We start from the raw sequence: 140,161 nt of genomic DNA on the forward strand, positions 1-140,161 counted from the left end.
TTTTTAAAGACAGGGTTTCTCTGTGTAGCCCTGGCTGTTCTGGAACTCACTCTGTAGACCATTGCCCAGCTAATAATTAAAAAAAAAAAAAAAAAAAAAAGAGCCGGGCGGTGGTGGCACACGCCTTTAATCCCAGCACTCGGGAGGCAGAGGCAGGTGGATCTCGTTGGGTTCAAGGCCAGCCTGGTCTACAAAGAGAGTTCCAGGACAGCTAGGACTATGTAGAGAGAGACCTGTTTCAAAAAGAGAACAAAGCAAAATGTGGTATTTGATAAATATATTGGTCAAATCACATTGTCATGTACAACATCCCCCAAATTTGGAAGCAAAGTTGTTTATTATTATTATTATTATTATTATTATTATTATTTTATAGCTATTACTCTTTTGGAATGGTTTCACTATACCCTGGCTGGTCTAGAACTCACTGTGTAGATTCAACTGGAACTCACACAGATCCATCTGCCTCTGCCTCCTGGGATTAAAGCCACGTGTCAAGAGGTTGGGAATTTAGCTCAGTGGTAGAGTGCTTTTGCCTAGCAAGCGCAAGGCCCAGGGTTCATTCCTCAGCTCCGGAAAGAAAAAAAAAAAAAAAAAAGAAAAAGAAAAAAACATGTGTCACCATAGCCAGAGACAACAAGGTGTTTTCTAAAGCAGTTTTTCCTTTAGGACACCCCAGATGCCCTTGCTTTTTTTCCTGTCTTGACCAAGAAATTCAGAGTGCCTTGATAGTCTGTCTTTGCTAGATGCCAGTTTTTTTTCTGAACCCAAGCCTGGACCTTGAATGATCCTGTGCATTAACAACGGTATTTAGGTTGTTAAAACACTGGAGGAGACCTGCCCCAGCCAGCCCTTAAGCTTCCAACCCTTACACAAACTTCCTGTACATATGTACATATGTAGGAGGAACGTCTCTCTCTCACGGTCCATTTTGAGGATGTTGCAACCCTCCTTGGTAGGTAAATTCTTCAATAAATGCTTTATATGGATCATCCTAGCATTTGGTGCTTCTTTCTTTGGACACCCAGTGACCCCCATCTCTAAAGGTTTGGAGGCAATCCTTTGTGAAAACTCCCTTGCAGCTGCTTTTGGGGGTAACTCCAGCCTCCAATTTGGTTTGAAAAAAGCATTTTCTATTTGAATGTTGCTCTCTCTTTTTCTCTCCCAAGAACAATTCCAGTGAACTTAGAAGTTAGGGCTGCACTGTGTGGAATGAGAATTAGCTAGTATATCACATGTATTTGTAGAGGGAAAGAAACAAGTGTCCCATAGGGGGAAGATTGCAACCATACAATTATAATAGCCCACATGGGTTTGTATCCCTAGAGTTCTGGGGAGAGTCCTATTTGGGATTCATTTTGTGTGTGTGTGTGTGTGTGTGTGTGTGTGTGTGTGTGTGTGTGTGTTTAACTCTTTGCTCTTTGGGGGGCTCGCCACCCAGCTCCCAAATAAACACATGGAGACTTATCTTTCTTATATGAATGCCCAGTCTTAACTTACTTGGTTTGTTTCTTTCCAGTTTTTCTTAAATTATCCCATTTACCTTTTGTCTCTGGGCTTTTATCTTTCTCTGTTCTATATACCTTTCTTTAATTCTTACTCCATGACTTGCTGAGGGTTAGCTCCAGCAGTTGACAGGTCCCAGAGAGGAGGTAAGGAGTCAGTGAGGAAAGGATGAGCCAGGAATCATGGTCAGGAGAATCTCGCAGCCTGACTGACTAGCAGCCAGAGTGTTTATTTATATAGAATTCAGTAAGCAAGGATAGATCCATGTTGTTCCAAAACAGAGATCACACCATTTTTGTTTTTGGACATGTGTTACACTTCCTCTTGCATATCTTTTAGTAATCATTGATAAACTGTGACTTAACAGAGTTATCTGTTACAATCATTTTCCCTCAAGTTTAATTATCATTGATAAACAGTTACCTTTTATAACCATTTTTGCTCATTAACCCCATAACCCATTTTTTAAAGAATCTAATGGCACACTAAAAAACAAACAAACAAACAAACAAACAAACAAAACCCAAACACCCATACCTGATAGTAGTGGTGGTGGTGCATGCCTTAAATCCCAGTACTTGGGAGGCAGAGGCAAGCCAATCTCTGTGAGTTCAAGGCCAGCCTGGTCTACAAAGCAAGTTCCAGGACAGCTGGACTGTTACACAGAGAAACCCTGTCTCAAAAAACAAAAACAAAAACAAAAGAAGAGAATCTAGAGGCATATGACAGCCTGTTCTCAGGCTATATTGACTTTTGTGGTTTCAAGGACCCTAGACCAAAACAAAATCTCCTAGCCAGATGGGCAGATTGCCATGTCCCAAGCAGTGTATTATTAACTCTTAATGGTGAGAGTGCCCAAGCTGCTGCAGTTATTCAAATTCTGGCATAATATATCTTTATAGAATTTGTTCATATGTCTAATCCTGGCCATCTTTGTTCCTTGCTCATATGACATCACAGTGGCTCTGCATGTGCTAACTTTTTAGAAAGGGAGGTCCTGACATCTCAGTATTTTATCATCTTTTTACATCATTCTTTGCTTATCAATATATAAGTCTCTGTGTCGGGCAGAGGTGACTTCAGCTAATCTCATTTTGTTGCTGTACATATCACGTAATTGTCTGAGTGTATAGTGGGAACAGGCTTACAGTCTGATCTGTGGCCAACTCCTCTAGCCCACTGAATCTTGTTGACCTTTTTAAGTTTACTTCGTTTTGATTATCTTGTTCCTGAGTAAGTACAGGGACAGATATTTCAAGAATAACTCATAGCCTCATGAAGAGACCTCTGGCTTCTTTATGTGTGTAACAACCTCAAGACCTTCAAGTAGATAAGGATATCTTGCTAAAAGCAGGAGGGGTAGTATGTTCAGGACTTTCCTGGGGAAGCTTAGAAGCAGTACTCTTGGGAGAAGGCATAAATTATTCCTAAGAATTTTTCCATCAGTCCAGTATCCCAAAATTGTACAAATATTAAAAGTCCCCCGAGTATGCAACAGGCAGAGATCAAAACCAAAGGTGGCATGGCAGCCATCATGCGGCTCAGCTTTGCTGGGTCTTTGTCAAGCAGCTGGGCTGGCTTTATGACTTCTGCCACTCCATTCAGATATGGCTGTGCCATCTCCCCCTTTTTTGTTAACTCAAGAGTCTGTAGATCTTATTGTGTGGCACGTAGGGTATTTTTCAGTCCTTGGAAGACGACTGGGAAGGACAAGAATGAAAATAAGCATAACTCTCAGGATTACTCCCAAATTAGTGATCCTAGACCAAAAGCTCTGTCCTGAGACAAAAGAAGTGAGAGATCCTAAGAAGCTATATGTAAGCTCAGAAGCCGAGGTGGACTCCAATTGAGCTGAACTAACGGCTGTAATTTGTCGATGCAAAGACTGCATGTTTATAGCTAGTTCAGAATTGTTCCACAGGCCATGGAGGTGGGACCTAACCTGTGTCCAGATTACCTTAGAAGCATTCTATGAAAGTGGAGTGATACAAATCCATTTAAATTGTGAATGACAGAAAACAATCTAACTTTTAATGTTTTGAATTTGATTTCCTATAAATAAGACTGCTTCTTCTAAAGCATTTCCCCTATCTTCTAGATTTTTATTAATTGTTTCATTTTTTTTTTTGTTTTTTTCTTTTTGTGGTGTCAGAGACACTTTTTTTTTTTTTTTTTTTTTTGAGACGGGTTTTCTTTGTGTAGCTTTGGAGCCTGTCCTGGAACTCTCTCTGTAGACCAGGCTGGCCTTGAACTCACAGAGACCTGCCCTGTTCTGCCTCCTGAGTGCTGGGATTAAAGGCATGTGCCACCACCGTCTGGCCTAGTTTGAATCCCCCCTCCCCCCAGACAGGGTTTCTCAGTGTAGTTTTGGAGCCTGTCCTGGATCTCATTCTCTAGACCAGGCTGGCCTCAAACTCACAGAGATCTGCCCAGCTCTGCCTCCTGAGTGCTGGGATTAAAGGTGTGCACCACCACCACCACCACCACCACCACCACCACCACCACCACCTGGCTAGGGATACATTTTTTGAGAGTTAAACAAATGCAACATAAAAAATATACATGTCTTTGCATCATAAAACAAATGTTCCACAGCATAAATAAATGCAACACATCTTCAACTAATATCCGATAATGTGTGTGTGTGTGTGTGTGTGTGTGTGTGTGTGTGTGTGTGTGTATAGCACAAATCCTAATTGGTCTCAATAAAAACTCAGAGCCAGATATTGGGGTAATTCTGAAAGATCAGAGAGATAAAGGAACAAGCCACAGCCACCTCTCACCTCACCAACTCCTCAGCATAAGGAGGCCTGAGCTTGTCTCCTCCCACCTTACATTCCTCTCTCTGCCCAGCCATATCGCTTCCTCTCTGCACCTCCCTAGTGCTGGGATTAAATGTGTGTGAGATCCCAAGAGCTGGCATTAAAGGTATGTGCCACCACTGCCTGACTGTGTTTCCCTTTTAGACTGAAACAATCTTTTTTTTTTTTTTTTTTGGTTTTTTGAGACAGGGTTTCTCTGTGTTGTTTTGGTGCTTGTCCTGGATCTCGCTCTGTAGACCAGGCTGGCCTCGAACTCACAAAGATCTGCCTGGCTCTGCCTCCCGTGTGCTGGGATTAAAGGTGTGTGCCACCACCGCCCGGCAAGACTGAAACAATCTTGTGTAGCCCAGGGTGGCCTTGAACTCACAGAGATCCATCTGCCTCTGCCTCCTGAGTACTGGGATTAAAAGGTGTGTGCCACCACTGCCTGGCCTCTATGGCTAATTAGTGGCTTAGCTCCACACTCTGATCTTTAGGCAAGCTTTATTTGTTAAAGCACAAAGTATCATTCTCTGTGTGTGTGTGTGTGTGTGTGTAGGGGGGAGGGTGCATGCTCTTATGGAGACCAGAGGTTGACACTAGTGCCTTCATCTATCACTTTTTTTTTTTTTCCAAGACAGGGTTTCTCTGTATAGCTCTGACTGTCGTGGAACTTGTTATCTAGACCCAGCTGTCCTCAGACTCACAGAGATCTGTTTGCCTCTACTTCCTGAGTGCTGGGATTAAAGATGTGTGCCACCATACCTGGTGAAAATATTTTATTTTCACAGAAGTGTGCTGTGGGATGTTCTGTATGTTAAATGTGTTGCTCTGGTTGGTTAATAAATAAAATACTGATTGGACAGTAGCCAGGCAGGAAGTATAGGAGGGACAAGGAGAGAGGAGAATTCTGGGAAGTGGAAGGCTGAGACAGAGAGACACTGCCAGCAGCAGCCATGACAAGCAAGATGTAAGGTACCGGAAGGCCACGAGCCATGTGGCAACTTATAGACTAATAGACATGGGTTAATTTAAGATATAAGAACTAGCCAGGCGGTGGTGGCGCACGCCTTTAATCCCAGCTCTCGGGAGGCAGAGCCAGGCGGATCTCTGTGAGTTCGAGGCCAGCCTGGGCTACCAAGTGAGTCCCAGGAAAGGTGCAAAGCTACACAGAGAAACCCTGTCTCAAAAAACCAAAAAAAAAAAAAAAAAAAGATATAAGAACTAGATAACAAGAAGCCTGCCACAGCCATACAGTTTGTAAGCAATGTAAGTCTCTGTGTGTTTACTCGGTTGAGTCTGAGTGGCTGTGGGACTGGTGGGTTAGAGAGATTTGTCCTGACCGTGGGGCAGGCAGGACTGGAGAAAACTCCAGCTACAGAAGTGTTAATTGATGAGTGGCTGCGTGTCTTCTCTCAATCCAAACAAGGAAACCTCAGACATACATACTGCATATTGTGTATCCCATTGAGCATTCCCTATATGCCTTGAATGAATCATGCCCCAAATCCAGACCAGGTCACTGGCTTCCCTGATGACCTTCACTAAACATAGCTGATTATACACATAATCAAGAGCTGGGAATGGGATCCAAACTCTACTGTTGAGGTTATGAGACTCGGGCAAGTTTCTTTTTTGTTTGTTTGTTTATTTTGCTTTTTTGAGACAGGTTTTCTCTGTGTAACAGTCCTGGCTGTCCTGGAACTGGCTTTGCAGACCAGGCTGGGCTCGAATTCTCTGAGATCCGCTTGCCTTTGCTTCCTGAATGCTAGAATTAAAGGCGTGTGACTCCACCACCATCCGACCACTCTGCCTGACTTGGTCAAGTTTCTTGACCTCAGATGTTTGGGCCTTTCTGTCTCTCTGTCTCTGTCTCTGTCTCTGTCTCTCTGTGTGCGTGCGTGCGTGCGTGTGTGCGTGCGTGCGCGCGTGTGCGTGTGCGTGTGTGTGCTTGTGGAGGCCAGAGGTTTATGTCCAATTTCTCTTCTACTGCTCTCCATTTTATTTGTCTAAAACAAGGTCTCTGATTGAACATGGAACTCACCATTTTGGCTAGATTGGTGGGCCCTGAGATCCTCCTGTCTCTGCCTCTATCCCAGGGTTGCCTCACTTACAGATGTTCCAGTTGTCCGGCTAACTCCAGTGATGAGGATCCAAACTCAGGTCTATAGCCGGTCTTTCTCTGGATTTTCAGCTCCAGAATGATGACACAGGGATGTTTTATTCACTATGAAAGCTTGGCCTCAGCTTAGGTGTATTCCCAACTAGCTCTTAGAACTTAAATTAACCCATTTATATCAATCCACACCTTGCCATGTGGCTCCTTACCTCTCCTCAGTACTAGACGTCTGACTTCCTCCGTGTCTGGCTGGCAACCCCCCTCTCCTCCCATTCTTTTTCACGAGTTCCTATCTCTCCCTGGAAGTCCTGCCTATCTGCTCCTGCCTAGCTGTTGGCCATTTAGCTCTTTATTAAACCAATCATAGGTGCCTTAGGAGGTGAGTCAGGACAGAGACACATCTTCACACAGTGGACAAAAAGATTATCCAACACAGGTCCCCATGTTGATCCCCTAACCAGGTCCTACTTTAAAAGCCAAGGTGATGGTAGTACAGTGCACGAGGCTGGTTCTCGCAGAGTTAGCAGTGTTGTCAGACGGATGGATGCAGAAGGCAGTTTGGGCAGAGGTAGCTGTCTGACCAGACACTTCGGGCAGGACACGGCTTTGCCACCATCTCATCTTCTCCACCCAGAGTTCAATGTGAATTTAAGAGGCTATCTTGGGGCCACCATGGTAAAGGGCTTGCCACAAAAGCCTAACGTCTGAGTGAAATCACCAGAAATGACAGAAAGGAGAGAACCAACCCCATGATCATGTCCTCTTACTCCACACGTGTGCAATAGCATGCACATACCTCCTCCCCACCAGTTCAGAGGAGGAGGAGGAGGAGGAGGAGGAGGAGGAGGAGGAGAAACTGCCACTGCCACTGATGCCGCCTTGTTGCAAGACAAAGGGGTCAAGACACTGGCTCCATCACCACAGGATGGTACATAATAGGTGCTCAGTAAATGATTGTCCAGGGGCTGGAAGGATACTGGGCTTGTGAGATGGTGGTCTAGGATGCTAAATATCTGTAGACATTTAACTGACTGTTTTGTGGTAGAGATTGTAGACTTGGCTGACTACAAAGGGTAGAGAAAAATCCAGGGGGATTGATGTGTAAAACAATTTGTGGAGAGATGCTTCCATAGCTAAAAAGCATTTGCTCTCAATCTGGGTTGGGTTCATCATCCCTACATGGCAGCTCAAAACCACCTGCAACTCCAGTTCCAGGGGATCTAGCACCCTCTTCTGGCCTCTGTGGGCAATAGACATGTGGTGTACATACATATACACACATGGCCAAAACAGTCATACATATAAAATAAAAATAAATCTTTTAAAAAAGAATCCCCTTTCTTCGTTTGTATTGACACTGAACTTGGGGTCATACAAAGGAGATGTATTTGGTGTGACCACATTGGGAAGAGGAACAAAGATATACAGTGACCCTCACCCCTCAACACACACTTCCCATCTATCTTCAGGATCCTGAAGTGAGGTTGAAGTTTATGTAGAGGGTCAGGGCTATGCATATCTAAGCAGTTCCCCAGTCAAGGGGTCCTGCCTATTGCCATCTGGGCCCCAATCTCCCCAGCAAGTGGTCCAGCAAGTCTTCAGCACTGTGTGAAATCGCTTTTTCTAGAAGACCAGGTCCTCCCCTGACCAGCACCAGGCATTATTTAGCCTTTTTCTTTTCTTTTCTTTTTTTTTTTTTTTGGTTTTTCGAGACAGGGTTTCTCTGTGTAGCTTTGCACCTTTCCTGGATCTCTCTCTGTAGACCAGGCTGGCCTCGAACTCACAAAGATCCACCTGCCTCTGCCTCCCGAGTGCTGGGATTAAAGGCGTGCGCCACCACCGCCCGGCTGCCTTTTTCTTTTCACAGCATGAAATTTCTGAAACTTTTTTCTGGACGGCAAGTTCCTCCTTTACCTCGCCTGAGGAGAGTAGTCATGTGTTTGGCTTTAGGGTTCCTCTCTTCCCAGCATGAGATTTCTGAGAAAATTCCAGTTCCTTGGGGTTCACTATTTCAATAGTCTAAGAGCCAAAATAAGAGACACAAGTGTCTCTTCAAAAGACCTTCATTACTGCCAAAGTGTCATTATGACAGCACTTTGCCTAAGCTAAGTGGCAGCTTCCTAAAACTTGGAGGCACCAAGGAAAATTCTCATGTCCCTAGAATACTGATTCTCTTGGAGCTGGGAAGGGAGTCTGAGAGGAAAAACAGCAACTGATTATGCTATGACTGAGAGATAGCTGTGAAAGGGTGGGAGAGAGAAAAAACACAAGGAAACACGTGACTTCACAAGAGAACAGGGTTAACTTGAGATACTATGAGGAAGAGAGGTCTCTAGATGGGGAAAACCAGAGCTGACCGCTTATAGACTAAGGAGAAAGTAGGAGGAAGTGAGGGAGAATGGGAGTGTCTTAGTTAGGGTTCCATTGCTGTGATAAAACACCATGACCCAAAAGCAACTTGGGAAAAAGATTTTATTTCATCTTACACTTCCAGCTGACAACAGTCCATCACTGAGGGCAGGAAGCTAAGGCAGGAACTGAAGTAGAGGCCATGGAGTTGTACTGTTTACTGGCTTGCCCCTCATGACTTGCTCAGCCTGCTTTCTTATAGAACCCAGGACTACCAGCCTAGGGTGGTCCCATCCACAATGAGCTGGGTCCTCCCTCATCAATCACTAATTAAGAAGATGTCCTACATGCTTGCCTATCCAGCACAGCAACTTATCATAGAAGAAATAGTTTATTTGGGACTTACAGTTCAGGAGCAGTAAGACTCCATCAGCATGGGTCCATCATAGTGGGGAAGCATGCATGATGGAGAAGTAGGCAGGCATGCATGGGGTGGCAGGAACTGGAGAGCTTATATCTCAATATCAAGCAGAGAGAGAAAGGTACAAAGCCTGCCTCCAGTGACATATTTTCTTTAGCAAGTCCATACCTCCTAAACCTACTTAAACAGCACCAAACGGAGACTAAGTATTTAAATGCACAAGACAATGGGGACATCTCTTTTAAACTAGCACATCATGTTTAACGTGCCATATGTAAAAGGGCCAATGAATGGTCTATTGGTCTGGAATATGTGACATTGGAGTTGGAGTTGAGGGTTTATCGAGAGTCTTGCTATATAGTCCAGGCTGGCCTCAAACTTATGGCACACCTTCTTCCTCAGCCTCTTGAGTGTTAGAAACCACATCTGGTCTGGAGCTGGGACCTTGAGGTTGATGTTTGGGAAAGTGCAGGCAATGGGCAGAGTTCCAGGCAGAGGGAACACTGCTCATTCAAGAGACAAACTGAAGGTCCCTGGGATGAGTGAGGTGACGTGCCCTTACAGTCCAGACTAGAGAAGAGAGTTGCAGTCACACCATACATTACCTAGTTGGCCACAATTTGGATTTTGAGTTGTGAGGAACTTTCACCTCACCCATTACCTAGTAGAGTGATGACATTCAAAATTTGTTGAATTATTTTATCTTAAAAAAAAAAAACAGCAAAAAAAAAATTAGCTGGACAGTGGTGGTGCATGACTTTAATCCCAGCACTCGGGAGTCAGAGGCAAGCAGATCTCTGTGAGTTTGAGGCCAGCCTGGTCTACAAAGGGAGTTCCAGGACAGCTGGAGGCTGGAGCTACACACAAAGAAACCCTGTCTCGAAAAACCAAAAACCAAAAACAAACAAACCAAAAAAAAAAAAAAAAAAAAAAAAAAAAAGGGACATGAGGTGATTATAATCCCAATTTCATCCATAAAATGGGAATAATGGTTCTTGTGGATCATTATTGTTGTTGCTGTTTATTTGTTTTTGGTTTTTCAAGACAGGGTTTCTTTGCGTAGCTCTTACTGTCCAGGAGCTCACTCTGTGGTCCAGGATGGCCTCGAATTTAGAGATCTGCCTACCTCTGTTGTTGTTTGCTTATTTTTGTTTTTTCAAGATTATCCCTCTGGATGGTCTGGAACTCGCTATGTGGGCTCGGGTAGCCTCAAACTCACAGCAAATCCCCGCCTCTGCTTCCTGAACGTTGGGATTAAAGGCATGTAAGCCATGGCAGGCAAGATTTATTTTTATGGTATGTGTAGTATGCCTGCATGAGTTTATGTGCATCATATGCTACAGGAAGTGGAGTTACAGGTATCTAGCTGTGAGCTGCCAGAGGCGAGTGCTGGAAATCGAACCCAGGCACTCTGGAAGAGTAGTAAATGTTCTTAAAGCCGGCTCTGAAACCCTCAATGGGATGTTATGCTTCAAGCATTTAGGAAGTGCCTGCCCATCAGTGGAAGCCGAGTGAAACCGGCTGTTATACCGAGCGTGGATGGCTTGGGAGTAAGTTGTGTTTGCTGAGCGGAGGGTGACACACCGCGGACGGAGGTCCAGACCTCTTTCCTGAGCTGCAGTGCAGAGACAGCAGAAGCTGAGCGACAGCTACGGAACTCCAGCTTGACCACGCCCCTTCGCGTCATCGCACCGCCCTTGCCCCGTCCTCACGCACGGAGGCCCGCCCCTCACGTACAGCCCCGCCCCCCACCCCTGTCACAGTGTGGATTCCGTTGGCCTTTGCGTTCTGTTTGGGGCCGGCGCGGGTCTAGCTTTCCCTGGCCGAGCTGTTGCTGCTGAGCTCTTGAATTTCCCCCCTTTGTACGATGTGGAGCCGGCGGCACAGCCGACTCAAGACTCCGGCGTGCGGAATGGAGGAGCTGCGGTGCCGCCGGCGGGAGCGGGAGGCAGGTGCGAACGGATGAGGGAGCTGTGGGGGAGAGGGCGGGGGGTGGGGTGGGAGTGGATGTTGTTTTGGGAGTCGGGAAAGGAGACCCCTAGCTCTGAGTCGAGTGTCTGCTGCCTGGCTTCCTCTCCTTAACTGAGCCTTTCCTCTGCCCCCAGCCCTGCGGAAGGCGCGGAGGGAGCAGCAGTTGGTCAGCAAGAGGCTGCTAAGGGAGGATGCTCCGGAAGAAGCCGGAGGTCAGAGTGCAGCCGTGCTCCTTGGGGAAGCCGAGGTGAGCGAGCAGGATGACCCAAAACTGAATGCCAGCCGCTGGATCCGCTGGATCAAGCCGGAGGCAGAATTAATTACCCTGTACAATTCACTGTCCCTCGTCTTTCCATCAGTCCATCATCAAATCAAATGTCTGCTCTTTTTTTAAACCTGATGAAGATTTCCAGAGTCTACATGCCTCTCTCTCGTAGGAGTCTCCACCATCTAGATACTACAGTATCTTTCTAAAAGGGTCTGCATTTGCCACCCTGATTCGTGTTTTTAGAAACACAAACCAACATCCTCCCAGTGACCTACTAAACTGCTCATAGTCTAACCTCTTACTGACTTAACAGTTACTCAGTCCAACCACTGTCATTTTCAGTTCCTGGAAAATATACCAGCTGCTTTCCGGTCTCAGGGGCTTTGCTTTTACTACATCCGAAGTTTGTTTTGTTTTCTTAAGTGTCACAAACTGGCAACCCTCCTGCCATTGCTCAGGTACTAGAATTACTGGTATGCACCACCACATCCAGCTCGCCAAACTCGACTTAACTAGACCCCGTTCTGTCTTCAGTTAGAAACTCAGGAGCAGTCTGTAGCCCCTCAGTAGAGTGTTTGCCTCGTATGCTTCAGGCCCTAGATTCAGACCCCCCGAAATGAAGGGATGGTGGTGACATGAGGCAGGTGTGGTGTCCCACCTGTAATCCCAGCACTTAGGGGGTTGAGGCAGAAGGAACCTGAGTTTGCTGTCAATTTTGGCTGCATACCAAGACCCTGTAAAAAAGGAAAATAAAAAATCCAGACACCTGCACAATATCTGGAATAAAGCCGTTTTTGTTTTTTTTTCACAGGGTGTCTTGTATCCCAGGCTATACTCAAACTCTTAAGCTGAGGATGACCTTGAATCTTGATCCTCTTGCTTCCACATCCTAAGTGCTGGGCTTATAGTTGTTCACCACCACACCTGGTTTATGGGGTGCTGGGAATCTAAATGCAGGAATTTGAATGAGCTGGGCAAGCCTTTACAAACTGCGCTTCATCCCCAGCACAGATTTACTGAATGAGTAAATAAAAGTGTCTATGCATTTAGCAGGCATTGCTTATGTCTTGTTTTAGTAGTATCTGTGTTTATATAGTACTTCTACAGAGCAGTTGCTCCTAAGATATGACACTTATTCATTGTATATGTCCCTTATGCCAGGACATTGAGCATTGAGGCACACAAAGACTGACAAGATAGAGTTCAAAGTGTTCAAAGGCGGGGCTGGAGAGATGTCTCAGTTGTTTAGAAAACTGGATGCCCTTGAAGAGGACCCAGGTTCGATTCCTAGCACTCACATAATGGCTCACAGCTGCCTGGAACTCCTGTTCTAGGAGATCTGATGCTCTCCTCTGACCTCCACAGGGACCAGGCACACACATGGTAAACAGACATACATGCAAAGCAAAACATTCATATGATAAAAGTAAAATAAAAAGATACAACAACAACAATAGTAATAATAATAATGAGTGTTCAAAGACCAATGAAGGAAACAGATTTCCTACCATTTTTATTATGGGCGGCAACATGAGGCACAAGAGAAACTCATAAGTTTGTTGGGGGAAGCCAGAAGGTATTAACTTCCCCGAGGCCATAAAGACCTGGGAGTCTGGAGTGTATTAGGCAGAGGTGATAGATGTGCAAAAGCTTGGAAGTGTTAAACATGTTATTGTAGGAGTTGCTGGAGTGTAGTTTGCTTGGGAGGATAGCTGGAGGGAGGGAGGTTTGCCAGGTGGAGGGGTTTTATATTATTCTAGAAATAGCCCTGTAAGAAGGCAGAGTAAGCTGGGCGATGGTGGGGTACATCTTGAGTTCAAGGCCAGCTTGGTCTACAGATTGAGTTCCAGGACAGCCAAGGCCACACAGAAAACCAGTCATGAAAAACCAAACCAAACAAACAAGGCAGAGAAGATATCATTCTTATTATTTCAGATGAGGAAGCAGTTTCAGATTCTTTGGAAGTTAGCAGCAGGGCTAACCTGCCTGTCTAACCTGCCAAAAAGGTTTCTTCGTGTAGTTTTGGTTCCTGTCCTGGATCTCACTCTGTAGACCAGGCTGGCCTCGAACTCACAGAAATTCCCCCAGCTCTGCCTCCTGAGTGCTGAGATTAAAGGCGTGCGCCACCACTGCCCGAGCTGTTTTTTTTTTTTTTTTTTTTTTTTTTTTGAGATAGGAGATAGGGTCTCTCTCTATAGCTCCAGCTGTCCTGGAACTGTGTAGACAAGTCTGGCCTCAAACATGATAAGCTCTGCCTGCCTTTGCTGAGATTGAAGGCTTGTGCCACCACACCAGGCCATATTGTTACCAATAACAAGTTCTGAGTAGTGATATTGTCGTGGTATTGAAGATGTCACAGATGAAGCTGATAGACAGACTTAGGACTTGCTTCATGGCAATTACATGTCCTCCTTTCCTTGTTTGGGGATTCAGGTACAGCAGTTCCTTCGGCTCGCCCAACGGGGAACAGATGAGAAGGAGAGGGAGAAGGCCCTGGTCAGCCTTCGTCGAGGCTTGCAGCACCCTGAAACCCAGCAAACCTTTATCAGGTCAGTGTGGGTGGTGTGAGTGGTTGGCTGGGCTTTCCAGGGACAAGGGAGAGTGGAGGGGATAGACCACAGGCTTAGTAGGTTCTGGTGTCATTCATGCAGGCTGGAGGGCAGCATGCGGACCCTTGTGGGGCTCCTGACCAGCAACCGGGCCCTGTTGCAGCTTGAGGCCGCTCGCTGCCTCCATGAGCTCTCTCATTCTGAGCAGCCTGCAGTGGCCGAGGCCTGCCTGCCGGCCACTTCCTACCTCCTCACCTACCTCTCTGCTCACAGCTCAGACTTCATAGTAAGGCCTGTCCCTTTTAACCTTGCTCTGGGCTTAGAGTTTATATATGCCTTTGGGGCCAGCTCGAGCTGGCAGGTACAGGAAAAGAAAAAGCGGGGCACATACCCACCATTTCTCTTCTCTTGTGAGCTTCAAGGACAGGGTCATGCCGTCCTTCTCGCTGGTGTGAGATGAGCCCAGCCCACTGCTTTTGTCGCCTGCTCTCAGGAGCTGTGTCTGTATACACTGGGGAACCTTATCGTGGAGAGCGAGGCTGTGAGAAAGCAGCTCCTGGCACAGGGCGTTGTTCCAGCCTTGGCTGCCTGCATCCAGGTGAGTGCTTCCTTGGTCTGTCTCTAGCAAGCCTCCCCTAGCTCCTCTCCACCCTCTGCCCTGGTCAAAGGGGTTAAAGTCTTCTGGGTCCTTAGGACCCGTTTTCCAGTCAGATTCCCTACCCTGTCTGTTTCTAGTCCCCCCATGTGGCTGTGCTGGAAGCCCTTGGATATGCCTTGTCCCAGCTTCTGCAGGCTAAGGAAGCCCCGGAGAAGATCATTCCGTGAGTAAAATGATGTCTTCAGAGACCTGGCCATGGTTGACCCTCTTGGTGGTGTAGCCCATGGTGCCTGATCAGATCTGATTTCCACAGTTTCAACTCTCTGTGTCTGGCTAGAGAGAAGTTGGGGGTTTGGATACTTTCTTGCTCTAAGTGTTTGAGAGGAGCCATTGGTCTCCCCATGGTTCCTGCTCACAGCCTGCTTCTACTGGCAGCTCTCTTCTGGACTCCAGTCTTCCCCAGCACATGCTACGACTCATGCAACCAGGCCCGAAGCTGAACCTTGGGGTTGCTGTGGAGTTTGCCTGGTGCCTTCACTACATCATTTGCAGGTAACAGGCCAACTGGGAAAATGTCTTTCCTGGTGCTTCCTTCATATGACTTAAGTCTTTGGACTGAATTTAGTTTTTAGAATTGCTTTGGTGAGTTTTCATCCCTCTGGTGCTTTCTTTTGCTCAGGAAACCCACAGACCTTAGTTGTTTTGTAGCTTAAACATAGACTTGATAGTGATTGCTTGCTATCTGTTGCCCAGCCAGGTCAACAATGCTATGCTTCTCACCCTTGGGGCTCTGCCCACATTGGCAATGCTGCTGTTGGACTTGGCTGGGGCTGTCCAGAGAATGGATGATGAGGGACTAGAGCTAGTAAGTAAAAAGATCTGTGAGCCTTTCTTCCACGCTGCCCTTTTGTGTCTGCTGCCTCTTCCCGCTTCCACCACACTCACCCTGTCTTTGCAGCTTGCTTGCCCTGTGCTCCGGTGCCTAAGCAACCTGTTAACGGAAGTACCAGTGGAGGCCACAGGCGAGCAAATGGAGTTCAGAGACGAGCGGGTTGTGGCAGCCTTATTTATCCTTCTCCAGTTCTTCCTTCAGAAACAGCCCACCTTGCTGCCTGAGGGTCTCTGGCTTCTCAACAACCTCACTGGTATGTTGTTAGAATCTGCACAGGCCTGGCCTTTTATCATCATTAAAATATTTATTAAAACCAAAGGAGGGGGTAGAGTTGTTAGGAAGCAAAGTACAGATTAGAGGGAAAAGAAGAGAAAAGGGGGGCTGGGCAAGGCAATTCAAATGCTGTAGGAGGAGCCCACACCTTTTGCCTACCCTGTCAGTGAAGGTCTCCCATCTCATAAGCATCTCTCAGGGTTCCTGAGCCCCTGAAAGGACTCCTTTGGAGGAAGACCATACCTCCCATCTACCCATGGCTGTCAGGCAATCTTTCCCTCCTCACCTTCCCAATAAATTGCCTGGGTCTTAGTTCCTTCAGGATAAAATAAAAGCAGTCTGAGGGATCCCTACCTCATGCTCAGGGTTACCTGCCCTACACCTCTTCCTCTTTTCCAACCTTAGCTTGTTCCCTAGAATTTCCAGAGATGCTCAGTAAACAATACTCCATCAAAACTTCGGTCAGAAAAATCTTCCAGATGAAGTGCTCTCACTTCTTGCTGACCCACCCAGCCAAGGGTTTCCTCTTGTGAGCTAGTCATTCTGAAAATTCTGGGGCAGGTGGAACCCTAGGCCTCATGGGGTTCCTGGAACTAGGAGACTGAAAAATGTAGTAAGAGCTCCCCCATGTGGACACACAGTTTCTTGCTCATCTGTAGAACACACACTCATAAATGTATCCCCTTAACTTCCTAGTGTGTGTTCATATGCTGAGTTCTGGGTGCCATGTATATACATGTTACAAACACAAAACTCTTTCATGGCATGCTTAGCCTCTTGGTAGCTAGACCTCAGAGCTTGAAACTACTGGAGACAGGAAGTAGGAATAAATTTTTCCAATTCAGCTGGGAGAAGAACCAAGGGCGGAGGACTTCAGCGACAGGATGGGTATCTTGGGAGGACGGCCTGTCCCCATCATACCTCACTAGAGGTTTGGGGATGTTGGGTCTTCTAAGTTGTAGTAAGGAAGTGTCTGATACCCTCATCCTCCTGGGGGCCAAATTTGTAGTCAGGGGACTTGTGGGGTGGAGTGGAAACTCAAGGGAGATGCTGAAGTCCTCTTGCACATGGCACATGCTCCAGGGACAGGTTGGCAACCATCACAGTGGACATGTTTCTTGTCCTTGAAGGCCCATTGCCACCCATTTGGACAACCGCAATACTAACTTCAGAGCGAGCAGGATCTGGACCTTTAGATGCAGAGGGTAGTTCCTCATGGCCTAGGCTGTAGCAGACTGGACTGTGAGGGTAGCAGTTCAGAACTACAGGTACTTCATATATTTTCCTTTTCAGCAAACAGTCCCACTTTTTGTACCTCCTTGCTTTCTCTGGATCTGATCGAGCCCCTCTTGCAGCTGTTGCCACTATCAAATGTCATAAGTGTGCTGGTATGTATTGGTATATATCAAAATTTGGGTCCATGAACTGTTGGTCAAAGCAAATAGAAGAGTAGACCTGGGCTTTCTAAGTACCCTTAACTGAGAACTGGTAGGCGGTGTGGTTTGGTTTCAGAGCTAATACAGTCTAGATGTAACCTTTTTTGTATTAATTTATTCTTATGTGCACTGGTGTTTTGCCTGCATTATGTCTGTGTGAGGCTGTCAGATCTTGGAGTCACAGACAATTGTTAGCTGCTATGTAGGTGCTAGGAATTGAACCTGGGTCCTCTGGAGGAACAGGCAGTTCTCTTAACTATTGAGCCATCTCTCCAGCCACCTAGGTGTGGTATAAATCTTTAAGCTAGACTACTGCTTATGGGCCTTGGGTAAATCAACCATTGGAAGATTCAACCTCTTCACTTACAAGTGGGTACTATCAGAGGTGGTTGTGGGAATTACATATAAAAGAGTTTGTAATAGTGCCTGGACACATAGTCAGCCTTGCTTATACTATTATAATTCTTGGTTTTCATCATTTTTTTGTGTGTGTGGGGGGGTGTCCTTGTGTTTACAGGTGCTTACAGTTCTGTGCAATGTTGTAGAAAAGGGTCCAGCTTACTGCCAGCGGTTGTGGCCAGGGCCCTTGCTCTCCTGTTTGCTCAAAACACTGGTTCTCTCTGACACTGAAGTATTAGGCCAGAGTTTGGAGTTGCTGCAGCTGCTATTCCTGTATCAGCCGGAGGTGGGTTTGATTTCCAGTCCCTTGATTAGAAGCTACTGATCTCACCATGGTGCCCGTCTCTATATTTGTTTCTCTGGGCAAGGCTAGCCTGTGTGGGCTGAAGGTCAGAACCTTCATCTTGTTAGGAATGTACTGTCTAAGAAGTGGGCTGACCCATGAACTATAGGAGTTGGGCTTTAGGATCTAAATGTTGGTTCTTCTGTATCCTCAGGCTGCCCAGGCCTTCCTGCAGCAATCAGGGCTGCAGGCCCTAGAAAGGCATCAGGAGGAAGCCCAGCTTCAGGATAGGATACTTGCTCTCCAGCAGACAGCTATTCATGGATGACCTGGCTGCTTAATGTCACTCCCTAGCCCCTGTGGTCTATTTATCCCAGGGTCCCCTATTGTGTTTTAGGAGTGTTGGCTTTTTATATACCCGAGGATGGTCTTGAACCTGAGATTGTCTTGTTTCACTGTCTTAAGTTGGTTAATGAGATGTGACACCACAGCTGGCAGCTGGTGGTTTTTGATAAGAAATAAAATTGTATTTTTATGTAAAACTGTTTTGGCCTCAGTGTTTCCACAATAAGGGGGAGAAGGGAATAAGGATGAGAACATTCTGAAGCAGCACTGTACATAGTTACACTTTATAAGGAACCGAAGAACACATTTCCCCACACTGTATCCAGTCTAGTAGAGCCCAGGTTCTGGTGCTCTTGCTCACAGTCCTCAGTGGAGACAATTCAGGCTTTGCCACTCAGCACATTCTCCAGGGCTCTGGATACCTCTTCAGCACTCAGGTTGTTCAGAGACACATTCTTCTCTTGGCCAAAAGCTGAGGAAAGGTGATTAAATGAATAGCCTATATAATGGACCATAAATCATAAAGGGTCTTTATTTCAAAGTTGTTAGGATAAGAAAGGAAAGAGATATGGCTTGTGAAACATAGGGCTTCATGCCTACATAGTTCCAGGCTGGCTATATTATGTAACCCTGCCTTAAAAAAAAAGTAGTTTTGCTGTGCTTAGCATTAATCCAGTGAGTCTATTTGGGAATCCCAGGTCCTACTAGAATTTTATCTGGGAAGAAAGGTGTCTGAGTGATAAGGTCACTGTAGGCATTAACTACCAAGCAGGGGTCTATCCTTACCTGATTGTCCATTTTTGGCTGGCCATAGTCCACTTAAATATGTGGCACTCTGCACATGCAGTATTACACACTAAAGTTACTCTTGACTAGGTCCCTCTGTGTGCTTTAGGAGGAACCTGTTTAATATTATAGTGTATAGGAGTCTTTGGTTACAACCAATCTGTAGTAGGATATGACTCCACTCCCACATAGTCCTTTGGCATGGTTGGAATGATTAAAATTTAATGTATTACCTACCTACTATCTTTTGGTCAACATGTTAAGAAAATATCAGATTGTAATAAATAGGACTAGTGTAATGTAATAGGTAATGTTATTACAGTCAGGGAATGCCTTACTTTGGTACTGACAATCAAACCCCGGGATTCTCATATGAAAGGTAATCACCGGCTTTCTTTGTACCATTAAAATTTTGAGACAAGATTTCACTAAATTTCCCAGTCAGGGTTTGAATTCCCTATAGCCTCAGACAGGCCTTGAGTTTATGATCCTCCTGCCTCTGCCTGGGAGGATCTGTAGCTGGGATTTACAGGCTGGCTCAGGAATGTCTTTTTTGAGACAGTAATATGAATGGTTAGATGCAATTAACAACCTGGATGATGGGAGCCAACCATATTACCAGTACTCTATAAGGAAGGGGCACACAACGTACGTAAAAGCTCAACCCTGTTCTATTCTAGCTGCATCATTTTAGGCAGATTCTATGTTTGGTTAAGTTTTCTAATATCTACTAAAGACAAGCACCCACTCACAATAACCACGCAAGAAAAGCTCCCATTCACAAGATTAATGAAGACTACTGGGAATGAGGAAAGTACACAGCACAAGCCCTAGGCATGAAATGCTCAACATTACTGAAATTCTCAGTCTCTGAATTTGCACTGGCTAAGGTGTAATTCGGGAGGACCGACACTGTCATGGAGGAGCATGTTTTTTACCTGAAGTCCACTCTGAACTGCAAGAACTACTGGTTCTTATTCAAGACCCGGCCAGGCTCCATATGTATGTTGCCAGGAATAGAGGAATAAAAAAGCATCTCACACAACTAGGCAAATGTGAATTTCCTCATCCGCGGAAGTTCGAGTTTTGGTCTTCTGTCTCATTTTTCTCTTGACGTTGGGAGGCCCCTTCTTTTGCTAACCCATATTCTGCGACCCGGGTCCCTGCCTCCGGCGACCAGTACTCACCGTAGCGGGCCCAGAGCTTGGGCTGCACCTCCGAACATTCGCGGATTAGAATGGGCAGGCCGGGGTGCGCCTTCTTCAGCTCCACATAACGTTGGTGGATGAAATTCCTGCAGGGCGGGAGAGACCGCCGCTAGCGCTAAGGGCACGCACCCCCCACCCCGAAGGTCAAGGTCACAACTCCAGGTTCCGAAGCCCACTCGCCTCCCCACGCACGCTACGCCTCACCTCACACCCTGGCTGCCCGGCGAACGCTGGCATAAGTGGATGCGAATCTCCCGCAGCGCCAGCTTGCTACCGACCGCCCGGCTAGCAGCGGCGGCCGCCATCTTTGCCAGCAAAGGAGCGCCCAATCACGGCTTCGCAGCCGCCTCGATCGGACCAATAGCGGGCCCCCTCTAGTCTCCGCCACCGATTGGATGACGAAGGGAGGGGCGGGATAAGTCTCGGCCAATGACACGAGGCCTTTGTAGCGGCGGTGCGGCACAGCGCTAAGGAGGCCGGAAGGCCCGGAACGCAAAGCGCGGTGGCCAGTTTTCGCGGTGCACTGTGGGAGGAAGGTGGGCGCTGTTGTTTTGTGGAGGAGGCTTCACGACTGCCGGCTTTGGGAGACCGCGGCCAAAATGCCAGAACGAGACAGTAAGTCGGCCACTCTCCCTTCGCCCGTCGGACTAGGGGTTTCTGCCAGGTGTCGGGTACGGTTGGGGCCGCGCCGGCCATTCGTCTTCAGGAGGGGCCCGGCCGAGCTGCCCCCGAGTTTCGTTCCTCCGGCGGGGAGCGGCGTTTTGAATTTGTCAGGCTGTCCCACCTCCCTCCTCCCTCCTTAGTGACCCGTAGCTGTGCCTCCCTTTCGGGGACTTGGTTTGTTTATTTGACCTGGGAGGGGAGGGGCTCGCTTCGCTGTCAGGCAAACCTCAGAATCCCGACTAGCTGGGATTACCGGATGCTGGGCTCTTTCCTGTAGAGGTTTAGAAGCGATCTCTTGAAAAAGAAATTTTGTTTTGTTTTGTTAATTCTCCACTTCGTTTGGGAAAACCCCTCTTTATAACTTTTTCTTTCCCCAAGTGAGACGGAAGCTCGAACCTGGACGGGTTTCGAACTCTTGATCCTTCTGTCTCCACTGCTCAAGTGCTGGGGTAACAGGCGTGGGCCACCACAAACGGCACTTTCGCTGGTGTCTTTTTGAGATAGTCTAATTGTGTCGCCCAAACTGGCCTTGAACTCTTGGCGGCCCTTGGTGCCTCAGTCTCCCTTGGGCTGGGTTTCCAGGTGTCAGCCACCGCCCCCAGCTTCTGATCGCATAGCTTCTTGTAGCCCTCCCACTTCATCGAAACCGCTTACTGCGTAACCGCTGCACCTCTTCTTGTCTTCTCTTTTGCTCGTTTTTATAATTGCCAGTTTCTGCACGGAACTCACACATGAAACGAGGGATGAATGAAGCCGGGCTGTGGATCCCAGTGAGTTCGAGGCCAGACTACAAAGCGAGTTCCACGACAGCAGGGCTGCTACACAGAGAAACCCTGTCTCCAAAAACAAAAGCGAGTGATTAATGTCAACTTTTCTTTTATTTAATTGAAGGTGAGCCCTTCTCCAACCCTTTGGCCCCAGATGGCCACGATGTGGACGATCCTCATTCCTTCCACCAGTGAGTATTTTGAGCAATGAGCACGAGGGATGTAGGGATAGTGAAAGAATTCTGAATATTGTGTTGGTAAGAATGGTCCAAAAGTTCATAGAAGGTGGCTTATTGAGAGGAAAACGCTAATCTATGCCCATGCTAAATTTGTTTTCCCACAGAAAGCTTTATCATAAGTTCACTTACCTTATCAAGATAGTGTAGTTATGCTTAATTTTGTAGCTTACACAGAATGATTGCTTTGGGTGTCTGTTTTTTAGTAAAGTTGTGATTATGAACCAAAAAAAAAAAAAAAAAGAAAAGTAAAAAGTTTGGACCATTTATCTCTGAACTTTGTGAATCAGGAACACTATGTAAGATTATTAGAAGAGAAATTATGGCAGGGAAAAAATCTAGTGTTTGTGTTGCTTTATTACATATATAGAAATTTTTCCTGGTAAAAATTAAGCATTGGAAATGAGAGTAAAATTGTCTTTTGTAACCTCCAATCTCAATCACTTCCGTATTTATTATTACTTTGAGTGTGTGAGTGGGTGCACATGTGAAGATCAGAGGATGACTATGGGTGTAGGTGTTCATCGTCCACCTTGTTTTAAGATAGGGTGTCTTTTGTTCCCTGCTGGCAGCAAGATTGCTAGTTCTGCAAGCTTCTGATGATTCTCCTGTCTCCTGATAAGGGTCGGGCTAATACTGCAAACACTTGTACTGCTGTGCACAGCTCTTACGTGGGTTCTGGAGACCTGAATTTAGGTGGTTGGGCTTGCAAGGCAGGCACTGCACTCATCCAGCTCACTCCCCAGCCCTCTTTTCTTTTAGAGATAGAGTCACACTTTATCCCAGGCTGACATGGAAAACTTAGCATTCTTCCTCCCTCAAGTCTCCTGAGTGTTGAGATTGCAGCCATGAACTACCGTATCTTATTTTTAAATTTTTTTTACTTATTTATTTGAGACAGACTTCAGTCTAATCATCCTCCTGTCTCAGCCTCTCAAGTGCTGGGATTATAGGTGTGTGTTCCCACACTGTAACCCAAGAATCCCATTTTTCTTTCTTTCTTTCTTTTTTTTTTTTTTGTAATGCTGGGGATTGAATCTAGGGCCTTTTAAATGAGCTAGGCCCTGCCCTTTAGGTATAGCCCAGGTTTGCTTCAGATTAGCGGTCCTTTGCCTCATTGTTTCCAGCATTTGCCACCATGACCAGCAAGTCCCATTTTTTTTTTTTTTTTTTTTTTTTTTTTTTGGTTTTTCGAGACAGGGTTTCTCTGTGTAGCTTTGCGCCTTTCCTGGAGCTCACTTGGTAGCCCAGGCTGGCCTCGAACTCACAGAGATCCGCCTGGCTCTGCCTCCCGAGTGCTGGGATTAAAGGCGTGCGCCACCAACGCCCGGCTTTTATTGTATTCCCAGTTTTAGTAAAGAATTAAGCTCCCATTCTAGCATTCCTGCAACTGTATGAGAGTATCCTTGTTCCAAAATTTCACTCACATTTGATTCGATAAAACTTCTAAGCTGGATGGTGGTCACACACACACTTTTAATCCCAGCACTTGGGAGGCAGAGGCAGGCAAATCTGAGTTTGAGGCCAGGGTGGTCTACAGAGTGAATTTCAGGACAGCCAAAGCAACACAGAGAAACTCTGTCTCAAAAAACTGATCTCCAAAGTATATAAAGAACTCAAGAAACTAGACATCAAAATACTGAACAGTCCAATTAAAAAATGGGCTGTAGAGCTAAACAGAGAAATCTCAAAAGAAGAATCTCAAATGGCTGAAAGACATTTAAAGAAATGCTCAACATCCTTAATCATCAGAGAAATGCAAATCAAAATGACTCTGAGATACCACCTTACACCTGTCAGAATGGCTGTGATCAAAAACACTAACGACAGTCTATGTTGGAGAGGATGCAGAGCAAAAGGAACACTCCTCCACTGTTGGTGGGAGTGCAAACTTGTACAACCACTGTGGAAATCAGTATGGCAGTTTCTCAGAAAATTGGGAATTGATCTATCTCAAGACCCAGCCATACCACTTTTGGGCATATACCCAAGGAATGCTCAATCATCCCACAAAGATACATGCTCAACTATGTTCATAGCAGCATTATTCATAATAGCCAGAACCTGGAAACAACCTAGATGCCCGTCAACTGAAGAATGGATTAAGAAAATGTGGTACATATACACAAAGGAGTACTACTCAGCAGAGAAAATCAATGACAGCATGAAATTTGCAGGCAAATGGATGGAACTAGAAAATATCATCCTGAGTGAGGTAACCCAGACTCAACAAACATAGTATGTATTCACTCATAAGTGGATACTAGATATAAAGCAAAGGACAATCAGATTGCAACCACATATCCAGAGAGGCTACCTAGCAGGGGGGACCCTGGGATGACTGTGGCTTATAATAAGTTTTGGTTTTACCCAATCACTGGGCAAGCTTTAGTGAAACATTTCACTATTAGGATAAGAATTTATACTGTATCAAGCTGATGAAAGAAAAACAAACAAACAAATAAATAAATAAGCAAACAAACAAAACAACACCAAAAAAAAAAAAAACCCAAAATTTAAACTTCTAGTACTTAACATGAGTCCAGGCTGGTCTACAGAGTGAATTCCAGGACAGCCAGGGCTACACAAAGAAACTGTCTCAAAAAAACAAAAATTCAAACTTCTAGTAGTTAACAGTAACGTGTTGAAAGTGTCCCGTCTGCTTTCATTTGCATTTCCCTTGTTTTAGTAAAGTTAACCATGTGTTTACAGGTCTCTTTTCTATTTCATATTGGCTTCTAATTTTAAAAATCTTTGCAATTTCTTTATAGATCAAAACTTACCAATGAAGACTTCAGGAAACTTCTCATGACCCCAAGGGCTGCACCTACTTCTGCACCACCTTCAAAATCACGTCACCATGAGTAAGTAGTCTTCCTCCTTCCTCTCTGTCCATTTCTGTGGAACTTGAATTTGGTAGGTTTTTGAAAGCCAGTCCTCTTTTAAAGCCTCTGTTTCTGATTTTTTTTTTCTCATAAAGACTGAAGTTTCAGTGATGACTGAGATGCTCTGGATTCTTATTGTTCCCTTATGGATACTTGTAATAGAGTCACTGCCGGTACAAATGGTCAGATTTCTAGGCCTGTTGTTACCTTGTAGACTCATGCTCTACAGCAGGTTTTTTAGGTGATGTCTTAATGTTACTGTCAATTAGATGTTGATGATGCTTTTTAAAGTTGGAGAGATATAGATATTGATAATATGATTTCCTGATCAATACTGGTTTTTGTGTTGTGTTGTTTTTCCTTTCCTTTTTCTCTTTTACTAAGAATGGTCTGACTGTGTAGCCATGGCTAGCCTAAAATTCACTGTGTAGACAAGGTTGGCCTTGAATTCATAGAGATCTGTTTTCCTCTCTCTCCTGAGTACTGAGCTCAAAGGTGTGTGCCATCACTACTGGCTGTTCTCTTTCTCTCTCTCTCTCTCTCTCTCTCTCTCTCTCTCTCTCTCTCTCTCTCTCTCTCTCTCTCTTTGAGACATTGTCTAGGCTTGACTGGAATTTACCATGTAGTCTAGGCTGGTCTTGAACTTATGATCCTATTCTTTCAACCTCTTATACATCCTTCAGGCCTTGTGGGTTTTCAGGGCTGGGCATTATTTTACTATGAGTGAGTTTCTTGTGTCTTCTAGGATGCCAAGAGAGTATAATGAGGATGAAGACCCAGCTGCACGAAGGAGGAAAAAGAAAAGGTAAAGGATGGTAGAAGATGATTGCTTTGTAAGGTGGGCACTGTTTGTGAGGAAAGGAGTCGAGGACTTCTGTAGTAACAGATGGAGTTTCCTACTGTGAAAGTATGTTTATGAAAGGGCAGGGGTAGTAGTCAAAAACAAATCTGAGTTGGAAGAAACTGAATTTCTCACGTTGAGGACCATCAAGAGGTGACTGGGAGTTCTATAAAGACAAGCCTGGTTTTCACCATTGAGAGCTACTTGAAATTATAGGAAAACAGGAACAGTTGTGTTGACCTGGAGATAGGAGCTGGTAAGCCTTACATACTTTCTTTCTCTGGTCACAGTTATTATGCCAAGCTACGCCAACAAGAAATTGAGAGAGAGAGAGAACTTGCAGAGAAATACCGGGACCGTGCCAAGGAACGGAGAGATGGTGTGAACAAAGATTATGAAGAAACTGAGCTGATTAGTACCACAGCCAACTATCGGGCTGTGGGCCCCACTGCTGAGGCGTGAGTACTGCAGGGATCCTAAGGCCCATTTTTATCCTATCAGAGACATATTCACACTATAAATGTTTCTTACAGTTTAACCTACTCTGGAGCACGCTCCAGACATTTTAGAAGGAATTTGTCATTCAAAAAGACTGTCTTTTTAAAAAGACTGTTTCAATAAGGCTCTTTCATTCTTTTATTCAGGGACAAATCAGCTGCAGAGAAGAGAAGACAGTTGATTCAGGAGTCCAAATTCTTGGGTGGTGATATGGAACACACCCATTTGGTGAAAGGCTTGGATTTTGCTTTGCTTCAAAAGGTGAGTTCTATTTAAAGAGTGGAGAGAACTACTTGTGTTGAATGCTCATGTTTGGACCTTTATGAGGTGAAAGATGTGGTGATCTAGACCATTTAGTTGGCAGTCGAATTAAAGGTGGCCCGTCAGTAGAACTAGTGGCTGCTCATCTTTCTGTTAGTACGAATTCCTTGGGGATATGTTCCGATTCCCTGGTGTGATTAAGGGCCCAGATCCCTCACCTCATTCTTTGTACACTCCTGAACTTCATTAGGTACGCGCTGAGATTGCCAGCAAAGAGAAAGAGGAAGAGGAACTCATGGAAAAGCCCCAAAAGGAAACCAAGTGAGTAAATAGCAGTGAGGGCTTGAAAGTTTAGAAGAGGACACCTAAGGTAGAACACATTTTAGCGTCCCCCCCCCCCCCCAACGTTGTTTTCTTCTTTTGTTTTCAGGAAAGATGAGGATCCCGAAAACAAAATTGAATTTAAAACACGACTTGGTGAGTAGTTTCTATAGTAGTGATTGCATTTTAGGTGGATTGTAAGGAATATGATAACATTAGGATATACTTTCTTCTTTTTGTCCCTAAACCAGATTTCTCCTATAAAATAGTCTTATAGAACTCAGACATGGATTATTTTCCGTGTCATTTATGTCTCCTTAGTTAGACCAGAAGCCTTTTCAGGTCTTTGATATGCATCAAAGAAGGTAGGATGGGTTGGGGGTGATGCTGCATGCTGCTAGTCCTAGAACTCACATGGCTGAGGCAGGAGGATTGCCAGTTAAAGGCCAGCATTGGGTACACAGCAAAGACCCTGCTTCCAAAGACCCAAACTAGCTGATAGTATGGTGGTGCATACCTCAGCATTTGGGATGATAATCAAGAGTTGGGTCACTCTTGACTGCATAAGACTCCCATCTGAAGTAAATAGTAAGTGAAAGAATAAAGCCAATTAATTTTTTAAAAGCTGAATGTAAAATAGCAAAAAAGAAGGTAATATGGAGGACTCAAGATAATTCAGTGTTGTTTTGCAAGTACAAGCAGGAGGACCTGCGTTGATGCCAGAACACGTGTGTAGGAACTGAATATGGTGGCATACTCCTGTAATCTCAGGGCTGGGGGCCTGGAGACAGGTGGATTTTTATTTACTTATTTAATTTATTTTTTGAGACAGAGTTTCTTTGTGTAGCCCTGGCTGGCCTAGAACTAGCCCTGTAGACCAGACTGGCCTTGAACCCACTGAGATCCGTCTGCCTCTCCTCCTAAGTGTTCAAAGGTGTGCCTGGAAGCGTTAGTATTCTTAATCGGTAAAAAGTATTAATGCCCGTTTCTCACAGCATAGGGTTGTTTGAAGATTTGGTGTAGCAGAGCACAAATAGCGCTTGGCCTGGTGCCTGGGACAGAGGAGGTAATTAGTAAATGACTACTGTAACAATAGAAGTTTCTCATTGGCTGTTTGTTAATCTTTCCTGTTGTGTAGGCCGAAATGTGTATCGAATGCTTTTCAAGAGTAAATCATATGAGCGAAATGAGCTGTTCTTACCAGGCCGGATGGCCTATGTGGTAGACCTGGATGATGAGTATGCAGACACGGATATCCCCACCACTCTTATCCGCAGCAAGGCTGATTGCCCCACCATGGAGGTGAGTAGTCAAGTTCTAAGAACCTGTCATACAATCTTCAAATCTGCTTTGCCCTTGTCCTGTTCCTCATCCATGGTATCCTCATGTTCTGTTCTTTTTTTAAAAATCTCCTCAGTCTCAGTTGAATCCATTCCTCTCCACCAGCAATATTCTTGTCTAAACCACAATTTCTTACTGGAGCTATTAAAAGATTGGTTATTTTTCCCACTCCCGTCCAGTGTATTTTTTTATTGAGATGTAATTCACATGGCATGTAATCTACCCTTTTAGTTTCCACTTCAACAAATAGTTTTATCATATTCACCAAATTGTATAGCCACTACCATAACTTTAGAATATTCCACCAAATAAACCTTGTACTCTTTTAACATCCATTATCTGAATCTTTCTGCTCTAGATTCCATTAATGCATTTTACACATGACTAAGGTGATGTTTTATAAGTACAAATTTTTGTTTTACCACTACGTAGAAAGTTGTTCTGTGGTTTCTTGATTTTGGGGTTCAGAGTAAAAAGTCTGTGAGCCCCTGCAACAGTTGGACTTTGTAGCCTTTTCCAACATGCCTCCCTATTTGTTCTCCAGGTCTCTTAGGTTTCTTGAATGTGTTATTTGCACTTTTTGATCAGAGCTTTTTTCCACACCCTTTCATCTGTTTGGAGTGTCCCTTCATTGCTGCCCTCTTACACATCATCTTCCTAGATAACAACTGTGTGTTACTTGTCCTTGAATTTAAGTGAATTGATAATAGGCTGTGAGAGTCCTGCTCAGAGGGATATTCTTGCTCCTTGGGTTTTCCAGGCCCAGACTACACTGACTACAAACGACATTGTTATCAGCAAGCTCACCCAGATTTTGTCATACCTGAGGCAGGGCACCCGGAACAAGAAGCTCAAGAAGAAGGATAAAGGTACCTGATGGGAAGGGTAGGAAACCTTACTCTTGGGGAGGGGGGGGGCATTTGGTGGTAAAACCAAACTCTCTTGAAGCCTCTGTCTTGTAGACATTGGCTGACTTCTAGACAACAAAGGAAAATGATGAAATGGAACACTGGGGCAAGATGAGTGTGCCCAAATTCTGCTTGACCCACTCAGAGCCCATTGGTTGGGTTTGAATTGCCAAGTAGCCTGGGAAGTTTTGTCCATTCTAAACAGCAGATGGTTAAAAAGGCACTGGGGCCACTGGAGAGACTCAGCAGTAAAGAACATCCAGGCTTGATTCCCAACACTCTTAGAGTTGCTCACAACCATCTGGAACTCAGATCTAGGGGATCCAGCACCCTCTTATGGCCTCCGAATGTACTAGGCACGTATGTGGTGCACAGACATTCATATCGGCAAAACACCCATATGCATAAAAATTTTTATTTATTTATTTTTTTAAGATAGGGTCTCTCTATGTAGTCCTGACTACCCTGGAACTCCATATGTAGACCAGGCTGGCCTTGAACTCAGAGCTTGCCTGTCTATACCTCCTGAATGCTGGGGTTAAAGATGTGTGCCACCATGGCTCACCTTTTTTTTTTTTTTAAAGATTTATTTATTTATTATGTATACAGTATTCTGCCTGCATGTGTCCCTGCAGGTCAGAAGAGGGCGCCAGATCTCATTACAGATGGTTGTGAGCCACCATATGGGTGCTGGGAATTGAACTCAGGACCTCTGGAAGAGCAGTCAGTGCTCTTAACCTCTGAGCCATCTCTCCAGCCCACCTTTTCTTTTCTTTCTTTCTTTTTTTTTTTTTTTTAAATATATAAAATTTTTAAAAATTAGAAAGGCACTGAGACAGGCTCTTTCCATTGCAGGAAAACTGGAGGAAAAGAAACCTCCCGAGGCAGACATGAAGTATGTATCCCAGTCCCGTGCATCTGTGAGCAAGAGAGTTTGTGTGTTTCTTGTCTTTAGCCCTTCTGGAGAAACGGCCATCATGAGTATGTACAGTGTTAGCAACTAGTGATACTTGTTTTTCCCAGCATTTTTGAAGACATTGGGGATTATGTTCCCTCCACAACCAAGACACCTCGGGACAAGGAGCGGGAGAGATACCGGGAGCGGGAACGAGATCGGGAACGCGACAGAGACCGGGAGCGAGAGCGAGACCGGGAGCGGGAGCGAGACCGGGAGCGAGACAGGGAGCGGGAGCGAGAGGAAGAGAAGAAAAGGCACAGCTACTTTGAGAAGCCAAAAGTGGATGATGAGGTGAGATGTGGGCCCTTGGTATCAGGCTGTGAAAACTGCCCCTGGAAATGCATTCTAGCCAGGAGCAGGACCCTTTTCTCCTCAGCAGCCTTGTGGTTTCACAGCAGTAACTAACCTAGGGTGGGAACCATCATGGAAATGGGACAGAAGTGGATTAGGGAATTGATCCAGATGTGAGGGAGAGATGAATGGAAAGTCCTCATAATGACCCTCACTTCTGTTTCTGTTTCCAGCCCATGGATGTTGACAAAGGTGGGTTGTACCAGTGGCATCGTGCACTGCCCTAGCCGTCCTGCTCTCCTCACAGAACCCTGCTGCTCTAAGCTGATGAAGGTGGCATCTGGGGGACCGCCTAGTTTGGGGCTCTCATAAGAACCATCTCTTAATTTATGGACTAGGGGGGCACACAGGGTTTTGAGGTGAGGCTGAGGTTGTGTATACAATGTTCTAGAGATCTTATTGTTTGCCAGAGTAGCTCATTAGTTGGAGTTTGGTTAAAATTTTAATAGATAAAAGGGTTCCTTTGTTTAAAAAATTTTTTTTTAAAGATTTATTTATTTATTATGCATACAGCATGTATGACTGCAGACCAGAAGAGGGCACCAGATCTCGTTACAGATGGTTGTGAGTCACCATGTGGTTGCTGGGAATTGAACTCAGGATCTCTGGAAGAGCAGCCAGTGCTCTTAACCTCTGAGCCATCTCTCCAGCCCATGTTTTAAAAATGTTTTAATTAGCAAGATGTGGTTGTACTCAACCTATAATCTCAGCATTCTGGAGGCTGAGGTGAGATCAGGAGTTCAAGGCTAGCCTAAACTCCAGAGTTCTAGGTCAGCCTGGGCTGCATAGTGAGACTGTCTCAAGTGCAAACAAAAACCTAAAAAACAAAAAACTACCATATTTACTTATTTGGGGTGTGTGGGTGTGTGTGTATGTGTGGGTGGGGGTGGGTGGGTGGGTGTGGGGTGGGTGGGTGGGTGTGGGTATGTGTGTGTGTGTGGGTGTGTGTGTGTATTATTTGGACTCAGGTGTGCTAGGACATACCTATGGAGGTCTAAAGTCAATTTTTAGGAGTTGGCTCTCTCCTTCCACCCTGTTGGTTCCTGGAATTGAACTCAGGTTGTTGGGCTTAGCAGCAAGGGTTCTTACCTGTTAACTGTTAACCTGTTAGCTCTTGTGAGCTCCATACAAACATTTTTAAAGCTGGAATCAGGTTAGTGGGAGGAGGTTGTAAAAACATCAGTTCAAGTCCAAATAGAGTTGTCTTTTCTTCCAGGACCTGGATCTGCCAAAGAGTTGATCAAATCCATCAATGAAAAATTTGCTGGGTCTGCTGGTTGGGAAGGCACTGAATCATATCCTTTTATTGTATTTCTTCCTGGATTTTAATTATTTTTCCTTATTTATATTGAGACGGCACCTCTGTCTTTTGAGTGTTGTGATTATGGTATGGGCTGTTCCTGGGTTGTAGGAGCCATTTTCTTTCCCAACTCCAACTCCAGTTGTTTCTCTGGCTTTGCTCTCTTTCTTTCTTTTTTCTTTTCTTTTCTTTTTTTTTTTTTCCAAGACAGGGTTTCTCTGTGTAGCTTTAGTGCCTATCCTGGATCTTGCTCTGTAGACCAGGCTGGCCTCGAACTCACAGAGATCCGCCTGGCTCTGTCTCCCAAGTGCTGGGATTAAAGGCGTGCGCCACCACCGCCCAGCTCTCTTTCTTTTATGCTGTGTGTTGGCTGGGATGAAATCATGCTTTGTATCAACTAGAGAACCAATTCAAGTTTACAGCTGGTTTCTGAAATGTTCATGTTGATACCTCTAGCCTCTGTTACCTCTACCTAATCTTTTCTGCAAGTGATGGAATTTTTTTTAACATAGCATTTATGTTGAAGAAGCCTGAAGACAAGAAGCAGCTGGGTGATTTCTTTGGCATGTCCAATAGTTATGCAGAATGCTATCCAGCCACGTAAGTGAGGCCTAAGTCAGTGAGGTTGGGGTGATTATGAGATTTAAATTTGACCTGTTGGTAACTAAGGTACTATTTGGGTGAATTCTTCTATTTAGTTCTGAGATGCTTATCAGGTGGGTTTCTGAATAAAATACAGTGTTATGGATCTGAAGCATCTAACTTCTGTTTCTCTTTAGGATGGATGACATGGCTGTCGATAGTGATGAAGAGGTAGATTATAGCAAAATGGACCAGGTATGACGTTAAAGGGTGTTTAAGGATGTTGGGGACCTTTGATCAGTAATGTTTTATTTTTTATTTATTTAATATGTTCCATGGCATGAATGTGGAGGTCAGAGGACAACTTGCAGGAGTCAGTTCTCTCCTGAAGTGATTGGTTAAGAACATGTTTTTTGTTGTTATTGTTGCTGTTTGTTTTTTTTTTTGTTTTTGTTTGTTTGTTTTTGAGACAGGATCTTGTAGCCCAGGCTGGATATGTAGCTGAGGATGACTTTAAACTCTTGATCCTCCTGCCTCCATGTCTCTAGTGCTGAGATTATAAATGACGGGTGTGTACTACCATGCTCAGATAAAAGAAATTTTTATTTATTTTTCACTGCTGGAGATTGAACCCAGGAACCTTTGCATGCTAGGCAAGTACTCTGCCACTGAGTACATCCTGGGCTAAGAGAAACTTCTTGTTTTCTGTTGTCCTTGGGATCCAACTTAGGGTTTCACACATGCTGGGCAAGTGCTCTACTGCCTTGTTTTGTTTTGTCTTTGCCATTTGCTAGTTTTGTGACCTTGCCATGTTTTTTCCCTGTTTACAACTGCCTTTGTTTCTACATCGTAAAAAATAGAAATATAATTCTCACTTTAGAATTTTTGTAAGAATTAAGGTGTAATTTGTAAGAATTAGTGTCCAGAGTAATGTGTATAATGTAAGTACATAGGAAACATTATTTATTAGGGTAAGATTTATTACTGGTGGATTATTATTGTGGATTGTGGGTATCTGGTTTTGTTCAGAGAAAATTCCTTTCCACTGATAGCGCTTCCTTCCCATCTGCTTTACCACAGGGTAACAAGAAGGGTCCCTTAGGCCGCTGGGACTTTGATACTCAGGAGGAATATAGCGAGTATATGAACAACAAGGAGGCTTTGCCCAAGTGAGTAAATACGGGTAGGGAATGAGGATGTGGCGTTTGGTGGACTAGCCCATGTTGGGTTAGAGGCTGTAGTCTTAACTGTGGTGTTTCCAGATAGGTACTTTGCCCACAGAGCCCTTTAAGAAAATCTTCCTACTGCTGTGAGACCTCTAATGCCTTCTTCCCACAATGATCCTTTTCAGGGCTGCATTCCAGTATGGTATCAAGATGTCTGAAGGACGGAAAACCAGACGCTTCAAAGAAACCAATGACAAGGCAGAGCTTGATCGCCAGTGGAAGAAAATAAGTGCGGTTAGTGGACTCTTTCTTAGGTGGCAGGGTTTCAGTTGAGAAGAGACACTTACTAACAGATTCAGGAACAGGCAGGGTGGGCAGCCATGGAAATTGAGGGAGGTCACCTTTGGGCTTCAGGTGGACTTAGATTTAGACTAGCAGCATGCATATAAACTACTACTGTTCTTGTACAGATCATTGAGAAGAGGAAGAAGATGGAAGCTGATGGGTGAGCAGCATTGCCTTTTCTCGTTGGCCTGGGGAGAATTGTTCAGTGTCTGGTCCTTTGCTGATCTACTTCTCCTTTGATTTCAGGGTCGAAGTGAAAAGACCAAAGTACTAATCTAGTTCCAACCGTCACCACATGGCTGTTCTGTTGGTTGTTTGTTTCTACAATTCCTAAAAAGATGGCAAATGGTTTTTCTTTGTGAATGTTTATAAATCTTTATTGTATAACTATTTGTTTATAGATCTGCCTCCCAAGTGCTAAGATGAATGGCATGCAGCACCATGCCCAACATGTTCCATTAAAATTAGTTAAACCCGCTGTCTTTTCTGTGTTGGGCACTCTTTCTTGAAGAAGATAGTTCCAGTAGTTGTATGAATGTTAGGTCTCAACTCAGGTGCCTATTAACATATCAGAGCTGATACTGGTTGCCAGGTTCTCCCAGCATACTTCAGTCCCTACCTGCTACAGGGTCCTTTTGGCTGGCATACCCAACCCCCTACCCTAAACTCTAGCCCAGGGCCTAGGCTGGGCTTTTTCTCCCAGCTTCTCTGATTCCTATACAAACCAGCCATTTTGGTTATGTGCCCCTTTTGGCCTCTTGGCTGCTGCTTCAGGTTACCCTCTGTCCCTCTTCCCCCTTTTCCCACCCTCCTCATGTGGCCCAGTTTAGGGCCATGTTTAGTCTGGACCCTTCCAGATACTCTGGCTGTGCTCTCCCTCATATCTATAATAAATCTCTTCCCCCATACCTAGGAGCAGGCATGTCCTCCTTCCCTCTTTTTCATTCAATAAAATAGTCTTCTCTGTGTTTCCTGCATTGATTCTAGGTTCCTAGACAGTTAAGATGTTTACTAGTCCAGTTTCCAGGAGAGAAGGGAAAAATGAGTCTCTGATGGGTAAGAGAGATGTTCAGTTGAATGGCCAGACTTAGTTCTATTTGGGGTCCTAGTCTGAAAGTGGAAATTCTCTGGGGACTAAGATCATCCTGATTGGCTGGTAGACTAATGTCAAGGCTACATAGGATTGAGCTCTTAGTGAAGCTGTATTAATAAAAATCACTTGTGGAAACAAAAGCCTTTTATGAGTTTATGCCCTTAGGGGGGAGCGTTAGTGCTAAATTCAACTCAAGGCCTCCTCAAGTCAGGGACTAATGAGGGGTGAGATGGGGATTCCTTGAGGGTAAAACTGGTTTATCCTGGTCCAAAAGGTTTTGGTGTCCTTCACCCTGAGAAGTTTGCTAAGGCCCAGGGGGGCCTACTATGTCTCCTTTCTGCTCTTTGCCAGCACTTTAGTCTGGTGTTCATTTAGGATCTCCACTTTTTCTGGCTGAATACTGAGCCCAACTGTGGTTTCACCAGATCCAGGGGAAGTTAGGATGTGACTAAGCTGTTACTGACTTTGATCATCTTCATCCTGATAGGAAAGGGTATTTTGTTTTGCTGGCATTGCATACTAGACAAACACTACCCAAGCCCCAGCTGTGGGAAAGAGCTTTTTGAGGAACCCAGCTTTGCCAGTAGTGCTTAAGAAGTAGAAAATGGACTTTTCAACAGTCCTAGAATGGCTTTTAGGCAAATGATGCCTTGGTCCTATGGTTGTAGGCCACAGTTCTAATTAGGAAAAAGGTCAGAGACATGATTCGTATGGATACCCAGAATCAATAAAAGCAAGATCTGAGGGTTGGCTGCTAATTTAATATTGTTTCTACAAGTACTCTAACCCTCTAATGACTCTGCAGATAGGTTATTTCTGTCCTTTGAAACCCTTAACCTCATCTCATGTTCACTTTTTTTTCTCAGACAGGATTTCTCTGTGTAGCCCTGGCTGTCCTGGAACTTGCTCTGGAGACCAGGCTGACCTCCACCTTGGAGATCTGCCTGTTTCTGCCTCCTCAAGTGCTGGGACTAAAGGTGTGCGCCACCAGTATCGGGCAATAATTTATTTATTTTTATTTTATGAGCATTGATTGGTGTTTTGCTGAATGTATGTCTGTCTGAGATCCCCTGGAATTGGAGTTATAGACAGTTGTAAGCTGCCATGTGGGTGCTGAGATTGAACCCAGGCCCTCTGGAAGAGCATCCAGTGTTCTTAACTGCTGAGCCATCTTCCCAGCCCCTCATGTTGGTGTTATTTTCCTTTTCAGCAGGTTCTCACTATATAGATCAGGCTGGCCTGGAATTTTCAAGAGATCCACCTGCTTTTTCCCCTCTCTCCCAAAGACGTGTGCTACCATGCCAGCACAAGCTTTAGAAGGCCTAGCTGCCCGGAAATCTGAGCAGGTCATTTTCAGCTAGCCTCAGGGACTGTCCTGCCATGGAGAGCATCTCATTATTGAAACCCTTGTTAACAGGGATGCCCAGAACATCGGCTGCCATGAATGTTTTCCTGGGTAGCCTAAGTACAATTGGTCATGCCCATCGAAGGTCCGGAGCTAAACTATTCTAGAACAGTACTGTTCACCGTTTCTCTGGAGGCACGAAGATGTTGGCATGGGCAGCGGTTTGAGCATGTGTGAAGATCATCCCTGTCTGTTAACTTAGGGATGCGTGGACTGTGATACCTCAGTAAAACCCCCCACTCTATCCCCTACAGACAAAGAGAAGCTTAAACCAGGATTCCTAAGTGTAGATAAGAACTTAGACCCCTTTTCCCCAGGTGGCTGTATCTGCTACAGGGACTTTGGAAAACAGTCAGGATATTCGACCAAAAGACTAAAAAGGGAGGCGGGTTAAAATAAATTATATGGTCTGTGCCTTTAAGAACTAGCCTCAAAAAAAAAAAAAAAAAAAAAAAAAAAAAAAAAAGGAGAGATGGCTCAGCGGTTAAGAGTACCGGCTGCTCTTCCAAAGGTCCTGAGTTCAATTCCCAGCAACCATATGGTGGCTCACAACCATCTGTAATGAGATATGGTGCCCTCTTCTGGCCTGCAGGGATACACTGTATACATAATAAATAAATAAAATCTTAAAAAAAAAAAAAAAAAAAAAAAAAAAACTAGCCTCACAAAGAAAGGGGAGGCTCCTTCTAACCTCCCTGCTGTGAGTGAGAGGTTTGGAAGAGCCTCCCTGGAGACTTGTAAACTTAGAAAACACCTTACTTTTGCATTCTGTACCTAAAAGTCTTCAGTGGCGGCTTTGGGGACTGTGATCTAGGCCAGGCCAGTTTCAAGTCCCCAGAAATGATGGCGCCAGCCCCAGGAACAAAAGAACAGAGTCAGGATGTCTGATGGTAACCAATTAACCACGAGATGCCCCTCTCCAGAGTTAACAAGACCAGACCCCAGAGATGAGTTGTAAAACTCCTGACAGGGCAAACAGATAAGATAAAGTCCAGGCCCGGGAAAAACTTGACCAATCAAGGATGGACCCGTACTAACCCCCTCCCCTCTAAGAAATTTTATGGGTTTTGCCTATAAAAACTAACTTCCCCAAGAAAGAGGACTCCTCCCTGCCTCACTGTATTGGGTGTAGGAATGAGTCCCTGTCTAGACTTGTATCTGCAGAATAAACCTTGCTGTTGCATTCTGGACATCCAAAGGTCTACGGTGGTCTCTCTGGGGGGTCACAATCTGGGCATAACATGGACTCTTTCCATCTTGGGCATCGTGCCTGCCCCTAGTCTTGGTCTTAGGTTTCACCAAGTCAGGAATGATTGGGATCCCCCTCTCCTATTTGTTAGGATAGGACTGGATGGAGGGAACAATTTAGGGTGTTCCCAAATACGTGAAGCGGCTGGAGGGAGGGCAGGCTTTAAAAGTCACACAGTCTAGCTAGCCCCAAGCACAGGTCACAGTGGGTCAGATAAGATGGGTCTGGGGGTCGGGGAGCAGGGAGGTGGTAGAGGCGCTAAGTCGGTTGTAGAGCAAACCTCAGGGTCGGCGGAGTTTATTTTGTCAATGGAATTTACATAAAGTGGGAGGAGAGAACCAACTCCAAAAGGTGGTTCCCCGACCCCCACGCGCGCTGTGACAGACGTGCACTCATCACACGAAAACACTGAGGGAAGGGGACATCTCTGAAACCACGCCTCTATTTCCTGCTCTGCCTTTCTTCCTCCGCTCTTTTTTCTCTTAGCCCTGTTTAAAACATATTTAAAAAAAAAAAAACTGCAACTCAGTTTCATTTAAAAAAATAAAAGGGTTGTTATTAGAGGACGCAGCAGCATTCCACGATCGCTCCATCTACACCAGAGGCCACAGGCCCGCCCCTTCCGACGTCCTCCCCCGGTGCACTTCCGATCCCGCCTCCTCCCGGAAGCAACGACCTAAGCCACGCCCCATTAAATGTAGTTGGTTCCTCGGCGCGCGTGGATCCTATGGATCGCATGTGCGAGGAGAGTCCCGCGGAGAATTCAAGCAATGAAGAGGAAGACCTTGACTCCACGAAGGCAGCACCCCGGGTCCGTGATACCCCAGAAGACATCGTGCTGGAAGCGCCAGCCAGTGGCCTGGCGTTCCATCCCACTCGAGACCTGCTGGCAGCAGGGGACGTAGACGGGGACGTGTTCGTGTGAGTGGGCGTGGTCGGCGCGTGGGCGCCAGGGTCTTAAAGCTCCTCTGGGGTAGAGGTGGGGGTAGAGCGTGTGGCGGGAAGACATGTTTTGTGAGACTCAGACGGCCCGACTCGTTCAGTAACATTCAGCAAGTGTGCTTGTGGAAGTCTCAGATTGACTCCAGATGTCTTCCCACATCCCTCTCCGTCTTTTTAATTTTTTAATTTTTAATCAAGGTGTCTTGTTGAGACTGGAGCTCGACGATCCTTGCTAGTCTTACCTAGCTAGCTAGCTTGCCTCAGGGATCCCACCCATCTCTGCTTCCTAAGTGCTGGAATTAAAGTTGGCCACCATACTTGCCCCATCTTTTACATAGGTTTTGGGGATTCCCAAGGCCTGAACCATCTCCCCAGACCTCCACCTCTATTTTGCTTTAACTTGGCAGCACAGTGACATTGGCCAGAATATACGGTAATTAACTGTGTCCTTCTGTAGCTTCTGTGGACTCTGATTATTACCCTTCCAACTTCTGGACTTCTGTTAATAGTTATTTTCCTTTGAGACAGGATCTCACTATGGCCCAGAGTAGTCTCAAAGGATCCTCTTGCTCCGGTCTCAGATTTTTTTCCCCCTAGTTTTTTTTTTCTCTCGTTTTTTTCGAGACAGGGTTTCTCTGCCTCCCGAGTGCTGGGATTAAAGGCGTGGGCCAGCACCGCCCGGCTCCCCTAGGTTTTTGAGTATCCCTAACTGTCCTTGGGACTTGTTCATTAGACCAGTCTGGCCTCTGCCTCCCAAGTGCTGGGATTAAAAACATTTGCCACTACTGCCTAGCTAGAATTCCTATATTAGGCACCCACCAACACACCCAGCTTGCCATTAGTTTAATCAAGTATTTCTGGGCCCCCACAGTGGTCCAGACCCAATCTTTCCTCAGGCTTGGGCTTTTGAGGATGGTGAAGAGTGGAATGTAAAGATGTGTACTACCTGTAATCTCAGCATCTTGAAGGATGAGATAAAAGGATTACAAATTCCAGGCTAAACCAGGCAGTGGTGGCACACTCTTTTAATCCCAGCTCTTGGGAGGCAGAGGCAGGTGAATCTCTGAGTTTGAGGCCAGCCTGGTCTACAGATGGAGTTCCAGGACAGCCAAGGCTACACAGAGAAACCCTGTCTCAAATAAAACAACAAAAAAAGAAAACAAGTTCCAGGCTAGCCTTGGCTATGCAATGAGATCTTGTCACAACCTGATGCATTCCCCAAAATAGTCCTATACAAATATATCTTGAATTAATAAGTATCGAAACAAGATCTAACATTTGAAGTTAATTTAAAATGGATAAATGAGCCAGACAGTGGTGGTGAATGCCCTTTATTCCAGCACTCGGGGAGGCAGAGGCAGGTGGATCTCTTGAGTTCAATCAAGACCAGCCTGGTGTTTGAGTATCAGGACAGCCAGAGCTACACAGAGGAACCATGTCTCAAAAAACAAAACAAAACAAACAAACAAAAAAACAAACAAAAAACCAAAACCAGCCAAACAAAAAAAGAATAACTAAAAGAAAAATATAAAGAGAAAACGGATAAATAGGCTGGGTGTGTGTGGCTCAGTTGCAGGCTATTTACCTAGCATGTGTGAATTTCCATTTCCAATACTACAAAGAAAATTGATAAACAAGAATAGTAGGCTCTTTGGTCTTGGGAGTACTCTTATCTACATGGGAAGGTTGGATTTTTGTGCCCTGTGCATTGCAGGTGTGGTATGGGATGATTCACTCTCTTCCTTTCCTCAGCTTTTCATACTCTTGTCAGGAGGGAGAAACCAAGGAAGTCTGGTCCTCGGGGCACCACCTCAAGTCCTGCAGAGCCGTCGTCTTCTCAGAGGATGGGCAGAGTGAGTACGGGGGCAGGCAGCCAGCAGTGTGGTACGGGGAGAGGGCAGTGATCACACCATAAGTTGGGCCTTTCCCCCTAGAACTTGTCACTGTCTCTAAGGACAAAGCAATCCATGTATTAGACGTCGAACAGGGACAGTTGGAAAGACGCATTTCCAAGGCTCACAGGTAAGAAAAATCAGATATACGCGTACCTGGTGAGGGGTAAGGACTGAGGGGTCTCCATTAGAACAAATTCATATTCTCTGTTTCTCCAGTGCCCCCATTAATAGCCTGCTGCTTGTGGATGAGAATGTTCTAGTCACTGGGGATGACACAGGTGGCATCCGGCTCTGGGACCAGCGAAAAGAGGGCCCTTTAATGGATATGCGGCAGCATGAGGAGTACATCGCTGACATGGCTCTAGACCCAGCCAAAAAGCTGCTGCTGACAGCCAGGTACAACCTTAAACGGACTCCCTGCTCTTTTCCTCCTGGAGACCTCTTGGTGATGTAGGTAACCACTGGGTATTACAGTCTTCCTCAAATGGAGCTTTCCGTTCCATCTGTTTGCTCTCTACAGTGGGGATGGCTGCCTTGGTGTCTTCAACATCAAGAGGCGCCGTTTGGAGTTACTCTCGGAGCCCCAGTCAGGCGATCTGACCTCCGTCACCCTCATGAAAGTACAGCTGGGTATGATGGGATGGGGTATGTGCGCCAGGGAGTGTATTCTGAAGTGGCTCCACAAACATGGTTTGCCTTGTTAACCTGCAGTACGGGAAGAAGGTGGCCTGTGGATCTAGTGAAGGTACCATCTACCTCTTCAACTGGAATGGTTTTGGGGCGACAAGTGACCGCTTTGCCCTGAGAGCAGAGTCCATCGACTGCATGGTTCCGGTCACCGAGAATCTGCTGTGCACTGGCTCCACTGATGGCATCATCAGGTAAGGGGAGCCACTGCCGCCCTGGAGCCCAGGGAGCTGGCCAAGCCAAGCCAAGCCAGTGCCTAACACTCTTCTCTGCCCAGGGCTGTGAACATCCTGCCAAACCGAGTGGTAGGTACCGTGGGCCAGCATGCTGGGGAGCCTGTGGAGGCACTATCCCTATCCCACTGCGGCCAGTTTCTGGCCAGTAGTGGCCACGACCAGCGACTCAAATTTTGGAACATGGCTCAGCTGCGAACTGTGGTTGTGGACGACTATCGGCGACGCAAGAAAAAGGGAGGACCACTCCGTGCCCTGAGCAGTAAGGCCTGGAGCACTGACGACTTCTTTGCAGGGCTGAGAGAAGATGGAGAGGATGCCAAGGCCCCAGAGGAGGAGGAGGAGGTGCTGAAGGAGAGCGAAGACGACAGTGACTGAGCTGAGGCCCTGAGGAGAGTGCTAGGACAAGGAGCTATGTTTTCTGGGACAGCCTCTAAAGAAATCTGTTTCTTGGTGCCGTGGATTGAACCCACCATCTTGAATATAAGCTTAGCTCTACCATGGGTCCCCCCAACCCCCAACAGGAATTTCCAGGACTCTGTTGTATGAATTCATGGCCTCAAAGTGGGAAAGTATTTGCTCACCCTACCACTGTACAACAAACTGTTACGGTAAGACAGCAGAGACAGACATGTGTAGACCAACCAGGGGTTTAATATAAATACAACCAGCACAGAAGAAAAGACACATAAGCCCAAATCAGTGGCACATGGTCGGAGGAAGGGCCTTTGGCTTAAATAAAAACAGAGATTCATAGTCAACTTTTTGTGTGGGTATGGTGAATTTTGTCAAACTGGGAAGTGACCAAGGATACTAGGTCCAATCAGACCCTGGGCTCAATGGGGGAAGGGCAGAGTTCCTCACAACTAAAGTAGCACTTAGGTGTGACAGGCAGGGTCCTTCCCCAGCAAGGAAGCTGTAACCAGGCCCCTGTCTCTTTGTGATCCAGTAGTGGCTGCCCAGGCCTGCTGGGCTGGGGATGGCACAGGTTCTGCCCACCCATTTAGGCTGCGGGTAGAGAGGAGGGGGAGGGGTCACTGCCTAACCACAATACCTGCTTCAGCCCCAGGAGACCACAAGCTGGTTCTGGACTCACTCAGTGCTTCCAGCAACTGTGCAGACACAGCATCCTTGGCCACCTCGTGCCCATCCTGCCACTCAGAGGCCAGCACAACCCAGATGAGGCCACTGAAAGGCACTGGGTGTCCAGGGATCACAACCTGGTACCAAAAGCGATGCCAGCCAGCAGGCCCTGTGCCTAAACACTTGGTAAGGAACACAGGGCTGCCCAGCTTCATCCGCTGACACAGCAGCTGCAGAGCAGCCCGAGCCCCTTGGGTCCCTAGCCTATCCCTGCTCTGGGCTAGCTGGCTGCCTTCCGGCCGGAGGAACCGCAGCGAGGGACCCGCAAGCTGCTGGCGGAAGTGCTGCTTCAGGTCAGGCTTGAGCCACTCCACAGCCACCTGTTCTCCACAGAGGCGTGACTGCCCTGCAAGAAAGAGGCAGAAGACAAGGGCAGATCTGAGTACGGGAACTGGAGCCGGGCACTGAGGAGCTGGGCACTGAGGAGCTGGCCAGTAAAGGGGAGTGACGGCCACAGGCTATGTTTAATGCCTCTCCACTTCCTGGGGGTGTGACAACTTCCCCAAGCCCCACTTCATTGATTTGTAAAGGGACTGTAACAACACATACTATCTAATTATCCCTGGGGCAGTACAGGGCATTCAGGCCTTATTTACTTAGTTACCAGTCACAATAGCTAACCTTTCTGATCAATGAAAGCTGATCAATGAAGCACTGCTTCATTCACAGGAGGAAGCAGGCACTACAAAGATAAGCAGGCTCACCTGAACTCTTGTGTACAACTCCAATTCTCCCCCCCCCCCTGGAAATACTGAGGCCTAAAACAGGATGCAATGGCAGGTGGTTGTGGCGCAAACCTTTAATCCAAGCGGGAGGCAGAGGCAAGTGGATCTCTGAGTTTGACGCCAGCCTGGTCTACAAAGCGAGTTCCGGGACAGCCAAGGCTAAGCAAGAAACCCTGTCTCAAAAAAAACAACAACAAAATAGGATACAAACTATGGGAGGAACTTAGACAAGCGGGAGCTTCAATTTAGGTAAATAGTGATTGTAGCACTGTTGCATGCCGGCAGTTTGTGAACCCCACGCATGTGTCTGACTCTAAGATTTGGGGATACGCTTTTAACGAAGCCAGCCGCCCACCCGCAGCTTCCACCCCTACCTTCTACCAGGGCCTTTTTGGCCATGGCAGCGGCTCGGTGTGTGCTGAACTTGAGCAGCGCAATCTGAGAGGGCGCCGACCCGGGGCTGGGCAGCAGCAATGTCTCCTGCAGGCAGGGGCCCAGCGGCTGGAGGGCGAGCAGCAGGGTGCGGCGGTTCAAGCTGGGAGGCAGCCCGTCCACCGTCAGCTCGCACTTCTCGGTGCTTCGGCACACCAGAAGCTGGCAGGAGGGGCGCAGCTGGTGGTTGTGCAGCGTAGCAATGGCGGCCTGGGCACCGCGCCTCGAGCTGTAGCGCGCGTAGGCAAAGCCGCGGTTCAAGCCACTGAAGGTCATCATCAGGCGGAACTCGTAGAGGCGCCCCACGCGCTGGAAGAGGGGGATCAGCTGGTGCTCATACACGTCCTGGGGCAGTCGTCCGATAAACACCTCGGAGCCCGAAGGTGGCGGGCTGCCCACCCAGCCTGGAGGGAGAGGATATGCAGGTGGGGGGTAGTGTCGTCAAATGGGATGGTTCAACTTCTAAGCCCCAGGAAACAGCTGGGGTGTCGGGGGGAGCCAGGAGGAAGACCGTCTAGAAATACTGACACCCTGCTGGCTCCCGGTCGTTAGCAGAATTGGGCGACTGGACGGCGTAAACAACTAGGCTGGCACTGAGTGGGTGGGCGTACTCTCCTCGACGAGGAGAGTAGAAGGGGGGCCAGACAAATATCCGCACCTAACAGGCTATGTCAGGTCGTTTGGGTTTCCTGACTTGGGAGCCTAGGGGACAGGCCCTTCCTACAAGAGTGGCCGAGGCCGTGTAGTGCCCCACGGGGTGGGGCTACCATACCTGGGGGTGGCCCGCCATACTTCCTTTGCCCGTTGACCTGTACCAGGCGGATGCCAGTCTCCCTTACCCACGCCTCCAGGGCTGCCTTGTTCTCTGGATTCACCCGTTCACACCATTGCTGGAGGAAAGAGGGTAGGTTGGAATGGCGCATCACCGGCCCAGTACCACCTCGCTTGGGTATTGGGATCCCTGTAACCGCTCCTTATGTAGGCGGGGCCCAAGGACCCCTTGGGTCTTTAATTACTTACCTCGCACTCCCTTTTAGACTGCATAGCCCTCTCCTAGGTCTGCCTGCCAGTACCTTCTTTAGAACGTCCCTTGGGCTTCTCTGCCTCTGGAAGATTCCCTGCCTTCCACGCCCCCTCGAGCTCTCATTGGCTCCGAGGGCGACCCCGCCTCTCAAGGAGGCATCCATTGCACGTGCGCGAACGCTTGGAGGCGCGCTAGCCCCTGGAAATCAACTCTCTTGGGACGTGTGTGGGAGGAGCTCCATCGCTGAGGTGGGGGGTGGGGCCGAGTAGGGGCAGGGTGGGCACCGGGCCCACAGGGTGTCCTTTAACCAGTGGGTTTGGGAAGGCCTCCTGGCTTTCACACCAGTCGCTAAAGCAGCTTGAATGGTTCAGGATCCGAGGCGGAAGGTAACGTTAGGCATTATGGACACAGACAGGCGTTAGCGGTTGGAGACATTTATTGAACTTTTTGGCGGTAGGTTGTAGGGTCGCATCTGTTCATCTGGTGTGGGGCTCTGCGGTGAAGCCACCTCAGGTCCACACAGGAGTTTAGGAGGCAGAGTCCTGATGAGTCCACCTGTACTGCTCCTCTCCATCCCCGACAAGGAAAGGGTAATTCTTGGCCATTTTTTTTTTTTTTTTTTGCCAGTGATTACCAATAATAAGGTAACGATAAAAACAAAAAAGCCACAATTTTGACCACCCTTCTGCTGGGTCAGAAGTACGCAAACTGTTTAAATACATATGCAGTTTTGTTTCAGTTCAAATAAGGTCAATTCTGATTCCTCTGCCAGTTTGTTCGGATTCAGCAGATGGAGAGGGGCTGATCTGTTCTTCTTCTGATCTCCTCCACAAGGTCTTCTCTTCGGACATCCACCTGGCCAGGAAGGAGGAAGAAGGTATGAGCATCTTCGGTTCAGCTATTCACTGAGCGCCTACTTCTAGTACCAGGTTTGGCTCACTGGGACATGTACCCAGTTAGACAGCCCAGGGTGGATAATGCCCCTAGGAAAACACGTGCAGGTGGCTGCTGGGGACCTGAAACGTCACGATTGCAGTTAAAGTCTAAGCCCCCAGGTTCTTCAGAAGTTAGTGCTCTATGGGGCTCAGGTCTCCAACAGGCAGCTGATGCCCCTTGTTCGTCAGCCTTCCTGCTTGCCCCTTACCTCTTCTCTGCTAGTCACTGAACGGAGCTTGACGACACCATCCTTGAGCTCCTGCTCGCCAATGATGGCTACCAGTGGGATGCCTGCTTCCTCACAGTACTGCAGCTGGTTCAGTAACTTCGGGTTCTTCTTGTAGAGCAGCTCAGCCTGCACATGACCAAAGAAGAAAACTAAGCTTCTGTTGTTCTCGGGGAGGAACTTTGGGGGTGGGGGTGGGGTGCAGCAGGTACCTTGTTCTCTGCTGCATCTCAAGAAGTAAGGGGGAGGCAGTATGTAAACCTCTGTTAGTTTGTGCCTAGTACTCCCAAGTCTGCTACCCCCCTGGGGACTGCCTCCTGTACCTTGATCCCAGCATCCCATAACTCTGAGACAAGCTTCAGTCTCTCCTCCAGCAGCTTCTTCTGTGCAGATGCCACAAGCACCTGTGTCTCCGTGGTCCGTACCTTTTCCTCTAAAGCCTAGGGAGAGGCAGGCAAGAGTCAGAGTGGGACTAAGTCATCAAGGAGCAACGGGAAGGCTGTGGTTGGGATCCTGAGAGACGAGGTCCAACTCTGTGGGCTCCAGTAGGGAAAGGTCCCAGCCTTCTCATCTACTAGTAGGACATAAAGTAGTTCTTAGAAGGTGTACGAAATGAACTGACTTGTATGACAGAATATGTGAGTTTGAAGCTAGTGTGTCTCAAAAAACAAAACAAAAACAAATAAAAAACACCCCCAAACCCAACCAACAAACCAACCAACCCAAACACAAAGCACCAAGGAAACAAATAAGGGGTCTGGAGAGACGGCTCAGCAGTTAAGAGCACTGGCTGCTCTGCCAGAGGACCCGGGTTCGATTTCCAACACCCACATGGCAGCTTAGAGCCGTTTGTAATTCCAGCCCCAGAGCATCTGATGCCTCCTTCTGGCCTCCGTGGGCACCAGGCACAAACATACACCCATAAAAATAAAAAAATTTACAGAACAAAACACAACACCAAAAAAAGAACTACCCCAGGGTAACAGTACAGTAAAGTTCAAACTCCCTTCTCTCTAGGTTAGGGCCACAGCACAATCACAAAGAAGGAGTACTAGGAGACCACCTCAAACCACCACTGGCATCCAGTCTTCACCTTCTGTGAGACTAGGTATATGTGGACGCAGGAACAAGGAGGAAGGCTGCTATTGCCCCTCGACTTTTTCTGGAAAACTATTTTCAGAGTTATAACATCAGATGCCTACTAGAATAATGAACTCAAATGGGAAACATAGGTGGTGTGTGTCATCCTATAGAAAAAAACAGGAATAGTGGGAAAGTTGCTAGAACATTCCTGAAAATCAAATGCAATGAGCCATTTAAGAGTACCAACAAAAGCTGGGGGTAGGGGTGGGGTGGGTGGGTGAGTGGGGGTGGCGCACACCTTTCATCCCAGCACTCGGGAGGGAGAGACAGGCGGATCTCTGTGAGTTCGAGGCCAGCCTGGTCTACAGAGTGAGTTCCAGTTCCAAGACAGGCTCCAAAGCTACAGAGAGACCCTGTCTCAAAAACAAAAACAAACAAACAAAGAAACAAAAGGAGTACCAGCAACAAAGGGGAGCTTCCTTGGTGTTACTCTAAGTCCTAGGGAGTCAGAGCAGCCACTGGAGCAAGCCCAGGGCCTTAGACATGTTTTCCACTGAGAGGCAGCATTAGAGTGGCTAACAGTAAGACTTAGGAGTTTTGACTATCTGGATTCACACTCTGACTCTTCTACTTACAAGTGTCATGATCTTGAGCAAATTATCTGATCGTTAATATTTAGCTTCCTTATCTGAGAAACAAAAATAACAAACTGGGCTACTCTCAGTTCAGTTGTTTTGTGTCAGAACTACATTAGCTGAAAATGCACCAAGCATGTGAGCCTGGTCAACATTAAGTAGTCTGCCCCAAGGAAGATGTGCATCTTAGATACACCAGCCTAGATTCTTGAGAGCTCTGATCCAGTGGAGAAAGAATAAAGAGCTACAAAACTATCCTACAAGCCAGGCCTCATGGCTCAACCTAGCCCAGCTAATCAGAGGCTAAGCCAGGAGGATTCAAGGCCCTCCTGGCTACACATTGAGTTCAAAGCCACCCTGGACAACTTAGTGAGACCCTGTCTCAAATTAAGTGAAAAATAGCATATAGTGGTAACAACAGTGCTTGCCTAGCATGCACAGGGCCCAGGTCCAATTTCCAGTATCATAAAACAGACAGATAGACAGACACAAAACTGGCCTATAAAGGATTGAGACTCTAAAGGCTAACAACCATCTCTTCTGTCCAAAGCAGCACCTGTCCCTAAGAGATCCAAGGTAGCTTGGGTACACCTGCCCTTCTGTGTTCTACCAACCCCAAGACTTACCTCTAACCTTTGCTCCACAATGGAGAAGATCCGTTCTACTCCAATACTGAGCCCGACGCACGGCACCTTGCGCCCTTTGGGGTCAAACATGCCTACCAGCCCATCATAGCGCCCTCCAGCAGCTACACTGCCCACCCCCAGGGGCTCCTCCCCAGCCTGGGTTGGCATCTGTAGCAGCACTGCCTCATAGATGACCCCAGTGTAGTAGTCCAGGCCTCGAGCAAGGCTCAGGTCAAAGGAGATCTGTGGAGGCAAGGTCAAGGTCAGCAGCAGGTTAGGATCAGGGACCCCAAGCCACAGCGGTCAGCCAAGGCTCCTCTCTCCAACTTGACTTACCTTGTCATCAATGCCAAACAGGGTCAGATATTCAAACAGCAGCTTTAGGTCTCCCAAGCCCTCCAAGGCCTGTTTGTTTTGGGAGAGTTTAGGATCCTGGAGTAACTGCTCCACCAGAGACACCCCACCTGAGGAAACGAATTTGTAGGTTAGGCCGACAAGAAAAAAACAGTAGGTCTGCCTTTTGTCTGGGCTGCAGGACATGTACACATGAACGCTCCTGCTTCACACACACACACACACACACACACACACACACACACACACACACTTCAATTTCAGGACTGAGGGCAGTGATAAGGCTGCTGGGTTCTTTTCTCACCATGCTGCTGGACATAGTCCCCAATGCGATCAGCCACTTCCGGTGCAAGGCCCTTCTCTCCCACCATCTCATTCTTCACTTCCTCCCAGGATACCTGGGCAGACAACAACAGTCAGAGGCCACTACACAGCTTCCCTACCACAGGACAAGTGTGGACCCTTCGACCTACATGCTGGGGCCAGAACTTCTCCAGTGGGCACAGAGGCAGCTACCTCTTGCTCCTAAACTTTCTCACTGCTTAAAACAGGTAGGATCTAGAAAGAATCAGGTGTCTGGGTTATTACCTTATCTAGTTTGTCCACTGAGGAGCAGATGGTACGGAACTTGCTGTCAGGAACACCGCAGATAGCAAACATCCCATCTAGGATGCGCCTATCATTTACCTGTGAGGAGCAAGGTATAGGGAAGAAGGAGGCTGCTTGTTTTCTGCTTATTTTGCACAATTCCCAGTCGTCTCTATCACATGGGCTACTGATCCCTCTGCACAAGGACTTCTCCCTGTGAGAGGCCAGGCCCTACCTTGACCTCCCAGTCCCACCCAGCTCTGACCTTGACCAGGAAGTTGCCTATCTGAAGTGAACTCAGGATCTCACACATGATCTTCAGGCACTCTGCGTCAGGAATCATGGGGTCGAACTGGCCAGCAATGTCAAAATCCTGCAGGGAAATAGAGAGGGAGAGGGGTGGCCCGTGACAGACTCCCAAAACCTCTGCTGTCTGCAGCGAAGCACGGGCCTACCCCTTCATTTTCTGTCTCCTCGTCAGCCCTCGGGCCCTCACCAGTCCTGCTCCCTGGTCCATTATGGAACTATTCTTCTTCAGCACTCACTTCTTCCATGTTCTTCCTCAACTTCTCCTACTGCTGTGGGGGTAATTCCCAGCCTCAGTCAGTGTCTCTGTCTGTCTGTCTCTCTCTCTGGTAATACTGGGGATTGAACCTAGGGCTTCAAGCATGTGAGCAAATCACTTTACCGCTGAACTACAGCCCCAGCCCTTCCCACTGTAGTCTCTTGCTATTTTTTTCTGTCAGAAGTCCCGCCATTAGTCTAGAAGACTTGACACCACCACACACTGAATTTCCTCGTTCTCTGTTGTGACTGTAATACTGTGGTTTAATACACAGGACCTGGAGCTAGGGAGGAGCCCAGTGGTAGAACAATTGCCCAGTGTCCCAGTGTGAACAAGGCCCTGCATTCGAACCCCAGCACTGAAAAATAGAACTAATTTTTTTCCCAAATAAAACAACTTCCCCCAAATAATCAAAACTACCAAACCAGGCCCCAAACCTCAGATTCAATGTCTTATTCTTCATCTCCACTAAGCCATTATGAGGTCTACATGAAGATATCAGAAATCTAAGAGCATTTTCGAGGTCATCCAGTTTGTTCAGGACACCATAGCACCCGGTAGATCCTATCAGAGAGGGCCTGAGTTACCCATCCTGCTCCACGGTTTTCCAACACTCACACACTGATAGAATTCACGGTAACGGCCTCTGGTCATAGCAGGGTTGTCCCGGCGATACACCTTTGCTATGTGGTAGCGTTTAATGTTAGTCAGTTTATTCATTGCCAGATACCGAGCAAAAGGGACCTGATAACAGAGCGTTAAGGAAAAAGAGCCTCCTGTGGCTGCTGGAAGTCATGGTCACCCACAGAAGCTGGGGTCTAACCCTGCTTGTGGAGATAAAACCACTCCCTGTAAGAGTGACAGCACTTGTGACTGTCAGAAGAATGGACTGTGTAATCATGACAGGCAGCTGAGGAGGAAGACGACTCAGGCTCCTTCCTCTCCCTCTTGCTCCCGTCTCTCCTGGTCTATGCTGACTAGGACAGAGAAGGGGGCTCGGCAGATCAGACAGAACAGGAAAGGGCACGTGGAATGCCTGTGTGGATGCCTGGCAGAGGGGCTGGGTGTGGTGGTCTGAACCACACTGGTCTCCACAGGCTTGTGTATCTGCAGGCTTAGTCCCCAGATGATGAACTGTTGGGAGGATTAGGTAGTGTTGGAGGAGATGTGTCATTGGGAGTAGGCTCTCAAGTTTCAACAGCCCACCATGGGCCCAGTCTCTGTCTGTCTGTCTGTCTCTCAGCTCCTTCTCCAGCACCACGCCTGCCAGTGTGCTGCTCTACTCCCCAGCATGATGATAACGGACTAACCCTCTCAACTGTAAGCAAGCCCCCAATGAAATGCTTTCTTTTCTAAGAGTTGCTTTGGTCAAGGTGTCTCATCACAGCAACAGAACACTGACTGAGACACTTGGAGATAAAGGAAATTATAATAGTCAATTACAGAAAACTGTCTACTGGGAGGGCAGGGGAGAGGAGCCTTTCCTGGAGCTCACTCTGTAGACCAGGCTGACCTCAAACTCACGGAGATCAGCATGGCTCTGTCTCCCAAGTGCTGGAATTAAAGGCATGTGCCACCACCGCCCAGCAAGCTATTCTTGAGACAGGAGACTGTTGTTAAACTAAGAACAAGGCCCTGACAGAGAGATGAAGATTTCTAAGGCTATATTCCACTTAGCCAAAGTCCTTTATCTTGGTTTAGAGAAATTAATCCTTTAATTGTAAATGCCTTCATATTTAATCTTACCTATGCCTGCTGTCCCTAACCCCAAGTTCAACCCCAGTGAGTGCCAATTCATCCAAAGCCCTAACCCAAGTTAGAAAGATACAGTGAGGTCATAACGGAGGGACAGCAGCTCCCCACCCTGGTCCTTCAGGTCATAGATAAGCTTTGAGTCTTCTCCGTACTTTCCAGTCAGTGTTTCCTGGAGAAACCAAGAAGAAATGTGATCACAATAATATATCACATTTTAGTTTTTTTTTTTGAGACAGGGTCTTACTATGTATCCCTGGGTGGCCTTGGGCTTCTAGGGATCTATCTGCCTCTACCTCCTGAATGCTGGGATTAAAGGCTTGAGCCACCGTGCCTGGATAGAAATAACTTTCTTTATTATTATTATTACTATTATTATTATTATTATTACTATTATCATGTGTTGCTAGGGATTGAACCTAGGCTTTGTACTTGGCAGGCAATCACTCTATCGCTGAGCTGCATCCCCAGCCCTTAAAGACCATTATGAACACAAAAACTTACTCCTCTAATGTGACTCATCTCAACCTGTCTATAGTTCTATAATCCCTCTACTTTTCATTCCTAATGCTTACAAGTCTGAAGTAGTTACAATAAAAAAGTAGTAACAGGCACACATTTTATCCCAGGACCCAGAAGGTAGAGGCAGGTAGTTCTCTATGAGTTCAAGGCCTGCCTGGTCTGCATAGAGGGACCCTGTTTCAAAAACACACAACAAAACAAAAATAAAAGGGAATAACAATTTTGTGTTGATATTCTGCTTATTTTTTTATATTTTGTGCAAAAGCTAAAATATTACTTTTTTTTTTCCCTCCTTCATTTTTTGAGACAGGGTTTCTCTGTGTAGCCCTGGCTGTCCTGGAACTCACTCTGTAGATCAGGCTGGCCTCGAACTCACAGAGATCTGCCTCCTGAGTGCTGGGATAAAAGGTGTGTGCCACCCCCGAAAGTATTACTTTTAATTTAATTTATTTAAAACAATCATTTATGTTTATTGTGTGCATTCATATGCCACGGTATGCATAAGGTCATTGGCTCACTTGTGAGAGTTGGTTCTCTTTCTCCTTCTTGTGAGGTCTGAAGATTAAACTCAGGTCATCAGGCTTGGTAATAAATGTTTTTACCCAAGCTGAGCCATCTTAGTCAGGCCTAAGGTATTATTATTTAAAATAAAAATATTATTTTATGTGTACGTATGTTTTGTCTGTGTGTGTATGCCCAGCACATGCATGTCTAGTGCCTGTGGAGGTCAGAAGAGAGTGTTGGCTCCCCTGGAACTAGAGCTACAGATGGTTGTGAGTCACCACATGGATGTTGGGAACTGAACCCAGATCCTTTGCACGATCAACAAGTGCTCTAACTGCTGAGCCATCTCCAGCCCTGATAAAGTAGTTAGGAGTTTGTAGTGATCGTGCAGAAAACCCCAAGTTGGATTCACAGCACCCATGTTAGTCACCACCTAATGTAACTCCAGCTCCTTGGACATCCTATACTTCTGACCTTCTCAGGCATGTGTACACATGTACATACATTCACACACAACACATAATTAAAAATAAGTCTAACCCCCATCATTAAAAGGTAAATAAATAAAAAAGATGTGTAATTTTCCAGTGGGACTCTCGGGGCAGTGAGATGCACCTATAACTGTAGCACTAGGAAGGCAGAAGCAGCCTGCTTGTGGTTCAAGGCCAGCCTGGGTTATGATGAGACTGTCTCAACAACAGTACAAAGCTCTGCATTTTGTTTGCTAACACTGTTCTATTAGATGTTTATATTGTTCCAATTAAAATACATTTCCAAAATATGTCAACAGGCATATCTGTGCACACAGCTTTCTGGCTTTGAGTATTTTTCTTGAAGATAAGCTTGTAGGAATGCATTATCAGGTTAGCAAACAGATGCTTTTGCAACATCTGAGATCTGAACAATGTCAGAAACTGAAATAGAATGTCTTCAGGATGTTACAGCAGTCCGTGCACACTGATGTCGTCAACTGGTTATAATATATCCCTCTGACCAAACTGGCCAAGATTATAAAGCTTTAAAATCCTCAGTGTGTGGACTCAAACATTTGTATTCTGGTGGTGTCACAGACTGAACTCAGTCAGCCCCACTAATGTGTTAAAATTCTAACCCTTGCAACCTTAGACTCCTTCCCTGGCCTCTTTGGTGTTCAAAGCCCACAGCTCCACCCCTCAGCTTCTCCTTATCCATCTCTCACCTTCAGTTCAAACACAGGTGTATCAATCACTTCTGCTCCATGGCGTTTGAAGCAGCGGATGATGACATCAAACACCTTTTCCCGAACTGCCATCTGCCGGGGACTGTAGTCTCTTGTGCCCTTGGAAGTCAAAATCAAAACTCAAGGATGACATTTAAAACAAAGATCAAGGGGTTGAAGGGATGGCTCAGCGGTTAAGAGCACTGGCTGTTCTTCCAAACGACCCGGGGTTCAATTCTTAGCACCCACATGGTAGCTCAAAACTGTAACTCCAGTTCCAGGGGATCCGACACCTTCACACAGATATAAATGCAGGCAAAAACACCAACACACATGAAATAAATTAAAACAAAGAAAAATAAGCTGCAGAACTATCCAAAGTCTAGCTGAGCAACAAGAAACACAAATGATGTTGAAAGCGTGGGTTTTCCTACAGGCCACCTAGTGGGCAGACAGCGCAGAACAAGCCCTGCCAATCCCAAGAGCCACTGCTACCAGAGGGCTGGGTACTGTTTCACAGATTCAGAACCATTTTCTCAGCTCCGACTTTGAAAACTCAGGAATAACATTTGCTTGCACAGCAGACAGTACCTACCAGACAAGCATATTACCAATTCCAAGCGGCTCAGTGGGTTGAATTCTAAAGTTTGCATGCAAGTTTTCAACATAATTTTCTTTCAAATTATATTTAACAAAATTATTTCTGATAAAAAGCTCTAACCAAACTGGGTATGGGAGCACTTGGAAGCAGAGGAAGGTGGACCGCTGAATTCAAGGCCAGCTTGGGCCGTAACAGTGAGACCCTTTCTCAAGAAGGGAAAAAAGTGCTGATCCAGGTTTGGCAGATACATTTTATAGCTAAATTACAGGCTGTCAAGAAGTTGTTACTCCTAAGAGCATGCAGCAAGTGTGTAGTAGTCTGTCCCCATCTAGGCCAGAGTTTTCAGTCTGGGCTGTTACAGCCTGCTCCAAAACCTTTGGTGTAAGGACCTTTTCACATTCTTAGCCACTATCAATTCAAAGTGTATTATTTCTGTGTACATTTGCCACATTTGAAATTATAAGTGCAAAAATTTATCAAAGTACCATTACAAATGAACACAAATAATATTTTAAGACAATTAAAAATTGTAGCAAGAAGAGTAATATCGATCACATTTTTTGCAAATCTTGTTTTCAGTCTTATTTTTTATGTGTATGGGTGCTTTTCATGCACGTATGTTTCATGAACCACTTGCATGCCTGGTGCCCATGGAGGCCGGAAGAGGATATCAGATCCTCTGCAATTGGAGTTACAAGTAGTTGTAAACTGCCACGTGGATACCAGGAATCAAGCCCAGGTTCTCTGGAAGATCAGCTCTTAACAGATGAGCCATCTCTCCAACCCCATTTCTGCAAATCTTTAATGTTTTCCTTAATAAAAGTCAACCAATTTTCCTATGTGCTTTTTGTATTAATTTTCTATTGCTGTATGTTGGTCTGGCTGAAAAGTATGAAGAAACTCTAATCTTACTCAGGTGGGTTCTTATAAAAGGCAGAGAAGGCAGAGTATTCTTTTTTTTTTTTTTTTTGGTTTTTTCGAGACAGGGTTTCTCTGTGTAGCTTTGCGCCTTTCCTGGAGCTCGCTTGGTAGCCCAGGCTGGCCTCGAACTCACAGAGATCCGCCTGCCTCTGCCTCCCAAGTGCTGGGATTAAAGGCGTGCGCCACCAACGCCCGGCTAAGGCAGAGTATTCTAATGAGCTCCTCAACTGTGGATATTCTTTCTTGATACTACACCAAAATCCAAGTGCTCATTTCTTACAGACTGGTTGGAATGTGGAATCTGAAAGCTACAGCAATGGAGTTCTCCTATTGTTACATTCAGAAGCACCAGTCAACTGGGGAGGGTGATGCATGCCCATAATAGCAGTATCTGGGAGGCTCAAAACCAGTTTGGTTTACATAGTGAGTTCCAGGTCAACCAGGAACACATAGCAAAACTCCATCTCAAGAAAACAAAACTCATCAAGCACTTCTCAGTTATATAAGGTAACTAGAGTTACTAAATACATGGAGACAGAGATCACCTATGGACTGAAGGGAAGGTGGAAAGGGGAATATTGCTAAATGGGTGGTTTCAATTCTGAATGATTAAAAAGTTCTGGAAAAGCAGGTATAACAGCTCCTGTTTCCACACTTGGGAGGCCAAGGCAGGATTGTGGTAAGTTACAGGGCAGCCTAGGCCACAGACTCAGGCCCTATCTGGAAGAAGAAATAGATGAGTAGCATTGATTATACAATAATATGAATATGTTTCATGCTGCAGAACTATACATTAAAATCTACCATTGAGCCAGGTGGTGGTGGCACACGCCTTTAATCCCAGCACTCGGGAGGCAGACCCAGGCGGATCTCTGTGAGTTCGAGGCCAGCCTGGTCTACAGAGTGAGATCCAGGACAGGCACCGAAACTACACAGAGAAACCTTGTCTCGAAAAACCAATAAATAAATAAATAAATAAATAAATAAATAGAATCTACCATTGTATCTTCTATGTTGAAGGATCTTTTTTAATTATGTATGATTTTTTGACATCTGCACTGGTCATCTAGAAAACACTGGCGCATTGGTAAGTTATAGAGATCTTCATAATATTGGACCACATATCTCACCAGGAAAATCTAAGTATTGAGAACTTGTCAAACTCACAGTAAAAGATATGTAAGTTTTCCAAAATTATTTTATGTGAGTGCTTGAGTTTCATCATTAGCAGCATATCACTGCCAGAAGATTTCCTTGAGTTAGCAAAGCCCACTTCTTTTATTATCACCAAAATGGCTGCCAGATAGTCAACTCTCTGAAAAGCTATCAGATGTCTGCTTAAGCAGAAATGCTTTATATATGTCCTTGTCTCCTACTAGTGATACTTATTATAGCCAAGGGTCAAAATTCAATAAAATTAATAATTTTACCTATAAAGGACATCTATTTATTTATTTATTTTTAGATTTATGTGTATGAGTGTTTTGCCTGCACCACAATCATACCCGATGCCCATGGAAGCCAGAAAAGAGCATCAGCTCCCCTGGAATTGGAGTTACAAATAGTTTTGAGCCTCCATTAAGTGATCTTAACCACTGAGTTAGGAGTTACAAATAGTTTTGAGCCTCCATTAAGTGATCTTAACCACTGAGTTATCTCTCCAGGGACCCCAACCGACCCCTTCCCACCCCCCCCACCCCCCGTAAAAATATTCTTAAGGTAAGTTCACATTTTTTTAAAGATTTATGGGTGCTTTGCCTACATGTATGTCTGTGTATCATGTGTGTGTCTGGTGCCCACTGAGGTCAGAAGAGGGCGTTGAGTGCCCTGGAACTGGAGTTACCACAGCTTGTGAGCCACTATGTGGATGTTGGGAATCGAACCTGGGTCCTTTGCAAGAGCAACAAGTGCTCTATACCACTGGGTCATCTCTCCAGCCCCATTTTTTTAAATGGTGAGTGCATGGAGTGTGGAACACACAGTTGGTTCTCTGTATCTGAAGGTTCCATATCCACAGATTCAATAAACTGCACTGAAAATACTTGGGGTTGAAAGAAAATTCTGCCTGTATTAAATACATAGTTTTTTTTTCATGTCATTATCTTTGAACAATAACTACCTACATTCTATTAGCTGTTAGTAACCTAGAGATGACGTTACAGTACATGAGTGAATTGCATAGGTTATATGCAAATACTACACCATTTCCTAAAAGGGACTATTCAGCTGTAGATTTTGGTATCCACAGACTAACAGTAATCCCTTAGTGCTATCCAATACCAAGCGTGTTTCATTTCCCCTATCTCAATAATATCTTCTCAAACTTGGATTCTCTGCATGCTCTAAACTGCTGTGAGCCATCTCTCCAGCCTTAACTTTCTTCATTATCACCAGTCATATTTTGTAATTGCATATCCCTGCGTGGAATTATTTGTCTTAAATCTCTGTCAAAGTAGAACGTAAGCATCACAAAGACAGGCGTCCAGTATGGTCTATTCAGTGCACAATACCACACACATAGACTTACTCAATGACTGTGTGATGAACGAAAGGAGCAGCAGTTAGCAGGCTGACTCCCCTGAGCAGCTTTGTTTCTGTCATCATCGAATGACTCAGGTTGAGATCCATCCAGCCCACTGCCTACACCAACCACTGACGCCTTTGCAATATTTCAGATTGTGATCAGGACCTCCCTCGGAGGCCTCTCACAGCCATAGTTTTTACCTTGGGGGTTTTGAGCACAAATTTCTGTCTGCCTTCATCATGGCCCAGCTGTGCCTTCAGTTTTAGGAGTTTCGATACCTCCTCCTCGATCTGTGGAGGGAAAAAACGCCGCTGGACTGTCTGTTCGTCCCTCCCGTCCCTCCCTTCCCATGCACTCCATACTCGTCTCTCGGGGACCCACCCTGGCTACCTTCTCTCTCAGCCTCTGTTACTCTCCCAGCCTAGCCCCTTCATTCACATGCCTGTCCTCCAGCCAGACCGCCCTCTGTGTTCCTCCGGTTTTGTCGGGCCCCTGTCCTTCCATCTCAGTCGCACCTGATCAGCGGAGGCTTTCTGCTGCTTGAGGCCCCTCACATGTTCTCCCTGGAGTCGCACCAGCTCCTCCAGCGCTGCACGGTCTGCCATCCTGGCTGCCAACCGGAACCGACTGCTGCCTAACCCCGCCTTGGCGGTCTTTAGCCCAGGTTCGGATGACTTCCGGCTATCGAGTCCACGGCTTTCGTGCTTAGAGTGTCTCCAGCGAGAGCGAAAACCTTTCCGGGTCAGGGAGCGTGAGATACTGGAGTTCAGCTCCACCCCCGGAGTCACTCCGGCCTCAGGTGTTCCCAGGGGCTGGTGCTAGGGTCTTCGACTCCCTGTCGCCTTTTTGAGGTTGGACTGGCCTCGTCCTCAGGCCTTTGGCTCCTTTTTCCAGGAAAACCGGCGTCCTGCTGCACGATGTCCCACCTGGGACCCCTGCGCCGCGGGGTTTGGGCTGCGCTGCTCGGCCAGCTCCTGCGACCTCCCCGCGCGGTGTGCATCCGGGCGGTTGACTGTCACAGCCAGGTAAGCCACCCTGAGCCGGCTCCGCCGATTCCCAGCGGGGCCTCCTGGCTTGAAAGCATAGACTCGCAGCCTATATTGTATTATTACATTTTTTTTTTAATTTTTGAAGGTTTATTTCTTTTTATGTGTATGGGGATTTTGCCTGCATGTGTGTGTGTGCACTGCGTATGCGCCTGGTGCCCGCAGAGGATCCCCTGAGACTGGAGTTACAGCCGGTGGTGAGCCACCCTGTGGGTGCTGGTGATAGAACCTAGGTCCTCTAAAACAGCCATCTCTCCAGCCCTGAAATTGGTTTTTGTTGATTAGCCACTTTGTACCTGCACTGAACTAAGCGTTTTGGATGCTTGTGTCATTTTATTGTTGGAGCAATCTCAGAGGTTGAGGGTTTTAATCTCCATTTTACAGCTGAGTAAGTGGAGATCACAGGGTTAAATGGCTTTTAAGGATACGTAGCCGCTAAATATTATAATGAGGTTTACTCTCAATCCTATGAAATTCTTGAACATGTTAGAATTTCAGCCAGATCTATAATAGAATGCCCCCCCAAACTATAAATGGACTGAGTTTATGCACATCAAATGAATTTACCCTAAAATGAATCCCAGAGAAACATTTTCAGAGATAGTTGGATTTTGGAATTAGAATAAGGGATTGTGGACTTGAACTCAGCTTTGGGGACTTTCCAAAGTACGAAATTACCACCATTTCTATTTCTGGAAGGACATACAACCTTCAGGTCTTCAAACCTGATTTTTTTTTTTTTTTTTTTTTTTGATTTTTCGAGACAAGGTTTCTCTGTGTTGCTTTGCACCTTTCCTGGAACCCGCTTTGGAGACCAGGCTGGCCTCGAACTCACAGAGATCCGCCTGCCTCTGCCTCCCAAGTGCTGGGATTAAAGGTGTGCACCACCACCGCCCGGCCAAACCTGATTTTTTTAAAGTACATTTATCTATTAATTGATGAGTGTGGGTGTTGGTGTGCCATGGCGCATTTCTGTTCTTCACGTGTGGAGTGTGGGGATTGAACTTAGATGGTCACGATAAGTGGTGAGCACCGTTACCCATGAGCCATCTCACTAACACTCTGTCAGTGGTTGTTACCTCTCTCTGAAAGCAGATGCTTTGTGCCGCCATGCTCAACAGAGTTCAGATTTTTCATTCATTTTAAGTCACAGCATTTTACTAGTCTGTTTTTTTTTTCAACCAGGAAATTTATTCCTATCATTCCATAGGTTTTATTGCGTATGAGTGTAAGTATGTCAGGGGACAACTTGTGGGAATTGGTTTTCTCCTTCAACTATGTGAATGGGTCCCAGGGATCCAACTCAGGTGGTCAGGTGGATACCCACTGAGTCATCTCCTTGGCCTAGGTTTGTTCCTTTTTCTTGAGTTGATTCTGTCTTTATGTTCCATTTATCCTGTCTCCTGACTTTGTTTGTTTGTTTTTGAGACAAGGTCTCACTATGCACCCTTGGCTGGCCTGGAACCCACTGTGTAGACCTTAAACTCTAGTGATCTGCCTGTCTCTGCCTCCGACTGCTGGGATTAAAGGCGTGCATCACCTTTTTTGCTGTTTGAGTAAGATCTGAGAGTTCATTTTCTTTATTTGTTTGAGACAGGATCTCACTATGTAGCTCCAGCTGTCCTGGAACTCACTCTGTAGACAAGGCTGGCCTCAAACTCACAGAGATCCTCCTGCTTCTGTCCCAAGTGCTGGGATTACATGTATATGTCATCGTGTCCAGTAGAGAACTGGAGTTTTAATCCCTATTTGTAGAAGTTTAGTGGTGGCAGGTATGGGTTCTCTGTCTTTATTATTCTCAGACACTTCAACTTTTGCAGACACTTAAAAACTCGAAACAGTGGAGAAGTTTGTGTAATAAAGACAGAACTTACTTTGTATTACAGGTATAATTGGAAATTATAATTCAACATGGATTATTGAGGGTGGAAGGAGATCAGGGTAGACAAAATGGTGTTCAGGAAACCATTTGTGTAGGATCAAGGGTCTTCTCAGGTTGATGGTCCACAGGGTCAAAGATGTCACAGGTCTGGCCAGTGTCCAGAGAAGGCACATCTCATGTTCCTTTTTCTTCTAGGTTGCACAGGCAGTGTTAACATCCCAACTGAAACCACATCAAGAGAAACCAAATTTTATCATCAAGGTTCCAAAGGTAACACCCCTTGCCCACCCTGTCTGGCAGAGTGCCGTGGAGGGCACACTAGCTCTCCTTACCTCACCCTTTTAACCTAAATCTTTTTGGGGGGTGGGTGGGGCATTTTATTCTTAAAATTCTAGCTGGGGGTCAAGTTAGTTCCAAACCTTAGGTTATGGACATGATTTAACCTTTAGTCTTAAATGGTCTTGATTTTTATTTGACTGCTTTTGTTTTCCAGGGCACCAGGGATTTAAGTCCTCAACAGATGGTTGTGAGGGAGAAGATTCTTGATAAGATTGTCAGCTGCTTTAAGCGTCACGGGGCAGAGGGGTTGGACACACCAGCATTTGAGCTAACAGTAAGGACAGAAGGGTGCTGAGAACCCATTGTTTACCTGCCTTCAGTTTCCCACAGGGTTTCCCAGCTGTGTTCTGTAGTCAGTCACTGAACTGTGGCTTGTTCTGTCTGACTCTTGCAGGACATGCTCACCGAGAAGTATGAAGACAACTTCGGCCTCATGTACGATTTGAAGGACCAAGGTGGAGAGCTGTTGTCCCTTCGATATGACCTTACCGTATCTTTCTGAGTGCTGGAGCCTGACCTGTTTCTCCCCAGACCCCGAGGGCTCTCTCCAGCAGAAGGGAGTAGAGGAACTTGGACAGCACCTTTCATTTCCCAGTGTCTCCTAGGAAGCAGTTGTGCCTGCAGCGCCTGACCTGAAGGCCCTGTTATTTAACTTCCCTGCATATGGGGACTCTTTTAGGAAGTTTGCAGAAACACAGATTATTGACCCTAGCTCCAGAGATCCTAAATTCCATAGCTGGAGTGGTATTTATAAATGTGCATATAAGAGAAAATTAATGATCGTGTGTGTAGATGGTGTTTATGTGGAGTTAGTTCTCTCCTAACTCCTCTGTGGGTTCTGGGGATAGAATGCAGATAGTCAGACTTGTGCAGCATGCCCCTCCCCCACAGCACCATCTTGCAAGTGCTAACCCAGAGGTTCTCAGCCTATGGGTCTCAGCCCCACAGGGGTCGAATATCAGATATTCATGTTACAATTCATAACAGTAGCAAAATTAGTTATGAAGTAACAATGAAATAATTTTACGGTGTGGGGGGGTCACCACAACATGAGGAACTGTATTAAATGGTTGCAGCATTAAGAAGGTTGAGAACCACTTCTCTAAACAGAATCCTGGAAAATGTGCTTTTCAGAAACAGGATTTTAAATTGTAGGCAAATTCAGTTCTGAAGCTTGACGGCTTTTTAGTTGATTGGGTAATGATCTGAATGGGAGGAAATGGACCGGGCCTAAGTGTCTGAGGTCATTTCTATTCCTGCCTCTTTTTCTCTGGTCAGCCTTCAGTTTCAGTAAGTGAAATGCCTTCATCAACATCAGTGCTGCGAGGCTTCCGAGACAGTGGGAAAAGCCTGGAAAGGTCCTTGTTTTCACTGTAAGCTAAGGATGATTTCTGGGAACCCAGTTCTCTCTCCTCCCATCTGAATGGTGGGTCTAAACATTGAACATAGTATATCTTTCTTCCTCAACCTGTTTACATAAGGTCCCTTTTGCTCGATATCTGGCCATGAATAAACTGAAGAAGATGAAACGATATCAAGTTGGAAAGGTGTGGCGGCGAGAGAGCCCAGCCATAGTCCAGGGCCGCTACCGGGAATTCTGCCAGTGTGTAAGTGACCAACCAGTTAAGTGATAGGTTAGACCACTGTTCAGTGATAGGTTAGACCAGTGTTCAGTGATAGGTTAGACCAGTGTTCAGTGATAGGTTGGGGGTTTGCCCATCAGTGGGAGATTTGTTTCTCTCCCTTTTGTTTGTTTGTTTGGTTTGGTTTTGGGTTTTGGTTTTGTTGAGACAGGTATTTGAGACATCTGGTGTCCCTGGCTGTCCTGAAACTGACCAGGCTAGCCTTGAACTCACTGAGAGATCCATCTGCCTCTGCCTCCCGAGTGCTGGCATTAAAGGCATGGGCCAATATGTTCTGCTTTTTTCCTCTTTTTTTTCCTGTAGGATTTTGACATTGCTGGTGAATTTGACCCTATGATCCCTGATGCAGAATGTTTGAAGATCATGTGTGAAATCCTAAGTGGATTGCAACTGGGGGACTTTCTCATTAAGGTGAGGCCAGCCTGGTGTACGTAGTGAGGGAGAAGTTTGGATTGGGCCTTTGTATTGCTTTTATGAGTAAAGAGATTTAGAGCTAGCCGTAGTTTTGAGGAAAAGGGCATTGATTGACAGGACACTTGGGTTAATTACATTGAGTTCACAGGTAAATGACCGGCGGGTTGTAGATGGGATGTTTGCTGTCTGTGGTGTTCCTGAGAGCAAGTTCCGTACCATCTGTACATCAATGGACAAACTAGACAAGGTAATAAAGAAAACATACTTTAAACAGACCCTGTCTGGGTTTCTGCCCTGCCCTCTTTAATCCATGTCATTAGGGAAGAATAAGGGGACCATGGCTGGAAGTGGCTATTTATGGGGGGGGGGGAAAGGTTAAGGAGACATTTTTAAACAAAGTGGGGATTGTGGCTGGGTTTCTTAAGTTGCCTGTGGTTTTGCTGAATTGCCTGTTAGTTCCTTAAGATACCAAATGAAAATGAGAGCTCCTGCTTCAGTTAGGTAAAGAGGGACTGGCGTTGAGCTAATGTCTGGGTCTTAATGCAGATGTCTTGGGAAGATGTGAGACATGAGATGGTGGCACAGAAGGGCCTGACTCCTGAGGTGGCTGATCGAATTGGGGCGTACATCCAGTGTCATGGTAAGAACCCGTGTTTTCAGAGCCGTGCTCCAGAGTCTGGCCTGGATAGAGAAAGTTCCCTTTTAGGTATTGTACCTGCTTTATGTCTTCTTGGCAAAGGCAGAAGCAGAGAGGAAGATCTGGCCCTGAGCCCAAGGTTGTGGTCTTTTTAAAGAAAATGAGGAAGACAGGCTAGAGCAGATAGGTTCAAGCTGGCTGTGGTGGCACATGTTTTTAATCCCAGCACTCAGGAGGCAGGGGGAGGCAGGGGCAGGCAGGGGCAGGCAGGTGGCTCTCTGTGATTTCTAGGTCAGCCTGGTCTACATAGTTAATTCCAGGATAGCCAGGGCTTTGTAGAGAGACTCTGTCTAAAACCAAAACTAAAACCAACTGAACAAAAGCCCAAAACAAAACAGCAAAAACCTAGATCAATTCGGATGAAACACACCTGGATAAACAGCACAGACTTTACCTGACTTTTCTTCCCAGGGGGGATTTCCCTAGTAGAGGAAATGTCCAAGGATCCCAGACTGTCCCAAAGCCAGCGGGCCCTGCAGGGCTTGGGAGACCTGAAGCTGCTCTTTGACTACCTGACTTTATTTGGAATTGCTGAAAAGGTTGGCAGAGCTGGGCTTGGACCTTCTGTTGAACTCTTAGGTTCTCCGAGTCCGATCGGGGACTGACTGTAGCTTTTCCCTTACAGATCTCCTTTGACTTAAGTCTGGCCCGGGGCCTAGACTATTACACAGGGGTGATCTATGAAGCGGTGCTCCTGCAGTCTCCGGGTCAGGCTGGAAAGGGGGCTCCGAATGTGGGTAGTGTGGCTGCTGGTGGACGCTATGACGGCCTGGTAGCCCAGTTTGATCCCAAGGGCCATAACGTGCCCTGTGTGGGGTTGAGCATTGGAGTAGAGAGAATCTTCTACCTTGTGGAGCAAAAGATGAAGGTAGGTCCTGGGTAGATGTAACTTTGTGACTCTTGCTTTTTTTTTTGTTTCAAGACAGGGTTTCCCTGTGTAGTTTTGGTGCCTGTCCTGGATCTTGCTCTGTAGACCAGGCCTGCCTCTGCCTCCCCAGTGCTGGGATTAAAGACATAAGCCACCGCCACTCGGCCACCCCCACTTTCTTAAAAGAGTAGTCTGAAATAGGATTATTTTCTGAAGTAACTAGTGACTTTAAAGCTAATAACTAGTTTCTGGAGGTGCATTTGGACCTTTTTTTTTTTTTAATGATCCTTTTGCTTTTTGGAATTGATAGTGCAAAGGAAATATCTATCTTTCTTTTTTTTAAAGACTTAGTCTATCTTTTTATGTGTATGAGAGTTTAACCTGAATGTATGTGTATGCCTGGTGCCATTGGAGGTCAGAAGTGGAGGGTCAGAGCTGTGGGTGGTTGTGGGCCACCATGTCAGTGAGGGAGAACTGAACTTGGGTCCTCTGAAAGAACAACAACTCTTGACTGCTGAGCCTTCTCTCTAGCCCCTCCCTCCCTCTGTACTCCCTCCCTCCCTCCCTCCCTCCCTCCCTCCCTCCCTCCCTCCCTCCCTTCCTTCCTCCCTTCCTTCCTTCCTCTCCTCCTCCTCCTTCTCTCTCTCTCTCTCTCTCTCTCTCTGTCTTTTTTTTTTTTTTGGTTTTTCAAGACAGGGTTTCTCTGTGTAGTTTTGGCGCCTTTCCTGGATCTCGCTCTGTAGCCCAGGCTGGCCTGGAAGAGATCCGCCTGCCTCTGCTTCCCGAGTGCTGGGATTAAAGACATGAGCTGCTGCCACCCAGCCACCCCCACTTTCTTAAAAGAGTAGTCTGAAATAGGATTTCTTTCTGAGCTCAGTTGGGCCTTGAACTTAGGGTCTTCCTGCCCTAGGCACAGAAGTGCTGGGGTTACAGTTGTGAGAGCTGCCCTAGGCTGTAGTTTTAGTTTCTTCTCTCTGTTTCATCAGGCTTCTGGTAAGAAGGTTCGAACCACAGAGACCCAAGTGTTTGTGGCCACACCCCAGAAGAACTTTCTCCGAGAGCGTTTGAAGCTAATCGCAGAGCTTTGGGATGCTGGGATCAAGGTATCTGGGTATATGTATAGACAATAAACATGGCTCATTTCTACCGTATGCCTACAGTGGTACTCAGGACATTTTTAGCTTACCACTAGAGGGCTAACTACTTACTTCTGGCTCCCTTGGAAATGTATGTTCTTGGGCACTTATATGCTACAATCACTTTAAGTCCCCTACTCTCTTTTTATCCTTTTCAGGCGGAGATGCTATATAAAAACAATCCCAAACTGTTAACCCAGCTGCATTATTGTGAGAAAAGAGACATTCCTCTGATGGTCATCATTGGTGAGCAAGAACAGAATGAAGGTGTCGTCAAGCTCCGTACAGTGGCCAACAGAGAAGAAGTGAGTGAGAGCTCGCAGAAATAGAGTTCTAAATGCGCCCCCCTCCCCCGCCCTTTTCAAGACAGTGTCTTGCTGTATAGCTCAGACTGGCCTGGGATTGTGTCACCTAGGCTGTCTTGAACTCTTGATCTTTCTGCTTCAATCTCTCAAGTGCTGTGACAACAGGCATATATTGTCGTGCCTAGATCCCAGATTCCTTTTTTAAAGACAGGGTTTCTCTGTGTAGCTCTGGCTGTCCTGGAACTGTAGATCAGGCTGGCTTCAGACTCAGAGATCCACCTGCCTCTGCCTCCTAAGTACTGGGATTAAAAGGCGTGTGCCACCATCACCCAGCTGATATTGGATTCTTTTCAAAGATGTGTTCTCTGAGGAAATAAAGTTAAAACTTTTTCTTTTAAATTACATTTGTGTGTGTGTGTGTGTGTGTGTGTGTGTGTGTGTGTGTGCGTGCACATATATCCCATGCATGTGTGTATATGTCATCTTGCAGGAGTCACTTCTCTCCTTCCACCATATGGGTCCCAGGTGTAAATAGTGAGAATGGATGCAGAATGAAGTGAATTTGGAAAAACTGGCTAAGACATTAGTATCATTTTCTAGTTTGTGACACAAGGATTCTCTTATATTTTAGGTGACTATTAATCGAGAAAGTCTTGTGGCTGAAATTCAGAAGCGACTATCTGAGTCTTGATTGTTGCCTAATTTCCATCTGCTGTCCTCAGAAGAAAAGTTTTCATCTGGGACTGAGTTCTGGTGGATGTTCCACCAGCTGACCAGCATGGATGTTGTACAAGTGCCTTCTGCCTCCATCCGTCCTGGATACAGAAGTAGACGGGTCCTAAGGACTCATGGATTAGCAGCTGCTCTGCTTGAGTGCACACTCTAACTGCAAAGGCAGAGCTGAGGGGCCTCTGAATTCTCTCAAGAGATGTTAAGATGTTTCCTGTGAGCAAGGCTCTGGAAGAGTTGCCTCAGGCTAAGACTCTGAGCCATTGAAATGAGAAGCTAAATATGTACTTCACTTTAACTGTGGCTTGGGAACCAGAGTTCGGAGAATTTGTCTACATCGGACTGTGGTTTGTCCGTGGAGTATTAAAAAGACAGCAAGAATGGACAGTGAACAGAGATGATGTCCCAAGGACCCAGGAGTGCATCTGTTGATTCTTCCAGCTAACAGTAGAAGGGTGGGGCTGTTGAATGATTTTGGACATTGAATTTAATGGATGATCAGTCAGTGATCTGATCTTTTGAGATTGTGGACACCATTCCCTTTGCCACAGTAACTCCTCTTGATGACTCCATATCCTGCTCTGGAGGTTGTTCTAGGAGTGGCTATATAGTATGCTACATTTCAAAAACATACTAGTGGGCTGGAGAGACGGCTTATTGGTTAAGGGTGCATATTGCTTTTGCAGAGGACCTGAGTTCAGTTCCCAACACCCACAACAGAGTGATTACAACTGCCTGTAATTCCAGTTCCAGGGGATGTGAGGCCCTCTTCTCAGCTCCATAGACATCTGCACTTAATGTGCACATACACACAGACCCATACATATGATTAAGAATAAAATAATTTTAAAAAAGTAAGTGTACTTTGAGTAATTTGTTACCAAAGGATTAATTTGTGTAGACTTTAGATACTGGAGAGCCCTTGTGAGCTACAGGTAACCTCCCTAAGAGACGCTTCTGTGTTCAGTGAAGAGAACGACTAGAATTCCTCCTCTTCTCTCATGTTGCTAAAAAAATCAATATTGGGGCAGGTAAGGTGGCTCAGCCTTCAGTCAAGTGAAGACTGAACTGAATTTGTTCCCCGGGGTCTGCATGGTGGGAGAAGAGAACAGATTCTCTTGGGTTGTCCTCTGGTCTCTATACACTTGCTGTGACATGTGAAGCACACATGCAAACTTACATACAAAATGAAATGTAAAAAACAACCCACCAAAAAACCAACATACAGCCAGTGATACAGCTCTCTCGATAGAATGCCCGCCCCTTAGCACTTGGGAGGTGAAAGCAGGTGAGAAGTTCCAAGTCAGCTTTGGGGCCAGGCAAGGTGGCACAGGATTTTTAATGCTAGTGCAAGGAAGTAGAGACAGGCCAATTGTTTGTGAGTTGTTGGCCAGCCATGTCTACCTAGTGAAACCTTGTCTAAAGATAATTAAGTGGTCGTGCATGTCTTTAATCCTAGCACTCGGAGGCAGAGACAGGCGGATCTCTGTAAGTTTGAGACCAGCCTGGTCTACAGAGCAAGTTTCAGGACAGCCAGAGCTACACAGAGAAACCCTGTTTCAAAACAAAACAAAACAAAACAAAACAAAAAACAACAACAAAAACCCAAAACCAATAAATGAATAAATAAATACATAAAAAAATTCAGCCTTAGGTTTACATGCGACCCTTTTTCAAAACAACAACAACAAAACCTCTGCCTGATGGTACACGTTTAATCCCAGCAGTGGAGTCGTGGGGCCAAGGCAGTTGACTCTCTTTGAGGTCAGCTAAACAAAAGTAAAGATTAAAACAAAAGCAGAACACAGGAAAAGGGAGGATTTCAGACAAGAGGTTGGACAGATGAAGAGGGAAAGATGCAGGGGAATTTGGGGAAAGCAGCCTCAAAGAGGGAGGTCTTTCTTTATTGGGAACACAGGTGGGAAGAGGTTCTGTGACTCCAGTAAAACACTGAGAAAACTACACAAAGAGAGTTTCAGGTCAGCCAGGGCCAAAAAGATCTTGTTTAAAAACATACCACACCTACAATCCTAGCACTTGGAAAGTGGAGAAAAGAGGTTCTGGAGTTTAAGTTCATTCTCTCTGCATCATAGCCTGGGGTACATGAGACTCTGTCTCAAGCACGAACTTGACAGTGCGGAGTGCTTCATTCTGGGGGTTTGGCAGATGTCGGTTTCAAGATTAAATTGTACTGTATAAATTGAATGAGTTTAAATGGTCTCCAGACATGGAAATGAGTTTAACCAAGGAGTAGTATCTTCATTTCAAGGGAAAAGAGCGCAAACGTAAAAGTGCCTGTCTTTTGTGCATAATTTAGAGCCACATTCATAGTATATGCTGGTGAATGGGACATCCAGAGCCACTGATAGTGTTTTAGCGTTTAAAACAAGGTTTACTAGGCAGGGGGTGTAGCTCAATTGGTAGAGTGCTCAATATTATGAATGAAGTCCTGGGTTCGAGCTCCAGCGACATATGAATGGGCACTGTGGCACTTGCCTGTAAACCCAGCACTTAGGAAGCGGAGGCAGGAGAATCAGAAGTTCAAGACTAGCCTCCACTACATAGCCAATTAGAGTCCAGTCTTGGTTACCTGGAAACCTGTCTTTAAAAAAAACAAAAAAGTTTAGAAACCCTGGAGATGCAGGGAAAGTTGTTTAGATCATGGGGCACTGTTTCCGAACCTCCAATTCTTTGTGAAATAGAAGAGTTGAGCTATTTATTGTTCTTCCAAGACTTGTTTTGAAAGCCAGTGAGAGAAACGTTGGTCGGTGCCCTTACTTCCGTGTTGCTTCACGCGCCCTTTGCGCCTGCGCCGTCTCCTTGGAACAGAGGGCGGGGCCAACAGGACAGCCTTAGACTCGCTCCAGTCCTTAACGCAGTTAGAATGCGAAGCTCGAATCTTATTGGAGCGTGATCTTGCCTTATGGCTTCCGGGCGCGTTTTACGGCATTTTACGGCTTTCCATTCACTTCGCTGTGAAGATGGCGTCGGGCAGCGGGGTAGGTGTTGGTGTGAGGAGGTTTGAGGGCTCTGGGGTGGTTTTTCAGAGCTATATAGAGACAGGCGGTGAGACTTGGCTGACTTCCTGGCTCCTCTTCGCGACCTCAGGGCCCAGGTTCGAGAACTCCCCCGTAAGGCCTTGGCGCAGGGACAGTGGAATCTCGGACGTCTCTCGGGTTGGGGTCCCGAGTACCCCGGACCCCCGGTCGTTTCAGAGAGACTTCTCTTTCGGAAGGTCCTGGGGCCGCCTTGGTGGCCGTTAGGCGGTTCCCTTAGTTTCTTCAGGGCCACAGGCACAACGACGGGTCTTGAGCGCTTTTTCCTCCTACAGACAAAAAACTTGGACTTTCGCCGAAAGTGGGACAAAGATGAATACGAGAAACTCGCGGAGAAGAGACTCACAGAAGAGAGAGAAAAGAAGGATGGTGGGTGCTCGCTTCATGAAGGGCTAAGGGGATGGTAGAGTGGGTCGAGAAGGAATGCCCAGCAACAGGATAGACCGCTTGACAGTGTGTGAGGAGGACAAGCAGGCAAAAAACTAAAGCTTTCTCCTTTCTTTTTACTTTGTGAGCTGCCTCCGGGTGTGGCCCATATTCAGGGTGGGATTGCTCATCTTAAATGATCCAGTCTCCCCCCCCCCCCCGCAACAAAAATAAACAAAACAAAACCTGCAGACAAGTGTGCCCAGCTGCTTGAGTTTAGTTGATTTCAGATGTAGTCAAGTTGACAACCAGTATTAGCCATCGCACGGCATGAAAACATTGAACATTATGCTACAGAGTGTGAGTTCCCCTCTCTTGAAAGGTTTGCTTCGAGCAAAAAGTCAGAACTCCTCAGTTCAGCTAGACAACACATAGGGACCGCTGTTTAAGTTTGCTGGCGTTAAAGTTGAGAAAAGCTCTTGAGAGTTGGGATTGCCATCGCAAGTCTGAGGCCAGCTTGGTTTACATAGTGAGTTCCAGGCTAATTAGAGTAGGTTTTTTTGGGCCTCTTTTAACTGCTGCATAAAAGTATCTGTTGTGTCCCTTCCTTGAGGAATCCAAAAAATGAATGAGAGTAGTCATCTGAATTTGGGGTTCATGCATTTCTTTTCCTTCTGGCTAAGAAACTGTAATACGGGTCTGGAGAGATGGCTCAGAGGTTAAAAGCACTGACTGCTCTTCCAGAGGTCCTGAGTTCAATTCCCAGCAACCATATGGTGGCTCACAACCACCTATATGAGATCTGGTGCCCTCTTCTGGTGTGCAGACATACATACAAACAGAACACTGTATACATAATAAATAAATCTATTTTTTTTTTAAAGAGCTCAGTAAATATGAGCTGTGATCATTATTAAAAAAAAAAAAAGAAAAGAAAAGAAACTGTAATACTCACTGTTAATCCTAGTACTCAGGAGGCAGAGACAGGCTGATCTCTGAGTTTGAGGCCAGCCTGGTCTGCAGAGTGAGTTCCAGGACAGTAAGCGCTACACAGAGAAACCCTTTCTTAAAAAAATAAAAAGAGGGCTGGAGAGATGGCTCAGAGGTTAAGAGCACCGACTGCTCTTCCAGAGGTCTTGAGTTCAATTCCCAGCACCCACATGGTGGCTCACAACCATCTGTAATGAGATCTGGCACTCTCTTCTGTATACCTAATAAATAAATAAATCTTAAAAATAAAATAAAATAAATAAAAAGAAAGAAAAGGAAAGAAAGAAAGAATGAAAGAAACTGTAACACTGAAGGGACCCTCTTTCTCACTCTGTTTCAGGAAAACCAGTGCAGCCCGTCAAGCGGGAGCTTCTTCGGCACAGAGACTACAAGGTGGACTTGGAGTCCAAGCTTGGGAAGACAATCGTCATTACCAAGACAACCCCACAGTCTGAAATGGGAGGGTGAGTAGTCTTTTGTCCTTCTCCAATACCAAGGCTGGCCTAATAAAGTATTTATATTGGTTTTAGGATGTGTTGAGGAGAATCTTAGGCCAGGGATGGCAACCTTATTGACCATAACTCGAGTCTTTGTTTTTCTTTGCCCCCTAAAGTTTGAAGTCAACTCAAGGAGGGGTTGTTCTGTGGGCTGCTTCCTATCAGTAGTGTATTACTTCCTTGATATCTTCAAAGGGGTTATATAATCTGTTAGACCTGAAGGCACTGAGGTATATTAGGTGAAGCTGTTAACTGTAGTTATTGTACACCAAGACTGTGACCCAGAAGAGTTCCAACATTTCTTCAAGTTAGAATTTATATCAGGAGACTCATGCAGATAGTAGTTAGCCACATTTCTGTAGATTATGTAGTAAACCCACTGTTTTGATACCTTTGCTGTATAAATTAGCAATTTAAATATTTAGGATCATAAAATAATAATAATAGCTCATAGCTTCGTGGGCATGGAATTGAGGGGTAGTTACCTTGGAGGTTCTGAATCAGGATCTCCAATGAGGGTGCAGTCATGGAATTGACTAGGTTTGCATTCACTGGGGCTTAAATAAAGGTGGACAATCCTCTTCCAGGCTCTCACATGCCTATGTTTTGGAGGCTAAAGTTCGCCCTGTGGGCCTATTTGTAAGGTTGTTCATAATAAAGCATAAAGAGATGAGTTTCCCAAACCAAGTCATCCTCATAAAGGCAGAAGCCACTCTTTATGATAATCTAATCTTGGAAGTGATATACCACCTCTTTTGACACATTCTATTCATCACACAGAACATTTTGGCACAGATTGGGAGGATGCTACAAAGGGTGGGAAGACAAGGAAAGTCTGGCTGCCTTGGAGGCTGGAGAGTATCTTATAAGGCTTTATGAAAATGCCTCCAAAAGATGCTGGGAGCCAGGTGAAGTAGCTCATGCCTGTAATACCTACACTTGGGAGGATGAAACAGGAGGATTGCTGCAAGTTTAAAGCCTACTTGGGCTACAGGGTTAGAGATTTTTTCCAAAAAAATAAAAAAGCCAGGCCTGTAGCACACACACCACATCTGTAATTGTATCACTTAAGAAGGGGCAGGACGAGCTCTGCACATCTGAGGCCAGCTTGGTCCACATTGTGAATCCCAGGCCACTTAATGTCTCCATTAACAAAACAGATGTCATAGAAGTTTACCAAGAATTAGAGTTTCTTCACTGAAAGCAGTAAGATCCTTAAAAACCACATTGACCCATGTGCACTTTCTTCCTGTTTGTCAGCTACTACTGCAATGTCTGTGACTGTGTGGTGAAGGACTCCATCAACTTCTTGGACCACATTAATGGAAAGAAACGTAAGACTTGGAGGTAGTTCATGACTGGAGCTAGGATTGAGTTTTAAAGGTCTGATTGAGGGGAAGTGCAGGAGAGGAGTTTTCTTGGTGTGTGTGTGTGTGTGTGTATGTGTATGTATGTGTGTGTGTGTGTGTGTGTGTGTGTGTGTGTATGTGTATGTATGTATGTATATGTGTGTGTGTGTATGTGTGTGTGTGTGTGTGTGTGTGTGTGTGTGTGTGTGTGTATCACTGAATATGTGACTCCTGTGCAAGAGCACAGAGGCCAGAGGAGGAGGTTAGCTGACCTGGTTGATAATCTGCTTAGTAAATGCAGTTGAAAGCTACCTGCTTTTTATCTGTGGCTGCCACTTCTGAGAGCAGTGAGACCCAATTAAGTCATACTTATTTTTGTTGTGTATTTTATTATGAAAAGGTTTAAAAAAAGAAAGCCAGGACCAGACTTTTTGAGGGTCTGAGAATGTTATAATGACTGGTTGCCTTCACTGTTAACCTCACCCAGATCAGCGAAACCTGGGTATGTCTATGCGTGTGGAACGCTCCACTCTGGATCAGGTAAAGAAACGTTTTGAGGTCAACAAGAAGAAGATGGAAGAGAAGCAGAAAGATTATGATTTTGAGGAAAGGATGAAGGAACTCCGAGAAGAGGTGAGGCTCTCCTGACCCTGTTTCCCACCTTTGACTTCTTACCTTGTGAATTGGGGATGGCCCTCTTCCTTGGCTCATTCTCTGATCTTTAGTCTTGTGCCTGGGTTTCTGTGTACTAGGACATCCTTGTTTGAGACTCATGAGAATGGCTCAAAACCTAATCCATTTCTCTATGGCCTTTTGACCAGATCATTTGGCAATTATTCTTTCATTTGGACAGGTTTGTTTTAGACTAATTTTAGGTTCATAACAAAATGAAGAAAGTTCAGAACTTCCCATTGCCATCCTGTACATCCCCAATGCATGTACATACAGCTTCCCCTATACTTTGTACTCCCTTTTAAACTGTAAGAGGGGATTAACTAAATACACCTAGTCCCTAGTTGGCCTATGGATCCAGGTTATAGGGTCAGAATCCCCTTTTCTTCCATTCATTTGCATGACTTTTGGGAAAGTTAAATAACCTCAGTGTACCTCATTTTCGGCACTGGAGATCTTAGGATAATATTTACACAGAACCGAGAACATATCTTAGCATATCCTGCATGCCCTGGGATGTTGTCTGGTTAGAACTAGAGATGAACGAGGGTGTGGAATTAAGAACTTCAGAGACTTAATGAATCTCTTCTTATCCCTTACAATCTGCTTACAGTTTTCCCACTGCCAACCTGGCAGTCAGTCTCAGGGCCTCATGCATGCTGGACAAGTGCTTTATCACTGACCTTTGAATCTTTACCGTGGCTTTTATTCAGGCTTAAAGATGGAAAAGAATCTTGAAGCTCACATATCTCTTTCAGCACCATCAGCGCTGGAGTGAACTGATTCTGAGGAATTTTCTCTCCTTTGCCCTTTAGGAGGAAAAGGCTAAAGCATACAAGAAAGAGAAGCAGAAGGAGAAGAAAAGGAGGGCTGAGGAGGACTTGACGTTTGAGGAGGATGACGAGATGGCAGCTGTGATGGGCTTCTCTGGCTTTGGCTCCGCCAAGAAGAGTTACTGAGGCATTCTCTTGGGCTTAACTTTGGCCTATACTGGACCTAACTTTGAGTGTGTGTTGAGGTGGGGTGGGGTGTCATTTCTTTTTTGGGTACTGGAGAAAGTCCTTAAGAGTGTTAATGGGCAGGGCTGGAGGGTGGGTTTTTGTGGTTTCCCTCTACGTTGGGAGAGGGCACAGGATGTAGAGGTGATGCTGTGGCAGATTCTGTCAGCCTCAGTATATTACTGGAGTCACAGAACCTCTGCCCATCTGTGTTCCCAATAAAGAAAGACCTCCCTCTTTGAGGCTGCTTTCCCCAAATTCCCCTGCATCTTTTCCTCTTCATTTGTCCAACCTCTTGTCTGAACATCCTCCTTTTTCCTGTGTTCTGCTTTTGTTTTAATCTTTAATCTTCTTCTGCCTGCAACAGAAGGGTTGTCTGGCAAAGCCTTGGCCAGCTCCTCCTCCCTTCCTGCCCAGCGGTTCTCTAGCCACCTGTGCATGCATGTGACTTCTGCCTGGGTCAACGTGTGTTTGGGTATGTGTGCATGATATGTCTGAGCTAGAATCTCAGAGCATTGCTGCCCTGGGGCCTAATGTTCTTGGTTTCCTCGGTGCATGTAACAGGAAATTAAATGGGATGAGTGTTTGGTGTGGCTTGTGTCTGGTGAGTTTTTAACCTTGTTTCTTCTGTTTCACTTCACTGAGGATTTCTCTTTTTGTCTTCCTCGGGAACAGGTTCTTGGAAGAACCTGTTTGATGCAAAAAAGAATGAAAACAACAAGACAAAAGAACCCTAAAACCAAACAAACTCTGGGAGACCTTGGTTCTCAGACACTGTTCAACATGTACAATAAATGACACTGACTGGGCCTGTTTCATATTTGTTGGGAACATTTTCATATCATTCTCTGTCCCGCAAGTTCCTGCTCTAAGGATTTCCATGTAGAGCCTTTCCCTTTCATTTGAAACTCCCACCCCTTGCAGTATAGGTTTCCTCAGTGTGAGCTTTCCCCTCTGCTAATAGGATCTGTGCCCTTGAGAGTCTGAACAAAACAGTTTAGCCTCCTGTAATTTTAGCATCCTCTGATCTTAGCAGAAGAGCTCAGGGCTGAACCTGTCTGCAGTTGGGCAGGCACTGGGTTACTCAGTCTTGGCACTGTTGATGAGCTAGGTAAGTCTTTGAGGTTTTTGTTTTGTATTTTTGAGACAGAGTCACTTGGCTGGCCTTGAACTCAGAGATCCACCTGCCTCAGTCTCTTCAGTGCTGGGATTAAAGTTTTGTGCCTCCATGCCTGACCAGGACTGTGCACTATAGGATGTTAAGCAGCATCCCTGGCTTCCACTTAGTAGATGTCAGTAGCTCTCCCTTCCATCCAGTTTTTGACAACTGAAAATATCTTTGTTCCCTGGGAATGGGTAAATGGCTCTCCCACTGGAAATGACCAAGAAACTTCCCCACTGTGGTGTAACTTGTGAACTACAGTACATAGACTGGTCAAAAAGTGCACCCCCCCCCCATGGGCTGGAGAGATGGCTCGGAGGTTAAGAGCACTGACTGCTCATCCAGAGGTCCTGAGTTCAATTCCCAGCAACTACATGGCTTAACAACCATCTGTAATAAGATCTGGCACCCTCTTTGTATACATAATCTTTTTAAAAAAATGCACCCCCCCAAAACAAAACAAAACAGCACTGAGAACTCCTGGATCACATACTGTGCCTTGTGTAGGGGTTCAAGGGTGAAGGGTGAGGGCATAGGGACAGTCATACAAGTCATGTAAACAGATGGAACTCCTGCTGGCTCTGTGCTCTCAATAAAGGGGTTCATTTGAGTTATCAAGACTGCCACAATATGACTCTTTCTCTGACCTAGGTAGTTCCTCACTTTTATGCAGTATCTGAAACACTGGATCCCACAAAGCCCTGACCCCACCCTTTGGGTTTGTATGTAAGATTAACTTACTGATAGGTCTGCCTTTTGCTTAATGAGTCTCGTATAGAATTTGGCTATTGGGAGTGCTGAATAAATATGTGCATCTACATGTTGGCTTAATGCCTGACTCAGGAATTTAAATGCAGTGTTGAGCATGGTGATGCACACCTGTAACCCCAGCATTTGGAAAGCAGAACAGGATAGCTATAAGATCATGGGCAGTTTGGTTTATATAGCAAGACCTATCAAACGAGTTTGTAGGCCAGTTGCAGGTAAGTTCACGGATGCATTCGTTGGCAAGATCACTTACACTACCTGTCCTAGAGAAAGTATCCTTGTTGAGTGGATCCTTTTGTTTTTTTTAAGACTGATAAGGTTTCAGTGAGAGGAGATTCTAACCTTGAGAAGTTATACATTCAACTCAGCAATGATGAGCATTTACTATGGTGCCATTTCCATTGTAATCATGTGTTCCAGCTTTTGTAAACTCTGGGGACAGGTAAATGATGTGGCTAGGTTTTGTTAGGGGAGGATGCTAAGACGGGAGTTAGGAAGGTAGAAACAGGGTGGGGTGGGAATTTAGAACACAATTCCAGATAACTCGGGAATCTCTGAAAGAGCAATTTAATCTGGAAAGCTTGTACTTTAGTTGAGTGTACCTGTTGTCCTACTTGGGTTCATTTATTCATTGGATGTTTAGGAGATAAACTTTGAGACAAAATCTTATCCCCCTGCTTTGGTCTCCTGTGTACTTAGGGACTGCAGGCACTCATGATCATACCTGGTTAAGTCATTGGTATCTTCTGGAGCAAGGTGTCAAGATCTATAGGTAGGGGATTTACCTTCTGGTGGAATTACTATTTAAAATACCCAGGAGCCAGATGTGGTGAAGTATGCATTTAATCTCACGACTCAGGAGGCAGAGGCAGCAGATCTCTGAATTTGAGGCCAGCATGGTCTACAGAGAGAGTTCTAGGCTAGCCAAGGCTACATAGTGAGACTGTCAAACAGAACAGAAACGGAATGCAAGGTAGCTCTGTGGCTTCTCAGAGAGGATCTCATGTAGCCTAGGCTGGCCTTGAACTCACTAGGTATCCTAGGATGGCCTTGAATCCTATTCCTCCTGTCTCTACTTCACCTAAATGTTGGAATTACAGACATTTGCCACCAAGTTTATCTATCTTTAAAAACACTTGGGGGGCTGGGAATATAGCTCAGTAGGTAAAGTGCTTGCCAAGCATGTGCAAAGCCCCAGGTTCAGTCCCTGGCAACTCTTACAACTGGGTGTGTTGGGCACACTGTAATCCAGGAGGGGCAGAAACTCAAGGTCATCAGCTAAATAAGTTCTAGGCCCTGGTTATATGAGACCCTGTCTACAGAAAAAAAAAAAAGATTCTTGTGGTATGCATAGCCTTCATGAGGCCCTGGGTTTGATTCCCAGCCCTACAAAGACAGAAACTGGTGTGATGGTGCTCTATAATACCCTACTAGGGAGGCTGATGCAGGAGGATGGCAAGTTTAAGGGCCAACCTGGGTTATAGAGTGAGACTTTGTCTCCAAAACTAAAGTCATACACAAATAGCATTCTTCTGTGTACATCAATAGATACAAAGGAAAGTTCAAAACCAGTGCTACAAAGAAAGGAGATGAGTTATATAAAGCGAGAACGCTCTTCAAGACTTAGTTGTGTTTTTGTTGAGACAGGGTCTTATGTAGCCAATCTCTGCCTTTACTTTCCAAATGCTGTGTCTGAGTTAACTAAATAAAAAGAATACCCATCAAACATTCATAGCAAAACAACAACAAAAGTCCTACATTGTGTCTGGAATCCACACAAACATTATGATGGCTAACTGGAGAGACAGGAATTTTGAGGAAAATTAGTTGTTTTCAGTACACAAAAGGTCCAAGAGTTGACTAGGTATTTAAAATTATAAGACAGAACAAATGCGAATATATATCTGGGAGAGCCGCTTTAAGCCACGAAATTCCAAGCTACGTCTGGAATAACCTTTTGCACTTTGCAAGGCTTCCACTTCCTTGGGTGGGTGAGACAGTGACTGAAAAAGCTTACGGTAACACAGCTTATGGTTGTTGTGCAGAGCGACCTGGACAAAGCGAGGAGCTCTATACTGGGTGAGCGCGCGAGTCCGCGCAGGCGCTGTGGGCACCCGGTTAGAACACGCCTAGTGGCCGGAACATGATCCGATTGGTCAGGCTCGCACGTCCTGTCACCGCACAACTTGCAGCGTCTGGATGACGTACGTTTGTCTCACAGTCATGTAGAAATATCGCAGATGAGATCGCCGGGCTGGCTTTAGCTCAGCGGTTACTTCGACAATGCTTCAGTTCGCTACTTAGCCACTCGTGGTCGAGTTCGAGCACCATCAGCCAATCGCTTGCAAATCTGTGAGTGGTTGGTTCGAGGCCCGCGGGCGCTCTCCAGTCCTTTTGCTGCTGAGAACCCCCTCGGCTACTTTTTCATGTTGAAAATAACTAAAACTTCTTGAATAAATTGCGATTTCAAATACTGAGATCCTTGGCACGTCTTACGTACCTCCAGAAAATAATGGAAGGTCTAACAACAATAATAGGACTTAATTTAAAAAATTAGACTACTTAGTAATATTTTGGTTCCAATAGTTAAGTATACTTGTATCTTTTATAATGTCACCCCCCCTTGAAATCTGGAGGACTTTTTCATTTAATTTAAAAGATTTAAGAAAATTTTATTTTTATTTATGTCTATGTGATTGTGTGAATGTGTATGTGGGCCGTCTTGGGTGCTGGAAACCGAACTCAGTTTCTCTTAACCGCTGAACCATCTCTCCAGCCTCTTTTTTTAAGTTTAAATGATTTCTAAGCTACTCATAATTTGCCATTCCAGATGAGTTTCTGTAACACCTTTTCAATGTGCAGATACAAGGTTTTTTTTTTTTTTTTTTTTGGTTTTTTTGAGACAGGGTTTCTCTGTGTAGCTTTGCGCCTTTCCTGGAGCTCACTTGGTAGCCCAGGCTGGCCTCGAACTCACAGAGATCCGCCTGGCTCTGCCTCCCAAGTGCTGGGATTAAAGGCGTGCGCCACCACCGCCCGGCTCAGATACAAGTTTTATTCCAGAAAGTTTTCCGATGTTAACACTTTGAATGTATTCTTATTTTCTTCTTTGGGAGCCGTATCTATCATGTTCTCCAAGGACCCGCTTTCTTGATTTTATTTTTATTTTTATTTTTTTTTTTACTTAATATCAATAGTTATATTTAAATTAAAATTTCTCTTAGGACATCTACCATTTAATTTTATTCCTTTTTCTCTTTTTTTTTTTTTTTTTTTTTTTTTTTTTTTGGTTTTTCGAGACAGGGTTTCTCTGTGTAGCTTTGCGCCTTTCCTGGAACTCACTTGGTAGCCCAGGCTGGCCTCGAACTCACAGAGATCCGCCTGCCTCTGCCTCCCGAGTGCTGGGATTAAAGGCGTGCGCCACCACCGCCCGGCCCTTTTTCTCTTAATTGATATATTTTTTTCAACGTCTTGTGACTTCAGCCAACTCTGTTCTTGTTCTTTAAGTTTTTTTTTTTTTTTTTTTTTTTTTTGTCAATTTCTGAGTTATAGTTCTGGTTAAATAGTGTTTTTTTTCTCTTTCACGTCATTAAGTTATAGTTAAGGTTATTTAATTTAGATTGGAGTGTTGCTCTCCAGTTTTCATATTTCATGGTTAGTTTTTAAAAGAAGATCATTAATTTTAATTTTTAATTTTTTTTCATGAAATGCGATGCCTGCTATTTTCTGTGCATTTTGAATGTTTTGTTTTCCTGTTTCAGCAATTTCCAATGAGAGTCGAGTTCTGAGTTCAAGAGTGCCCTCTCGTGTCCGTAGAGTAGAATGCACCTGTTTGGTTAGATAGAGGTCTGATTCTAGGATTTATTCTCTTTCGTGACTGCGGGACTGTTTTTTTCTGTATATTTCCTTCTCACAAAATCAAGCTCTCGCGATGTACATACTTTCACGTCATCTCTTTCCCCGGTAAGGGATTGCTTCCCAGACTGCTGTTCCTCGTTTCAAGCTCTTTCAGGACATTCTTAGCTTTCTCAGTTCTTTTCATCTGCAGCTCTCTGTACCGTCATAATTTCTCCACTGCAGTTTTTCGGGGGATGGTTTTACCAATCTTTCACCGTTGGCTGGCCTCTGCTGCTTTCTAGCCTACCGTGTGCCGTCTTGGCCTCATAACCACCTGTAACTCCAGTTCCAGGGGATCAGACTCCAGCTTCAAGCTTCCGCAGGCACCAGGCACTTGTGTGGCACACACACATGCATACATGCAGGCAAAAAACACATACTTCTGTCTTAGTTAGGGTTTCTATTGCTGTGAAGAGACACCATGACCAGGTCAACTCTTAGAAAGGAAAGCATTTAACTGGAATTGGTTTACAGTTGAGAGGTTTAGTTCGTCAGCATCATGGCTGGAAGCATGGAGGCACACAGGCAGACATGGTGCCGAAGAGGTAGCTGAGAGTTCTGTAGCTGAGAGTTCTATATCTGGATCTGCAGACAGCCGCAACAGAGAGAGACACTGGGCCTGACTTGATCATCGGAAACCTCAAAGGCCACCCCCACAGACGTACTTCTTCCAACAAGGCCACACCTTCTCCAACAAGGCTGTACTTCCTAATAGGGCCACTCACTGTGAGCCAATGGGGGCCATTTTCAATCAAACCACCCCATTCCACTCCCTGGCCCCCATAGACTGGTAGCCATAGCATAATGAAAAATTCAGTTAGTTCAACTTTCAAAAGTCGCCTTTGAAAGTTCTCAGCGCAAAGGAAATTTATTTATCCCAGAGGGCAGAGGACAGGGAATAAGAGACCAAGATAGGAGGGGATGAGGGAGAAGGGTAAGGGAACAAGGGAGCGGGCAAAGAGACATTTGCCCTGAAGGGACAAAGGACTCCTCTTAATAGAGAAGAGACACGTGGCCACTAGGCAAATGACAGCTTATAAGGGGAAAGAGGAAACCCAGTGTTAGGATGAGTTGGTTTGTTTTGATTGGACATGTTAATTAGGGCAGCCAAAAGGGGGCTTTTGATTACTAGACTTCAATACTTTGGTAGCTGGACTTTGGTGGTCAGCCTCAGGAGGAGGAAGTGGCCAAATAAGGGAACAGATCTTGGTGGCTAGCTTTAGGAATGCAATCTAATGGTTTTTAGCAAGGAGGAGTGAGGGAAGAGGAAGACCTACCAGAGCCTTGTTGCCAAGCTCAGGTTGGCTAGAGCCCCTTTACCCATAGTCTATCACAGTATCAGCACAATTTAAAAGTCCAAAGTTCATGTTGGGCAGTGATGGTGCACACTTTAGTCCCAGCACAGGAGGCAGAGGCAGGTGGATCTCTGAGTTCCATGTCATCTTGGTCTACAAAGTGAGTTTCAGGACAGCTATGGCTTCACAGAGAGATCCTGTCTTGAACCCTCCCCTTGCCCGCCAAAGTCCAAAGTTCACAGTCTCTTCTGAGACTTGTGAAATCTCCTAACTGTAAACCCCTTTAAATGAAAAAGCAGATTGCATACTTCCAACACACAATGGCACAGGATATACATTAGCATTCCAAAAGGGAGCACAGTGGGGAAATAAATACAGGACCAAAGCAAGACCGAAAACCAGATGAGCAAACTCCAAACTGCATCTTCATGTCTGATGTCAAAATGCTCTTCAAATCTCCAACTCCTTTCAGTTTTGTTGACTGCAACACACTTCTTTCTCTTGGTTGGTTCCATTCCCTGTTATCAGTTCTTTCATGACTCTGGCATCTCCAGCATTTTGGGGTCTCCAAGACAATATAGGCTTCACCTTCACAGCTTCACACAATGGCCTCTCTAGGCCTCCATGCAGGGACTGCCCTGACACATGCCTGGCCTCAGCAGCTTTCCTTAGCTGTGGAGGGAGATTCCATAAGCCCTGTCTTCTATCCTTGACTCTAAAGCCAGAGCCATGTGGCTGAAGCTACTAGTTCTGTTGCCATATTCTCTGGAATATGGCCCCCTCATTCAATTATGTCTTCACCAGTTTTCTTTTTTTTTTATGTTTTCCTCTACTGCCTAAGCTTGGCTGTTCTGGAACTCACTCTGTAAACCAGGCTGGTCTTGAACTTAGAGATCTGCTTGCCTCTGTCTCCTGAGTGCTGGGCTTAAAGGTGTGCACCACCATACCTAGACCTAAGCTGCTCTTTAATTCCTTTTCACAAGTTGGAAACTTAGCTGGGTGGGGTCTTGCCTTGAGGTCATCACTCCCTTTATTTAGCATCAGGCTTTCCTTTCAACTTTTTCCTGGAACTCTTTTCTTCTCAAACTGTATATTTTATATTTTTTTCTTTCTCAATTTGCTCCTTTTCATTATAGAAACCTTTGAGCCAGGATTCCACAGTTCAAATCACCCTCAGCACCACTGTCTTCCATGCTCCTACTTGTATGGTCCATTAAGGATCTATTAAAGCATTCCATTGCTTTCCTAACCCAAACTCCCAAAGTCCCAAATTCCTCCAAACAAAAGCATAGTCAGGCCTATCATAGCAATATCCCAATTCCCGGTACCAACTTCTGTCTTATTTAGGATTTCTATTGCTGTGAAGAAACACCATAACCATGGCAACTCTTACAAAGGAAAGCATTTGATTGGGGCTAGCTTATAGTTCAGAGGTTTAGTCCATTATCATCATGGCGGGCATCATGGTGGTATGCAGGCAGACATGGTGCTAGAGAGGTAGCTGAGAGTGCTACATCAGGATCTGCAGTCAGTCAGCAAGAAGAGGGAAAGAGAGAGAGAGAGAGAGAGAGAGAGAGAGAGAGAGAGAGAGAGAGAGAGAGAGAGACTGGGCCTGACTTGATTATCTGAAACCTCAAAGGCCACCTCCAGTGACACACTTCCTCCAACAAAGCCACACCTACCCTAACAAGGCCACACAGCCTAATAGTGCCACTCCTTATGGGCCTATGGGGCCATTTTCATTCAAACCACCACAACACATAAAACAAAATAAATACATCTAAACATTTAAAATTGTTTGATTATGGTAAAATATACATAACAAAATTGAGTATATTAACATTTTTCCATTGTTCAATTTAGTGACAGTTGGTGCATTCAAGCTGCTACACAATGACCTACACTGACCATCTACAGAACTCTTTATCTTGTAAAACTGTAACTCTATAAAAATTACATAACAACTTCCTGTTTCCCTCCTATTTCTAAACCGTAGCAACCACTGTTCTGTTCATCTCCACAGTTTTGGTTGTTAGTTTTTTCTTCTCTTTTGGGGAGCCCACCACCTAGCTCCCAAATAAATCACACACAGAGGCTTATTCTTACTTATGAATGCCTGGCCTTAGCTTAGCTTATTTCTTGCCAGCTTTCCTTAACTTCAATTATCCCATCTACCTTTTGCCTCTGTGCTTTTCCTGTTCTCTTACTTCTGTAAATCTTACTCTTACTCCATGGCTGGCCCCTTAAGTCCTCCTCCTTCTCTGGCTACTTCTTTTTCTTCTAGATTTCTCCTATGTATTCTCTCTGCCTACCAGCCCAACCTGTCCTTTCTTCTGCCTTGCTATTGGCTGTTTAGATCTTTATTTGACCATCAGGTATTTTAGACAGGCACAGTAACACAGCTTCACAGTGTTAAACAAATGCAACATAAACAAAAGTAACACAGTTTAAAATAATATTCCCCAATAGCTTTTACTAAGTATATCATAAAGGTAGAATAATACAATATTTGTTTGTCTTTTATTATTTATTGTTTTTCGAGACAAGGTCTCATGTATCCCATGCTAACCATGAACTTATGTAGCAAAGAATAGTCTTGAACTCCCAACCCTCCTGTTTCCACCTCCAAATACTGAGACTGTACCACCACACCCAGCTCCTACTTGTCTTTTCTTTTTTCTTTTTGGTGTTTTGAAACTGGGTCTTCACTATGTAACTCTCTGGCTGGCTTGGAACTCCCTACGTAGACTATACTGGCTTCAAACTCACTGAGATCCATCCACCTGCCTCTGCTTCCCAAGTGTTTGGATTAAACTTTGTGTTTGCCACCACACCCAGCTCTAGTTGTCTTTTCTTTTTCTTTCTTTCTTTCTTTCTTTTTTTTTTTTTTGGTTTTTCAAGACAGGGTTTCTCTGTGTAGATTTGCGCCTTTCCTGGAACTCACTTGGTAGCCCAGGCTGGCCTCGAACTCACAGAGATCCGCCTGCCTCTGCCTCCCGAGTGCTGGGATTAAAGGCGTGCGCCACCACCGCCCGGCTCTAGTTGTCTTTTCTAAGTGAATTATTTTCCTTAGAAAAATGTCTAAGAGGTTCATCTATGTTGTAGTATGTGTTGTCAGAATTTCATTCCTTTAAAAAAGGGTAGACAGGGCATGCCATTTGAGCCATGGCTCTGTGGGGCGTTTACCCACCACCCCCACAGCTTCCCAGAGTTTTCTTGAGTGCGAGCAGCAGGAAATATTAGATAGAAGGATTTATAGCGGAGAATGTTGCGGAGATAAACAGATAGAAAATAAAGGATAGCCTCGAGAAGGCCTGGAACCTATTCCAATGGGCCCCGACTGTCTCTGGTCCAGGGTTTTTATAGAGACGCCAAGGGGTGGAGCAAAAGACCTCCTCCCCCAGCACAGCCAAGTGCAGACCATCTCAGACACCTGCACTCAGGCCCGTGGTCCTGATCATCCTCTATTCAGACCTGCTGGGTAAAGCCACGAGGAACCCCAGAACGGGCTCCCACACATGGCCAAGCAGTTAAGAGCACTGAATGCTCTTCCAAAGGATATTGAGTTTGGTTCTCCACGTTCACATCAGGTGGTTTACAACTTCCTATGACTCAAGTTCCATCAGATCTAATGCTTCTTCTGGTCTCTCGGGGCTCCTGCTCACATGTGCCAAACATTGAGACACATACACATAAATCAAAATAAAAAACATCTGAAAACATAAATATGCAAGAAAATAATTTGTTTCCTGAAATGTTACATTTTGTTTAAACATTTATCTGTGGCTAGACATATGGGTTGTTTTAGTTTTGCTAAATATAATGCTTCTATGAACATGGGTATACAGATACACGTTTAAATCTCTGTGCTCAGTTATTCTAGGTTATACCTAGAATAAGAACTTCTATTTCATGGTAATTTTATTTATTTATGCTGGGTGCAGTGGTACATATCTTTCATTCCAGCACTTAGGAGGCAGGGGCATGTGGATCTCTGTGGGTTTGAGGCCAGCTTGGTCTACAGAGTGAATTCCATGACAGCCAGGACTATGTAGAGAGACCCTCTCTCAAAAAAAAAAAAACCAAAAATCTATTTATTCATATATTTTTTTTTTTTTTTGTGTGTGTGTGTGTATGTGTGTTTTGCTTGTATACATGTATATGTGCCATGTGCCTGGTGCCCATGAAGTTTGAAGGTTGTTAAGTCTCCTGGAACTGGAGTTACAGATAGTTGTGAGCTGTCATGTTGGTGCTGGAAACCAAACCCTGGTCCTCTGCAAGAGCAGTAAGTACTCTTTTTTTTTTTCCTTCAGAGCTGAGGACTGTACTAGGACCTTGCACTTGCTAGTGCACTTGCACTTTAGCTCTACCACTGAGCTAAATCCCCAACCCTCAGTAAGTACTCTTAACTGCTTAGCTGTTGTATGATATTTTGTTTGTGTTCTGACAAATAAAGCTTTCCTGGAAATTAGAGGGCAGAGCTAGCCACTAGTTAACCATAGAGGCCAGGCAGTGGTGGCACATAGCTTTAATCCCAGCTCTTGGGAGGAGGAAGCAGGAAGATCAGGAGTGTAGTAGGTAGCTGTTTCAGCTTTGATCTGGAAGTACTATCCCCATTGAGGCTTCGGTAACTCATGCCTACAAGGCGGAGCCGAGACAGGAACCCTTAAGACCTGAGATCCAGATGTGCCGGCTCCCTTGGTTCCTGGATCCTGGACGCTGGAGATAGACTGAGCAGAGTTTTCCAGAGAACACCACTGGACTGCCCTACACCTTTCCCAGACCCTGTAACCTATCCCTTTACTTGTAAGTTACCCCACAAAATAAACCTCCCTTTTAACTATATGGAGTTGCCTTAATACTACAACCAATATCTGGCACCCAATGTGGGGCTCGAACCCATGACCCTGAGATTAAGAGTCTCATGCTCTACTGACTGAGCTGGCCGGGCTGGTGCATGGGCTGGATAATGAACCCAGGCTTTCCACGTGGCAGGCAAGAATTCTACCACTGAACCACCAACTACGTGGAGTTGCCTTAATACTACAACCAATACAGGAGTTCAAGGCCACCCTGGGCTACACAAGATTGAAAGTCTAAAAGAGAAACAGAGCCTGGTGGTGGTAGTGTACACCTCCCACCACCAACAACTGGGAGGTGGAGATAGGAATATAGTGGGTGGAAACAGGATCTTGGCCACCCCACATTCCTGCTGAGTAATCATAGAGGTAAGAAGTTCCTAGTGGCTGCTGCTCTGCTTCTCTGGTCTTTCAGCTTTCACCTTCATTATCTGACTCTGGGTTTTTATTGTTAAGACTAATTAGGATCACACTTCATTTGGTGTTCAACTTTTGGGGGCATAAATTCATGAAAAAGCTGTTTGCCCATGGCTTTGCAGCCACCAGCACATGCTGGAGTTGCACGCAGGAGCCCCTGCTGGAATCACTTTAGTAGCCTGGGGGTCTAGCCCTCAGAGCTACTACCCAGGGTAACTTCAGAGAATGCTTCTCAGCAGTGAGAATTGAAGGATTTCTATAATAATTTCATACATGCGGGCAAATGCTTTTCATTCTATATGCTCTTTACTGTTTATTGCAGACTGTGAGATTCCAGCTCCCATGATCAGCTCAGGGAAATAAAAGGAATGCCTCAGAGTAGTGAGGGATAGGAAACTTTTCTTATCTGAGGGTATTTAGGAATAAGTTTTTTTGTTGTTGTTTTTTTCGAGACAGGATTTCTCTGTGTAGCTTTGGGCTTTTCCTGGAACTCGCTTTGTAGATCAGGCTAGACTTGAACTCACAGAGATCTGCCTGCCTCTGCCTCCCAAGTGTTGGCATTAAAGGCATGCGCCACCACCGCCCAGCTAGGAATAAGTTTTAATCTATGTATGACTGGTGAAATAAGGAAATACACATGCTTTCTGATGGTAATTTTCTCTTTTATTTCATCCACACTGCTACATTCTATACATACAGATACATATCTTTGTTTACATATGTAGGCCATACATCTGTATACAATTACATCTATTTCCACAGGTCTAAATTCTATCTTTTACATACATTTCTCTCCCATGTATCTTTTCTATACAGCTTCATCTTCCTTGCTTCCACACAGTTACAAATCTCCACACAGCCACAGCTGAACATCTAATTTACATAGCTCTCTCACCACACAGCACTTTACACAATTTCTAGGCACAGCTCCTCTATGTAGCAGCAGCTCTTTCACACAGCTCTCTTTCTCTCACACTCACTCACTCTCACACACATACTTCTAGATTATTCACTCACTCTTTACTCACTCACTCTTTCACCCACTCACTCCCTCACACTTCTCTCATGCTTTTACTTCATCTCTCACTCAACACACACACACACACACACACACACATCCATTCATTAACAACTTGTTAGTTATCGGGATTAATCCATGGAGTCTATTTAATGATCAAAGGAATTCATTTGGGGGTAAACTCACAACCATGGGAGATTTATCATAGGGTCTGGGAAAGCTGATCTATGTCCCATGCTGAATGGCTTGGTCCAATATCTCAGCATCCAGAACCATGAGGTAACTAAGAGGGGGGACGCATATGTGCATCCCAGGTCTTAAGGGTCCCCAGTGGCTATGCCCCAGAGGCTGGTACCTCAAGGTCATAGGCAGGTGTAATAGCTATAGCTGCCTTGTGGGGGGCCATCCCACCCCCACATTTCCTCAGGGTATTCTTGAGCAGGAACAGCATGAAATATTAGATATAAAGATAGAGATAGATAGATAAATAGACAGAGAGACAAGATAGTTTCTGGAGGGCCTGGATCCTTATCCGTTGGGCCCTGACTGTCTCTGCCAAAGGGCTTTTAAAGGAATGCCAAGGTGTGGAGCAAAAGACCTCACAGCACAGCTAAGTGCAGACCATCTCAGACACCTGGTACTCAGGCCCATGGTCATCCAATCATCCTCTTTATGAAGACCTGCTGGGAAAAGCTACTAGGAGACCTAAATAGTCTCCAACAGGTCCCCCTTCTTAATGTGTATATAAAAAAACAATCTCCATAGCTGTTATACCTCCCAGTATAGGAGTAGAGGATGACAAAGATGGCATTTCTTTTTTGAAATGGGTCTAAGATGACTACAGCAGTCTTAGCTACATCAAGCCCTTTCGACATAAAAAAAAAAACTATTGATGCAACCACATCAAATTTAAAGACTCCCTTAGCTTCATAATTAACATTAACAGGTAAACATAATTCTAACATAAATATTGCTATACATAGTTACAATTCTCTCAAACTTACACCCAAAAGCAAACTCTTAATAGAATCATTTGAATTTCTTGCTAATAAAACATAGGATAAACTTCTGTTGTACTCACATCAAACTTACATATTTCCTTAACTTCACCAAACCATGGTGCATCAATATCAATAGTTTAAAATAATAAATAACTCTAACATAAACATTACTATACACAATTATAATTCTGACAAACCTACATTCAAAAGAAATACTCATAATATAACCATTAACACTTTAAAAAACTTTCCAAAAGCAATTTCTTAATAGAACTATTTACACTTTTTAAAAACTTTTCATTTCTTTTTCCTTCCTTCCTTCCTTCCTTCCTTCCTTCCTTCCTTCCTTCCTTCCTTCCTTCCTCCCTTCCTTTCTTTCTCTTTCTGTTTACTTATTTAATTTATTTCATTGAGTATACCATAGAAGAGGGCATGGGTTGTAGGGGAAGAGATGTCTTCCTATGTTGGGATGACAAAGTTTCTTCTTTTGTATGTGTAATTTGTGACTTGGGGAAGGAGGGCAGTTGCAGTCAATCCAGACCAGCTGGTGTATAGTCCCAGAGGCAGGTGGATCCAGCCTGGTCTATCTTTAATCCAGGCATGAATGAGTGAGTTGGAAGCCAGCCTGTTTTTTGCAAGTTATGTTTTCAGGACAGGGGAAACCCCAACCCAGAAGCAGGTTGTCTACGAATGATTTAGCACCAGGTTCCACACGAATGTGCATTCAATGTGATGGGCCAGAGGGCAGCCCCCTTTCTGGCCACACCCCATTTCCCAGTATGAATGACTCTCTGCACTGGACCTGGGTCCCTATGCACGGTGGGGACCGGACACACATGACAGCACAACAGACTGCCGGTGGGGACCGAACTCTTTACACTTTAAAGAAACCTCTTAATATAACTATACAAACATAACATTAATCCACTTAAATAACAAGAAAATATTTTTTAAATTAAATACACTGGGGAATCTTAATTCCCCTTTTTCTTTATAATTTTAAAACCCAAACTTCTTCATTTAAACAATTTCATTTTTAACACAAAATCAGTTCATGAATCATCACAGTTAATAGAGTCTATATGTATAAGTCCCATTGCAATGAAATCACTACTGTCCATTTCATTTAAGTCCACAAATTTCAAAAGAATAAATTCTGGTACCAGGTCTAAAAGTTCCTCTGAGCACTTGAAATCAGGGCCTACCTTATCAGCTGCTCTTAAGTCTTTGCATAGCGAACAGCTAGAATTATGAGGAGTCCTATAACCAAAACTTTTTTCAGTTCAAGCAAGCCTCTCTGAAACCTTCACTTTCAGCTACTGCTGCACTTTGCAGTCTGTAGCCTTCCATAACCAGGCCATTTCTGGACCCCTGGGTCCTGAGGCTAGAGAACTTTCAATCTCCTCCTTCCACATTCTAGCAGCTAAGAGCTGAACTGTGGCTTTCCCACAGCAACCCTGGCTTTGAGAGGAAACCCAAGCTTCTATGAACTGTGGCTTCTTTGAGTCCCCTTACCTTCTTTGCTGATGGTCCAATGCTCAGCACCCTGGGTCCCCAGAATCCTCCTTATGCTGTTCCATTGCATCGCTGGATGTAACCCCAGGGCAACTCCATGGTTCCAGCCACACCTTGCTGCTGGGAGTTCGGCTGCATCTCAGCAGTTCCTGCAGAGCCCCAGTCTGACTGTCCAGCCTGGAACATGGCTCTCACCTCCACAACTTCCTGGGCTCCTGTGTGTCTCAACTGCTTGTCTGGTGCTAATACTGCTCTGCTCTCAGCCTCCAGAAGCAGTCTGGTCTCTGCAGTCTCCATTGCTCATCACTGCTCTCCATTCACCTTTCCCAAGGTGAGGCAAGCCACTGGGCTCTCCAAGCCGTTGCCTGCCATTCGCCTTTCTTGCAGTGTAGCATCTCAAAGGTTGCAGACCCTTGCTCTCTCACTGTCTCAGGGGTCTGCCACCTGCACTGCACTGATGCCTCACGAGTTTCAGCTGCACATGTTCTACTGCTGCTGTTTCTGAAGCTGGTAGTCTCTGAAGCTGCTTTTTGCAGTTGTTAGCTGCTTCTGGAACTGCCAAGTTTGCAGGCTGCTGTGGACACTGTTTTCTGTATCCCAAGTTCCTACTCTACTCTAAACTACTTTTTAATTAAACCTTCACTATATAATCCCTCTATTAAACCTTCACCGTGACCCTAGACTTAAAGCCCATATCCTACCTTAATATGTTATATGTACATTTCTATGACTTACTATTTACACTTTTTACTTAAACTGACATTTACAACTAGCATGGCCATTTACTACATGTATTTACATTAACCATTTAGACTCACATTCAACATTTACACTTTTCACAAACTCACATTCAACATATACTTATTTATACTTCTTACAAGCTTATATTCTTAAGCAAACTCTACAGGACTACCTTAGCAAAGATACTTCTTACTCTTAACAGAACTAACTTACACTAGGAAGAATCTCTTAGCAAACTCTCTATAGGGATACTATTAGCAAATATCTAACTTAGCAAACACCTGAAAGAGATTTCTTAAGGTCTAGAAGAAATTCAGAAAAGATTTCTTAACATGTAGAAGAGATGTTACATTATCTTCAAATAAAACAGAAAGTAATTTTCTTTGGACTTCATTTAGAAAATAGAAATAAAATCAAACTGTTTGTTATCAAACCCAAAAAGAGAATGAGAAGAAAAACCTTCTAAGGGTCATAATGTATTTCTAAGTGACTTCACTGCCCTTATAGGCAGCTCTTTATTATCCAGCTACCATAAAAAACATCTGCGCAGCTATTAGACAATATAAGGCATTTTCTCAAAGTCAAAAGTGGCACAGCTCCGAGCTCCGTATCCTTTTGGTTGTTCATTGGAGCTGACACTCAACAAACTCTCAGACAATATTCCTTCTTAATTTTTTAAAAGCTGTTTTTTTTTTAAAGTTTAACATGAGCATTTTTTAATGACATCAGTGTTTCTGTGGAATCTTAAACACTACTCAATCTCATAAGCTTTTTTTTTTGTCTTAATTATCTCCTGTGAGGCAAGCTGTTTGTTTGCTCTCAGCTTTTTGGCAAGTAAATCTAAGCTTTCTTGCAATGCTTAGGAAAGAAATTTCATTTCAAGCTGAAAAAAAACCATTTTTTTTTCTGGGCAGTATCATCATTTTTAGCTGTAAAATTACATTTCCTAGAAAGCCTTTTGGGTCCAAGAGCCAACTTCTGGTTCCCTTCTACTGGGCTTGTTTTCATATTGAAAAGAAAGAGCAAACAAACTTTTTATCTACTATAGGAGGTTTCTTGAGTCAAAAGATTTCTGTTCTCCCTGAGCTGGCCTTAATAGGTATTTCTCTTTCATCCAATACTGGCCCTGGATCAGAACCACACCTGCCCCATTAGCACACATTGAGGTAGGCATCCCTGATACCAGAATTCCCTTGGGGCTTGCCAAATTGGATGCCCCAATGATACTTAGAAACTTTAGATGACTGTCCAGGCTGCCAGCTGTTTCTGTCTATTCTTGCAAGAATTTCAGAAATTACTTGCTTGCATTTTCCGTTTTCTCAAGTAATATTTTCTTCCTTCTCAGGGCTTTGATGGGATTGAAGACTAAATAATTACAGTTATAACCTTCTCATATCTTAGCTAAAACACATTAAGTACTACATTCAGATTCTTCAGGATAGGACAGCTATTGGAGTAATATGACATTTACCTATGTTCTGGACATCTCTGGATTTTAGTATATGTCTCTTGTTTGATGTTTTTCATGCTGGTTATATTTCTATTTTTGTTTAGGTCATTACCTTTCCCCTCTCCTGGATGATACTTGATAATTGTTCTTATTGTATATAGTTTTATATTAGGTTAAAACTTTCTTATTTAGACAAAAGTAGGAGATGTAGTGGATAGCTGTTCTGTTTATGACCTTGAAAAACTGCCCCTAGAGATATAGTAGGTAACTGCTACACCTGTCTATGACCTTGAAATACATGCCCCTGGGGTGTGGCCTCTTGGTGATCCTTAAGACCTGAGATACACATAGACATTGCTCTCTTCACTCTTTCTTGGGACTTGGGTGCAGGACTGATTCAGGTTGCTGGAACAATGTTCCAGAACTTATGTCAATTCTGTTCTGTTGTTGGAGCCAGCCAATGAGTTGACTAGGGTAGCTGAGTAGGGTGTGAGACTGAGGAAAAATAGAGACAAAAGAGTAGGCTGAGACAGAAAATCAGTGCCAGGAGGGCTTCTGGTCAATACCAAGCAAGCCCTGAGTTTATGTCACAGTTAGCTTATATACAAACTAAAAGGCTAAAGTAGAATAAAGCACAACACAGGCAGTCTAGCCTGTCCCTAAATCAAAGAAAAGGCAGTTTTGTCTCAAACATACCACCTGCTAACATCAGCAGCCTGCCTAGAATTGAGCATTTGCTAAATAATCAGTTCTTTCCCACAAGTTAATCAGGACTTTCTCACAGCCCCTCTACTTTTCCCAGGGGCCTTATCAGAGCTTTCTCACAACTTCTGAAGAGATGAGAGCAAGCAAGCTTTGAACTCGTTCAGGTCAGAATGGACTTCAGCTTCAAGCTGAGTCACAGTGGGAAACTGAGTCACTGTGGGCTCCCACATTCTGTACAGTGAGTATTTCCCATTAATAAATTCTTTGCCCATTAAACAGGTTCCATGGATTTCTCATTATGACATTTTGTCTACTAAGCCTAAAATCTTGCATTAAAAACTGGTATTGAAGTACATGCAAAGTGTTAACTGCATTTTGAATCAGAGTCGGGAGGTGCCACTGGAGGAAGTTTAGTGCAACATAGCTGCTATTGATTTCTTGAAGGACTATGATATAACAAGGCAATATTGCTCTAGTTTTCCATAAACATTTTGAAGGGCTTAGATCCAACAAGGCTAGATACCTGCAATTCTGCTCTGTGAAAGTTCTGCAAGGACGCTTGGTCTGGTCAATTTGCCCTGTTAGTGGCTAAAGATAGAGCACAGACCTCTAACAGTCACATGAAACAATCGATCTAGTTATGAAGCATATTTTAGTATGTTTCTATTCATCAGAATTATACAGTTAAATGAGAAGTCATCTTCCTGACCATTCACAAATATGTGTTCCCATAAGATTGAGATGCAATCATGATATTACATGTATACATTACATGAAAACGCATGGTAATTGGGGAGATATCACAGCTATTATTGCACAAGAAATTACAGATGGAAGGAATGGTTATCAGAGCCAGTGATCTGTAAGCCTTGCTTGATAGGTTACCATATCAAAGTATGATTCCTCTAGTGGGTTGACATCTGAATTATCAATTGCTATAATCTGTATTTGAGTCATGGCCTACAATAGCTCATGACAATTGCTCCTGGCAAGTCATCACCTCACCAGTTATATTTTCCTTTCTTTTTCTCCCAAACCTCTGAGCAAGTTTGGGATTTTTCTGTTGCAGCCTCTCTGCAGCAAACTCCACAGGCACTTGGGCTCCAAATGTCACCAGAGTTAGCCACTTTTGCATGTTCTCCTCCGCAGATGGCTAGCTCTTTGGTTCTTCTCTCTGGGTGGGTTGTGGGCTTTCTCTGGACTACTTGATCAACTGGACATGCAGGACCCATAGGAAGGTGACCACTGAACTTTGCTTGACAAAATGATTCCTTTAGGGTCCTGCTTCACAGAGGAAACTGCCAGACATTCTGCAGGACACAGAGAAAAATGACTGAGAGACTCTAGCCCTGTGGGCTAAAGACAGATGCCCCAACCTTACAAGAGAACTTTAGATGATTGTCCAGACTGCCAGCTGTCTCTGTTTACCCTGCAAGACTCCTGAAAATTGCTTACATCCTTTTCCCATTTCTCAGCTAATGTTATATCCTTCTGAGGTCTTTGATGTAATTGACAACTAGTTATAATTTCCTCAGTTATGCACTCATGGAGATGCCTGCTCAGGCCACACAGGTGCTCTGTCTTAGGTTGGTGAGTGCCCCCAGGCATTACCCATCTCTGAATACTCATTATCATACAGGCTCAATCGTGTGTGAGCTGCAGAGTTAACTGCTGCCGAAGATCTCAAAGTGGCACTGGTCTTGCAATCTGTGTGTTCAACACAGAAAAGACCCACAGAGGTCCTATCTCACCCATAGCCAGTAGGCTAAAGGCAACTGAGACATTCCTTTTCTTAACGAGCCATACTGTACACTGGAGTCCTTGTAAGATAGTAACCCAAAAACAACTGGAGCTTGAGTTTATAAATTTATAATTTTCAAAGCCAATTGAGATGTATATAACTACTGAATTAAATTTATCATGCCCAATAGAATGGAAGATTAACTAACTGTGGTAGCTACTTTTGTTGCCAGGGTCTCCACTGTGCTAGCTGTAGTAAGCAATTATGAAAAAAACTTTCCTTTTTAAAAAAAGAAAAAGGGGAAGTGTTGTGGATGATTGTTTGATAAATAAAACACTGATTGGCCAGTAGCCAGGCAGGAAGTATAGGTGGGACTAGCAGAGAGGAGAAAGGAAAGGACAGGAAGGCAGAGAGGGGAGATACCAGCTGCTGTCCAGGGAGCATCATGTAGAGGCAACAGGTAAAGCCACGGAACATGTGGCGACATATAGATTAACAAAAATGGGCTTATTATAAGAGTAAGAGCTAGACAATGGCAGGCCTGAGCTAATGGCCAAGCAGTTTAAATAATACAAGAATCAGTGTGTTTATTTTATAAGTGGTCTCTGGGACTGGTGGGGCTTGGTGGGAGCTGGAGAGAAACTCTCCAGCTATACTACACAGCAGCAGTCAGCTTCACACTTCACCATCATCTTAACCATCATCATCATCAGATTTGGTGAGACAACTGGAAGTTCTTTTTTTTGTTTTTAATTTTTTAAATTTTATTATTATTTTTTTATTTTACAACACCATTCAGTTCCACATAATAGCCACAGATTCCCCTGCTCTCCCCCTCCCCCCAGCCCCACCCCCATTCCCACCTCCTCCAGATCAAGGTCTCCCCCGAGGACCGGCATTGACCTGATAGACAGTCCAGGCAGGTCCAGTCCCCCCCTCCCAGACCGAGCCAAGCGTCCCTGCATAAGTCCCAGGATTCAAACAGCCAACTCATGCAACAAGCCCAGGACCCGGCACCACCGCACAGCTGCCTCCCAAACAGATCAAGCCAAATGACTGTCTCATCCATTCAGAGGGCCTGATCCAGGACAACTGGAAATTCTTAAAGGGGGAAATTAGTTAAAAGAGAATTTTTTTCCCATGTTAAAAAATGGGAAACACTATTACAGTGGAAGGAGTTAGGTCTCTGCATGCATGTGCATAGTTTAAAAATGAAACAATTAAATGAATGGATAATCAACTTAACTGGAATTGACATAATGTTGATTATCATTTTGATAATTATATTATCAGTTTGATAATTCTTGGTTTTCCCCTAAAAAAGTTGGTTGATATGAGTGCCAAGGTATGGGCCTTAGAAAAATTTATTAAAATGGATCATAGAGATATTCAGATATTCAGACCCAGACAGAGGAATTTAAAGGAGAACCAACTTCATCATTGCAATATAAAATTAGAGAGAAACAGCCCAACGTTTTCAAACAACCAACCTTAATTTATCCAGTCACCTTACAGGAACAACTACCAAATGACGGATATCCCTAAGGCCATATAAGAGTTGACTGGATTCCTGTGGCAATGTTAGATTTGAGAAGATTTAAGAAAGTGATAGTCTCACATAGTATGCATTCACTTTTTGTGAGGCAGATGTTAAATTTATGGTCAACCAGTGTAGATGTAATCAACCATCTTATTAAAATAAGAAACACAGAACCAATGTAAAAGAGAAAGCTGAGAGGTCAAAGCTCAGAGCTAAAATCTTACCTCCTGTAGTGCTCCTAGCTTCCTGAAAGAGAGCTACTTCCTGTGTGTCTGTCTTTAAATAGTCTTTCTATTCTGCCTTCTCATTGGTTGTAAACCCAAACACATGACTGCCTTGTCACTGCCTGTAAGTACCGCCCTCCAGGTCTTAAAGGCATATGTCTCCAATGCTGGCTGTATCCCTGAACACACAGAGATCTACCTAGCTCTTCTACCAAGTGCTGGAATTAAAGTCATGCACCGCCGCCGCCGCCACCACCACCACCACGCTCTTGCTATGGTTCTAATAGCTCTGACCCCTGGGCAACTTTATTTATTAACATACAATGAAAATCACATTTCAGTACAAATAAAATACCACCATATTTTCCCTTTTTTATTTTAATAAAAAGAAAAAAGGCAAAAGGTTATAACTAACAAAAGAAAAACTATATACAAAAGTACAATAACTATATACAATATATACAAGTAACAAATACCTAAACGATGTCTAGTCCATTTGTATTTGACAAACCAGAGAAAATAATTCCCTTATCTATCTTATTTTGGTAAGTCCAAAATGTATCTAATTCACTTTCTATCCTAATTAATCTTCAACTATAACTAACTAACCTTCAACTCCCTCAGAGACCCAAGAAGGAAATAATATTAGCTAACAAAAATGAAAACAGGAAGTGCACAAAAGCAACTTCCAAAAAATTTGTGAGTTGACAGAAACAGCCAGCTGCCTGGACAGTCATCTGAGGTTTCTCTGCAGTGTTGGGGCATCATCTTCAGCCTATAGCCTTAGCGTATCTGGCAGACTCATTTGTGAAGTAGGATGTACACAAGGTCAACAGTTCAACCTCACATTAGGTGAGAGCAGTCCATGTACCAGAAACACCTGAATTCCACTAGTGTCATGTCATGATTCAGGATTTTAAATTCTGGAAATTGTTGACGGTTTTTGAATTCAGCTGTCCATTCTTCTTGGCTGTGTATATATGGCTTCATCTCAGCATCCCCTTCTTCTCCACATCCCTCTATTAAATGCCCGTCTACTATTGAGAGGCGTGAGCTTTCAGCTGCTGTTTCATTGCACAACAGAAGCCATCAGCCCACTGCCTATTCAGCTGCCTTAGAAGAAAATGGCACTGTACCTTTTCCGGATTGCGAAGGCCACTTCAGGGATGGTGCCATATTGTCCTGGCCTCAGAAGTTGCCTTTTGATAAAGCCATAACCACACTTGTTTTGGCAACAATCACTAGTCCTTTGTTTCGTGACCTGTCTGTCCATTTTGTCCTGTTGATTCAAGGATACTTTGTTATCCAGTGGCTAACTTTTGCCACAATAAAAGTTAACTCTGTGGTGGTATTGTGTTCCCCAAAATATTGTGTACTCTAATAAATTTATCTGGGGTCAGAGAACAGACAGCCACTAGATACAAAGGCTAGAAAATGGTGGCACTCACACCTTTAATCCTAGCATTCCAGAGATAGAAATCCCTTTGGATCTCTGTGAGTTCAAGGCCACATTGGAAATAGCCAAGCATGGTGACACACGCCTTTAATCCCAGAAAGCCAGCCTTTAATCCCAGGGAGTGGTGGTAGAAAGCAGAAAGATATATAAGGCGTGAGGACCAGAAACTAGAAGATTTTGGCTGGTTAAGCTTTTGGCTGGTTAAGATTTTGGCTGGTTAAGCATTCAGGTTTTTGAGCAGTAATTCAGCTGAGACCCATTCCGGATGAGGACTCAGAGGCCTCCAGTCTGAGGAGACAAGACCAGCTGAGGATCCGGCGAGGTGAGATAGCTGCGGCTTGTTCTGTCTCTCTGACCTTCCAGTATTCACCCCAATACCTGGCTCCGGGTTTGATTTTATCAATAAGAACTTTTAAGATTCCTGCTACATAACTCCATATGCAGTTTCTTCAATGTCCATATTTTCTCTGAAGTAGATTGGTACTGCCAGGAGCTGACATGTCTCAAAAAAGAAAAATTTCTAAGTTATTAAAACATTTTAAATGCCATATTCTGTAGATCTCTGAAGGGTTTGAAGATGAACTGTCTGAAATATATCTGCTCAATTTTTAAAACATATCTAATATGACTACAAGTTCTATTGTAATGTCTAACTACTAACTTTCATTTCTTTATATCCTAATAGTTGGTAATAATAACATTATTATTGCAGAAAATTGCATTACATTGTTAAATGAATGGTATAAATACAATTAGAAATATACATATAGCATTTTCTAACAATATCAATTTCAAATTTGTATACAATATAAAACAATCCAATCCAATGTAAAGTATTTAAAACTAGTAATTGTCTTTTTCTTTTCTTTTCTTTCCTTTTTTTAAACAAGAACCTTAAATCTAATCTCCTTTGCTTAGCCTTTTTCCTAACCCTTGACAACAACTTGTAACCACCCCCCCTAAACAATGAAAATTATCCCAGACCCAAAACCCATTAAAAAGTCCAAAAAACCACCCGCCCCACACCACCTCTTTGGGAATGTGGGCGTCGTATTCTTAAAATTGCTTCCTGCTGGGTATGGGCGAAGTTATCTTTATTCTGAAAGAAAAATTTTAGGTTAATTGTCAAATTCTAGGAAAGGTAACTATATCCTTCATTATCCAGTCTGTGTATAATGCCAAAGTTCAGGGTTTATCTCAAGTCCTTATTCAAGTAGTCTTTGAGACTGGATCATCTCAGCTAGTCATCTCAAAATTGCTCTGAGCACCTTGTAGTTCAAAGCTGATCTGTAGATGATGTTTGTCAGCTTAATGATATTATTATTGTCCATGTGGAATTGTTGTTGTTGTGGGGTCCCATCTTCTTTCTGGAGACTTCAGTTGATGTTAAGCCTGGCCGTGATTTTCTGCAGAAAACTGATAAGAGACTCAAACACAAAGACATATATATGCAGCTAATTGAAGCCTGCTTTTTTAGAATTAGTTAGTACTCTATATGACCACTTATTTTTATCATTAATTTTGGTCTCTGTTCATTAATAGAAGTTTGCCAAAAAATTTTCTTTATGTTTTCTCTTGAATTTTCTATTCTCTCTGTTTCATCATCCTGACCAGCATGATTTATTCCAATAGGCATTTGGTTATTTAATCGCTCTGAGCAGGGGTTTCCTCTATGGCTGCAGGAAAGGTTTGAACTGGATTTGCTATGGGGGGTCTGCATGAGGCCCCTCTGGGAGTTTCCCGAAAACTGAGGCAAAGGATTACCCTGTCTGTCCTTTGTTGATCTACATTCGTTGGTCCAGTGTTTTCCCTTACCACACCTTCTGCATACTCCAGAAGGAAGGGGCATTCTGTTGCCATTGTTCCTTGAAGAAACATTGTTTCTAGGAATGACCTGTTTACAGTCCCTTTTCAAATGTCCTTGCTTTCCACATCCAAAACATCTAATACTCCTCAAACCTTTTGAAATTGCTTCTCCTACCCACATATCATCAGCCTCAACATTAACTGAGTCTCTAATCCAATCTTCCAAAGGTGCAGATCTTGCCTTTAACGGCCTGATTATTCTTTTGTATGCTGCATTCACATTCTCAAAGGCCAAAGATTCAATTATTATCTTACTAGCTTCTGAATCCGAGACCATTCTCTTTACTGCTGAAGCCAGTCTTTGTAAAAAATCTGTGAAAGATTCTTTCGGGCCTTGCATAACCTTTGTAAATGACTCAGTTTTTCCTGGTTCCTCAACTCTGTCCCATGCATTCAAGGCTGCCATTCGACATAAAATTAGGGTTTGGACATCATATAAACATTGTGTTTGTACTGAAGCATATTGGCCTTCGCCAATAAGCTGATCCTGGCAAACTTGTATTCCTTTATCCCTCCATTGTTTTTCTATGTTTTTAGCTTCATCCTTGAACCGCGTTAGAAATTGAAGCTTCTGGCTGGGTTCCAGAACAGCTTGTGCCAGCTCCTGCCAGTCCTGTGGTACAATCCTATTATATGTTTACCAAGAGTTTAACATTTGCTTTACATATGGGGAATGCATGCCATAAGATACTATTGCCTCCTTAAACCTTTTTAAATCCAACATTTCAATTGGAGCACAAATATTTTGTGTAGTCATTTGATCAGGCAACTGCTGTATGGTTACAGGATAAATTAAGGGTGACTGTGTGAAAACAGGCTTTCATTCTGTAACGTTATGATCCAAACTTGAAACAACTTCACTGTTAATTTCTTCTGTCTGAATTTTTACAGGTTAAACAAATTTTTCTAAAGCTGTCATCCTGGCACTTAAATTGACTATCTTTTTTAATTGTAAAATGAGGGTAAGCATAGTGATAAACTGCATAATTCCAATAATACTAATCTTCTCATATAGTTGTTCCATTGTCAGACTGCCTAAAATTTTAAACAAAACCCAATTTTCTTCCAATGTACACATAAAACCCATTTTTTTAAATGTGGAAAAATTTCTCTTTTAAATAGTTTTCTTTAAAATATCTGATATGTTGTGACTTACCAAATCTGTGTAGAACAGTAGAAATCTGAGCGAATTTCAAAACAGCCACCTAGTGTCCTAGGTGTGAATCCAGAGAGAGAGAGAAAGAGAGAAAGAGAGAGAGAGAGAGAGAGAGAGAGAGAGAGAGAGAGAGAGAGAGAGAGAGAGAGAAGCCGGCTAAAGCTTAAATCCAGCCATGTGTTCCCTCTTGTGCCGAGTCAAGACTTGGCTCTGGCTTCCTTAAGCTCCCACCATGTGCATTGGCTTTACAGGCAGGGGCCTTGTTCGGCAGGGCAAGCCTGAGTTGGTTGTAGCACTGGCTTTAAGCAAGCAGCTCACGGTTAGTCCAGCCTGAGGCCAAGCAGACCTGGGCCGGGGCTAGGGAGTCGATCGCTCAGACTAGGAAGCCAACCCCAAGAGGTTTTTAATGGATTCTTGTCACATTGGGTGCCAGATGTAGATGTAACCAACCATCTTATTAAAATAAGAAACACAGAACTAATATAAAAGAGAAAGCTGAGAGGTCAGAGCTCAGAGCTAAAATCTTACCTCCTGCAGTGCTCCTAGCTTCCCGAAAGAGAGCTACTTCCTATGTGTCTATCTTTAAATAGTCTTTCTGTTCTGCCTTCTCATTGGTTGTAAACCCAAACACATGACTGCCTTGTCACTGCCTGTAAGTACAGCCCTCCAGGTCTTAAAAGTGTATGTCTCCAATGCTGGCTGTATCCCTGAACACACACAGATCTACCTAGATCTTCTACCATGTGCTGGGATTAAAGTCGTGCGCTGCTGCCGCTGCTGCTGCCGCCGCCGCCGCCGCCACTGCTGCTGCTGCCGCCGCCGCCGCCGCCACTGCTGCTGCTGCCGCCACCGCCGCCGCCGCCGCCACCACCACCACCACCACCACCACCACCATCACCACACTCTTGCTATGGCTCTAATAGCTCTGACCCCCGGGCAACTTTATTTATTAACATACAATGAAAATCACATTTCAGTACAAATAAAATATCATCATAAACCAGTAACAGAATTGTCCACAAGACTGGAGAGACTTGGTTACAGCAGTATTGGAGCCTGGTCCTTAGTTACAGTAGAGGACTTGGTGGGTAGATGAGGCTAGGGCCATTAAACAAAGAAGTAGGGCTAGAGGTATTGAAATCTTTCAAGACCAACTACTTGGAGAGGGTGATTATACTGATATACAAACATAGTCTGTATATGATGACCACACCCTGGTCTATGCCATGCAGTAGCTTTGAATGCTTGGGACAGAATTGAAAAAGTCAGAAAAAGAACTGAGTCATTTACTAAAGTTATACCAGGCCAAAAAGAAACCTTCACTGATTTTTGTTACAAAGATGGACTTTAGCTGTAAATACAATGATATCAAATTCAGAAGCTAGACAAATAATAATTGAATCTTTGACTTTTGAAAATGGTAATTCACAATGCAAAAGGGTAATTAGGCATTTAAAGGCAAGATCAGCACCCATAGATGAATGGATCTGATATATAGTCAGTATTGAATCTCATAACCATGATGATACTTAGATAGGAGAGGTGATTTCCAGAGGCTTGAAGAAAAATCAAAATGTCAAATATCTTAATTGTGGCAAACAAGGTCACTTAAAAAGGGACTGTAGACTGCACATTCCTAGAAACAATGTTTTTTCTAGGAATAATCCAAACAAAGACCTATCCCTTCTGTAGTATGCAGAAGGTATGGCAAAGGCTGATATTGGACCAATAAATGCAGATCATCAAGAGATAGACAGGGTAGCCCTTTGCCATAGAGAAACACCTTGGGGGGGGGCCTCTCACAGGCCCCCATGTTAAACTTGGTTCAGTTATTCCCTGTCATTGTGGAGGAAACTTCTTCCCAGAGAAATTAAGGACCTAATGCCTATTGTAAAAAACCATACTCTCTGGATGATAGAAGAGCTTTAGATGATAAAACAAAAATTTCAGAAGAAATCATAGAACAAATATTTAGGCAGACTTCTATAAATGATCAAAGACCAAAGCTAAAGGTAGAAATAAATGACATTGTAATTCAAGGTGTTGTAGACACAGGGGCAGATTTAATAACAGTTGACCCTGGAGTTTAGCATCCAAATTGGGCTCTTTAGGAGGTAAATGTATGGCTTTTAGGGACTGTAACTTTATCTCAGGTAAACCAAAGTATGAGATGGGTTGAGTGTATAGGACCAGAAGAACAAAGAGGAAAATTAAAGCCATATGTAGCTAATATAACAATGAATTTATGGGGGTGTGATTTTTTATAGCAATGGAATACCCAGATTAATGTTCCTCCAATCTCAGAAACAAGCCATAAACTAATATATGTTTCTGGAAAAAATATTAGAAGGTATTTTAAAGAACAATCACCAACCATTCAGGCTGTACAAAGACAGGGCACAAAAGCTGCTGATCTTTCAAAGGTATCAACAGCCCTACCTTTAAAATATTTGACTGACAAACCTGTCTGGGTGGAACAATGGCCTTTGACATCAGAAAAATTTCAGCCCTTATAACAGCTGGTGCAGGAGCTGCTTAATGCTCAATATATTGAGGAATTGACCAGTCCTTGGAATTCTCCTGTATTTGTCATTAAAAAGAAATCTGGAAAATGGAGAATGGTAACCAATCTAAGAGCTGTTAATAACGTAATTCAGTCAATGTGCTCTTTACAGCCTGGAATTCCCCTGACTTCTCTATTACCTAAATGATGGTCTACTATAGTTATTTCTTTAAAAGACTGTTTATTCAGTATATATTTACAATAAAGGATAGAGAAAATTTTGCCTTCACAGTGCCTACTTATAATAATTCTCAGCCTGTTGAGAGATATCAATGGAAGGTTCTCCCACAAGGGATGTTAAACAGGCCCACTCTGTGCCAATATTTTGCATGACAGCCTTTGGAAATGATTCATTTACAGTTTCCTCAATCTGTTATTTATCATTATGTGGATAACATCTTACTAGATGATTCCAATCAAGATACTTTAGAGAAAATGTTTGAAGAAGTAAATAAAATTTTGCCTTGTTAGGGATTACAAATTGCTCCCAAAAATGCTAAGAGGAGATTCTATTAATTACTTAGGGTATAAAATAGGTCTACAAAATTTCATCCTCGAAAGGTACAAATCAGGAGAGATCAATTGCAGATTCTTTGTTTGTTTGTTTGTTTGTTTTGAGACAAAGTTTCCCTGTGTAGCTTTGGTGCCTGTCCTGGATCTCACTCTGTAGGTCAGGCTGGCCTCATACTTAGAAATCTGTCTGGCTCTGCCACATAAGTACTGGGATTAAAGGCATGAGCTGCCACCACCCAGCCAATTGCAGACTCTTAATGACTTTCGCCCATCTACAGCTTACTATGGAGTAACAACTCAAGAACTGAGTAATTTGTTTCAAACCTTAAAAGGTTACAAGGACTTAAATAGTCCCAGAGAATTATCAGCAGAAGTTGAGAGAGAATTGGCTTTGGTGGAAAAGAAATTACAGGGTTCACATGTGGATCATTTGGATTCAGAGCTTGATTGCATATGGTCATTTTATCTTCTACACATTCCCCTCCAGAGACTTTAATGCAGAAGGAAGACATTATTTTATAATGTATATATATATATATATATATATCCACACAAACAGAGTAACAAGTTAAAGAAATATGTAGAAAAGGTTTCTGAGTTGATTCTAAAAGGAAAATTAAGACTTTGTCAATTGACAGGAATGAATCCAGCAGAAATTTTAATACCTTTTACCAATGTGGACATTTCCTCTTTATGGGCAGAAAATGAACATTGGCAAAGAGCTTGCAGTAACTTTTTTTTGAGATTAACAACAGATATCCTCAAAGCAAGAGAATTCAGTTTATAAAAGAGAACTAGATCTTTCCTCACATTGTACAGGGAACACCAATATCTAGAGCCCCTACATTCTATACTGATGCAAATAAAATCAGGAAAGGCAGGTTATAAATCAGGAAATTTAAGGAAAGTGGCTCAAAGCCCTTATGAGTTTGTCCAAAAGTCAGAATTATATCCTATTCTCATGGTATAAATGGATTTTATAGAATCTCTTAATACATTTGCTGACTCTCAGTATGCAGAAAGAGTTGTTTTACACATTTAAACTGCTGAATTTATTCCTGATGTGTCAGAATTAACTTTGTTATTTATACAATTACAGGAACTAGTCAGGAATAGGAATCATCCCATATACCACATATCAGATCCCATATGGGTCTTTCAGGTCCTCTAGCACAAGGTTAATGGTGAAACTGATCAACTATTGGTAGGAAATGTGCTAGAAGCCTCAGAATTTCATAAAAATCATCATGTCAATAACAAGAGTTTGAAAAAAGATTTTTCCATCATTTGATAACAAGCCAAGGAAATTATAAGAAAACATCCTACTTGTTCCATGTATATGTGATCAAACTTTACCTGCAGAAAGTAACCCAAAGGGTACTCAAATAAATGATATTTGGCAAATGGACATATTTCATTTTGCAGAGCTTGAAAAATTAAAATATGTACACCATACCATAGATACATAATCAGAATTTCAATGGGCAACTGCTTTGAGTTCCGAAAAGGCTGATTCCGTAATTACACATCTATTAGAAGTCATGGCTATCATGTGAATACCTGTACAAATTAAGACTGACAATTGTCCAGCATATGTCCCTAGTAAAATGAAACTTTTTTTTGCATATTACAGCATAAAACATTTTATACCATACAATCCTGCAGGCCAAGCAGTTATAGAAAGATCTAATCAAACTTTAAAGGATATGCATAATAAACAGAAAGGGATAATAAAGACCCCCAAAAGAGAGATTGCATAAGGCTTTATTAATTTTAAATTTTCTAAATGCTAATAAGAAAGGAATGACAGCTGCAGACAGACATTGGATAAAAGAAAAAAAAACTACTGAATTTAATCAGCTTATATACTTTAAAGATGTGTTGACCTCAGAATGAAAACCAGAATATGTGTTACATTGGGGAAGAGGTTTTGCTTTTATTTCCACAGGAGAAGAAAAGCTATGGATATCATCAAAGTTGATAAAGATTAGATTTGAACAAATGAGACCTCTTGATTAGAAAAGGCGATAGTTTATCAACCAGCATGACCTTCAATCTAAACTAACTCATAAGACTAACAAATGCTTTTCATTTGACCAGATATAACTTGCCAAAAGGGAAACTCCCGAAGTTAGTGTTGGGCAGGGTTTTGTTTTTGTCTTTCCAATAGAATGAAGGCAATTAACTAATGATTCTGAAGACTACTGGACAAATGAGATATCTGAAGAAAAAGGATGAACCATCCAGAGAAAATGTCCCAAGAAAAAGAATAAATTGGCCTTTTGGTATATCACATTTTCAACAGGATAAAATTTCATATATCTTCCTAAATGTTTGTTTCTGCTGTTCTCTACAGACACATAATACAAATGGTCTTTTTATAATCTCAGTTAAATTAAAAATTAAAGCTGGCTTTGGAGTTGAAGCTCCCTCCTTCTCTAAACCCAAACATGTTGTTAAAATAAAATTCAGAGTCTCTTTCATATCCGAAGAGCCACCTGGTATTGGACAGAAGAAAACAAAAATAGACTATTATTGTCATAAATCTCTTAACTTTCAAATTTATTTTGACTCTTTATTTTAAAGCATTTTTCAGGTATAGTACAATCTTAAAATTTAAACTTTCTGTTTTGATATTAGTGATGTTTAAGTTTTCTATAGTGAACAATAAACTTTCCTAACAGTGATCTCTGAAGTATCCCAAAAGATGATGAGGCCCCACAATGACAATTCCACTTGGATTGTGGTAACACCACTAATATTGGAGGATTTATTATGGCAACTCCACATTGTTAAAAAAGAGGTTTATTTGGGGGTTTTACTTACAACAAGTAAAGGGAGAGGTTACAGGATCAATGAGAGGTGAAGTGCAGTCCAGTGGTGTTCTCTGGAGAAATCTGCTTAGTCTACATCCAGCATCCAGGATCATGAGGAACCAAGAGAGCCAGCACATCCAGATCTTGGGTCTTAAGGGCTTCCATCTCTGCCCTGCCTCAGGGGCAGGTCATAGGTAGGTGTGACAGTTACTGGAAGCCTCAATGGGGGTAGTACTTCCAGATCAAAGCTGGAACAGCTACCCACTACATATCCCCCTTTTGCCTAAATAAGAAAGTTCTAATGTAATACAAAACTATATACAATAGGAATGATTAGCAAATATTGTCCAGGAGGAATAAGGGATAATGACCTATACAAGATGGAACTATAACCAACACAAACAATATCAAACAAGAGACACATACTAAAATCTAGAGAAGTCTGGAGCGTAGGTAAATGGCACGTTACAAAGATCATTCCAAAAGATGTCTTATCCTAAAGAACTTAAATCTAATACTTAATATGTTCTAGCTAAGATACAAGAAGATTGTAACTATAACTGTTAGCCTTCAATCCCATCAAAGACCTGAGAAGGAATGTAATAATACCTGAGAAACAGGAGAAGGATGCAAGCAAGTTTTGGGAATCTTGTGAGAGTAGACAGAGACAGCTGGCAGCATGGACAGTCACCTAAAGTTTCTCAGGATCATTGGTGCATTCAAATTGGTTACAGGCCTAGAATATCTGTCAGCAGTTGAGGGAAGGGCAGTTCTTTGCCCAGTAGGCCATTTTGTGCCAAGGTAAAGGCAAATTTCCAAATAGAAATGTCTCAGAAGTGCAGCATTCTCTCAGCATCAGAATGGTGCTGCCAGGAGCATTCATGTCTCACATCAACAGAATTTCAAGTTATCAAAACATTTACATGCCATTTTCTCCAGGTCTATGAAGCATTTGAAGATTACCTATCCATCTATGTTTCTGTAAGTCTGGAGTACCTAACTAACATAACTATAGAGATGATAAGCATAGGTGACTATAAATTTGCAAGTCTTATCTACCTAGATAACCTAAGAACTAAGGTTTCACATAAACAAGGTAAACAGTCTGTAAGCATTTGTACAGTAAAAGGACAATGACCTCAAAATTGTGACAATACACAAAATAGCTAAAGCAGAGGTAGGAATGTATAGTACAACATGCAATATGACAATAATCCTAAATATATATCAATATACCAAATAACCTAAACAGAGGTAGAACATACATACAAAATGACAAATATAATGTTACATTTGTATCAATATACAAAACATTTCAAATAAGAGTAGAAATATACGTACATTACAACAAATATGGTTCTGTATTTGTATCAATATACAAATAATCTGGAATGAGAATATAAAATAGTTTAAATTTGTATCATTATACAAGAATCCATAATAGTGCAATTTATCCAAGGCTGATATTTTACTAAATTAGTTTACTAGTATATACAATAATTTACCTTAATATCCTATATGTATCCATTCCCCTTTTTTCTTTTCTTTCTTTTTTTATTATTTTATTTTACAATATAATTTAATTCTACATATCAGCCACGGATTCCCTTGTTCTCCCCCCTCCCTGTTCCCTCCCCTTCCCCCTCAGACCACTTCCCCATTCCCATCTCCTCCAGGGCAAAGACTCCCCCTAGGATTGAGATCAACCTGGTAGACTCAGTCCAGGCAGGTCCAGTCCCGTCCTCCCAGGCTGAGCCAAACACCCCTGCATAAGCCCCAGGTTTCAAACAGCCAACTCATGCACTGAGCACAGGACCTGGTTTCACTGCCTGGATGCCTCTCAAGCAGATCAAGCCAATCAACTGTCTCACCTATTCAGAGGGCCTGATCCAGTTGGGGGCCCCTCAGCCATTGGTTCATAGTTCATGTGTTTCCATTCATTTGGCTATTTGTCCCTGTGCTTTGTCCAACCTTGGTCTCAACAATTCTTGCTCATATAAACCCTCCTCTTTCTCGCCAATTGGACTTTTGGAGCTCCACCTGGGGCCTGGCTGTGGATCTCTGCATCCAGTTCCCTCAGTCATTGGATGGGGTTTCTAGCACGACAATTAGGGTGTTTGGCCATCTTATCACCAGAGTTGGTCAGTTCGGACTGTCTCGACCATTGCCAGCAGTCTATTGTGGGGGCATCTTTGTGGATTTCTGTGGGCCTCTCTAGCACTTTGCTTCTTCCTTTTCTCATGTGGTCTTCATTTACCATGGTCTCCTATTTCTTGTTCTCCCTCTCTGTTCTTGATCCAGCTGGAATCTCCCGCTCTTTTCCCCTCGACCCTTGCCCTTCATTGATCCCACTCATGTCCAGGCTGTTCATGTAGATCTCATCCATTTCTCCGTCATTGGGTGATCCCCGTGTCTTTCTTGGGGTTCTGTTTTCTAGGTAGCCTTACTGGTGATGTGAGTAGCAGTCCAGTCATCCTTGTTCCACATCTAGTATCCTCCTATGAGTGAGTACATACTATATTTGTCTTTCTGAGTCTGGGTTACCTCACTCAGGATGATTTTTTTCTAGATCCATCCATTTGCTTGCAAACCTCATGATGTCATTGTTTTTCTCTGCTGAGTAGTATTCCATTGTGTATATGTGCCACAATTTATTTATCAGTTCTTCAGTTTAAGGGCATCTAGGTTGTTTCCAGGTTCAGGCTATTACAAAGAATGCTGATATGAACATAGCTGAGCAAGTGCCCTTGTGGTATGATTGAGCATTTCTTGGGTATATGCCCAAGAGTGGTATAGCTGGATCTTGGGCGAGGTTGATTCTCAATTTTCTAAGAAAGTGCCATATTGATTTCCAAAGTGGTTGTACAAGCTTGAATTCTCACCAGCAGTGGAGGAGAGTTCCCCTAGCTCCACATCCTCTCCAGCATAAGGTATCTTTAGTGTTTTTGATCTTAGCCATTCTGACAGGCATAAGGTGGTATCTCAGAGTTGTTTTGATTTGCATTTCCCTGATAATTGGGAATGTTGAGCAATTCCTTAAATGTCTTTCAGCCATTTGAGTTTCCTCTGTTGAGAATTCTCTGTTTAGTTCTATAGCCCATTTCTTAATTGGACTGTTGGGCATTTTGATGTCTAATTTCTTGAGTTCCTTATATATTCTGGATATCAGTCCTCTGTCAGATGTGGGGTTGGTGAAGACATTTTTCCATTCTGTAGGCTGTCATTTTGCCTTGTTGACTGTATCCTTTGCTCTACAAAAGCTTCTCAGTTTCAAGAGGTCCCATTGATTGATTGCTTCTCTCAGTGTCTGAGCTACTGGTGTTATATTTAGGAAGTGATCTCCTATGTCAATGTGTTCAAGACTACTTCCTACTTTCTCTTCTAGCAGGTTCAGAGTAGCTGGATTTATGTTGAGGTCTTTGATCCACTTGCCTTTTTTTCTTTTCTTAAGGGGAATACTGAGTTCAATGTTTTCTTCCACCCTCAATCATTATCCATAACCCTCAGAAACATGAAACCTTTGGGGAAAAGGGTGCCATTTTCTTAGGATTGCTTCTTGCTGTTTGAGGGATGAAGGTATCTCTGTTGGGTTCTGTAAGAAAGCTCAGATAGTTAACTCTCAGTTGGAGTAACTGTAAATTCTGCAGCCAGTCTTAGAGCAATGGGTAAGATTGTCTGAGATTCTGGCTAGAAGTGTAGTATGATGATGAGTACCATGGCATCATTCTAGGCTGGGTAGAGTTGTTGTGGGGCCCCATCTTTCTTCTGGAGACGTCAGAAATTGCTATTGGAAAATACATTTTTTTTACTGTGAAAAACTTGAACATTATTAATATCAAAATGGAAAGTTTGGATTTAAAGGTGACATGATATGTAAGAAAGGATTCTGAGAAATCAAGAGTAAGCATGGAGAGAATTAGAATCTTGAAGACAATGGTCCCTTTTTATTGGTTTTCTTCTGTCCCACACCAGAGGGCCTTTTTGATATGAGACAGAAGAATCTCTCAACCTTTTCTTTTAGCAATATGATTGAGTTTAGAGAAGGAGTGAGCCAATTCCAACTCCAAAGCCAGCTTGGTATTCAATTGAATTGGAACCAAAACTTTTCTAGATTTAAAGAGATATAGATGTTAGGCAGTAAGATTTTACCCTGTGTAGACTGGTACCAATAGATTCTTTTTTTCTGCTGTAGACATCTGGATATCCAAGGCCTTATAGTTTCTGGAAGATAAGTATTTTCCTAGAAAGACAAAAATAGAACCCTATCCCAACCTTTTTTGTTAAATTTCTCTTATGACTTGTAGAGGTGTCACATTAGTGGATGAGCTTTTACTTCTCATCAAAAGGTTTCTCCTGCTCAAATCGAATTTTTGTTAATTTTGTTGGTATCCATAGTTTTCCTTCTCCTGCAGAAACAAAAGCAAAACTCCTTCCCCAGGACGTATCCTGGTTTTCATTCTGAGGTCAACACATCTTTGAAATAAACATATTGATTTAGCTAGGAAGTTTTGTCTGTCATCCAATGTCTCTCTGCAGCTGTTGGTCCTTTCTCATCAGCATTGAGAAAATTCAAGGTTAACAAAACACTATGCAATCTATTTCTAGGAGTCATTGCTACCTGTTGCTGTTTATTTAGCATATCCTTTAAGGTTTGATTGGATCTTTGTATGATTGTTTGGCCTGAGGGATTGTGTGATACACTTGTAATATGCTTTATATTGAAGTAAGCAAAAAACTGTTTCATTTTATTGGAGACATATGCTGGGGCATTGCCTGTCTTAATTTGTACAGGTATTCCCATGATGGCCATAACTTCTTCTTCTTCTTTTTTTTTTTGAGACAGGGTTTCTTTGTGTAGCTTTGCGCCTTTCCTTGAACTCACTTGGTAGACCAGGCTAGCCTCAAACTCACAGAGATCCGCCTGGCTCTGCCTCCCAAGTGCTGGGATTAAAGGCGTGCACCACCACCGCCCAACCCATAACTTCTAATAGATGTGTGATCACAGAATCACCCTTTTCAGAACTCATAGGAGTTGCCACTGAAATCCTGAATAGGTGTCAATGGTATGATGTACATACTTTAATCTTCCAAATTCTGCAAAATGAAACACATCCATCTGCCAAATTTCATTTCTTTGTATACCTTTTGGATTGCTCCCTGCAGATAATGGAGTTTCGTTTTAGAAGGAACAAGCAGGACTTTTTTAAAACAATATCCTTGGCTTGATGCCAAGTGATGGAGAAATCCTTCTTCAAATCTTTCCTATTTACATTATATTTCATATGAAATTCTGAGGTTTATAACACATTACCTATTAGTAACTGATCAATCTCACTGTTATTTTGTGCTAGAGGTCCTGCAGACCTGTATGGGATCTGATATGTGATCTCTCTCTCTCTCTCTCTCTCTATATATATATATATATATATATATATATATATATATATATATATATATATATATATATGATATTCCATATTTCTGATGATTTCCTGCAATTGTGTGAATAATGAAGTTAATTCTATATTATCAGGAATAAATTCAGTAGTTTCAATATGCAAAACAATTCTCTCTGCATATTGAGAGTCAGTGACTATTATGAGGAGTTCTGTGAAGTCCATCAGTACCATAAGAATGGCATACAGTTCTGCCTTTTATACAGAGGTGTATGGACTTTGAACCATTTTACTTAAGTCTCCTGATTTGTATCCTGCTTTCCCTGATTTATTTGCATCAGTATAGAATGTGAGGACTCCAGAAATTTGCTTTTGTCATACAGTGTGAGGAAGGACCCATTCAGTCTTCTTTATGAATTCTATTCTCTTGCTTTTGGGATAATAGTTGTTAATCTCTCCCCAAAAGTTACTGCAGGCTCTCTGTTAGTAATTCATTATCTTTCCATAGTGATGAAATTTCCTCATTAGTTAAAGGTACTACAATTTCTGCTGGATCCATTCCTGTCAACTGGCTAAGTCTTAATTTACCTTTTTGAATCAAATCAGAGATCTTTTCTATATAATTCTTTACTTCTTATTTGGTTTATGTGGTAGAAGTATCCATTCCAATATAACATCTTCCCTCTCCATCAAAATCCCTGTGGGGGAATGTCTGGAGGGGAGTATGACCAGAATGCATTTAAGTTCTGGATTCACATGTTCCACATGTGATTCTCAAATTGTCTTTTCTACTAGAGCCAATTTCTTCTCAGCATCAGCTGATAATTCTCTTGGACTATTTAGTTCTTTGTCCCCTTTTAGAGTATTAGCCAAATTTTGTAGTCCATCTTTGGGTATTCCCATGATACCTAGTAAGTTGGAAATGCTTCCTAATAATTTTTGAGAATCATTAAGAGTCTGCAATCAATCTCTCCTTAGTTGTACCTTTTGGGGTCTAATTTTTTTGTAGTTCTATCTTATATCCTAAGTAATTAATAGAATCTGCTCTTTGTATTTTTTAGTAGCAATTTGTAGTCCCCAGCAAGGCAAAACTTTTTTTTTTTACTTCTTCAAACATGCTTTCTAATATGCCTAACTTTAGATTGGCTAAAAAGATATCATCCATATAATGATAAATTATGGATTGTGAAAACTTCACATGAATTATCTCCTATGGTTCTTGCACAAAGTATTGGCACAGGGTAGGGTTGTTTAACAATCCCTGTGGAAGGATCTTCCATTGATATCTCTTTACTGGTTGGGAATTGTTATAATTAGGTATTGTGAAGGCAACTTTTTCTCTACCATTTTCTTGTAAGGGTATGGTAAAGAAATAGTCTTTTAAGTCAATAACTATTATTGGTCATTCTTTGGGTAGCAGATAGGGCAAGGGCATCCCAGTTTGTAGGGAGCCCATCAGCTGAATTTCTTTATTAATAGCTTGCAGATCTGTCAGCATTCTCCAATTACCAGACTTTTTTTTTTATAACAAATACAGAAGAATTCCAAGGGCTGGTAGATTCTTCAATGTGTTGAGCATTTAACTGCTCTTGAACCAGCTGCTCTAAAGCTTGTAGCTTCTCTTTTGTCAAAGGCCATTGTACAACTCAGACAGGTTTATTAGTTAGCTATTTTAAAGGTAAGGATGTTGGTACTTCTGAGATTTTAACAGCAGTTGTGCTCTGTTTATATACAGCCTGAATGGTTGGTGACTGTTTTTTATATCATGTTATGACATTCCTAGAAACATGCATTGATCTGTATTCCTTTTCTGAGAGTGTAGGAATTTTAATCTGGGTATTACACTGTTGTAACAGATCTTAGCCCAAAAGACTCACTGCTACATTGTTACATATGGCTTCAGCCTTCCTCTCTGTCCTTCTGGTCCTATGCTTTCAACCTATCTCAAACTCTGTTTTATCTGAGATAGGGTTCCAATCCCTAGAAATTGGACATCTACCTCTTGAAGAGGCCAATTCGGATGCTATGATTTTGGTGTAATTATAGTCACATCTGCACCTGTATCTGTTAGGCCCTCCAGATCAAGGACATTAGTTAGAATTCTAAGCTTTGGTCTTTGTTCATTTATGGAAGTCTGCCAAAATATTCGTTTATTGTGTTCTTTGGAATTTTTGTTTCATCTATTAGAGATGTTCTGATACATACACATCTTCTACATAATCCAGAATTTTGGGGTCTCCTGTTTGGGTTATTTCTAGAAGGAGTATTACTTCTAGGAGCACCCTATGTACAGTTTTTACTTATATAACCTAGTGTACCACATTTAAAACATTTGGTACCATGGGGCCTTTTACCACTGGGATTTGCCTCTCCTATTCAAGCCTCATTACTATAGTTAATAGATTCAACACCATTAGTATACTGAATCCATTATTCCAAAGGAGCTGATCTAAACTTTAATGGTGTAAGTATTCTTTTGCATTCTGTATTAGCATTGTCAAACACCAAGGCCTCAGTTAATACTTTTCTTAAGTCTTTATCTAACACAGCTTTTGTTACAGCTACAGTCAGCCTTTGTAAAAAATCAGTGAAAAGTTCTTATGGTCCCTGAAATATCTTTGTGTATACCTCAGTTGATTTTCCTTGTTCTGGAATTTCTCCCAAGCATTTAGAGCTGCTGTACAGCATAGGGATATTGTATGCTCATCATAAGTGGCTTGCACCTATCATTGAAACGTCCCTCACCAAGAATTTGATCTTGGGAGATCTCAAAACCTGAGTTTACCTTATTGCTCTGAATTTTTTGCCTCTTCTCTCAACCAGCTTTTCCATTGTAGCTGCTGGCTATATTCTAGAACAGCTGAAATTAACTGATGCCAGTCATCTGGAATGATTCTATGTGAGGTACACCACGAATTTAACATCTGTCTTACATATGTAGAGTGTATTCCATACATGACTATTGTTCCTTCATATTTTTAAAATCCCTCATGGATATTGGTTGTAATGTATATGTCACATATGGCTCAGGGTATGTATCATCTGCTGGCCTCTCATGGATGATGACAGGATAAGCCATTGTATGAGAGCCATCTGGAGATGTTACAACCTATATGGTCTTGCCCTTCTGCTTATTAGGTCCCTTGTCATGTTTACTGAGAGTTTCTTCTAGGGCTTGCAGATGAGTGCCTAGGGTCTTTCTTAGGGAGTGAACCTCTGTTGCATGGGATTCCAGATTTCTCATGGAATTGTGCAACTTTTTATATTCTTCTGAAACACATGATTCCATAGACCTTATTTTATCAGTTAATAATAGTCTTTCTTCCTTATACAGTGTCTGAGTAGCTACAACTTCACCCTGGAGAGTTACTTTTCTATCCATTAAATATTCATATTTATTGTCAATAAAATCAATTTTGGCTAAACATTTATTATTAATGGACTGAAATTCTTTTATTAAGTTAGCAGATTCCAAACTAAGAAGCCTGTTTTGTAAATCTTTATTACTATCTTGTAAATCCTGGTTAGCAGATTCCAGAGAAAGAATCTTTTTATGTAAGTCTTCATTGCTATCTTTTAAAGTCTGTATAAGTCCCAATAATAATTCATCTTTGTTATTATTATTAAACTTGTATTTGATTGCTATGTGAATTATTATGGTAAATGCCAAAATGGTAAGGCCAGATACACCTTAGGAAAGGTGTCTATTTCCAGGAAAATGCCATTCATCATACAGGCAAAAAAGTTTTAAAATTCCTGTGAGATAATGTTTTTCGCCATATTATAAGAATTACTCAAATGTGTTAGTCAGTTTCAAGGTGTAAAATTATCAAGTACTCTTACCTGAAATCAAACACTGGCTTGCCTGTCTTACCTTCATTTCAATGTTTTTTTTTTGGGGGGGGGTATAGTAGCGCTTTTTGGCCAGCAGGTGTTGCTGGTGTAGCTCCAAAGCAGGTCCTGGTGAAGGCTTTGGCTGGCTGCAGCTGCAGGTGGGAGCGGAGTGTTCACGCGACAGCATAGGCAGTTCTTCCTGTGAGTCCCTGGAGCTTCAGGGCATGGAGGCTCCAGGTGGCTCCAAGCCCCTCTCAGCACCTCTGCAGCTGCAGGAGTGGCACCCTAGGGGAACCAGGCAGGGTCTGAACAGCTTCTGAGGGTGATGGTGAGACTGTGGAAGCCTTAGGTGGGGAGCCGGTGTGCAGGGGTGGGGTGGGAGAATGCCTCACTCACGGTGGCTTTTTGCTGGTCTGGGGACTAAGCTTGCTGGAGGTACTGAGACTGGACTTAGCTGCTCCCTTTATTTGGGAATGAAACCGCAGAGGTGCTCCTTGGTTATACGGAACTCATTTTGGCAGTCACAGGTACCCGCCAGCTAGGGAGGAGGAAGCAAAGGGAGGGAAGAAACAGTACTGAGAGGTTAAGGGCTGAATGGGTCAGTGTTTGGTCCCCAGGAGAGGAGGAAATTTTAAAAGAGACAGGGAAGTGTGGTAAGTGTGGAAAGTGTGCCACAGCAGCCACAGAGAAGGCTGAGGGTGGAAGCCACCCAGGCCTTTGGAGTTTGCCTCACGTGAGCATTAGATAGTGGAGGATTTATTGAGGCAACTCCACGTTGTTAAAAGGGAGGTTTATTTGGGGGTTTTACTTACAACAAGTAAAGGGATAGATTACAGGATCCAGGAGAGGTGAAGTGCAGTCCAGTGGTGTTCTCTGGAGAAATCTGCTTGGTGTACATCTAGCATCCAGGATCACCAGGAACCAAGAGAGCTGGTACATCTGGATCTTGGGGCTTAAGGGTTTCTGTCTATGCCCTGCCTCAGGGGCAGGCCACAGGTAGGTGTGACAGTTACCAGAAGCCTCAATGGGGGTAGTACTTATAGGTCAAAGCTGAAACAGCTACCCATTACACACTAAGATGTAGATGTTACCAACTGTCTTATCAAATAAGAAACACAGAGCCAATACAGAGATGAAAGCCAAGAGGTCAGAGCAATAGGTAAGAGCTAAAAACCTTACCCTTCATTGTTGCTGTTGCCCTACCTCCCTGAAAGAGACCTACTTCCTGAGTGTCTGTCTTTTTATAGTGTTTCTGTTCTGCCTTCTCATTGGTTATAAACCCAACTACATGACCTCCTAGTCACTGCCCGTCTGTACAGACCTCCAGGTCTTCTATGGTTGGTATTGAGATTAAAGGCGTGTGTTTTCAATGCTGGCTGTATCCTTGAACACACAGAAATCTGCTTAGCTCTGCCTCCCAAGAGCTGGGATTAAAGGCATGCACCACCACCGCCCAGCTTCTGCTAAGGCTTGCTATTAGCTCTGACCCCCAGGCAACTTTATTAACATACAAATCACATTTTAGTACAAATAAAATATCACCATACTAAGATGACAAACACCACCCAAAGATTGGCTTTGGACTACAAACTACTCAGGACAATTCCAAGGTGGCTAGACCAGCCTCACAGACTACTCTAGTTAGGACTTGAAATAATCCCTGCACTTTCCCACTACACAGAGACTGAACAACTAATGATACAGCTAGCTCTCCTAGGACTTAACAATTATTCCAACTTTTTTCAGGGTCCCCTAAAGATGCTCTTGCCCCCAGACAGTAGGAAGTAATTTTAAGAACATGATGCTCACATTCCCAAGAGGTAGGGTGGGTGGTTTTTGGTTGTTTAGTGGGTTATGGATAATTGTCATCATTTAGGGCGTTTGGCTACAAATTGTTATTGATAATGGTCAGGAAAAAAGCTGAACAAAGGAGATTAGATTCAGGGATCTCATTCTAAAAAGAAAAAGGGGAATATAGAAATAGGGTAAAAAGGCAGATTGTTGAAGCTACTTTAAAAAGTGACTACTAGTTTTAAATATTTTACATTGGCTTGGATTTTTGTATATTGGTTCAAAGTTGAGGCTATTTTTGCTATATGTTATAGAAACAATAGGCCAAAAAGGTAGATTATCAAATCTACTTTTAAACCAAAAAAGCAACTATTAGTTTTAAATATTTTACATTGATATAGATTTTTGTTTATTGATACAAATTTAAGGTTATTTTGGTTAGAACAATATTGTACATATGTTTCTACTTTTGTTCAAAGTATTGTACCTATACAGCTCATCTAGTCCTTGAAAGTTATTATTATGAACTATTTAGGACATTAAAGAAATGCAGGTTATCAGTTAGTCACCTATTATGATTAAATTTGTAGTCATGTTAGGTATGTTTTCAGGGTCAAACAGAGGTTGTTTTAGATAGACAGGTAGTCTTCAAACCCTTCAGAGATCTATAGAATATGACATTTAAGATGTTTTAATAACATAGGATTCTTTTTTTTTATGACAACAAGACATGTCTGTTCCTGGCATCACCAATCTACTTCAGAGAAGATGATGGACATTGAAGAAACTCCATATGGAGTTTAATTACTTTGTGGCAAAAGTTAGTCACTGGGCAAGAAATTGCCCTTGCCTTAACTGCTGACAGTATGCTGTCCAAATTGGACAAGCAGGACAGAAAAGAAAGTGACTGCGGAACTTTGCCAAGACAAAATGGAACAGTCCTTCAAAAATCCTGCTTCACAGATAAATGTCAGATATTCTAGGTCTGTAGACTGAAGATGGATGCCCCAACGTTGTGGAGGAACCTTGGGTGACTGTCCACAAGTTTCTGTCATTTCTTATTTTTGGAAGCTGTTTGTTCTACACTCCCTGTTTATTTAGGTAATATTGTGGACGAATTTCTAAATTGTCTTGTTAAATAAAAAAAGGAGCCAAATGTAGGGGTGAAAGCCTTAGATATATCAGGGAAATAGGGAAAGCCACTAGCCAACCTTACTTTACCTACTCTGCAGCTTCCAAATGCGAGATACTTCCTGTCTACCCAGGTCTTTATTGTCTTGTTGTTCTGCCCCCTCATTGGTTCTCTTAGCCCAGCTACCTCACTTCTTCTTCCTACACAGCTCTGTCACTTTCTGTCTGTACAGAGCTTCATGCCTCTATGGTTGATACTGGGATTAAAGACTTGTGTCACCACGCTTGGCTCTGTTCCATAGTGTGGCCTTGAATACACAGAGATCCTGTCTGCTAAGTAATAGGATTAAGGGCTTGTGCTACAACTGCCTGACTTCTTTGTTTACTTAAAATGGCTTGCTATTTCCTCTGATCTCCAGGCAAACTTTATTTATTAAATCACAAATAAAACATCACCACATAATATTATATCCTTTTCAGGTCTCTGGTAGAGTTGAAGACTAGATAGTTATAGTTATAGTTATAGTTATAGTTATAGTTATAGTTATAGTTATAGTTATAGTTATAGTTATAGTTGTTTCCATTGTTATCAAACTCAGAAAAGGAACTCACTAAAGAGGTGTAAAGTATATAAGGTTGAGAGACATGAAAAGAGAGTTTTGTGTTGGTAATGCAAGTTATGAAAGAAAGTGAATTATTTACAACACTTTGGACTCATCAAGATAGGATTAATAATGGAGTGTTTTCTCTAAATTTGTCAAATGCTAATGAACTAGACATTGTTACTGTAATTATTGCCTGTATATATTTGTATATACTTATTGTACTTGTATACAGTTTTTCTATGCTAGTTAAAAACCTTTGCTTTTTGTTTAGACAAAAGGGAGAAATGTGTGATATTTTGTGTTCTGACAAATGAAGCGTTACTGGAAATCAGAGGGCAGAGCTAGTCATTAGTTAACCATAGAGGCCAGGCAGTGTTGGCACACTGCTGTAATCTCAGCTCTTGGGAGGAAGAAGCAGAAAGATCAGGAGTTTTAGGCCACCCTGGGCTACACGAGATTGAACCAGTCTAAAAAATAAACAGAGCCAGCTGCTGGTGGTGCAAGCCTTTAATCCCAGCACAATTAGGATGTGAAAATTGGAATATAAGGTAGGTGGAGACAGGATCTCACCCCCCCCATTCCAGCTCAGGAATAGTAGAAGTAAGAAGTTTCTAGTAGCTGTTGCCCTGCTTCTCTGATCTTTCAGTTTTCACCCTCATTATCTGGCTCTGGGTTTTTATTGTTAAGACTAATTAGGATCATGTTTCACTTTTCTGTCTCTCCACCCCTATAATTCCATTGTTAATTATGTAAGGAATGTACAAAATCATTCTGATTTCTAAAGTGGCTACATCATTTTATAATTATACTGACACTGCTCAAGTATTTGAATGTTTACACATTCTTGCTAACAGATTTTTGTAGGTGGGCTTTTCTTTGGGCTGCCAGCTCACAAAAGTGACATGGAGACTTATGATTTATTGTAAAAGCTTAGCCTATAACTTAGGCTTGTCCCACTAGCTCTCTTAATTTAAATTAACCCATTTTTATTCATCTATGTGTTATCAGGTGACTCACGGATTTCACCTGTCTTCTTGAATGTCTTTCTCCCTCTCCATCTGGCTGTGACTCTGCCTTTCTTCTTCTCAATGTCTTCTCTGTATCAAAAATCCTACACAGCTATTGGATGTTAAGCTTTTTATTAAACCAGTCAGAGTGACACACCTTCACAGTGTACAGAAAGATTATCCCACATTTTCTCCTTCCTTCCCTTCCTCCCTTTCTCTCTTTAGGTTTTTTGAGACAAGGTTTCTCTGTATAATCCTGGCTGTCCTGGAAGTCACTCTGTAGACCAGGCTGACCTCAAACTCATAGAGATCTGCTTGCCTCTGCTTCCTTAGTGCTAGGATTAAAGGCATGTGCCACCATTGCCTGGCTAACAGATTTTTCTCTTAAAAGTGTGTGTGTGTGTGTGTGTGTGTGTGTGTGTGTATGTTCATTCATGTGGTGCATACATATGAGTGTATACTAATGGACACATTCATGCAGAGGCCATACATGGCAGAGATTACATATGTCTTCCTGTATCACCCTTTGCCTTATTCCAATGAGACAGAGTTTCTCACTGAATTGAGAACTTACAATTTTGGTAAAGTCAGTGAGCTACCAGGATTGCACCTGTCTTCACTCCTCTTCCCAATGCTTGGGTCATAAACATGCATAGCCATGCCTGACTTTTATGTGGGTTTGGGGGTTCAAACTCAGGTCCTCATGCTTGCACACCAAACTCTCTTACCCATTGAGCCTAATTCCCAGTTCACTAACACATTTGCAATGTGACTTTTGTCTTTTTATGGGGGTGGGAGTATATGTATTCTTGTGTGTGTGTGTGTGTGTGTGTGTGTGTGTGTGTGTGTGCAAGTGCCTGTGTCTGTGTCTGTGTGGTTGTCTTTCTCAATTGCCTCTCCACCTTCTTTTTTTGAGACAAGGTCTCTTTTTTAAATAATTTATTTTTTTTGCACTGGTGTTTTGCCTACATGGTGTCTGTGTGAGGGTGTCAGAACCCCCAGAGAGTTACAGACAACTGTGAGCTGCCATGTGGATGCTGAGACTTAAACTCAGGTCTTCTGAGAGATCAACACATGCTCTTAACCACTGAGCCATCTCTTTCCAGCCCCCTAGACAAGGTGTCTAAACTGAACCTAGTGAAATAGGCCTCTAGACCTTAGCACAACTGATGAAATGGTGCCATGTTTAAGGCACCATTCTGACCTTAAAACCCAGTACATAAGCTCCAATACCTGCCAAAACAGGATCAAAGATCTAATCATGAAAGACATAGTCCCAGGATTCAGGACCTTACTGTCTGTAGTTTTGCTTCTTGTTAGTTGTTCTTTCTAACTGAGATGTGTCAACCAGTGGATGAAAGGAAACTGTGAGGCCTGAGGGCTGCATGATTTTGGCAAGTTCCCTGTGGAGCCAGTGGCCAGCAATACTTTCTTTTTGGCTTTAAAAGTTTCCACATTCTGGGTGTGGGTTTCCTCACTCAGGATGATTTTTTCTAGTTCTATCCATTTGCCTGTAAATTTCATGATGTCATTATTTTTTACAGCTAAGTAATACTCCATTGTGTAAATGTACTACATTTTTTTTCTAAAATTTATTTTGTTAAATTTTCTATTCATTTTATATACTATCCACAGATCCTCCTCTCTCCCTCCCCCAGCCTTTTACCCCAACCCATCTCCCATTCCCACCTCCTCCAAGGCAAGGTCTCCCATTGGGAGTCAGCAGACCCTGGTACATTCAGTTGAGAAGGTCCAAGCCCCTCCTCCCTGCACCAAGGCTGTGCAAGGTGTCTCACCATAGGCACTAGGCTTCAAAAGGCCAGCTCATGCACCAGGAATGGATCCTTATCCCACTGCCTGGGGACCCCCTAAGCAGTTCAAGCTAAACAACTGTCTTGCCTATCCAGAGGGCCTAGTTATCACATTTTCTTTATTCATTCTTTAGTTGAGGGACATCTAGGTTGTTTCCGTGTTCTGGCTATTATAAATAACGCTGCTATGAACATAGTTGAGTAAGTGTCATTGTGGTATGATTGAACATCCATTGAGTATATGCCCAAGAGTGGTAGTGCTGGGTCTTGAGGTAGATTGATTCCCAATTTTCTGAGAAGTCACCATACTGATTTTCAAAGTGTCTGTACAAGTTTGCACAAGCAGTGAAGGAGTGTTCCTCTCACTCCACATCCTCTCCAACATAGGCCGTCATCAGTGTTTTTGATCTTAGCCATTCTGACAGGTGTAAGATGGTATCTCAGAGTTGTTTTGATTTGCATTTCCCTGATGACTAAGGATGTTGAGCAATTTCTTAAATGTCTTTTAGCCATTTGAGATTCTTTTGTTCAGAATTCTGTTTAGATCTGTACCCCATTTTAAATTGGATTATTTGGTATTTTATTGTCTAGTTTCTTGAGTTCTTTATGTACTTTGGATATCAGTCCTCTTATCAGGAGCCATTAACATGAGATATTACAGGCTGCAGGATTATGCAGTAGGGATTCAGCCATCATTGATAAAGGTCAACCTATCAGAACTAAGGGTTCTTGTGGCGGAAACCATCACACAAGGCATTTTGGAATTATTGCCTTTTGAATGAATTGGCTGTTTCTTATCGTAAACTTCTTGTACAATTACACTATGATATCTCCCCATTGCCATGCATTTTCATGTAATGTATACATGTAACTTCATGGTTACATCTCAGTCTTATGGGCACATATGTGTGTGGGTGGTCAGGAAAATGGCTTTTCATTTATCTGTATAATTTTGATATATAGAAAATATACTAGGATATGCTTCATAGCCAGATCCATAGTCCCATGAGACTGCAAACACTTAAAGCCTGCTTTGTTACTTTTGCTCAGACTAACACAGAAAATGAAAATCTCTCCTCAGTATAGCACAAACTACACACATTTAGCTCATTTTAACCTCTGAGAAAGTTCAAACTAGACTAAAGACCTTGTAAATAGATCATATGTAGCTAGCGTTTTCCTGCCTTGCCCACAGTCAGGACAAATCTCTCTCACCTGCCAGTTCCACAGCCTCTCAGACCCAAGTAAGCACAGAGACTTATATTGCTTTCAAACTGTATGGCTGTGGCAGGCTTCTTGCTAACTGTTATTATAGCTTAAATTAATCCATTCTCACAAATCTATACTCTGCCATGCAGCTCGTGGCTTACCGGCATCTTTACATGCTGCTTGTCAGGATAGCGGCTGGCAGTGACTCCTTCTGCCTTCCTGTTCTTTTATTTCTCCTCTCTGTTAGTCCTGCCTATACTTCCTGCCTAGCCACGGCCAATCAGGTTTTATTTATTGACCAATCAGAGCAACACATTTGCCATACAGACCATCCCCCAGCACAGCCAAGTGCAGACCATCTCAGACACCTGCAGTCAGGCCTGTGGTCCTAATCATCCTTTATGTGGACTGCTGGGTAAAGCCATGAGGAACCTGAGAACGGGCTCCCACAGGACATACAGAACATCCCACAGCACTTTCCCCCCTTTTTTTTCAGAAAGGAAGGTTCTAATCTTAACAAAGTAAAATTACATATAATTTGGGAATTTGGGCGTAGCTTCTCTTACTACTTCCTGCTGGAGGGGGACGCTGTATCTTATGGGGATACAAAGAAAATTTTAGGATTATGGAACAGTCCATGAGACTGTATTGTCTGAGCCAGTTGCCTTGAATCTGATCTGGACATTGGATCATCTGGGCCATGGTGTCATCGGAGACCTTTCAGGGGGTCTTGGCTGGTCAAACCTGATGTATCTTAATCTGGAACAAATCCATAGCCTTTGGCTTTCTGTGGGAACAAAAGCAGTGTCTCCTTTCCAAAGCAACACATCCTTAGACATAAATTTCAAAATTGAAATACCTTTAAAATATACACATTGATTTAACTGAGCAGTCTTTACAATCAAATGCCTTTCTGCAGCTAAAAATCCCAAAGACAACACAATCCAGATTTTCTGTGTAATATTCATCTTCAGTGGCTTAATTTTTATATTAATTTTACTGTCTCTTTAAAGACTTTATTTTTTAAAAACTATTTTTTATATAAGTATATATTCCTTTTTCTCTCTCTCTTCCAAGCCTACATACATTTTTACACACATTGTAAAGCATTTAAAGTCTTGTTCCATCTGAATCTGTCTTATTGTGAATCTATTGCTTTAAACTGCAGCATTTGTAAGCTGAAACAGTGCTATGGCTGCTGACTCTGCCCACTTCAGCTTCCCAAAATAGCGGTGGTAGTTTACCACCAGCTCTGGGAGCTATTGTGGGTCTATGCTTTTATCCAAGCAGTGTGTAGCCCAGAAACCTCTTTTTTGTTTTGTACTAGCAAAGGCTAAATCCACCATGCAGCTTAATGTGCCACTTGCAGAGGCCTTATTCCAGACCGAGTGCACACGCACCAGTAGCTCAAACTGGCAAGCTGCCGCTCATTTGAGAGAGATAATTAGGAAGCTGTTTTTAGCTCCGTTTTAGAATCTTTTCTCAGGTTTTAGGTGGAAACTCTTGCCAACTCATTGGGCACCATTTGTAGCTAGAGTTTTCCTGCCTTGCCGACAGTCAGGACAAATCTCTCTCATCCGCCAGTCCCACAGCCTCTCAGAACCAACCAAGTAAACACAGAGACTTATATTGCTTTCAAACTGTATGGCTGTGACAGGCTTCTTGCTAACTGTTCTTATAGCTTAAATTAATCCATTCCCACAAATCTATATGCTGCCATGAGGCTTGTGGCTTACCGGCATCTTTTCAGGCTGCTTGTCAGGGTAGAGGCTGGCAGTGACTCCTTCTGCCTTCCTGTTCTTTTATTTCTCCTCTCTGTTAGTCCCGCCTATACTTCCTGCCTAGCCACGGCCAATCAGGTTTTATTTATTGACCAATCAGAGCAACATATTTGCCATACAGACCATCCCCCAGTACAGCCAAGAGCAGACCATCTCAGACACCTGCACTCAGGCCCGTGGTCCTAATCATCCTCTATGCGGACCTTCTGGGTAAAGTCACAAGGAACCCAAGATCAGGCTCCCACAGGACATACAGAACATCCCACAGCAATCATAAGTTTAAAACTTTGTAGTTATGCACAAGGTCAGAGTCACAGGTATCTTACCAAGATTACTAACACAAAGTACCCCAAGAAAAGCCTGCCAATTCTTCACTTGCCAAGTCTGCTGATAAAAAACTATGTCTCCCCGGGTGGTGGTGGTGCGTGCCTTTAATCCCAGCACTCGGGAGGCAGAGACAGGCAGATCTTTGTGAGTTTGAGGCCAGCCTGGTCTCCAAAGCAAGATCCATGAAAGGCACAAAGCTATACAGAGAAACCCTGTCTTGAAAAACCAAAAAAAAAAAAAAAGCTATGTCTCAGTTTGTCACACTGGGCACTGCACCTCCTCCCTCTGGTCCTGAGACCTTGGAACCTTGCATTACCATGGTAATGGTTCTGCTCTTTATTTTGAAGCTTTTCTCAAGATTACAAGGGTTTCCTGTTAGAAATGTATGGATAGTCAAGCAAGACAGGAGATAAGAATGAGAACTGAAAAGAAGCTGTAGATTTAGAGGAGCTTACTTAGAACAATAAAGAGATGGATTGAAAGAGCATGGTGTGTGTAGATTAATTTTCCTTTCCCTCATATTAGATCCTTAGCTGTTGTAGAGTCTTCTTAGAACTCTGGGAGAAAGCCTTTGAGGTCAGCACTTATAGGTTTTTGTTAACTTGTATTAGATGTGGGGTTGATGAAGATCTTTTCCCATTCTGTAGGCCGTCATTTTGTCTTTTTTTAATGTAAGGCAAACTTTGCCTTACAGAAGCTTTTCAGTTTCAGGTGTTGGACCCCAAAATTTAGGGTCTCAAGTGGGCACCCCAAGAACCCAGACTCCAGTCCAGTTGATGCAATAGCAGGAGGATTTATTAAGCTTCTATATAGAAGGGCAAACTCTGCTCCTAAGAGCAAGAGCCACATCTTTTTTTTTTTTTCATTTTTCGAGACAGGGTTTCTCTGTGTAGCTTTGCACCTTTCCTGGAGCTCACTTGGTAGCCCAGGCTGGCCTCGAACTCACAGAGATCCTCCTGGCTCTGCCTCCCGAGTGCTGGGATTAAAGGCGTGCGCCACCACCGCCCAGCTTCAAGAGCCACATCTTACTGCAGCCTCATAAGGGCTTATAAAGGAAAAACCCACAAACCCCACAAGATTACAATTCCCATACAGTTTCGTTTCACAAGATCATGGTCTGGGTACAGAGTGATCACAGAGGGGGTACAGTTATGTCAACAGGTACATTTTTTCTGAAACCTCAAGGGGGGGTATCAAGGCGGGAGTGGAGTTTACACACAGGTCATGGTGGTCCTTCCTAGAACACCTGCAACTATCCCAGTCACAGTTGAGCACATCTCTTAACAGAAATCTCTTTACATTGTTATATGGTTGCAGGGGAGATTGAACAATGGCTAAGTCAGGTTGCCCTTGGAACTAGATTTTTAGTTTCTCATTTCCTGGTACTTGAAGTTTCTCCTTTCCTGAGGCTTGGGGGTGTAAGCCTGAAGGGCTAGGGTCTTTCACAGGAGATCCCATTTATTGATTGTTGCTCTCAGTGTCTGTGATGCTGGTGTTATATTTAGGAAGTGGTCTCCTGTGCCAATACATTCAAGGCTACCTCCCACTTTCACTTCCATCAGGTTCAGTATACTTGGGTTCATGTACTCACTCATAAGTGGATACTAGATGTAAAGCAAAAGATGACCAGACCACAATCCACAGCTCCAGAGAAGCTAGGTAACAAGGAGGACCCTAAGAGGGATGCATGGATCGCCCTGGGAAGGGGAAAGAGATGAGATCTGGGTAAACTGGGAGTGGGGAGGGCAAGGGGATGAGAACATGAGGGAATGGGATGGTCATTTTAGGGGAGGGGCAGAGTGGGAGAGCAATGAAAGAGATATCTTGATAGAGGGATCCATTACAGAGCTAGGGAGAAACCTGATGCTATGCAATTTCCCAGAAATGCACCAGGATTACACCAGCTAAGACCCCTAGCAATAGTGGAGAGGATACCTGAACTGGCCTTCCCCTGTAATTAGATTGGTGACTACCCTACCTGTCACCATAGAGCCTTCATCCAGTAACTGATGGAAGAAGATGCAGAGATCCACAGCCAAGCACCAGGCCGAGCTATGGAGTCCAGTAGAAGAGATGGAAGAGGGATTATATGAGCAAGGGGTGTCAAGATCATGATGAGGAAACCCACAGAGACAGATGACCCGAACTTGTGGGAGCACAGGGACACTAGACCAACATCTGGGGAGCCTGCATGGGACTGAACTAGGACTCCTAGTTCATGTGGGTGACAGTTGTGTAGCCTAGTCTTTGGGGCCAATGGCAGTGGGACCAGGATCTATCCCTGGTACATGAGCTGGCCTTTTGAAGCCCATTCCATATGGTGGGATGCCTTGCTTACTCTTGATGTGGTGGGGAGGGGATTGGTCCTGCCTCCACTGAACATGCCAGGTTTTGTTGACTCCCCATGGGAGGCCTTACCCCTTCTGAGGAATGGATGGGAGTGGGTTGAGGGGAGGGAGGGGGAATGGTGGTTGGTATGTAAAATGAATAAAAAGCAAATTAATTAAAAAAATTTCCGTGTGTATTCTTTGGTGGATTTACCTTGTAACATTCTGGAGGCACCAAAGAAATCCTTAGAGATTGAGACACTGAGACACTAGGAGTCTCAGACCTCCTCTGTGGTGACATTTCCTAGAGTGTGAGCACTATGTTTCAGGGCCCCACAAACTTCTCCTGCCTGATGCAGGATGCCTCAGGCATGCCCCTGATGCCTCAGAGGCTCACCTGGATCTGTCTCCTCCAGAGGTGAGTCTGTTTCTGGTGCCTTCAAGCTTGGACACTTAAGAAAGACTGAATGCAGCCAAAATTCTAGAATCCTGAAGAGATGTTACTGGATCCCCTGGTTTAAGTCTGTGTGGTGGCTACCCATGGTTGTCCTTATTGTCATCTTTGTATGTGTCTGTGTTTTTGTCAATTCTGTTGGCTGGGAGAAAGGGAGCTGTGATGGGAGAGGGAATGAGCAGTCCCAAGATACCATTTAAGTGTATGTTAAAAAACTTCAAGCGCTGGACAGTGGTGGCTCTATGCCAGATGGTGGTGGTGCATGCCTTGAATCCCAGCACTTGTGAAGCAGAAGTGGGTGGGTCTCTCTATGAGTTCAAGGCCAGCATAGTCTACAGAGCGAGTTTCAGGATAGCTGAGGCTACACAGATAAACCCTGACTTAAAAAAATGAAAAAAAAAAAGCCAAATGAAACCAAACCAAACCCAAATCAAAACAAACAAAAACTCAAACTTCAAGGAAGGTTTTGTTGAGGACAGATATAGTGTCAATCTCTCATCCAGGAAACCCTGGATCTTCTGTGAAATAGATTGATCCTCTTTTGCAGCCAGATGGTCCAATGACAGATCTCTGGACCTTCAAATGGTTTAGGCCATTTGGAATTTCCCTACATTGACAATTGGCTTTCTCTGGTACAAGACTTACCTTCTTGGCTTAAGACCTGTGCCCTCTTGCTGGGAACTCAAATCTCTTGGTTCTGCTGGGTTGAGCAAAGCCTCCACTTATTCTCTAAGTCTTGCCAAAAGAGGAAGCTGACTTCTCCTTCCATATGTTCCAGCAATCCCAGGCCCCTGAATCTGGGGAGAGGGAAATAGTTGCCCCAGCTCTGTGGAGAGGAGGCAGTCTCTTCTACCTCTGGTCCATCCCACCCCCCACATGGAGTGGTTCTTGCTATCAGGGCTCCTGGTAGAATTTCCCTTGGGCAGAAACAGCTCCCATATTCCCACTATGGTGGTTTGAAACAAAATGGTCCCCAAAGGGAGTGTCACTATTTGGTGATGTGGTCTTGGAAGAGTTGTGTCACTGTGGGGATGGTCTTTGAGGTCTCTTTTGCTCAAGCTTTCCTCAGTGTGATTGTTTAGTCAACTTCCTGTTGCCTGCAAGATGTAGGACTGTCAGCTATTCCTCCAGCACCATGTCTGCCTACTTGCTGCCGTGCTGATAATGGACTAAACCTCTGAAACTTTAAGCAAGCCCCCCGTATTCCCTAGAAGTCAGTGAAGCATACAGAAACTTGATAAAACAATAGTCTTAGACATTAACATTGTATACTCTGTATAGCTTGCAAACATCCTTGTATCCTGGCAACTACAGTTGTATTCTTCCTGGCAACCACCATTATATTCTGTTTCTGAAAAGGGTATAAAAAGTCTGATTGCTTGTAATAAACTTGTCTCAGCCTCATTTTTGCTGGGACCCCTCTAACCTGGCCTGGTTTTAATTCCTATGGATCATATCAGGAGACCCTGGCTTAGAAAGTAAGCAGTGGTGCTTTCAATCATGCATCTTACTTTGATTCCTACTCAGCCCCAGCCTGTATTCTTGTGACCTGCCCCTGTTGGAGGAATACTTCCTCCAACCAAGTCTGGGAAAAAGTCTTGAAAATGACACTTAAACTTTGGGATAACTACAGGTTTTGCTATAGTGGTTCAGGGGAGTCTGGGTTGAGAATAACTCACCAGGACTGGCTATGCACCAAGCATTAATTGTCATCCACTTACTAAATACTGTTTGACCTGTACTGACTATGAGCTGGGAAGTCAAGTAGAGAGTTGCTAAACACATGAACAGGCTATAGGAAGCAGGGTTCCTTATGCCCTGCCATTCCCCTTGAACCACTCCCATGATCCTAGTTCTAAAACTGGGCACCAAGGAGTAATGACTAGTGCAGGATCACAAAGAATTCAACAAAAGGGTAGAGACCATCCATTACATGGTTCTTAGCCCCTACCCCCTTCCAATTCTTCTTCAACCAGAGAAACAGATATATACAGTACTGGACTTAAAAGATGCCTTCTTTTGCCTTTTGTAGGCATCTTTAAGACAGCCCATTTTGGCCTTTGAGTGAACTGACCAAAAGGGAGGACTTATGGGCCAACTGACCTGGACTAGGTTACCACAAGGTTTAAAAAACTCCCACACTCTTTGATGAGGCCTTAAGTGCTGACCTTCCTGACTTTTTGTCCAAGGTATCCAGAGAGAACCCTATTACCATCTGTGGATGACTTCCTATAGCTTCAAAAATAGAAGAGAAATATAAGATGGCTACTGAGGTGGTACCAAGTCTCGGCCAGGGAAGGTCCAACTATATGTAATCCATGTCACCTATGTGGAAAAATTTTAAATTAATTTGTTTTTAAATTCATTTTACATAACAACCACAGTTCCCCCTCATCCCACTCCCACCCTACTTCTCCCAACCCACTTCCATCCACTCCTCAGAAAGGGTAAGGCCTCCCATGGGGAGTCAACAAAACCTGGCATGTTCAGTGGAGGCAGGACCAATCCCCTCCCCACCACATCAAGAGTAAGCAAGGCATCCCACCATATGGAATGGGCTTCAAAAGGCCAGCTCATGTACCAGGGATAGATCCTGGTCCCACTGCCATTGGCCCCACAGACTAGGCTACACAACTGTCACTCACATGCAGAGGTCCTAGTTCAGTTCCATGCAGGCTCCCCAGATGTTGATCTAGTGTCCCTGTGCTCCCACAAGTTCGGGTCATCTGTCTCTGTGGGTTTCCTCATCATGATCTTGACACCCCTTGCTCATATAATCCCTCTTCCATCTCTTCAGCTGGACTCCTGGAGCTTGGCATGGTGCTTGGTTGTGGGTCTCTGCATCTGCTTCCATCAGTTATTAGATGAAGGTTCTATGATGACAGTTAGGGTAGTCACTGATCTGATTACTGGGGTAGGGCTGTTCAGTCATCCTCTCCACTCTTGCTAGTTGTCTAAGCTGGGGTCGTTCTTGAGGTTTGTGGGGAATTTTCCTAGCACCAGATTTCTCCCTTACTCCATAATTTATCCCTCTATCAAGATATCTCTTTCATTGATCTCCCACTATGTCCCTCCCCCAGCTCGACCATTCTGTTCCCTCATGTTCTCATTCCCTCATCCCCACCCCTCTATTGTCCCCCTCACCCCCAGCTTACTCTGGAGATCTCATCTACTTTTCCTTCCCAGGTGATCCATGTGTCGCTCTTAGAATTCTCGATGTTAGTTAGCTTCTCTGGAGCTGTGAGTTGTAGTCTGGTTATCCTTTGCTTTACATCTAGTATCTGCTTATGAGTGAGTACGTACCATGTTTGTCTTTCTGAGTTGGGGATACCTCACTTAGGGTAATATTTTCTTGCTTCATCCATTTGCCTGCAAATTTCATGATATCACTGTTTTTTTATAGCCAAGTAATACTCCATTGCGTATTTGTACCACATTTTCTTTATTCACTGTTCAATGGAAGGGCATCTAGGTTGTTTCCAGGTCCTGGCTATTATGAATAATGCTGCTATGATCATAGTTGAACAGATGTTTTTGTGGTGTGCTTTATCATGCTTTGGGTATATGCTCAACAGTAGTATCATTGGGTCTTGAGGTAGATTGATTTCCAATTTTCTAAGAAGTCACCATACTTATTTCCAAAGTTGCTGTACAAGTTTGCATTCCTACAGCAGTGAAGAAGTGTTCCCCTTACCTCATGTCCTCTCCAACATAGGCTGTCATCAGTGTTTTGAGCTTATCCATTCTGACAGGTGTAAAATGGTATCTCAGAGTCATTTTGATTTGCATTTCCCTAATGAATAAGGATGTTGAGCAATTGCTTAAATGTCTTTTAGCCATTTGATATTTTCCTGTCAAGAATTCTCTATTTAAATCTGTACCACATTTTAAAATTGGATTATTTGGTATTTTGATGTCTGGTTTCTTGAGTTTTTAATATATTTTGGATATCAGTCCTCTGTCAGATTTGGTGTTGGTGAATATCTTTTCCCATTATGTATGCTGTCATCTTGTCCTTTTTTTAAAAAAAGATTTATTTATTTATTTATTTATTATGTATACAGAAGAGGGTGCCAGATCTCATTACTGATGGTTGTGAGCCACCATGTGGTTGCTGGGAATTGAATTCAGGACCTCTGGAAGAGCAGTCAGTGCTCTTAACCTCTGAGCCATCTCTCCAGCCCCATTTTGTCTTATTTATCATGTCCTTTGCCTTATAGAAGCTTCTCAGTTTTAGGAGGTCCCATTTATTAATTGTTTCTCTGAGTGTCTGTGTTACAGGTGTTATATTTAGGAAGTGGTTTCCTGTGTCAGTGCATTCAAGGCTATTTCCTACTTTCTCTTCTGTTATGTTCAGTGTAACTGGATTTATTTTGATGTCTTTGATCCACTTGGACTTGAATTTTGTGCATGGGGATAGATATGGATCTATCTTCTACATGTTGCCATCCAGTTATGCCAGCATCATTTGTTGAAGATGCTTTCTTTTTTCCATTGTACAGTTTTGGCTTCTTTGTAAAATCAGGTGTTTGGCCAGGCAGTGGTGGTGCACGGCTTTAATCCCAGCACTTGGGAGGCAGAGGCAGGCAGATCTCTGTGAGTTTGAGGCCAGCCTGGGCTACCGAGTGAGTTCCAGGAAAGGCGCAAAGCTACATAGAGAAACCCTGTCTCGAAAAACCAAAAAAAAAAAAAAAATCAGGTGTTCATAGGTATGTGGATTAATGTCAGGATCTTCAGTTCGATTCCATTGGTCCACATGTCAGTTTTTATATGAATACTAGGCTGTTTTTTTATTACTATAGCTCTATAGTAGAGCTTGAAGTCAGGGGTTGTGATGCCTCCAGAGGTTGCATTATTGTACATGTTGTTTTAGCTACCTTGGGTTTTTTGTTTTTCCTATGAAGTTGAGTATTGTTCTTTCCAGGTCTGTGAAGAATTTTGTTGAGATTTTGATGGGGATTGCATTGAATCTGTAGATTGTCTTTGGTAAAATTGGCATTTTTATTATGTTGGTTCTACTTATCCATGAGCATGGAAGATCTTTCCATTTTCTGATATCTTCTTCAATTTCTTTCTTCAAAGACTTAAAGTTTTTGTTGTACAAGTATTTCACTTGCATGGTTGGAGTTACCCCAAGGTATTTTATAATATTTGTGGATATTGTAAAGGGTGATGTTTCTCTGATTTTTTCTCAGCCCTTTTATCATTTGTATATAGGAGGGCTACTGATTTTTTGAGTTCACCTTTTTTTAAAATTTAATTTAATTTTATTTTACAATACAATTCAGTTCTATATATCAGCCACAGATTCCCTTGTTCTCCCCCCTCCCGCCCCCCTCCCCTTCCCCTCAGCCTACCTCCATTCCCACCTCCTCCAGGGCAAAGCCTCCCCCAAGGACTGAGATCAACCTGGTAGACTCAATCCAGGCAGGTCCAGTCCCCTCTTCCCAGGCTGAGCCAAGCGACCCTGCATAAGCCCCAGGTTTCAAACAGCCAACTCATGAAATGAGCACAGGACCTGGTCCCACTGCCTGGATGCCTCCCAAAGACAGATAAAGCTAATCTACTAATCTACTGTCTCACCCATTCAGAGGGCCTGATCCAGATGGATCAAGAACAGAGAGGGAGAACAAGGAATAGGAGACCATGGTAAATGAGTTAATCTTGTATCCTGCCACATTACTGAAGGTGTTTGTCAGCTGTCGGAGTTCCCTGGTAGAATTTTTGGGGTCACTTATGTCTACTATCATATAATCTGTAATAGCAAAAGTTTGACTTCTTCTTTTCCAATTTGTATCCCCTTGATCTCCTTTTGTTGTCTTACTGCTCTAGCTAGAACTTCAAGTACTATATTGAATAGATATAGGGAGAATGGATAGCCTTGTCCTGTTCCTGATTTTACTGGAATTGATTTGAGTTTCTCTCCATTTAATTTGTTTTTGGCTGTTGGCTTGCTGTAAATTGCCTTTATTATGTGTAGGTATGTTCCTTGTATCCCTGATCCTGCCAAGGCCTTTATTATGAAGGGGTGTTGGATTTTTGTCAAAGGCTTTTTCAGCATCCAATGAGATGACCATTTTTTCTTTCAATTTGTTTATATGGTGGATTACATTGACAATTTTTTGTATGTTGACCCATCCCTGTATCTCTGGGATGAAGTCTACTTGATCATGGTGAATGATTTTTTTTTATGTCTTCTTGAATTCAGTTTGTCGGTATTTTATTGAGTATTTTTGCATCAATGTTCATGAGGGAGATTGGTTTGTAATTATCTTTCTTTGTTATATCTTTGTGTGGTTTGGGTGTCAGGGTAACTGTAGCCTCATATAAAGAGTTTGGCAATGTTCCTTATGTTTTCTATTGTGTGGAACAATTTGAGGAGCATTGGTATTAGGTTTTCTTTGAAAATATGGTAGAATTCTGCACTCAAACCACCTGGCCCAAGGCTTTTTTTTGTGCTTAGGAGACTTTTAATGACTGTTTCTATTTCCTTAGGGGTTATAGGTCTATTTAAATTGTTTATCTGGTCTTGATTTAATTTTAGTATGCAGTACCTATTGAAAAAATTGTCCATTTCTTTTGGATTTTCCAATTTTGTAGAGTACAGGTTTTTGAAGTATGACTTGATGATTCTCTGGATTTTCTCATTGTTGTTATATCTTCCTTTTCATTTCTGATTTTGTTAACTTGGATATTCTCTCTTTGCCTTTTGGTTAGCTTGGATAAGGTTTTGTCTATGTTGTTGATTTTCTTGAATAGCCAACTCTTTGTTTAATTGATTTTTGTATTGTTCTCTTTATTTCTATTTTATTCTTTTCAGCCCTCAATTTGATTATTTCCTGGCATCTATTCTTCCTGGGTGAGTTTGCTTCTTTTTGTTCTAGAGCTTTTAAGTATGCTGTAAAGCCAATAGTGTGAAATTTCTCTATCTTCTTTATGTAGGTATTTAGTGCTATGAACTTTCCTCTTAGTACTGCTTTCATAGTGTACCATAAGTTTGAGTATGTTATACATTCATTTTCATTGAATTCTAAGAAGTCATTAATTTCTTTATTTCTTTCTTGACCCAGTGGAGACTCAGTTGAGCAGTTTTCAGTTCCCATGAGTTCATAGCTTCCTGTAATTTGTGTTGTTGTTGAATTCTAACAGTGGGTTATTCCAATTTTTTTGTATCTGTTGAGATTTGCTTTGTGACCAAGTATGTGGTCAGTTTTAGAGAAGGTTCCATGAGGTGCTGAGAAGAAGGTATATTCTTTTTGTGGGAACCCACAGAGGTTTCCTAGTGAGAACTTACTCAGGGTCAGAGAATCTGAGCTTGCTTTACCAAGCAGGGCTGTATAATGGGATGATCTGACCATGGCTGTGGTTACCAGGTGTTTGGAAGGTTCTACTCTTGGTTGTATGGTGTTCTTTGGTCTTGCAAGGGGGAGGTCTTTTGTCCCACCCCTTGGCATTGTTATAAAAATCCCTTTTGAATACATGAAGTTGCTGTTGGGTATTGATTCAGGCCCTCCTGAACTATTCTGTGTTTCTGACTTGTATTCTAGGTCCTTTCTATCTGATATTTTCTCATTACTCTCTCCTCCTCCTAAGAACCCTTCAAAAGTTGGGAGCTGGACTCCCACAGATGGTGCCTAAACAGGGAATTAGGTACAGAGGAGAAGAGAGAGGGGGCACTGCAGAGCAGGGGGCATATCTGGTAATGAATTAAGTTGAGGTGGTTGTATTCTATTCTTCAGAGTAAAAATTTAAATATAAAGCAGAGTAGTTCAAGTTAGGCTGCTGCAAGTATCTCTCTCTTTCTCTGTTTCTCTCTCAATCTCTATCTACTAAATTAGGTCTAAAAATGGTAGTATAAATAAGTCATAGAAGTTATGTGAAGTTTAGTTTGATAAATGTAGGCTTAGGTATATTAGGGTGGAATAGGCTTTAGGGATATTGTGAAGGCTTAGGTATAATAGAAACTTAGGTGTAGATGTAATTCTAAATGGTCTTATTAAATAAGAAACAGAGCCAAATAAAGAGTTAAAAGCCCAGAGATCGAGTAGTAGCCAAGAGCTAAGACCATCTTATCTTACTACTCACTGCTGTCCTTCCCTGAGAGACCTTCTTCCTGTGTTCTGTCTTTTTATTGCCTTTCTGTTCTGTCATTCCCCTGTGTCCTCATCCCCAATCCCTTGCCCTCCATTATACCTCCTAACCCCCAGTTTGCTCATTTAGATCTCATCTATTTCTCCTTTGCTGGGTGATCCATGAGTCCTTCCTAGGGTCCTCTCTGCTAGCTAGTCTCCCTGGAGCTGTGGGTTGTAGTCCAGTTATCCTTTGCTTTAAATCCAGTATCCACTTATGAGTGAGTACATACCATGTTTGTCCTTCTAAGTCTGGGTTACCTCACTCAGGATATTTTCTAGTTCCATCCATTTGCCCGCAAATTTCATGATGTCATTGTTTTTCTTTGCTGAGTAGTACTCCATTGTGTATATGTGCCACATTTTCTTTATCCATTCTTCAGTTGAGGGGCATCTAGGTTGTCTCCAGTTTCTGGCTGTTATGAATAATGCTGCTATGAACATAGTTGAGCATGTGTTCTTGTGGTATGATTGAGCATTCCTTGGGTATATGCTCAAGAGTGGTATAGCTGGGTCTTGAGGAAGATTGATTCCCAATTTTCTGAGAAACCACCATACTGATTACAAAAGTGGCTGTACAAGTTTGCACTACCACCAACAGTGGAGGGGTGTTCCCCATGCTCCACATCCTCTCCAACATAAGCTGTCCTCAGTGTTTTTTATCTTAGCCACTCTGACAGGTGTAAGATGGTATCTCAGAGTCATTTTGATTTGCATTTCTCCAATGACTAAGGATGTTGAACAATTCCTCAAATATCTCTCAGCCATTTGAGATTCTTCCATTGAGAATTCTCTGTTTAGCTCTGTAGCCCATTTTCTAATTGGATTGTTAGGTATTTTGATGTCTAGTTTCTAAAGTTCTTTTTATACTTTGGAGATCAGCCCTCTGTTAGATGTGGGGTTGGTAAAGATATTTTCCCATTCTGTAGGCTGTCATTTTGTCTTATTGACCATGTCCTTTGCTCTACAAAATCTTCTCAGTTTCAAGAGGTCCCATTTATTAATTGTTGCTCTGAGTGTCTTTGCCACTAGTATTATATTTAGGAAGTGGTCTCCTGTGCCAATGCATTTAAGACTACTTCCTACTTTCTCTTCTATCAAGTTCAGTGTAACTGGATTTATGTTGAGGTCTTTGATCCACTTGGACTTGAGTTTAGTGCATGGTGACTGATATGGATCTATTGCAATCTTCTACATGTTGACATCCAGTTATGCCAGCACTATTTGTTGAAGATACTTTCTTTTTTCCACTGTACACTTTTGGCTTCTTTGTCCAAAATCATATGTTCATAGGTATGTGGGTTAATGTCAGGGTCTTAAATTTGATTCCATTGGTCCACATGTCAGTTTTTATGCCAGTACCAAGCTGTTTTTATTACTATAGCTCTATAGTAGAGCTTGAAGTCAGAGGTTGTGATGCCTCCAGAGGTTGCTTTATTGTACAGAATTCTTCTAGCTGCCCTGGGTTTTTTGTTTTTCCATATGAAGTTGAGTATTATTCTTTCCAGGTCTGTGAAGAATTGTGTTGGTATTTTGATGGGGATTGCTTTGAATCTGTAGAATGCTTTTGGTAAGATTGCCATTTTTACTATGTTAATCCTACCTTTCCATGAGCATGGGAGCTCTTTCCATTTTTTGACTTCTTTTTCAATTTCTTTTTTCTGGGACTTAAAGTTTTTGTCCTACAGGTCCTTCACTTGCTTAGTTAGAGTTACTCCAAGGTATTTTATATTATTTGCGACTGTTGTAAAGAGTGATGTTTCTATGATTTCTTTCTTGGCCCATTTATTGTAGATGTAACCAACCGTCTTATTAAATAAGAAACACAGAAACAATGTAAAAGAGAAAGCCGAGAGGTCAGAGCTCAGAGCTAAAATCTCACCCTTCCGCCTGCGGTGTCCCAGCTTCCCGAAAGAGACATATTTCCTGTCTGTTCGTTTATTTATAGTATTTTGTTCTGCCTTCTCATTGGTTGTAAACCCAAACACGTGACTGCCTCATCACTGTCTGAATGTACAGCCCGCTAGGTCTTAAAGGCATATGTCTCCAATGCTGGCTGTATCCCTGAACACACAGAGATCTATGGGATTAAAGGAGTGTGCCACCACTGCCACACTCTTGCTATGGCTCTAATAGCTCTGACCCCCGGGCAACTTTATTTAATAACATACAATCAAAATCACATTTCAGTACAATTAGATTACCATCACATTTCCCCTTTTCTATTTTAAAAAAAAAGCAAAAGGTTATAACTAACAAAAGAAAAACTATATACAAAAGTACAATAACTATATACAATATATACAAGTAATAAATACCTAAACAGGTATTTGACAAATCAGAAAAATAACTCCATTATCTATCCTATTTTGGTAAATCCAAGATGTATCTAATGCACTTTCTATCATAATTAATTTTCAACTATAACTAACTAATCTTCAACTCCCTCAGAGACCCAAGAAGGGAATAATATTAGCTAACAAAAATAAAAACAGGAAGTGCATGCAAGCAACTTCCAAAAAATTTGTGAGTTGACAGAAACAGCCAGCTGCCTGGGCAGTCACCTGAGGTTTCTCTGCAGTGTTGGGGCATCATCTTCAGCCTATAGGCTTAGTGTATCTGACAGACTCATTTGTGATGTAGGATGTACACAAGGTCAATAGTTCAACCTCACATTGGGTGAGAGCATTCCACGTACCAGAAACACCTGAATTCCACTAGTGTCCTGTCATGATTCAGGATTTTAAATTCTGGAAATTGTTGACAGTTTTTTAATTCAGCTGTTCATTCTTCTTGGCTGTGTATATATGGCTTCATCTCAGCATCCCCTTCTTCTCCACATCCCTCTATTAAATGCCAGTCTACTTTCAAGAGGCATGAGCTTTCAGCTGCTGTTCCATTGCACAACAGAAGCCATCGGCCCTCTGCCTGTTAAGCTGCCTTCAAAGAAAAGGGCACTGTACCTTTTCTGGATTGCGAAGGCCACTTCAGGGATGGGGCCATATTGTCCTGGCCTCAGAAGATGCCTTTTGATAAAGCCATAACCACACTTGTTTTGGCAAGAATTTGTAGTCCTGTGTTTCGCGTACTGTCTGTCCATTTTGTCCTGTTGATATGAGGATACTTTGTTGTTCAGTGGTTAACTTTTGCCACAATGAAAGTTGACTCCATATGCAGTTTCT

At 43.5% G+C, this 140,161-nt stretch overlaps 8 protein-coding genes across 12 annotated transcripts; 5 read left to right on the plus strand and 3 right to left on the minus strand.

The window, feature by feature from the left end:
- The first annotated feature begins 10,948 nt into the window (after window positions 1-10,948).
- Window positions 10,949-18,407, plus strand: LOC107399953 (transmembrane and coiled-coil domain-containing protein 6). 3 transcript variants are annotated; one of them, XM_076555025.1, is made up of 12 exons: window positions 10,949-11,148; window positions 11,302-11,414; window positions 13,869-13,984; window positions 14,066-14,270; window positions 14,478-14,582; window positions 14,720-14,805; window positions 15,018-15,134; window positions 15,336-15,447; window positions 15,541-15,727; window positions 17,041-17,135; window positions 17,701-17,868; window positions 18,080-18,407. In XM_076555025.1, the coding sequence occupies exons 1-12, from the start codon at window positions 11,064-11,066 to the stop codon at window positions 18,191-18,193; spliced, it is 1,503 nt and encodes a 500-aa protein (XP_076411140.1). In that variant the 5' UTR covers window positions 10,949-11,063; the 3' UTR covers window positions 18,194-18,407. The 3 variants fall into 3 exon arrangements, with proteins under 3 accessions (XP_076411140.1, XP_076411141.1, XP_076411142.1); XM_076555026.1 differs by having other exon boundaries at window positions 10,950-11,148; window positions 14,087-14,270; XM_076555027.1 differs by lacking the exons at window positions 10,949-11,148; window positions 14,066-14,270 and having other exon boundaries at window positions 11,394-11,414.
- A 71-nt stretch (window positions 18,408-18,478) lies between these two features.
- Window positions 18,479-20,566, minus strand: LOC143269557 (NADH dehydrogenase [ubiquinone] 1 alpha subcomplex subunit 2). Its single transcript, XM_076555028.1, has 3 exons — window positions 20,409-20,566; window positions 20,184-20,290; window positions 18,479-18,682 (listed from the first exon to the last, which is right to left on the minus strand). The coding sequence occupies exons 1-3, from the start codon at window positions 20,507-20,509 to the stop codon at window positions 18,591-18,593; spliced, it is 300 nt and encodes a 99-aa protein (XP_076411143.1). The 5' UTR covers window positions 20,510-20,566; the 3' UTR covers window positions 18,479-18,590.
- A 93-nt stretch (window positions 20,567-20,659) lies between these two features.
- Window positions 20,660-34,104, plus strand: LOC102916310 (IK cytokine). The gene is made up of 20 exons (XM_042263887.2): window positions 20,660-20,819; window positions 21,759-21,825; window positions 24,642-24,734; window positions 25,501-25,560; window positions 25,887-26,054; window positions 26,241-26,355; window positions 26,606-26,676; window positions 26,786-26,832; window positions 27,815-27,978; window positions 28,778-28,886; window positions 29,781-29,820; window positions 29,949-30,174; window positions 30,408-30,426; window positions 31,451-31,529; window positions 32,054-32,134; window positions 32,314-32,371; window positions 33,197-33,285; window positions 33,468-33,576; window positions 33,753-33,787; window positions 33,874-34,104. The coding sequence occupies exons 1-20, from the start codon at window positions 20,804-20,806 to the stop codon at window positions 33,899-33,901; spliced, it is 1,674 nt and encodes a 557-aa protein (XP_042119821.2). The 5' UTR covers window positions 20,660-20,803; the 3' UTR covers window positions 33,902-34,104.
- A 3,917-nt stretch (window positions 34,105-38,021) lies between these two features.
- On the plus strand, window positions 38,022-41,892 carry Wdr55 (WD repeat domain 55). Its single transcript, XM_006998501.4, has 7 exons — window positions 38,022-38,295; window positions 40,069-40,169; window positions 40,251-40,338; window positions 40,428-40,607; window positions 40,732-40,831; window positions 40,923-41,092; window positions 41,176-41,892. Exons 1-7 carry the CDS (start codon window positions 38,102-38,104, stop codon window positions 41,507-41,509), a joined length of 1,167 nt encoding a protein of 388 aa, XP_006998563.2. The 5' UTR covers window positions 38,022-38,101; the 3' UTR covers window positions 41,510-41,892.
- Window positions 41,893-42,026: 134 nt separating this feature from the next.
- Dnd1 (DND microRNA-mediated repression inhibitor 1) lies at window positions 42,027-44,585 on the minus strand. Its single transcript, XM_042264101.2, has 4 exons — window positions 44,452-44,585; window positions 44,204-44,321; window positions 43,374-43,835; window positions 42,027-42,620 (listed from the first exon to the last, which is right to left on the minus strand). Exons 1-4 carry the CDS (start codon window positions 44,473-44,475, stop codon window positions 42,166-42,168), a joined length of 1,059 nt encoding a protein of 352 aa, XP_042120035.2. The 5' UTR covers window positions 44,476-44,585; the 3' UTR covers window positions 42,027-42,165.
- Window positions 44,586-44,873: 288 nt separating this feature from the next.
- On the minus strand, window positions 44,874-58,242 carry Hars1 (histidyl-tRNA synthetase 1). The gene is made up of 13 exons (XM_006998499.4): window positions 58,006-58,242; window positions 57,691-57,780; window positions 53,445-53,564; window positions 51,297-51,392; window positions 50,087-50,212; window positions 49,169-49,276; window positions 48,904-49,002; window positions 48,620-48,713; window positions 48,298-48,425; window positions 47,962-48,204; window positions 45,941-46,057; window positions 45,600-45,746; window positions 44,874-45,310 (listed from the first exon to the last, which is right to left on the minus strand). The coding sequence occupies exons 1-13, from the start codon at window positions 58,093-58,095 to the stop codon at window positions 45,239-45,241; spliced, it is 1,530 nt and encodes a 509-aa protein (XP_006998561.1). The 5' UTR covers window positions 58,096-58,242; the 3' UTR covers window positions 44,874-45,238.
- Window positions 58,243-58,377: 135 nt separating this feature from the next.
- Hars2 (histidyl-tRNA synthetase 2, mitochondrial) lies at window positions 58,378-67,397 on the plus strand. 2 transcript variants are annotated; one of them, XM_076555023.1, is made up of 13 exons: window positions 58,378-58,515; window positions 60,614-60,688; window positions 60,912-61,031; window positions 61,152-62,130; window positions 62,207-62,364; window positions 62,704-62,811; window positions 62,963-63,061; window positions 63,361-63,454; window positions 63,923-64,050; window positions 64,137-64,379; window positions 65,366-65,482; window positions 65,674-65,820; window positions 66,452-67,397. In XM_076555023.1, exons 5-13 carry the CDS (start codon window positions 62,263-62,265, stop codon window positions 66,509-66,511), a joined length of 1,098 nt encoding a protein of 365 aa, XP_076411138.1. In that variant the 5' UTR covers window positions 58,378-58,515; window positions 60,614-60,688; window positions 60,912-61,031; window positions 61,152-62,130; window positions 62,207-62,262; the 3' UTR covers window positions 66,512-67,397. The 2 variants fall into 2 exon arrangements, with proteins under 2 accessions (XP_076411138.1, XP_006998560.3); XM_006998498.4 differs by having other exon boundaries at window positions 58,384-58,515; window positions 61,152-61,247; window positions 62,239-62,364.
- A 2,001-nt stretch (window positions 67,398-69,398) lies between these two features.
- On the plus strand, window positions 69,399-75,297 carry Zmat2 (zinc finger matrin-type 2). Of its 2 annotated transcripts, XR_006065579.2 has the most exons (7): window positions 69,399-69,548; window positions 69,881-69,974; window positions 71,302-71,425; window positions 72,719-72,792; window positions 73,295-73,440; window positions 74,295-74,497; window positions 75,153-75,297. XR_006065579.2 is itself a non-coding variant. In XM_006998495.4 (6 exons), the coding sequence occupies exons 1-6, from the start codon at window positions 69,531-69,533 to the stop codon at window positions 74,436-74,438; spliced, it is 600 nt and encodes a 199-aa protein (XP_006998557.1). In that variant the 5' UTR covers window positions 69,399-69,530; the 3' UTR covers window positions 74,439-75,297. The 2 variants fall into 2 exon arrangements, 1 of the variants encoding a protein (XP_006998557.1); XM_006998495.4 differs by having other exon boundaries at window positions 74,295-75,297.
- Window positions 75,298-140,161: the final 64,864 nt, after the last annotated feature.

Source organism: Peromyscus maniculatus, chromosome 19, assembly GCF_049852395.1.
Source record: "Peromyscus maniculatus bairdii isolate BWxNUB_F1_BW_parent chromosome 19, HU_Pman_BW_mat_3.1, whole genome shotgun sequence".
NCBI lineage: Eukaryota > Metazoa > Chordata > Mammalia > Rodentia > Cricetidae > Peromyscus > Peromyscus maniculatus.

Excerpts from the sequence above, each read along its gene's own strand:
- LOC107399953 (XM_076555025.1), top strand. The coding sequence starts at position 11,064 with ATGTGGAGCCGGCGGCACAGCCGACTCAAGACTCCGGCGTGCGGAATG. Across the intron at positions 14,583-14,719 it reads CCTTGGCTGCCTGCATCCAG|TCCCCCCATGTGGCTGTGCT; the intron begins GTGAGTGCTTCC and ends GTCTGTTTCTAG. Across the intron at positions 15,135-15,335 it reads CTTCACTACATCATTTGCAG|CCAGGTCAACAATGCTATGC; the intron begins GTAACAGGCCAA and ends TCTGTTGCCCAG.
- LOC143269557 (XM_076555028.1), bottom strand. The coding sequence starts at position 20,509 with ATGGCGGCCGCCGCTGCTAGCCGGGCGGTCGGTAGCAAGCTGGCGCTG. Across the intron at positions 20,291-20,408 it reads CCGGGCAGCCAGGGTGTGAG|GAATTTCATCCACCAACGTT; the intron begins GTGAGGCGTAGC and ends CCCGCCCTGCAG. Across the intron at positions 18,683-20,183 it reads CAAGCTCTGGGCCCGCTACG|CTTTTGGCCAAGAGAAGAAT; the intron begins GTGAGTACTGGT and ends ACCTTTCCTCAG.
- LOC102916310 (XM_042263887.2), top strand. Across the intron at positions 25,561-25,886 it reads CGAAGGAGGAAAAAGAAAAG|TTATTATGCCAAGCTACGCC; the intron begins GTAAAGGATGGT and ends CTCTGGTCACAG. Across the intron at positions 29,821-29,948 it reads CCTCCCGAGGCAGACATGAA|CATTTTTGAAGACATTGGGG; the intron begins GTATGTATCCCA and ends TGTTTTTCCCAG.
- Wdr55 (XM_006998501.4), top strand. The coding sequence starts at position 38,102 with ATGGATCGCATGTGCGAGGAGAGTCCCGCGGAGAATTCAAGCAATGAA. Across the intron at positions 40,339-40,427 it reads CGCATTTCCAAGGCTCACAG|TGCCCCCATTAATAGCCTGC; the intron begins GTAAGAAAAATC and ends CTGTTTCTCCAG. Across the intron at positions 40,608-40,731 it reads AAGCTGCTGCTGACAGCCAG|TGGGGATGGCTGCCTTGGTG; the intron begins GTACAACCTTAA and ends TGCTCTCTACAG.
- Dnd1 (XM_042264101.2), bottom strand. The coding sequence starts at position 44,475 with ATGCAGTCTAAAAGGGAGTGCGAG. Across the intron at positions 44,322-44,451 it reads AGTCTAAAAGGGAGTGCGAG|CAATGGTGTGAACGGGTGAA; the intron begins GTAAGTAATTAA and ends TCTTTCCTCCAG. Across the intron at positions 42,621-43,373 it reads CAAAAAGGCCCTGGTAGAAG|GGCAGTCACGCCTCTGTGGA; the intron begins GTAGGGGTGGAA and ends TCTTTCTTGCAG.
- Hars1 (XM_006998499.4), bottom strand. The coding sequence starts at position 58,095 with ATGGCAGACCGTGCAGCGCTGGAGGAGCTGGTGCGACTCCAGGGAGAA. Across the intron at positions 49,277-50,086 it reads ACCGTGAATTCTATCAGTGT|GATTTTGACATTGCTGGCCA; the intron begins GTGAGTGTTGGA and ends ATTTCCCTGCAG. Across the intron at positions 48,205-48,297 it reads TGTTTGGCATTGATGACAAG|ATCTCCTTTGACCTGAGCCT; the intron begins GTAAGTCAAGTT and ends TTGCCTCCACAG.
- Hars2 (XM_006998498.4), top strand. The coding sequence starts at position 58,408 with ATGTCCCACCTGGGACCCCTGCGCCGCGGGGTTTGGGCTGCGCTGCTC. Across the intron at positions 58,516-60,613 it reads CGGTTGACTGTCACAGCCAG|GTTGCACAGGCAGTGTTAAC; the intron begins GTAAGCCACCCT and ends TTTTTCTTCTAG. Across the intron at positions 65,483-65,673 it reads TTTGGGATGCTGGGATCAAG|GCGGAGATGCTATATAAAAA; the intron begins GTATCTGGGTAT and ends TATCCTTTTCAG.
- Zmat2 (XM_006998495.4), top strand. Across the intron at positions 69,975-71,301 it reads AGAGAGAGAAAAGAAGGATG|GAAAACCAGTGCAGCCCGTC; the intron begins GTGGGTGCTCGC and ends ACTCTGTTTCAG. Across the intron at positions 72,793-73,294 it reads CCACATTAATGGAAAGAAAC|ATCAGCGAAACCTGGGTATG; the intron begins GTAAGACTTGGA and ends AACCTCACCCAG.